At 40.8% G+C, this 119551-nt stretch overlaps 9 protein-coding genes across 11 annotated transcripts in view; 7 read left to right on the top strand and 2 right to left on the bottom strand.

The window, feature by feature from the left end:
- Positions 1-2221: 2221 nt before the first annotated feature.
- On the bottom strand, positions 2222-11639 carry vat1l (vesicle amine transport 1-like; the record flags this gene model as incomplete). The annotated part of the gene is made up of 9 exons (XM_079284217.1): positions 2222-2696; positions 3529-3612; positions 6936-7130; positions 7276-7331; positions 7915-8018; positions 9813-9955; positions 10323-10534; positions 10747-10880; positions 11422-11639. 9 exons carry the CDS (start codon positions 11637-11639, stop codon positions 2598-2600), a joined length of 1245 nt encoding a protein of 414 aa, XP_079140343.1. The 3' UTR covers positions 2222-2597.
- A 452-nt stretch (positions 11640-12091) lies between these two features.
- Positions 12092-13973, bottom strand: bola3 (bolA family member 3). The gene is made up of 4 exons (XM_079294686.1): positions 13818-13973; positions 13588-13711; positions 13357-13445; positions 12092-13124 (listed from the first exon to the last, which is right to left on the bottom strand). The coding sequence occupies exons 1-4, from the start codon at positions 13884-13886 to the stop codon at positions 13059-13061; spliced, it is 348 nt and encodes a 115-aa protein (XP_079150812.1). The 5' UTR covers positions 13887-13973; the 3' UTR covers positions 12092-13058.
- Positions 13974-15295: 1322 nt separating this feature from the next.
- Positions 15296-16373, top strand: LOC306790167 (polycystin-1-like protein 2; the record flags this gene model as incomplete). Its single annotated transcript, XM_079286299.1, has 2 exons — positions 15296-15610; positions 16201-16373. Exons 1-2 carry the CDS (start codon positions 15307-15309, stop codon positions 16371-16373), a joined length of 477 nt encoding a protein of 158 aa, XP_079142425.1. The 5' UTR covers positions 15296-15306.
- Positions 16374-16510: 137 nt separating this feature from the next.
- Positions 16511-36410, top strand: LOC306794485 (polycystin-1-like protein 2). The gene is made up of 39 exons (XM_079292566.1): positions 16511-16635; positions 17160-17270; positions 17726-17873; positions 17968-18197; positions 18282-18692; positions 18788-18915; positions 19014-19152; positions 20064-20262; positions 20369-20480; positions 20568-20709; positions 22184-22393; positions 23214-23356; positions 23670-23849; positions 23963-24100; positions 24404-24550; positions 24631-24755; positions 24850-24970; positions 25585-25713; positions 25797-26022; positions 26188-26378; positions 26505-26735; positions 26882-26983; positions 29585-29763; positions 29853-29999; positions 30118-30317; positions 30482-30708; positions 30799-31018; positions 31721-32193; positions 32460-32556; positions 32632-32772; positions 32856-33041; positions 33637-33970; positions 34352-34485; positions 34580-34707; positions 34791-34951; positions 35291-35501; positions 35612-35713; positions 35800-35931; positions 36040-36410. Exons 1-39 carry the CDS (start codon positions 16548-16550, stop codon positions 36208-36210), a joined length of 6894 nt encoding a protein of 2297 aa, XP_079148692.1. The 5' UTR covers positions 16511-16547; the 3' UTR covers positions 36211-36410.
- A 755-nt stretch (positions 36411-37165) lies between these two features.
- On the top strand, positions 37166-67501 carry nfat5b (nuclear factor of activated T cells 5b). Its single transcript, XM_079292435.1, has 13 exons — positions 37166-37267; positions 50901-51026; positions 53976-54594; positions 55183-55372; positions 56280-56470; positions 56778-56950; positions 58034-58168; positions 58273-58325; positions 60031-60163; positions 60607-60681; positions 60866-60969; positions 61184-62906; positions 63454-67501. Exons 1-13 carry the CDS (start codon positions 37195-37197, stop codon positions 63690-63692), a joined length of 3834 nt encoding a protein of 1277 aa, XP_079148561.1. The 5' UTR covers positions 37166-37194; the 3' UTR covers positions 63693-67501.
- Positions 67502-68314: 813 nt separating this feature from the next.
- Positions 68315-76294, top strand: kars1 (lysyl-tRNA synthetase 1). Of its 2 annotated transcripts, XM_079283497.1 has the most exons (15): positions 68315-68372; positions 69160-69327; positions 69631-69775; positions 69865-70030; positions 70134-70227; positions 70643-70829; positions 72618-72743; positions 72960-73079; positions 73264-73426; positions 73866-74039; positions 74246-74331; positions 74433-74518; positions 74605-74731; positions 74846-74989; positions 75627-76294. In XM_079283497.1, the coding sequence occupies exons 2-15, from the start codon at positions 69188-69190 to the stop codon at positions 75696-75698; spliced, it is 1830 nt and encodes a 609-aa protein (XP_079139623.1). In that variant the 5' UTR covers positions 68315-68372; positions 69160-69187; the 3' UTR covers positions 75699-76294. The 2 variants fall into 2 exon arrangements, with proteins under 2 accessions (XP_079139623.1, XP_079139624.1); XM_079283498.1 differs by lacking the exon at positions 69160-69327 and having other exon boundaries at positions 68318-68372.
- A 1406-nt stretch (positions 76295-77700) lies between these two features.
- Positions 77701-85472, top strand: gcshb (glycine cleavage system protein H (aminomethyl carrier), b; the record flags this gene model as incomplete). Its single annotated transcript, XM_079292782.1, has 5 exons — positions 77701-77851; positions 83069-83148; positions 84634-84697; positions 84799-84930; positions 85076-85472. The coding sequence occupies 5 exons, from the start codon at positions 77701-77703 to the stop codon at positions 85171-85173; spliced, it is 525 nt and encodes a 174-aa protein (XP_079148908.1). The 3' UTR covers positions 85174-85472.
- Positions 85473-90362: 4890 nt separating this feature from the next.
- Positions 90363-94328, top strand: rpl13 (ribosomal protein L13). 2 transcript variants are annotated; one of them, XM_079295608.1, is made up of 6 exons: positions 90363-90406; positions 90880-90997; positions 91562-91703; positions 92651-92824; positions 93720-93776; positions 94129-94328. In XM_079295608.1, the coding sequence occupies exons 2-6, from the start codon at positions 90894-90896 to the stop codon at positions 94285-94287; spliced, it is 636 nt and encodes a 211-aa protein (XP_079151734.1). In that variant the 5' UTR covers positions 90363-90406; positions 90880-90893; the 3' UTR covers positions 94288-94328. The 2 variants fall into 2 exon arrangements, with proteins under 2 accessions (XP_079151734.1, XP_079151735.1); XM_079295609.1 differs by having other exon boundaries at positions 90387-90402.
- A 5737-nt stretch (positions 94329-100065) lies between these two features.
- cpne7 (copine VII) overlaps positions 100066-119551 on the top strand; it is a gene marked incomplete at both ends in the record, with an annotated part of 24134 nt that continues 4648 nt past the window's right edge. The window contains 12 exons of the mRNA XM_079289992.1: positions 100066-100239; positions 104019-104201; positions 104411-104485; positions 105889-105963; positions 109123-109206; positions 109294-109383; positions 109577-109675; positions 109878-109964; positions 110309-110368; positions 111033-111166; positions 115309-115363; positions 119383-119434. Coding sequence (XP_079146118.1) covers positions 100066-100239; positions 104019-104201; positions 104411-104485; positions 105889-105963; positions 109123-109206; positions 109294-109383; positions 109577-109675; positions 109878-109964; positions 110309-110368; positions 111033-111166; positions 115309-115363; positions 119383-119434 — 1168 coding nt within the window. The remainder of the gene's footprint in view (positions 100240-104018; positions 104202-104410; positions 104486-105888; positions 105964-109122; positions 109207-109293; positions 109384-109576; positions 109676-109877; positions 109965-110308; positions 110369-111032; positions 111167-115308; positions 115364-119382; positions 119435-119551) is intronic.

The following is a 119551-nucleotide window of genomic DNA, read 5'->3' as shown; positions in this document are numbered from 1 at the left end:
TGCCAAGATAGTCCTCTAAATGTGTAGGTTTTTTCTAGCAAGAATACTTTAAAATAGCATTATTTTTTGTGTTTGATGTGACATACAGTAGGTGTAAACGGATGTGAAAATGAACTGTATGTAACATGTATTTAGTTTAGACCCATTGCACAGTATCGAGTCCAAGTTCTTGTTTAGTTTGCGTTTAAAAAAAGCTGTACAACATATTATTGTATGCTATTCCAATGCAATCTCCACTAACATTTTTATCTTATTCCACCCCGAGGCGGACACCAAAAACTAACACCGGACCCGTAGTTAGAGAAAAGAAAAATGGCCAATAGTTCTGGTTTAATCAATAATTCATGATTAATATTCCAAAAACATAGATAAATCTTAGTTTGCAGCAGTTCTGGTAACAGCACATGCACTGACTACCTGGTAACATCTTTGCAAAGGTCAACAGTTGTACAATGGAGTACTGCTAGACAATCGTTAATCATTAGACAGCAGCATGTTTCTTTTCTTCTCCTTTGACACACATAGTCCCTTAGCTCAGTGTCACAGAAACATTACTGTCTGCAGAAAATAAAAAAAATTACTGACTTTGTTGCCACCTTGTGCCAAACGGTGGGATTGTTTAGAATGTGCAGTCTATTAGTACCCGAGTCCATGTTTTGAACCGTACTCTAAAGCGAAAAACATTTAAACATTTCACGTTCTCATCAAGTTCACTTGTGATTTGAATCCAGGTGGAAGCCAAAATTCCTCACTGATTCCATAAGCTCAAAAATAAATACATATATTCACATAATATATTAAAGAAGAAGAAAGACAACTTCAAACAGGAAAGGGACGATATGAATCTCATGTGAAATAAATTAAAACCCAATCCCGGCATACTTTGCAGATCAATTTATTCAAGTAAACAGAGCTGTACTCAAAGAAAGTACAAAACAGAAAATTTGACAAAAATATATACGACCACAGGTTAACCAGAGTTTATAAGGGATTTTGGGAACAAACTACAGTACTAAACACTTCAGTTTTTTTTACAAGATAACATACATACACTCAAAAACGTGTTCTCTCTCTCTCTCTTACACACTCACACACATACACAGCAGACCTGACATTAAAAGGCATCAAAATTATAATTGTTTCCAGTGTCTACACATCATTATCCTTATTTCCAAGTCTAGAAATCAACTTCTAAAATGACTTAAATCATCGCTTGTGTACACTCATTCACACTTATTTCTCTCCAGTTTATTATTCAACTTCAAAGCATGCAGCGTTGGTTTTGGTGATACTAAATTGATCCATTTTTTTAATCTGTTGAAATGGCATGATTGCGAGAGACCTATGTCACCGTTTTATAAATGAGAAAAATACTTTTTGATGTGTACTCTGGTTTCAATTTAATAACTCAAGTAAAGTAATAAATAATTCAGATGACTAGCAGATATAAAATACACAGAATAAGCAAGGCCCAAGAAATAGTGAAAACAATCGTTTGTTTTTTCTTGGATTAAATTAAAAATAAAAACAGATCAGTCATTTGAATATGTGAGCGTGAAGGTTCTCTTACATTTCATCAACAACACGCAGGTGTGGAGTAAAGCAGAGGGCATCGGACTTAAATAAAGGAATACACGGCGTTGCTCAGACCTAAATCGCCCTGCTTTGAGACACCAGCTCATTGAAAAAATAATTTATGTTGGAGTCGTATGGCACTTTTGTTGTGAGGCACCAGCAAGTAAACAACAAGTTTTTAATAGTTTACGCATCTGTTTTCGTATTCCAGTTAAAAATACCTATTTTGTTGGTTTGTTCAATGCAAACTTCACACGAGGAAACCATTTCAAGTATCAAACGCTCATTTGTAGCTTGAAGGCACTGGTGATCCCATAACACACAAGGTTGGCCCCTAAGAATTAAGAATCATGCTAATATCTACACACAGACCTCTCTTGCTCATCGTGGCTTACACATTACTGTTGTAACATGAGAAAGTAATTCACTCTCTTGGCCAGAAGCATCAAAACATTGGAGTCGTCATTTTCTCAAACTTATGTCAATCGTTTGCTTATATTTTTACAGCTGTCATCACTGAGGACAGGTGAGAATCAAATAGCACTGTATTGTGAAATAGTAAGACACCTGAAGCTTGTTATAGTATACGACCCGTGTGTGCATGAGTAAATTAAGTTTTTAAGGGTAGTAATCTTAAAGTGATAATAGCAAGTCAGCAGATTTTAATGCCCATTCAGTCAATACACAGTTGGCAGATGCAATTAATTGTGAAATGGAAACAATTACATTATTGGCTCGCATGACATGACTTCTTAATACCGTAAATAATATCATACTATATTGAGAATGGCACTTGCATCTGTTGCCTGGGTGACAAACATGTTGTTTGTCTGGGTTTACCCAAAACCTTTGCTTGACCAATCAGCTGATAAACAAAAGGTAACAGACAAGAGGCACAAACATATACTGTACATACATGCATACGGCACATGCATACATACATACGCACGTACTGCACAACACGCGTGTGTGGTTGGGTTCCTCTGGTGAATCTGTGCAGCCTCTGCAGTCTCTAGACCTGTTCAGTGGATGAAAGGCATTCGCTCCTTGCTGTCGTTGTCTCCCTCTGGCTCCTCTTCTTCCTCTCCTGCCTCACTGGTCTCTGTGCTGTCGCTGGCCATCTAGCGGTGAAATGTTACTCAGCTGACATTAACTGTATACTGAGCTACCGATACAGAGGAACAGCGGCGAACACATATGTGATTTGACATCAAGTGGTACGGCAAATATGTAAATGTGTCCTCTGAGGCTAATGGACAGCTGTATACAGGGTCTATAGTTTCAATACGAACATGTCTCAACATCTAATAGAATAGAATCATTTCTAGGTTTGATGTGAATATCACCATGGAAACGACTGTTATAAAACAAGAGGAAATCCTACTCACTGCCTCTTTATGACCCTGACTGCACCTGAAATGTGCTCTCGGCATCAGAAATGTCAAATCTAACTATTTATCAGCAACAAATATTGCACAGCGTGTCAGCCAGTAAGTTAGCTGTGTCGTTAATTAAGCACATAGATCAGAAAATCCGATGTTACAGGGTTTCTGAGAAGCATTTTTACTCAAGATGTTTTTAAAAAATGAGCTCGACATCGGCAAAATAAATAAGATCAGGGAAACAAGGCACTAATATTTTCTTCTGTAAGTTATTGTAACTCGCCCAAAATGGTTCTGCGTTGTGCATCATTTTATATCTGCCAATTGATTGCCATCTTCTCCTTTTCTCTTCTTCCTGTTAGTCATGTACCCTCAACCATCAATGTCATCTAATAATTACTGTAATCTTACTGAAAAAGATGAAGTGCTGTTGCATAAATCGGTGTGACAATTATAAATCTTTGTAGATTTGCACTTCAGATCAAGAGCTTAACCTGTCTATTAATGTATCTTTATACTTTATTCCTACGATTAATTTGAAAAAAAACTAAAAAAACATTCAAAATATTACCAGAGGGGTGGGAGACTTCTCAACATCCAGAATGAGTTTTCCTATGTTGCCTCTGTCATGGATTCTCTGCATTGCCTCTTTTACCTGAAACACAACAATAACTCACTTTCAACAAGCAGAACTAGTGACAAACAACAACATACATTCATCGACTGTGATATCACAAATGAAATCTCATTAAATAATGACTCTTTTTTTTACATAAAAAAGCATGACTATTTTATACTAACAGAGAAGTTCTTCAAGTTCTTGTTTTCAAACAGTATTAGGCATTTTTAACAGTTTGAGCTGTAACACTTTGTGTAAGAAACAAGGGTGCCAAAAAACATTTCACTTCTGTTGATAAAATTGGTGAATGACAATAACAATAAAAGCTCTCCAACAGGAAGCCCCGTTGTAACACTGTAGCACCTGCTGAAAAACTTCGTTTGTCATCTGAATCTACACAAAGTCACATTTGCAATCATTTCCTGGTCGTTACAGACACAAGCCCACTTCCTCAGAGCAGCGACAATATAAACGTTAATAGCCTTAATAAACTGCATGATGCTGACTCATCCTGCTGGGCTACGCTGACGTCACACTGAACGCTTTACTGCCTGTAGAACAGTCCCGAGAAGGTTTATATGAAGCACACAGCTTCATGCAGGGACAATGTAAGCTCTATCGTGCATTGGAGATTTGATTTACCAGCTTTAGGACGCCGCCTAACGTGGGCTCTAATAAGCAATAAATGACATCCCATACAATGTTGAAGTGAGTCGCATCCTGCAAAAACGAATTACTTTAATACTCCCTATCTTGAAAAAGCTTACACCAAAATAATAAGGTCCTCATCTCTGAAAAGACGTAATATCCGGATAGAGATGTTTATTTTTCTGTAATTTATGTGAGTATGAATGAAGTATGAAATAAACTTTATAGGAATTGTCATGAGGATGATTTATTGAATACTTAAATGTAACATTAGACACAAACCTCTGCCAACTAGACACACTGTTCTAACGCAGTGGTACGTCACACACCCCTTTTTCAAACAGATTCATGTATTGAGCATTTCCATTGTCTATGGAGGCGGAAACATACATTTAGAATAACGTCATTGACACATTGCATAGTAATGCAGAAATGATGTTTCTTTCACAAATACTAAAAACTGTGGACAACATTAAAGATTGATCCATGACTGACTCATTAAGTGTGTTATGCTGATGAATGATAGTATTCCTAACACCTAAATAGTCTGCAAACACTTCAACAGGAGAAAGAGTGCAGGCAGGGCTTTTAATCACACTACACTCAAAATGAAGGCCGCGCTTCTGTCACCAGGGAGTCTGTTGAAACATCTGTCCACAATATGTTTTATAAGCTGACATTTTGTTCAAATTCAAATCTCATCCCAGCTACAACTGCTAGGCGAACACAACTGAGTAAGACCAAATGTCAGAATATTTAAAGGCTGTGCGATCTGACCAGTTAACAATCAGAGCTTCGGTCCATATTGTTAATCATCAGCAGTCTGATTGCCTAAAGCTGCGCGGTGGTGGAATGGGAGTGGTGGAGCAGGTGCAATCATTTTCTCCAACTCAACAACACACCGCAGCTTTAAAGCTCCAATCTGCCATCAGTGTAGAGCACCCCAACACCCCAATGACCACATCATGGTGGAGTCTACATGGTTTGCATGTGCAGGGAAATAATGCAGTTACTCAGTGAATTTACTGTGACGTTTTATCAACTATGTCCAACAACAATCTCTACATCCATCAAATACACCTGCAGGTGAAAACTTGTATACACCAATGCTACTCATCAGAGCTTGTCTGACTCACTTGTTGCAAAGATGAAACATCACAAAAGATTACTCAGGATGCCATATCTTGCTTTCTCATTACAGTCGACACAAACAGACAACTGACTGTGCCTCTTTGTCTGGACACCATTGTGTCACAAGCATTCATTTGCTAAAAGAAATAGCCAAATCAAGCAAAGAGCAAAAATAGGTCAGCAGCTCGTCGAGCCCTTTGGGGGGTAAGATTCACTTGCATTATAGGTGTAATGGGGCCTCCTGATACTTTAAAGCAATATCTGCAAGATACTGCATGTTGGCTTCATTTTATTTTTTAAGTATCTTAAATAGCATTGACCTTGGGACTCCGAGGTGAAAGAGACAGATTCATTTTTTTCCGAACTAAAACTGCTGGTGGTCCAGTTATTCTGCTTTGGTCACACGTTCTCTAACTTTTCATTCCAGTAAAAAGCGTTTGCCGTGGTCAACAACAAACTAACGCCCTCTGAATTCTCCGTCCAGGCATATGAACAAATGAGGCAGGATGTGCCCCTGACACTACATCCCACGCCATCCTCCCCTCTAATGAGATTCTTCATGGGCAATGGTTCCAGTGAATGGCCCGACAAATCTGCCAAAGTTTAATAACAAATGGTCAGTAGCAACTGTGTTCATGATCCGACCAAAGATACTAAAATAGCCCACAAGACATAAGATTTAGATGTTTCTACCATCCTCCTGTGTCCTGTCTACTGAAGGCCCTGCAGGTAGAGAGTTTTTCTTTCGGCAAGGGTAACACCTGGGATGTGAAGAGATAATGGCCCGCTAAAGGTTCTTGTAAACTTAATTTACCAGTAATGGCCCTTTCAGACACAACACGACAACAGCACCACTGCGCTCTGAAAGCCATTATTTCTAATGGCTTGCGATCAACCACGAAGGCGTTACGCCTTCGTGGTTGGTCGCAAGCCATTAGAAATAATGGCTGCACCGGCTGCACCGACCTGGTTGAACTTCAGGCGCAGTGTGCTGTGACGTGCACCTCGAACCGTGTTGTGTCTGAAAGGACCATGAGTTCCGGTCATCGTGCTTCAACTCTGCATCAAACAGCCGACACAAAGACACCGAGGATTGCAACAGATATACTTGTTGTGTCCTGAGCCCAGATAAAGACCTAAGCAAGCAGACGTTGCACTACGTACTTGTTAAGGTCTATGTGAAAGGCAGCTATCGTGATTAGAATATGTTTGTGAAGGATAGGTGTACTGTAGAAAGATCCCCCAGAAATGGAATAACCACAGTTCAAAGAGCTTGTAGAAAGTAAAGTGATTGATATACAGTATGGCCTGTCGGGCTTTGTGTTGGTGTGAAATAATTGTGAAACGGGATGATACAACCTACCCACCATCTGTGGAAGAATGTCCAAGAACAGCTGACAGAAAGCAGCAGCAACAAACCACAGATTATATGCTGTCCAAGATGTTTGCATGAAATCTTCGCTTACATTTTAAACCTGGAAATCTCCGTTTATATGACCGCTGTAATTAGATAATTCTTAATTTGCTCATCATTGACTTCATTCACCGTGTTACACCCTCTGATCACCCCAGGGTCTCACCTCCTCCAGCGCCCATAGGGAGTCCACAACCGGCTTGATCTTCTTTTGGTCATAGAGACACAAGAGTTTGTCCATCACCGACTTCACAAGACTACATTTCCCGTGTTTGAAGAGAAGGTTGAGGAGCGAGAATCCTGCTATGACTTTGTTCTCCTCGTATAGTTTAATAGGGTTCACCTTCTCCACCTGCCACCACTGGAGAAGAAGAAAATAAACACAGAGAGACACGTTCATCCCGAGGGACTCATTTGTGTGTTTCATTTGCCGTGAAATTATGAAATGTGCATTGTGTAGTATTGTTTCCCTCAAATGTTGATAATAGACTGCAACTCTGACTCACAGATTTTGCAAAGCTGAAGAAACTCTTTGTTTCCCCAGTTACCATGTTTGACGCGCCTGAAAAAACAAAAATAAAAGGATTACTGTATGCTGTGCAGAAGTGACTTGTCAATAACAGGCAGCCTTGCATGAAGGGTGAAGGTGGGGGAGGAACAGTTGGCACCTTTAGACCCTTAGATCTGTGAAAGCATGCCTTTGCACATAATCAGTATAACTAAAACGAATGAACTGATGAATGAATGAATGAATCTCCCTCTAATGCTTCTACTTGATTCATGAGGCTTAACACAAACTAAAGTAATTAGCGGAGATCAGATAAGTATGGTAGCTGTGAAGGACAACACATTTAATTTGCAGTTTATGGATGGAGTATTCAAGTGTCTTTATGCTAAGCTATGCTATCTGTCTCTTGGCCCAAGCTTCATACTTATTAGACAGATGTGAGAGTGGTACCGATCACTCCATATAACCCTCGGCAAGAGAGCATATAAGTGTGTTGCCAAAATGTTGAACAATTCCTTTGACTGCTAATGTCAACTTGAAGCAAATCGACTACAGTTTGACAACACACAAATACAACGCAAATGTAGTTATTTTCGCTGTGAAAGTACTAAATAGAAAACACAAGTCTTGTTCCCACCGTAGAGTATGTAGGTTCCCAAAGGCCTCAGCAGAGTCAAGCCTTTCCCTGTGTTGTCCCCACACAGGCAGTCCAAGACAATGTCTACTCCCTCTGGAGAAATCCTAAAACATCAAGAACAAAGCAAAGCTGAAGTTCACTGAAAACATTATTTATATAATTTAATTTACTAGTTATTTCGTTTGAACATTAAAGCTGTAACTAATTCTTCTTTTCCCAGTTATTTGTTTGGTACATCAAATGTCAACATTGTTAAAAGATTTGTCCAATACAGTTTCCCAGAGGCCAAGCTAATGTCTTAGTTAATTGGTCAATTAAATGACTAGTTGACTGACTATTTTGATAATTGATAGTTTGAGTCATTTTTAAGATAAAAAACAAGCATTCCCTCCTGATTCTCACATTTAAGAATTCACAGCTTTTCTTAATATTTTATGACAATAAAGGGAGTATCCTTGGGTTTTGGACTGTTTTTTTTTTTTTACAATTCTTTGACATTCTATGTTCAACTAATATGAAGATTAATCTGTAAAGAAAATGAGTTACAGCCCTTAAATGGTTGCAGATTCCTTTTCTGTCTATCGACTAATCAGTTGATCAAATAACCGTTTCAGCTTTCAGTAGAGATAAAGTACAATCAGAGGTCAGCTTCATACATTCACAGTGCTGTGGTTGTATTCCCTTGTTTACGACTGTGAGCACTTAAAGCAAAAGTGCAAAACTGAATTCTATATTCAGCCTGTGCGTCATGCTGTGGTGCAGCTTCACTTTTTATCCAATCATGGATTTATAAGTTATGAGCATTGATTCTCTGGGGTGTTACTCTGAGAAAAGGTTGCAGTACAACCCACGATTCTTTACTTTTGACTACAGTAAAAAAACTCCTACAGTTTCCTTATAAAGAACTTGTTTTTCAATACCCACATCCCATCTTATCAGCAACATGCATGCAACAACAAAGTGTGACGCTCGCACACAGAATCAATCAGACAAAATTGTTTGCCACAATGAGACTCATTAAAGTCACAGATACGAAAGAATGAACGGCATGTTATAATCAAGGCCACTACCTTCTGCCTTGTGGCCCTGGACGCCTGCTTGGCTAAACTGCTTGGTGGTCTTGTGATTCCCATGGTTTTTGCCTTTTGTAAAAAGACTCATTTAATTGTACTTTGCTCTTGATCCTGAGAAGAATGTGTGGGCCAGAGAGATGAAAGGCATAATAATCCACTACCACTGTTGATATGTAGGCAGAACACATGAAACAATCAGTCCTCGTGAAAAAAAAATCTGATTCCATATATAATAACCTCAAAAATAGAATCACAGTCAATATAACAGCACACAGTAGCTCAAAGGAGGTCGCATGGTGTTGGAGTTCTCTAAATCACAGAAAGCTGAATTTAACATCACAGCATAATAGTAGTAGACCTGCATCATACTACATGAAATCTCAGGCAGTGTTTGCTCCAAGGTGTTTTTTTTGTAGTGCAAACTGACGGCGTGCTGTCTACTGAATGGAATGTGTGTAGGGCATCAGTGCTCAGCCCTAATTGGCTCAGTTGTTCCACATTGCCAGTGCAGACCTCCGCCCTACACAATGCTGCCGCTCTCTCAGATGAGCCGTGAGTTGCCATGGGGACCACGGCCACACAAGACCAAATAAGGCAACAGGTAACATCTGCCTCCTTGCACAGCCCTCTGCACTCGGTAAGGTCCACGTCATCACAATAGTGCACATGTATAAAATGCTACAGCCGCCACGCCTGATGATGCCGTGAAATTACATTTTGTTTTTACATGAAGAAATTATTGTTGTGAAAATAGACAATGAGGAACCAAAAACAGACTCTTCAGCCTCAAATCAATCATAATAAGGACAAACTTTTCATGCTTACTTTTTCACCTCTTGCATATAATCAACGTTTCTGTCAAAGAGGTGAGTCACAGAGTCTCTGATGGCTGCATGTTTGAAACATGAGGCGATCCCAAACACGGTCACGTTAGGCACAGTTGAGCACAGCTGAGCCACTGCTTGACCCTGCAGTAGCAACAATGTATCAATGTCTGAGAACACAGGGCTTTAACTCAAGTGCACCAAGATCACACAAAGACAACAGCTGCGACACCATGAAACAACAATCAAACATTCATAGAAATTTAGATATAGTGCTGTAGAATCTATACATTGTACAAATTTCAGTCATTCCAAACCTTAAATGATTCAAAAGGATGTTTAAGACGTTAAAGTAAGAATTCAGTCAGAAACAGCAGTTATCAAGTTCCCTGTTATCAAGCATTAACAGGGAATAAACAACATGTTCCAATATATGAAGCAGTCAGTTACAACGAGAGTTGGATGGATTTGTTGTGTGGTTGTGCAATAGTCATAAAAGAAATGGACTTACTACACCACCTCCTGCTGAGTGTACCAACACTGACATCCCCTCTCGCAAATTGGCAACCTCAAAGAGCATCATATAGGCAGCCACAAAGTTCAGGGAGAATGCAGCAGCCTCAGCAAAAGACATTTCCTCTGGCATCTTGTAGACAAAATCCACCGGCGTGCAGACAACTTCTGCCCAGGCATTGTAATTGACAAAAGCCATAACTCTGTCGCCTATCTGAAAGAAACATGTTAGAGTAGCCGGATGACAGGCAGACACGAATGTGAAACAATCACGTGGCACTAAGTTGTTTGATTTAAACAGATATGTCATTATTGGGCTTCTAGCACGTTTCTAGATTTGTTGATGCAGATTTGGTTGCTTATAATCTGACAACATTCATTCATACATGCCAGCATGACAGAGTCACAATCCTTAATGACACTAACCTCAAATCCTGTTGTGTTTTCCCCTACCGACTCTACTATTCCAGAGCATTCAAACCCAGGCACAAGGGGGGGTTTCGGAGGGTTGTCAATAGTCCCCTGGCGTACCATCAGATCCAGGAAATTCAAGCCACTGCAACAAAGAATAAATAGGACCTTACAGTGTGTTCACATTAAATCCTTCTGATTCATATTTCTGAACTGTGTCTACCCACTGACAGCTATTAAACAAATAATACAAATACTTAGAACGAGTTGTTACGAGATTTAGGGATAGCCCAGAACTATTGATGTGATTAGTATCAGCAATAAGTCACTGGCTTACATGTTATTGGTACAGCAGTAATCCTTTGCTGGTCAATACTTTGTAAATGCAGCCAATAAACAAAAATAAAGATTTTTTTTAATGACTAAATCTGCCTTAACAATGCTGGCTTGGCTGGCAACAGTCAGATTGCTCTTCGTGTTTGCTTGGTATGAGCGTGATATATCCAGCAAACCTCCTGCGCAAGAAAAAGACCTGTGGCTTCACGAGATATTCCAAAAAAAAGATTCAGCGTTCATACTTGTCAGTAATACTGTAAAGGGGGGGGGGGGGGGCGCAACAGGGAGGCCATGTCACATCACAATCCATAAGTTCCTATGAAATGTATAAAACGGATATCTATATTTACCATGCTTTGACGCGTATCTTCACTTCACCATCCTGAGGCTCGGGCATTGCCTTCTTGGTTACCCTGAGTTTGTTGAGACCTCCAAAACCTGCCAGTACGACCGCTCGCATTTCCTTCGCATCAACCGACGATTCCACGTTTTCCACTGGTTCTTTCCCGACATTTGTGTCGATCATGTACTGCGTCTCCTCCGTCATATCTGCTCCTTCTTTCGCCATGTCGTAGACCCGCTGCCCTGCTTCTCCGCTCCTCCTCTGGGTACAGATGGATGTGGTGTGCAGCCTGTGCACGGACAGGCGCTGTATCGATGGCGATCCACGGCGGAGCCTGAAATCTCACCGTCTACACTTGTATTCAATAATGCGGATAAGTGCTCAACTGTATTTTTTAAATTTTTCAGTCAAGTCACATAGATACTGATTAAGTTTGCCATTTCACGAATCAGAAATATGATTCATCCGGTAACGTATACTGCCTTTGAATACAGCGGGCTAAAGTATGAAGTGCACCACCTGCTGGTGAAGTGTGTACAAAACTTTATCTGCGTTAATGGAACTCATACATCCATGATGCGCAGTGCTTTTTTGATAATCATTTTTTAATGTTTGGATTGTAAAGGATTATGTTGAGCAGTTGTAAAATAAACTTGTCTGTTACTAGTGGCACAGTTATTTTATTAGTTCAAACATATCTTTGCCATTTGTATACTTCAGTTTCTTGTTATTCATCAGCAAACAACATATACGTTGAAATGAAAATATAATTTATCAGCACGGATGATATATCGGTCAAGATTTAATGCTCAGGGCTCTTGCTTGAAGTTTCTTTAAGGCCTCCTATGACGTCTGTGATCAACAACTTTTATATTGCTCAACTGTTTGTTCATTGCTTTCAGAGATCGGGAAAAATAACTAATGTTTAGGCTCTTAGTTGGCAAGTGTTATGAGAATAACCAATAAAAGTGGGACCAAGCATCTCATGGCTCTTACATAACTAAATTAATTTAACTATATGTCCTTTTGAAACTTGATTATTAAGTGTGTTTTTTTTGTCACAAATGCCTCCAAAGTCAAACAAGTAGTGTGTGGAGGAAAGCTCCTGCTTTTTTATTGCATTATCAATGCACAGGTAGCATGAAAACGAGGTCCATGTCCAATCCAATGGTTAGTAATTGATTTAAAATCAATCAACTTTCATTGAGCAGTAACAGATCAATTGTGATCACAGTGAAAAATAATGCTCCACAGACAAGAGTGTGGAAGATTGGAAGATTGTATCGACTACTTCCTCGGCTGCTATTTATTAGACTAGTACTATCAACCCTGAGAAAACCCCAAATTGGTCAAAAACCGACATAACTTGGCTTTTTAAAAGCATTTCACCCCCAAGTCATTTTGTGCGTATTGTAGCCTTCACCCATTTTATGTACTATCTCAGAGTAGATATCTCACTAGTGTAACCATACATTTATTTCACATTTCCCACTGTTAATGTGTAACTGCCTGAAACAATGAGACAATGTCCCTCTGATTTTCTGCCACTGACACATTAACAACTACACTCTTTAAAACTCTACATTCATGATAGACAGGTTGAACGAAGGAGAAAGGTGTGGGTCAGCAGTGGAAATACTTTCTCTAATGTTTTGGAACATCAGTGAATATTCGCAGTCCATGCATTCCTTGAATCTCCTCCTTGAGCGCCTGTGGAGGACAAAACACAACAACTAGTGAATAACATTCAACTAGTACAAATATAAACATCTTCAAGTGTACAATGTCCACCAAAATTAAGGGATAATCTTAAAAACCTCGCAAGCATCATGACAGAGAGATGTGGACCATAGCCAAAGACAATAAAACATGTCACACATAGCTTAGTCAGTTTATACTGCTACGGTAATATGCTGGGCAGATTGTGGTTGTTGTTACCTACCTGATTAACTAATTGGTGTTGTTGGATGGTCCTTTTTCCTTTGAACTCATTGGACTCTATATGGATCTCATACATGGCTCCACAACCACCTAAACACAGCACAGGATCAGTGTACAGCATGTTGTCACCACCTGGTTTCTACACAACAGGTCTACATAATAATTACGATGAGGTCTACATTTGAACATTTGAAGTATGGTGCAACCAGTCACCTGATAGATCTGTGTTTACCTGATATATCCACAACTTTGAGCGACGCGGCTAACGGGAACTTCTCCTTCAGTACGTTTGCGATGCGGGTCTCTCCGTCCGTTTGTGAGGACAGCCACCTCTGCACAGGGCCACACACAACAACCTGAGGAAGGCAGAAACGAGGATACAGTTTAGCAAACTGCTGTTAGCACAACAGATCGACCCTGTGCACTGCAGCGCGAGCCAGGACTGTTACAACGCGTATTTACTTTACTACTGCGATGAACCCGGAGAGCAGAGATCATAGTGCCGGTTAAGATCCGTTTACAAGCCAACATTGTGGAAATGTTCAGTCAGTTCAATGACGGGACATATGTAAAAGCCGCACAGGTTGTGTTGTTCATGTCCACAAGTCATGTCCTCAGAGAGCGTCGTCTCACGTTTATGACGTTACACATCCGGGTACTCGGTGAGTTGCGCTTCCCCCCAAATCGATCAATATAAAAACAGCGTATAAATACATAAATTACACGTGTAATATAACTACTAAGGAGAGAAAATACAAATCAACGGATTGATTGATTTGATTAAAGGATTATTTTAGTTAGACAAAATGTTAATCATAGCATTTCTAATCGCAGAATGATGTGTTTGATTTTTATACTCAATATGTCTTATATATCAAACTTTAAGAGAAACTCTACTTTTCAAGTCTAAAAAGTCTAAAAGCTGTTACTGCGAATTATGTATCCCTAATGTGCACGCTGTCATTTGCTCCTGTTAATATTTCTTCTTTATGTAAAATGTTTGACCACAGACTGTCTGTTAGTCAGCTACAGAAGAGAAGACAAAATACACAAAATATTGCTTCTTCATATGCAAACTATACAAATTGACAAAATACAAATTGACCAGACTATAAGCTAATAGAGCTATCTTTTTCACTGCGGACATTTTAAACTCGTCACAGCAGATAAAACACAGGTGGAACTAATAACATTACTGATGGCTCTGCTCTATTCATGTGTCCCAGTAAGCCACGGCAGTGAGCGAGCATGTACAATACCTGGACCCTGAAACTGAAGCAGCTGAAGTGAATTCAGCCATCATGATTTTATGATTTACACCTGTGCTTTTCCTGCTATTACATGTCAAAATGTCTTCTGTAAAAAAAAGATGGCCTGACCAGAACCCTGCATAACTGACATGCAGTCGTAATTCTGTAATTAGTGAGACGTGGCCTTTTTCTGTCTGCCATTCAAATGTCTGCTGATCTCTCCATACAGTGGAATTCATCATAGTAATAATATTTTAACCGAATATAAGTTAACCCCATATAAAAAGTACATGCTAACACCTTTTAGTTCAACCTTACAAATCAGTCTGAACAACAGCAGAGACAGTTGAAGCCTCCAGCTCCTATTAAAGTTCAGGTTGACATTTACATGGTCGGAACAGGTCTGAATGAGAAGCTTATCTCAATCTGCAGGTTGTGGAGCGTTACATTAATCGAGGCAGAAGAGTAATCAGTGACTGTTGACAGTGGGCCTTGGTCCCTTTTCACTACAGGCCTGAGCTTTGTTTGTACACAAGAATTATGGGCGCAATACAAAGCTGGACAGCCATCAAGGAAGCGATCATGTCAGAAATCATTCTAAAGTCCTGTCTAGTGTCAGAATAACTGACGTCAATGCCCTTTAAAGACACGATGTTACCAGAGAGTCTGAACAGTGTGCAGATGCAGAGATGGAAAGCACCATGTTCCCCACACTGACTTTGATGGTTCTCTTCCTCACTTGTTCTGCTCAGGAGGATCCAGAAGCTCTATCCTGCCCAGAATACCAGGAGAGTTTTGACGGTTCTTGCTACGAGTTTGTGGGTCTACAGCGATCCTTCCTCAGTGCCCAGCGGTGGTGTGAGCGAGGTGGAGGACACCTAGCCTTCATCCTGAATGATGAAACGCAGCAGTTCCTCCAGAAGCACCTGGACCCGGAGAAGGACTGGTGGCTCGGGCTGGCACCTGCAGCTCCAAACCTCACACTCGACTCTGCTGCCACCGAAGGTGAGATGGCATGACTTCTAATGGCTTGATATAGATGTGTAGTGATTTGGAGTCACAAGTGATGAAGATTATTCGTAAAAGCCGGTCAATTTCTCTGAAACCTATTTCAGTAACTGTAATTTTAAAATTGTATGTATCTGTGATCAGTGGTTATAGCGAATAATGTCAGAAATAAAGATGATCACCGCAGCTGCTATCTCGTTGGGCAGCTTGCATGTCCATTGTATAGATCTGTCACGTGTTTGTTTACTGACATTTGTTAGAAGACACATTTGGATATCTCCCTCAAGCAGCAGGTGTTCTGAGAGATATTCCTCATTCACTTGAACTTTTCAATAGGCTTGCTGTCAAGTGGTCTGATTTACAAATGTGTCTTTGTGTCCCTCCACAGAGAACGAGTCTTAATCATTCATTCACCCTGTCACCAGCTCAATCTATTGCTTTGTTGCTTTATTATCGCTATATTGCATCTTAACAGAAAGACAAGATAAGGAAAACGACCATGTCCTAACATCTGTGGCTGAAATAGCAGAATCCAAAATAGAAGTTTGATGTAATTAAATGGTGTATCTGTTTTTGTCCCTTCCCAGGTTCCCTTGCATGGCTGGAAGGCTCTTATGTCAGCTATAGTAACTGGTTGAACATGCCAGATGCACAAGCAGCCTGCGGACATATCCTGAGACATTCAGGCTTCCAGTGGGAAGCAGCAGAGAACTGCAGCCAGGAACTCAACTCTATTTGCCAGTTTGGTATGTACTCGTAAATAAATCGCCAAACAGCATTAAAATGATGTTTTGTTTGCTCCCCTTATGTAATTCTTGATTTTTTTTTGTCAGATTCTGGAAGATCTATCGCATGTGATGGACAAAATGCAACATTGCAATGTGGTTCTGGTCAAGTTATAGTGATAGATGACAGCTTCTATGGTCGAAAGAATATGCACTACTGCAGATCCAAACTTACAGCCTCACCCACATCCTCCCAGGAGGAGTGCAGCTGGACAGATGTGATGGATTCTCTAACAGGTATTATTATACAGGTAGTATATACATGTATAATAGATCAGGTTACTCCTCATTTACATGACAAGATATTTACTCAACTTACTAGCTGGTACTTTGAACAAAGGAAAGGAATATTTGTATTTACAGTAAAAGCTACAGGAACATATCAGGACAGACTAAAGGATTACACTTCCAGAAAAGACATTGGTCAAATCCCCTCCTAAGAGCTGAATAGGTGGGCTTTAGGGTAAATATTCATTCACATTCATTCATATCAGTTTGGGATTAGTTATGCTGGATGAGTTTGTGTAATTACTAAGCATAGTAATAGTTTATGTTCCTCCTTATGGTTAATACACCTCTTACACCCTCTCATTAGAGGGCTAAAGAAACATGAGCAAGATTATTTAAATGCAATGGGATGCAAATTGAACAGTGTAATGCTTTTTAAACCTTCTACAACAATATTGTCAAGGCCTCTTGATCAATTATCTTGAAAATAATCCAATCTGATTGTCATTTACTTGATTTATGTGTTGTTTCAGCCCATTGCCACAGTCTGCAGGCTTGCCAAGCGCCAATGGATTTGAGCTCTTTTGGGGAACCGTGTCCTGTCCTGGGAAGTTACCTGTCTATAGAGTACACCTGCAAACATGGTCAGATTTTACTTCTACTATACATAGACCTTATCCCTCTAAAATAATGTGCTCAGTCATGATGAGTGGAATCAGGTTGGACTATAACGTTTCGCCATACGAACTACAAATATGTTTTTATTTTATTTTACTGCCTTACAGCTTTACACGGTATGTGTAGTTCACAGCTAGTTTGGGTTTAGCCATAATAGTGGCCGATGTCGTCACCCTCCGACTAGGTTCTGTATGTCCTGCGTTCATCTTTCAATGGCTGAACCACATTTCTTGTCCTTGAACTTTACATTGCCCACAGAGCTATAGCCTCTCGCTGGTGTGACTAGCAGAGTGAATTTAGATGAACTGTTATGTATGTAATGTAACACCAGGAATTAACTCCAGGATGCATTATGCTAGCGATGAAATGTTCTTGCTCATTATGTTTGAACAAACCTCTCTGAAGCAACGTTTCCTCTCAGGACTCCACTTGTTGATGAGCAAGCTGGCGGCCGTCTTTGATAATATCACCATCACTGTGAAGTGGCTCCTTAATCCTTTTCAGGGGAACCTCACATGCACACTGAATGCTGGAGATGGCCACACTATTGACCCATACAACCCAGAAGAGTGAGTAAGACTTTGCATTCAACCAGACAGTCAGGTTCTTATTCACTCACTATTCATGTCACTGTATTGAAGCTTTACTTTACCTGTCTCACAGGATTCAGAGCACTGTGATGCACAAATTCACCCGTCCCGGTGTTTTCATGGTTGCAGTGGAGTGCACTACCAGTGACTGGCATGTCACAGCTCAGAAACCCATAACCATTCAGGAGCCTGTTGGAGAGTTTGGTGTCATTAAGTGCTATAGCAGGAATATGTCAACAGGTGGCACTAAATGCAATGTGCTTCATGGCAGACCTGTTCAGATCCAGGTCATGGTAGAGGCAGGTGAGTCAGTCTAACACTGTAGGGATTAAATGCTTCCAATCAATTTCAAAATAAAGATTAATTCCATTTTTTTTTCATAAATAGGTACAAATGTTTCCTACACAATTCAGCATGAAGGCCATTTGGTTGCAAACTTGTCAGTGGAGAATGGGATCACACCCCACAACATTACACTGAGTGAAAGTGTGGCGGAGAAGCTTGGTCACGGCTGCCACAACCTGACTCTAGCCGCCTCTAACAGGGTGACAGCCCACACAGTGTCCACTGATCTGAAGCTGTGTCTGCTGGAGCCCATTGAGGGCCTGCAGGCCTCGGTGACAGCAGAGGAAGGCGTGTGTCCAGACTCAACTGATATCACTATTGGTGTTTCATTGGAGCGGGGAGCCCCTGTGGAGCTGCTCTTCACTCTGACTGGAGCCAGTGACGCACTCTCCGAGAACAGAGACATGCTCAATGGCAGCTTACAAGCTTATACATTCTCCAGCCCACTTGAAGGTACTTACGGCTTAAGCTGTGCTGTAATTAAATGAAAACAATCACCCATAGTGTGTAATACATGCGTTCAATGCTGTTGAACTCTTTTGGTAAAGGGCCGTTGAAGGTGACGCTACGAGCTGTGAATGCCCTCTCTGACTCCGATGTGGACGTGGACTTAGAGAACATACTTCGAGCTTGCCAGAATCACTCAGACTTCTCACCAGATAAACATGAAAACACAGTATGTTGAAGATTAGTATCAAACTATAATGATCTGTGCACATGTTGAGGTGTTTGCTTGTTTCTGTTAAAGCACAATTACTTTGGTTTCACCTACAGACAGGTGATGTGAGTATGGACGACTTGAAAATAACTGCTTCACCGGACACATTGGTTGACCACACTCAGAGTGTCACACTGAGCGTAACTGGAACTGAATCGTTGCCCAGCAAAGGACTCTCATTTGAATGGGAATGTAGTAAGTACCACAATGACTTGACTACTGATCATTAAATTAGTTTCTAACAGTAAAATCATAATTAAAGTGAGGGGGTGAACACAATTAGAAGAACACAGACAATCCAAAACAGTAACACCTTAACAACAGTGACGCTTTAAATGCTCAGTGTTTGTAACAGTGAGAACATTTGCATAGACATTATAAGTCCTGTTTTTATTCTTAGGCCTCAGTCTTATCCTGATTTTGATCATTTTCAGGATGTGAATTTCACATCAAACATGACAGATCTATTCAGCTCTCTGTAGACATGATTAACAGGTTTCATTTCATTTGTATGTGTCTTTGTGTCTTTGCGGATACTCCCTGTTTGTTCTCTGGCTGTGTGGACAGACACTGCTGGATTTGATCACCACCAGTCATGTGGATGATAAGAGGACCAATAAAATGTACCCATTTTCCAACCTTCACTTTCATTTCAGCATTACTGGTGTCAGACTTCCAGTCTCATTTCTGTGTAAATCATCCATTCATTCTTACAATGATCACACTGATCGGAAACCTGCCTAATATCTAATGGCTTCACTATTCTGGCTTCTGTTAGCACACTCCAAATAGCATATTCTGGTTTCTCAAAACCTAGATATGATAAGTGCTTGTCCAGATTTCTGCAGACAGGATATGACATTAACATGTTACCTGCAAACACAGAACATCCAAAAACCCTGATCATAACTGGGACACGCACTCACAGGTGTTGCTTCAATTTTCAATTGCATGGTAGTTTCTGAGATTGTATCTCGTGGTGATGTTCTATTAGGTTGCGTGTTCTTGTTATTTTGTCTATCCCCTGTAAATATAATGACAGATTTGTGATATTTGTCTCTGTAATCTCTTTATTGTTGTAATGCTATGATGTTCTTTCCACACAGAAGGAAACTGCAAATGCAGAAACAAAACAAAGGGTGAAACTCATGTTGTTGAAAAAGATTGCCTTCCAAATCCCTTCGATATTTTCAAATACACTTTAACTGTGAGGAGAACAACCTGGTTTAGGAAATGGGTTGACTTTGCTTCAGCTTCAAAGTGCATAACTGTTGCACCAAAAGAATTCACAGATGTCACCATCAGGTAAATGGAGATCATTTACAATAAATGCTCAAATATGTGCAATATAACTATTCCACAGGTTTTATAAACACTGAAAATTACAATTACCTACTTTTTATTCTTGCAGTTGTGATGACTGTGCTTCGATAAATGTCAACGACCATGTAAAGCTCAGACTGAGCTGTGTGACAACTTGCCCAGATGTAGTTTGGTATATTGAGGACCCCAAACCTTTGGCGGTAAGACTGGAACAGCAACTTGAATTGATTTGTAACAGTGGCGTAAGTGATTAATGTGTCAATTATTAACTGATTTTCTTTTCCCAGGATGACCTTAAACAATGTTACTCCAAAGCAGGAAGGAGGCCACCAATTGAAAGGCAGGATGGCAACACTGAATATGTTGTACATAGCCAACGTCTGAAAGTTTCAAGGGACATGTTGCACAACATCAGTGTGATTGCTTATGGTGCGTTTTCATCCCATAGCCAGAATGTTCTTTTCAGCAATGCAGCTTTTTTTTAGATATAGATTAAATGGGAACATCACCTAAAGAGTCTGGAGTTGCTCCAATGACAAAAATTGGGTGAATGATTTTGTGGACCCACAAAATGTTTCTTTTTATGCACAAATTAGCTTTATTCTAAGATAAAATAAGATTAACTTTATTGTCCCACAGGGAAATTTGTCTTGAGCTCCAAGCCGCTGCAGCACATGATGCACTTGCCAGCATCACAATCCACATGCACGCATAGAACATAGATCATACATGTCGACAAGAGTTACGAATAATAAAACCAGCTGTGGTCAACACAGATAATGAATAATCAAGTCACAATATATTAGACCTCAATAAAATCATATCATATAATACTACTTGTTGCTATTTAATATTTCGATGGAGGATGGAATGAATATATTTTTGTACCAATTGAGCCTGCAGATTGGCATTCTGAACCATCTGCCTAAAGGCAACACCTGGTATTCTGTGTTCAGAATATGTGTTGGGTCGAATTTTCTGTAAGGGCTGAAGATAGTGATGTTCTTTTTCCCTATGATCTTCATGGCCGCAAGCTTAGACTGTACTGTACTGACGGTTTACCGTAATATACTTGTATGCCATATCGAATTACACTCTTTAAAATCATCAGAGTCTAAGCCTTCTCAAAAAATACCTCATCTGTTGTAGCCTTGAACAAAGGTTTTCAATGTGAGCGAGCTGTCAATGTGGACACCAAGATATTTATATGAAGAAACCTGATTTATGGGTACATTGTGAATGCTTACTTGACTAAGGTCAACAATTGACTTTCGTTCGAATATCATTTCCTCCCATTTTGTCGTAGTGTTCACAGTTCTGTAACAGAAAATGTACCTCATAGAAATAAGATAGGGGTAGAACAGACATTCCTCTCTTCCCGGCGAGCTGCGAAAACTATTTCCGCCATCTTCCTTTGTACTCGTCAAATGACCATGGAAAACAGTTCAATGTCCCTTCTACTCCTCTTCTATTACTATGATGTTCCCACATACCCAGAACAGTCCCCTGGGTGCTCTCAGTGTCATCTATAACCTCTAACGCAATTCATTGTCTATGGCGCAGTTCCTAGCTCTATAGTTGATGACATCACAAATTTGAGTTTTAGCACTCTAGTTTGGGGATTTGGGAGGGAGTTGGTCATGTCTACTAATATTTTAATATTCATAGATCATAGGAATAACATATGTGAATTTTGAAAGTGAGCGTAGTGCTCCTTTAAAGACTAGTATGAATAGAGGTGTGGGCCCCTTTGAACCTCTTTTGAAACCTAGTGCTTTGTTCAAAACTACATATTACCTTTTTTTTGCTTAAACTTACATCACATATTAATATACATATTTTTCAAACCTCTGGCTTTGAAAGAAATTGATTGACAAAATGTACATTTTTTCTTTTTTTACAGGCAAGAATAAGCCAGGTTTTGCCAAGTACACTTTGCCAATACCAGGTCCTGAGCCAACTGAACCAGCTGCTGAGGCTCCTGCAGACAACCAGCCTCCCTCATGTAGCATCTCTCCCCCGTCAGGAACAGTTCTCGATGCTTTTGACATCACCTGCAAATCAAGCTCTTTCTGCTCTACCGGCTGTTTTTATTGCTTCAAAACAGACACAGGTGAGAATGTGCACTGTTACCTTTTGATTTAATTCACTTTTTAAAAAAAGAAGCTCAGTCACAAGGCAGACAGAGAAGGAATCAAGAGCAGTATAAATCTGCTGGCAGGAAGTGAGGAAAAGGCAGATTAAGGTCGATTAGTGTCATTTAGTTGTCATATGCATGTGACACGTATCCCAAAGTAAAAAAAGTTTTCAATTGGTTGGTGAGACCGAGATTTAAAGTCCCCCTCCACTCAAAAATGAGTTTTACTTATTGTTACTTCACTTGGTGTTTGCCCTTCGCCATGTAGAGTGATGATCAGTATGTGCTGAGTTTGATACTAGAAGTGTGTTTTCACATTCATCTGCTGAAGGAGGAAGTTGCTCTTTGCTCTTTGCTTTGCTTAACCATGCCTTTGTGTCACCACAACTAGTTTGTGGTGACACATCACAACATCACAACTAGCCAATCGGTCCAGTATGAAACTTACACAAGTGTGGTGTGGAAACTTGAAACTTCTAGTACACATGCACACTTGTGTTGCAATTTGCACAATCATAGATATCGAAAATAAGGAAGAGGGAGGTGATGTAAGTTTGAGATTTTCTAACTCGGTAATTGAGCTCTTCCCCTGTCAAACCATATGAAAAAGGAGAGTCATTTTCACATTATAAAACCTGTCTAGGGGGGATTTGTGAGCGACTTCATCATTTTTGCACTTAAAATGTTTTTTTGTTTGATCACAATGGCTTTTCCTCTGACAAATAGTTCCTGTGATTAATGCCAATGCTTAGGCCATTTAGAACTGTTTTACCTAATTGTCTCTTTTGTCCTGAAGGAAAACATCTGCGCTGCAGTAATGCAAATAAGGTGAAATCTGTCTTCCTGCCTCTCGGAGATAAGAACAACAATTACAGTTTGTCTGTCGTGGTGACTGTGAAAAATGAATACGAGAAAGCCAACACTACTGTCTCCACTCAGGTTTGTCATCTATCAGTAATCATGTATCTTGAGGAAACAAGATTTTAATTTATTGTCTCAGTGGGAGATTTGTTTTCACAGCCAGTACACAGAACCAGATCATAACAGTGCCAACGAGGCAGTTTGTTCAGGCTGTTATTGCAGATGGCAAAAGCCTCTGCTGAAGCAACTCTACATTTTAGAGCCCTGTATTTCCGACCGGATGGAAGTAATGTGAAGTGTGAAGGTGATCAGTGTCAAGACGGAGCATTAAAGAAACAGGTTGTCCATCTGAAAGTCTTTGAATTATTCATGACTGTTTCTGTCCCTCAAGGTACGACAAAGCAGCTCAAGTACATCCGTGGAGGCTCTCCGATCTGCAGTAGAGGACAGTGTGAGTCAGTTAGAGCAGCAGGGTCTTCTCTCTGGTGAGTCACTCGGACAAATATTTACTTCAGTTTCTGATATGCTGAATACAGAAGACGCCCAAGATCAGAAGGATGCAAGGACGAAGGTAACCGAATGTGGTCGATGTTGAAACTGTAGTGATATATTGCTGGTATATTTGTTGTATCGTGAGCGAGTGGAGTGAATCATGGTGGTGATCAGCCCTTCCGCCTCTTTCAGCTTAGGAAGCAAATGCTGACCAAAATGACCACAGTTCTGCTGGACTCACCCAGCAACACAACTCAGGAAGTGCAAATGATGGCCAGAGCTGTGGCCGGACTCACCCAGCGCCCAGATGAGCTCAGTCCCACTGCTCAAGTACAGTACATTCGTTTTCATCAGGAAACTTAAGACAATGCTGTGCAAACAGTATTTTGTTTTAATACATTGTAAGAGGAGACTTCGGTCTGAATTACAGTCACAAAACAACAAATAAATGTACTGTTCAGGATGTAGCATTCCAACACTTTAACTAACTGCCATCCTCAGCCTGAACTGAGAAGAACATTTTATGTTTAGAAAATTATGTCAATAAAATGTAGATACATATTCATTAGCTCTTTGATTGTTGGACACAGATCAACTGAAATCTTTTCTGTTTCTGTGTTATATCCTCTCCAGGAAGAAGCGGGTTCCTTGTTGGTAGACCTCAGCTCCTCCCTCAACACTATCAGTGTTAATCAGGAAGATGGAGATGACGGAGAAGTTGTGCAAGCAGCTACACCAATAGTTGAAGCAGCCAGTAATATTTTGAATGTTTCGTCAAATGTAAGAACAAAACTATCACTGATATTGCTAAATATCAATTTTTTTCAGACAACAAACATCATATCATATGTTTTCCTCAGAAAAAAGTCTCAGATTTTCTTCTTACCGGGATAAGCAATGTTCAAAGTGCTTTGCTGAACAATAAAAAGCTGAATGGAGAGCCTGCCATCATTGATTCTGGTCACATCAGTGTGTATGTCAACAGGTAAGAGATGACTGAGACTGGCTGGAGCTTGTACTTAAGAACAAACGAGTGTTTACTGAAATAACAAAGATAATTCTGATTCTGCTTCCTGCAGAATTTCTCCAGAAAAGATTCAAATGCAGGATATAAACGTCCAGAAGAACAGCTCCTCCAGATTTTCCTTCCCCGCACTGCCTGCTCATATTGTCTCTCCGGAGGAGCCAGTTGATGTCAGAGTAAGTGTGTGTAGTGTGCAGCGAAGATGCCGATACAACCATTGATTGCCATCATGACTTTTTTTGTTTAGTTGTAGTCTGCTTTTATCTGGAGATTATAAGGTTCCTTAATGTTAAACATCCACAATACCTGGACCAGTTAAAAAACGAGTTCCTCATAATATTGACATTCTTAATTAGATCCGTTACAAATCTTGCACTCTCTTAGGTCAATAAATAGAATATAGAAGATAGAAACATCGTAGCTCAAAACATGAAAATCATTAGGGCTGTCTTCAACCTAAGACATTTTTAGTTGGGTAACTTTGTTAACTAATTGATTAAGTTGATTTAATTGACTGATTGATCTGTAAAACTGAGGTTTTTCACAAAGAATCACGCAAAAACACCGATTTAAATCTTGTGTTTACCAGAGATGTGCTCCTAAATTTCTTGGAAATAAGTGATTCAGCAGGAAAAAAGCAACCCAACAGAAAAACACTGAGCAGTAATGTCTCTAAAAAGTCTAGGTTAAGGCCATATCAGATTAGCTCTGCTTCATTTAAAGTAATCTGTGTCACAGTTTTGCACAATTTGATTTTAACATATATCAACGTATGTTCCCCTCCTTCTAGATGATGAGTTTTGAGAAGAACCCATATTCTTGGAAGGAGGAAAACATCACAGGAACTGTAGGATCCGTCTCTCTCACCAGAGTGAACGGCACTGTCATTTCTGTAGAGAATTTACCCGACGAGATAGAGGTAATGTTTGTTTTAGAGATGGTTTATTTACTTTGGATAACATTGGTGGATTGTTCTGCCTAATGTGTTTTCTGGGTTTTCAGATTCTCCTTCCAAGGCTTGATGTTGGGCAAGAGAACAGCACGGTCCTGGACCTGGCCAATTTCAGCACATTAATAATTTACGTTCCCTCGCCGGATGTAACACTGGTTCTGAAAATGGAGCCATCTGAAAACATATCCTTCATGCTATTCCTGGGATGTAAAGATTATCCAAATGATGAGAATTATGTAGCCAAGACTCAGATGCCTCTAGAGAACGCCAAAGGAGGTAAAATTACAACTACCAGACTTACTTTTAGAGTACCTAATATGACAGAAATTCACATTTAAATTATATTCATGGTTATCACAATGAGATAATTATCCAGATCCGTGTGTGTGAAAGCATCCGTTTGTGTGTGTGTTTGTATGAATATATCTGCAATTCTAACAGAGGAAAAATACACCTGGGTGCTGAGTCCTAAAGACAGATCAGGAGAAGTTGGAGAGCACTACCTTGTGATAAAGCCCATTGTTGAGCCGGGCGTCAAATCCATGAATGCCACTGTCACTGTCATTTCCATCGCTGCCCAGTGCAAATACTGGAATGAAACGGAGTCTTCTTGGAGTGAAGATGGCTGCAGGGTAAGTAAAAAAAAAAAAGCACACACATCCACAGTGGTTGCATCATTGTATGTTTTGTGCATTAAACCTTTAAAAATGAGCTGTGAAGTCTGACCGGCTGGTTTTCTTCTTTTTTTTGTTCTTCAGGTCGGGCCACTCACCACGCCGCTGGTCACCCACTGCCTCTGTAACCACTTGACTTTCTTCGGCAGCTCCTTCTTTGTCATGCCGAACTTGGTTGATGTGTCACGCACTGCAGAACTTTTTGCTACGTTCACTAACAATCCCGTGGTGGTGTGTTTTGTGGGGGCCGTCTTTGTTGCGTATCTCTTGGTGGTAGTATGGGCACGCAGAAAAGACATCCAGGACTCAGCCAAGGTGATTTTCAGTACAGACTTTCACAACTTTATATTGTTGATTTGAAATGCCACACCATTTGGAAAGTCTGATACATAGTTGTGGGACATTCACCTGATGTCATTGAATTTACCAACTAAGAAACGTGTCTTCACTTTCACTTGTAGGTCAAGATCACAGTGCTGGAGGATAATGACCCCTTGGCTGAGTATCATTACATGCTGAATATCAGCACAGGTCATCGGCATGGTGCATCCACCTCCTCCCAGGTGAGTAATGTCTGTTAAAGGCAAGGCAAGGCAAGTTTATTTGTATAGCACATTTCAACAACAAGGTAATTCAAAGTGCTTCACATGAAACCATTAAAAGCATAAAGGCAAAAGTAAAGGAGATTTAAAACATACATTGAAACAATAATCGATGTCTCCCTGAGACATTACGCTGCACGCAATCAACCATACACTGCCGCAATTCTGCAATTACTCGCACACAAACCACGTCTGGAAAAGATCTCTGCCGATCTGCGTTTTATAGTGTACGCCTTGCACGAACTCGGTCCCGGAGGAAATGGCGATATATTGTGCAGTCCTTTTAAAACCATTAAAAGCATCAAAACATAAGGCAAAAGAAAAGGAGATTTAACAGCAATTAAGAACAGTGTAAGAAATAAAATACAGTAGTAAAATGCAGAAATGCAGGAAATTGATTAATATATTAATTGAATGTGGTTCAATTAAAGGCAGCAGCAAACAGAAAAGTCTTCAATCTTGATTTAAATGAGCTGAGGGTCTCAGCAGACCTGCAGCTTTCTGGGACTTTGTTCCAGATATGTGGAGCAGAAAAACTGAACACTGCTTCTCCATGTTTAGTTCTGACTCTGGGAACAGAAAGTAGACCGGTCCCAGACGACCTAAGGGGTCGGGATGGTTCATAAGGTAGCAGCAGATCAGAGATGTATTTTGGCCCTAAACCATTCAGTGCTTTGTAAACCAACAGTAGGATTTTAAAGTCAATTCTTTGTTGGACAGGAAGCCAGTGCAAAGACATCAGAACTGGGGTGATATGATCCACCCTCCTGGTCTTAGTGAGGACTCGAGCTGCAGCATTCTGAATCAGCTGCAGCTTTCTGACAGATTTTTTACAGAGACCTGTAAACACACCGTTACAGTAGTCCAGTCTGCTGAAGATGAATGCATGGACAAGTTTTTCCAAATCCTGTTGAGACATAAGTCCTCTCATCCTTGATATATTCTTCAGGTGATAGTAGGCTGATTTTGTAATTGTCTTGATGTGGCTGTTCAGGTTGAGGTCTGAATCCATAACTACACCTAGATTTCTGGCTTGGTTTGTGGGTTTTAACATCAGTGACTGAAGCTGAGCGGTGATTTTCAATTGTTCGTCCTTGGTACCAAAAACAATTACTTCTGTTTTATCTTTGTTTAATTGAAGAAAATTCTGGCACATCCAGTTGTTGATTTGTTCAATGCAGTTACCCAGCCCTCGTATGGGATTATAGTCCCCTGGTGACATAGTTATGTAGATTTGTGTGTCGTCTGCATAATTATGATAACACACTTTGTTGCTTTCCATAATCTGAGCTAGTGGAAGCATGTAGATGTTGAACAGAAGAGGCCCCAGTATTGAACCTTGGGGAACACCACATGTCATTTTAGTCAGCTCTAATGTGTAATCAGCTACAGACACAAAGTATTCTCGGTCCTTCAAGTAGGATTCAAACCAGTTAAGTGCTGTGCCAGAGAGTCCCACCCAGATGTTTAGTCTTTCTAGGAGTATGGCATGGTCGACCGTGTCGAATGCAGCACTGAGATCCAGTAACACTAAGACTGAACTTCTGCCATTGTCTATGTTTAAGTGGATGTCGTTGAAAACCTTAACAGGAGCAGTTTCAGTACTGCAGTTTGAAATATTTTTGAAAAAGTGTGTTGGTAGAATATCCAAGCAGCAGGAGGATGACTTCAGATATAGTATAATGTCTTCTAGGCTTCCACGGTCGATTGAATGAAATTGTGTCATGATATTTGAATGGATGTTATTCAGAGATCTGGACAACACATATCCTGTGGTTGGTATGGAGGCACTGACTGCTTGTCTAATTTTCTGAATTTTGTCAGTAAAAAATGAGGCAAATTGATTGCATGCCCAGGTGGATTGGAGCTCAGCAGCTACCGACACTGGAGGGTTTGTTAGCCTATCGACGGTAGCAAATAAGGCGCGTGTATTGTTCTTGTTTTTGGTTATGATGTCAGAAGATTCATTATCTGCTCTCTCCTCCTGTTTCTTGGTAGGCCTGGTTGTGCTAGTTAGCTGTGTCTTAGCTAGCGTTTGTCCAGTGTTTTGAGTCCATGGTAGAGTGGTATCATTCCCACACAGTCCATTTACCTCCACGTTTACTTCTAGTCGGTGGATTTTTGTTTCCAGGACTGCAATCTTCTGTAGGAGTTTGTAGTAGTCATCCGTGGAGAAGGGAGGCATCTTGCTGCTACTTAGCTTTAACTTAGCTGCTAGTTAGCATTAGCTAACAATCCAAATAGCTCGACGACTTTCTGGATTTGTCTTCACTCAAACGTTGAAGAGTGATATATGTGATATATCTGGCAAGATATATGTGATATATCTGGCAAATTGAAGCAAGAAAATGCAAGCGGAGGTAAGCAGAGGCAAGAGCAAGCAGCAAAGTGACTGCACTCTCTCATCAAGGTCAGACTCCAGGAAGAACTCCTTCCAGGAAGAGGGGGCAATTGTTAAAGCTTAGAGGGGACTCACAGAAACAAAACCTGTTTGCTGCTTCTGTTGCACATGTATGATGCGGACAACTCTGTCCATCCTGATTGACCTTTTTTTGGGTTTAGGTGACGATAACCCTGCTGGGCACAGAAGGAGAAAGTGAGCCCCACCACCTGACGGACACTGGGAAGCCAGTGTTTGAGAGGGGTGGGGTGGACATGTTCCTGCTGACCACACACTTTTCCCTTGGAGATCTGCAGAGCATCAGGCTGTGGCACGAAAACTCGGGAGCACATCCTGCATGGTAAGAGGGCAAAACGTTTTGATACCAAAGAGGACTAAATCATGAAGTTACTATCAGCACACAAGATAATTATTGAATGTTACATGCAGGTACGTCAACAAAGTAATGGTGCACGATCTGGAGAGAGGACAGAAATGGCACTTCCTGTGTAATTCCTGGCTGGCTGTAGATGTAGGCGAGTGTGCTCTTGACAAGGTCTTCCCAGTAGCCACAGAGATGGACTTGAAGAGGTTTAGGTAGGACCAGCCGTGGATCTGGTAACAACACATTACCAAGGAATCTGACTTGAGTCTGTGATTTATTATTTCTCCTGAATCCAAATTTCCTTTCTTTCGGCCCAATACTTATTTCAAGTAACCTGTTCTTCATGAAGACAGCCAAGGATTTCAGGGATGGCCACATCTGGTTCTCTGTCATTAGTCGGCCTCCCTGCAGCACTTTCACACGAGTGCAGCGAGTGTCCTGCTGTTTTTCCCTGCTGCTTTGCACCATGCTGACCAGCATCATGTTTTGGGGCATCCCCACTGACCCCTCGGAGCAGACCATGGATCTGGGTAGGTAACAAAAAATATTTCTTCTGAAAGTTTTTCCTGGCAATGACCTGGGGCAAGGGAAGTATAACTGTGACAGTAGCACTGCTGAATGGATAGATGAGTATCTAAATGACCTTTATTCACATCCATTTCAACTGGATTTAAAGTAATACTTTACTTTGCAGGTCACATCGAGTTCACCTGGCAAGAAGTTTTGATTGGAGTTCAAAGTTCAATCATCATGTTTCCCATCAATCTCCTTATCGTGAGTATCTTCAGAAACTCTCGGCCTCGAGAGAAGGGCGCCAAAACGGACACATCTAAACAAGGAAAGACTGGTAGAGTTTCTCCGTCGCAAACATCTTCTCCTCAGAAAGCGCTGAAGGACATCACACCAGACACTGTGATCAAGGTGAGTTTACAGATATCCATGTCTGTAATTTGGAGGTGATAACTCCTCTGTTCTGCACCTCTAACGGGCTTGATGTGGTTTCTCCGTTAGGACATAAAGAGAATTGCTCAGTCACTCTCAAAGGCCATGAAGAGTCCGCTCCCTCACCTGGAGCTCCGGCTTGGTCAGCATGCGGACATCAACACTCTGCTGTCTCTGGTGGAGGACATCATCAGACAGCAGAACCGTGCGGCTGGAGACTTCTACACTGATGCTTCCAAGAGGGATCCCTCTATGATTCTCAGTTTACATGCAGTTAATCTAGAACAAGGTACAAAGTAATAGTTCATACTGCTCGGATATCATGCGTTTCACATTTGTATTGGGTGGTCCATTTGGAGGACCATACTTATTAAGAAAAAAGGCAAAGCAATGAATTGATATAATGACCATTTATTACAAAGGAAATATTTAAATAACATACATACAAATTGGGAATCTATTAATATCTAAAGATATATAGTGTATTTTATCTTCAGGATTTATTTTTCTTCTGTAATGTTTACCTCAGCAGACTGGCTTGATGCAGTTTATCTGTGATACACAGATATAAAAATGGTCAAGTATAATTATTTTCGTCAATATCAATTGAAAGATTGAATTTAGGGTCAGGGCAAACTGTATCTTTTCTTTTACACACAAATCAAAGAGTTGTCTAGCAAACTCTCCTGAGTCCCTCAGACTTGTGATAGACCGATATGATGATGGTGATGTGATTGGTGACATGGTCAGTGGTCTAAATTAGGCCAAACTGTTTCTTGTTTTTTAGAATGACTATGGCCTACCTGTGGTCTCATTTGCATACCCAAAGACCAAATAAATAATGCAATAACCTGCAAAGTCCTGCTGGAAGAAAAAACAATATGTTGACGGAGTATTAAATTTAGTATGTTTTGTATAATAAATCAGAATTAACCTTGACATTTGCATAATTCATTTGACCAGCCAATCCTGATTTTCTTCTTTTTTTCAGAAAACAGCGTGTTGGGGAGCCCTGAGAAGACATCAGATGAAGTTCAGAAGAAGAGCACCAACAGCCGTTACCTGTACAAGCAGCTGCGTCATGTTGAGAAGGAGCTGGGTTTGTTGGGGCTTTCTCGTTTTGCAAACCCAGACAGCTACAACCGAGCCATGCAGCAAGTTCAGGGAATGAAGGGTCTTCTGGAGTACCACCTCCACTCGTCCAGCCTGGAGGGAGACCAGCTGGACCGCAACCCCAGTCCAGAAGAGAGCGTCAAGGAAGAGTCCACCAAGAAGGCCGGTCAAGGTGGGCTGCCGTGGTGGTTTGTGTTTGTTGGTTGGATACTGGTGATCGCAACCAGCGGTGTGTCAGGGTACTTCACCATGATGTATGGGCTGACGTACGGGAAAGACCGCTCCATAAGTTGGCTCATCTCCATGATGGTCTCCTTCTTTGAGAGTCTCTTTATTACCCAACCGCTGAAGGTGAGTGACGTTACAGCAAATGGTCAGAACAAACATGGATATCATTGCAAATAGTTTTTTTTGTTGTTTTAAAATATTTAATTTTTTAAAATCAATAATTCAGTATTTATTACCAGTTATGATGTCATTCAATGAATTACTTTATACACATTTGCAAGGCATTCTGGGTCGTCTATGTACCTCCCAGTACTTCAGTGCGTACTGACTGTATTTATGATACATTGATCAGTATGAAGTGCCCTGGTATTGAAGTTCTTCTGTCACAGGTTCTTGGCTTTGCTGCTTTCTTCGCACTTGTTCTGAAGAAAGTTGACCAAGAGGAGTACGGAGAGCCTCAGATAGATGAGAGTCTGAGGAACACAGGTACGATTTTTCTATTTTTGTTGCATTGCTTTGTGTGGAAAAACAAAACATATCGGTACAACATCCCTTTCTCAGATGATCCTGATACAGTGCGGGCATCAAGAAGAGATAGCACATGCAGTTTCTATCAGCCACCACCTCCCACTGACATCGAGAAGATAAGGAACACCATGATTAAAGAACAGAAAGTCTTCGGACTAATAAAGGAGATCTTTGGTAGGAGAACCACATTGATACAACATATAAAGCAATGTAACACGTCTTCAGATGCTGATGGGATATGTTTGTTTGTAATGCAGCCTACATGGGATTTATGTGGATGTTGCTCCTGGTGGCGTATGGTCAAAGGGACCCCAACGCTTACTTGCTGACCCAACACATTCGGCAGAGCTTCAGCAGAGGGATCTCTGACAGTATGAGTATTCAGGATATGTTCAACTGGGCAAACACAACTCTGCTGAGCAACCTGTTTGGAGAGCAGCCAGGTCAGTATATCGGGACGTTATTAACTGATGCACACGACTGATTTGCATGACTGCATGAATCACCTTTAATATTTGTAAATTAGTGTTTGTCTACATGGATAACAAAATGGAAAACACATGCTGATTTTCAGCTGTCATCATATATATATGTAGCTAATATCAGCTTTTTGTTTATTTTGGCTTCGGTTGCTGTATGGTAACCTGGTCCTTGCATTGTCAAAGTCATTGTATTTGTATTTTGTTGTGTACCCTGATGTTCTTAAGGTAACTTAGCTAAATCAAAATAAATAAATTGGATCTGACAATAAAATATTAAGAATTGTGATGATTATAATATATATTCAAAGATTGATGATAGCAACACTATATTTATGTAGTAAAGTATAAAAATGCGTTCAAACTTTTCTGTCATTAACCTGTAACGGTGTAAAAAGGCCTCGCATGGTTCAAATTATGGAGATAGTTGTGACTAAGATTTAATTTATTTGTTTATTTGGGCTGAGTGTGACACGTAAAATGATGTTTTATCTGCAAAATGTTTTCCTGCTCTTTTCTTTAAATGTGTTTATTCTTGTTACCTGATAATCTGTCCCAGGATTCATCACAGATGGAAACTCCAAGCTGGTGGGTAATGCTCGCCTTCGCCAGGTGAGGGTGCATCAAAACTCCTGCCACGTGGCTCCCTCCATGCAGCAATCTGAGCAGGATTGTCACGCTCCATACTCGTGGGAGTTGGAAGACATGGGCTCCTCCTATGGGCCAGGCTGGAGCCGCTCTGAGGGTGATAACACCTCGCTGAACCTTCAAAGCCCGTGGACGTACCAGTCCCAGCGTCAACTGAGGGCCTTCCCCATCTGGGGCAGCGTGAAGCTCTACAGAGGAGGAGGGTTTGTGGTGGATTTAGGGCCAGATTTACATAATTCCAGCAGGTAGGCATGATAAAACAGATGATAAGTGAAAAGAAAAGTGTACTTATAGATTAGTTGATTGATAGAATATGATTGTCAAACATGTGTAGGTTCCAGCTCCTTAAAGGTGCAGTGCGTAGGATTTGACATCATTTAACTGTGAGGTTTCAAACTGAAATTGGTTCCTTTTTTACAAGTGATTATACACTAAAGAAAACATTGTTAATTCACATTTGTACAACACATTAATACTGCATCTTTAGATTTAATAAAAGTGTTTTCATTGTCTTTTAACTCGTAATTATCCTCAAATTAGTAAAGCAATGACAAAATGTTGGTCTCTGCATCAGAACTTGCTGTTGAATGACATTTATAAATCGTATCATGTCGTTCTCTTTGTAGATCCCTTCAGTACCTTTATGACAACACCTGGTTTGATGTGTACACCCAAGCAGTCTTTGTAGAATTCACTGTGTACAATGCCAACGTCAACCTCTTCTGTATCATCACTCTCATGCTGGAGACCACAGCCATCGGTAAGTAGTCCTTGTCCAGCTCTTGTGTGGGAGCTGCACAGAAACTTTAACTGTTATGAGAAGCATGTTGTCTGTCGCCTTGTGTTTCCTCCAGGTGCTTTCCAGTTCCGCAGTGAGCTTCAGAATGTGCGTCTTTACCAGTCGACCGGAGGCCTTCACATCTTCGTCATGGCTTCTGAAGCCATTTACTTCCTCTTCATCATCTATTACATGTTTGTCCAGGTATTAATTAATTATACCTCGAATCTACAATCATCACTGGTAATGATGATTACTCCTCACGCAAACTCCTCTCCTCCTGATAGGGAAAGCTGATGAAGCAGCAGAGATGGGCTTATTTCAAGAGCAAGTTGAATCTGCTCGAGCTGGCAATTATCCTCCTCAGCTGGAGCGCGCTGTCTGTCTTCATCAAGAGGACTTTACTTGGGAAGCGGGACATGGAGTACTACCAGAACAACAAAGACCAGTAAGCAATAAGAGAAACACAACCCATAAAAGTATATGTGAGAGAAATATTTGAGTTTTTTGCAAACATTTTTTACAGTATATGCCGTGTAAGTGTAATATTCTGGCGGTATATCGTACTTGTCAGACAATGCTATATAATTAGCATTGTCTGATAAATGCTCAGAGAGAATTGGTCATTTTAACTTTTTAAAATGAATATGTACACAGAGAATCTGTTATTTGAATTTAATTTCAACTCAATAAATAGGAAGGCATTACTAGGTCAACTATTATTTCCTCAACCCATTGAAAACCCTTTCCAATAGATTGTAAAACAAGACTCATGTTCTGACTCCAGATTCGCCAGTTTCCATGAGACAGCCAAGGCCGATGCAGTGCTGGGGTATCTCATTGCCTTCCTGGTGCTATTGGCTACAGTCAAACTGTGGCACCTGCTGAGACTGAACCCGAAGCTGCACATGATCACAGCCACGCTGCAGCGAGCCTGGACTGATATCTCAGGCTTCCTGGTGGTCATGACCATCATGTTCCTGGCCTACTCCATCGCTGTGAGCAGATTCCCACACTTCAACATCAGCATGCTGCTGGAGTCACTGCATTTGTTTCATTCAAAAGGTGGTTAATACAGTAACACAGAGACTAACTTTCTATTTTTCAGTCTAACCTGATGTATGGGTGGAAGCTATACTCCTATCGGACTCTGCTGAATGCTGCACAGACCATGGTCAGCCTGCAGCTTGGCATTTTTAACTATGACGAGGTTAGTATGAGGCTTTTATAAATGTACCACAGCAGATTATGACAGCTGAGCCTTCTTCAGTGCATGTCTTCCTCCTGATCCCTCAGGTTCTGAATTACAATCCAGTCCTTGGAGCTTTCCTCATCGGCTCCTGCATTGTGTTCATGACCTTTGTGGTGTTGAATCTCTTCATCTCTGTCATTCTGGTGGCATTCAGTCAAGAGCAGATCCATCACAAGGTAACTCACCCACGCTTATTGAACACATGTTGTAGAATAAGTGAGATCTTCCCATTACAGATAACTTAATACTCTTTGAGTTATGCACATTTCTCACTGTTCTTACAGCCGTCAGAAGAGGATGAGATTGTGGACCTGATGCTGATGAAACTCTTCAGTTTGTTTGGACTCAAATGTAAGAAACAAGATGGCGACTGCCCAACTGAGAGGCCAGTTGGTTTATCTGCTTCAAATAATGGACCCTCAGTGGTTTCTTCTGGGAATATCTGTGATGGTTGACATGCTCTCACAGAGTCCTTCACTTCAGTTTTTTGCTTTTGTTGCTTTGTGACTAAATTGCAATAAATTGTCCTTTCAAGTCTGTAAATTATTAGCATTTGTCTCTACTGCTGCAGATATGTCACTCTTGTAGGAGAAGCTCAAAGATAGAGGAAGTAGGAACCGAGGATGATCCTCATGTTACGCACTGAAGCACTGTATTTTAGGCTGCTGTATATTTTGTTAAGCAAATAAATAAAAAATATTCATGGTTACTGAAACATTGTATTTGCATAAATCTGACTTGTTTCATAATATTGCTTATTTTGAAACAGGACGATGCTTTTGTTATCATTTCCAATGGGTAGTATATAAAACATATATCACACAACTTAGCACTCACACTACTAATAATTAAGATAATTAATAATGATAATCAGAAAACTATAAAACGGCACAAAAAAAAGACATACGGTGTCCATTTTGACATGTCATCGCAGGGCAAACATAATTAATAAAATTAATTATGATCCCATTCAATGTAGTGTATCAGCATGTACACAACCCAAATGAAAAAGAACAACACTGAATGTTCAAAATGCCTGCTGTGAAAATATCGGTGCAATATATATGAGTATTAATACTGTGTGTGCCGTGCTGCAAAAAACCTGGACTAAGTTTGAATGGATTCAAACCAAACCATGGATATCTCATTACTCTTAAATATTCCTACGTCGCTTTTTACGTATTGCGTCATCTGTGTGGGCGTGGCTCCCGGTGCAGCTCGGGCTGTGTGCTGAAAACATCATGCGTCTGTAGGCGGACCCAGGAGCCAAGTGACAGCGCAGACGGCTAAGCAGCCACAACGACAGGGTCAACTTAGTCACTACAGTTGTCTGGACACTGGATTGAAGGTATTCTGACAGTCAGAGAGAAGATAATCTCGCTCAGTGACGGTATTGACTGACTCGAGAGTGTCCGGTTTCCTCACTCTGAGGGATTGCGATGCCCTCTGACTTTATCTCCCTTTTCAGCGGGGACCTCGACCTGAATTATCCCAGATCCTTCTACTCAAAAGGTAACAGCTCTTATTATTACTCGCTCTCATGTGTGGTGGCTCTTGTTATTTCTACTATATTTGTAGTTTATTTATGCGTGTGTGTGTGCGTGTGTAACTTCCCACCTAACTGTAAATTTGGTGAGGTGGTTCAACCCCCTCAGTGTCGCACATCTTTAAAACTGCCTTCTGCCCCAAGTCTGCTGCTACGTTTTTAATCTTTCTGTACAAAGTTGCCCATGTCGTCTTTCACCTTGTACTCTTGTATCTCTTTTTTTTTCTTGGGGGAAGGTGAAGTAATGTTTTTCTTTCTTTCTTTTGAACGGAAGCCCTCAACAGCAGCTGCATGCGCACCAGTCAGACCAGTTTACTTTCCCACTGCCTGTTGAGAAGCAGGGCTGTCTATTTTCTCTGTTTTCTTTGGAAAAGGCTAACCGTGCCCCCCCCCGCGCGAGCACCCCACGTGCTCTACACCGCCCCTAGTGGGCCCATGCACATAAACCGTGTTTTCACAAGTATGGGAGCCTGAAGCAGTGGTTGAATGTGTATTGTTGGAGCATACTTATTCACAGAAAAGTGTTTTTGTTTTAGATGCAGATATTAGCAACAATGTATAGCTTGGTAGTCAGTACACCCATCACGACAATGTGCAAAGCAGCTGATCATCCTTTTTGTTTTTCTTTAAATACAAACGCAACATAAACAAAGACGTTAAAAGGAGCCCATGCATGCATAATATGCAGGAGTTGTTGCCTACTGTTTGTAAACACAACATTCAAAGTTGGACTCTCCTCCCCCGGCGCTTGGCCACCTGTCCTTTGCCCGGACACAGCCCAGTGTACCACTTGCAGCATTAAACACTGCAAGTGAAAGCCAACCCCGGATTCATTCTCGATTTGGAAGAACTATATATGCGTTTTTTGGTGTTTAGCTTCCTCTTGGATGCGTGGTAGCGCATGTGCAGGGGCCACATAGCCAGTGCACAGAGGCTGACGTCAGAAACGTCTCGAACACGGCAACATAATAAAGAAATACAGGCAGGGGTACTTGTAGACGCCGCCACACACTTTTAGTCGGCCGTGATTGATCACCGAGAGGGATTACTTTTGTATGAGTCTGTGCATCGTTTTTTAAGGACAACCCTGCATAGTATACCTTTCAATGAAGTTACTTAAGATTTGTGATCAAGATACAGTATGCACTGAGCAGGATATTTTACAGTTGAGAAATGAGCTCAACTTTGTTTTTCTACATTACTGCCAACACATCTTTGGCATTTACATTTACTGCAATCTATTGTTATTCATTGACTGATACATCTGTTGATACCGATATATCTTGCAACTCACATCATTATGTATTGATGTGTCCAGATTTACTTGTGACTCATCAGAATGCCTGTTGTACTGTACACTTGAATCATTTCATGTGCACCACAAAGTCAGCGACGTGAACCAATAGTAAGTTGTTCTTTAGCTTACCTACCTTGTTTACTTACTAATCACACTGTTGTGTATTTGTGTCAGCACAGTCAACTCGGCTGTGTGTGAAATTTGAAGTTAGTTTTGCATCTCGCCGACACGGCGAACTCTCCCCCAGTTTGTCTGTGGGATTGTCAAAAAGAAAAAAAAATCCCTTTCATCCTTTAATTCATCAAAGTCAGTATTGACAAGTCATACCCAACACCTGGATACAAAGAATTATTCTCTATTATGGAGATCATATAGAGGGAGTTGCTGCAGCTTTTTGTAGTAATTGATTGGGTTTTAAAAAAAAAGGCTGTTTTCTTTCTTCTTTAAGAAGGCTACAATGAACAGCTAACGATGAGGAATACATATTTTTAGGATGCGAGTAGTTCAGGGAATACCAAGGAAAAGCTGTAACAATGGCACTCAGGATAGGAATGCTAGTCGTACCACCTTTCGTGGTCGGTAAGGGACATTAATAGATGTCATAAAATGTCTTTCCACCAGCTTCACATCAAAGGTGAGGAATGTTATGGCTTTCCCGTAAGTTCTATCGAGCTCGGTTAACAATTGTAAGACCGCAGATCTCAACATAGTTTTTATTTCTTTCATATTGACACCCAACAAAGCCTGGTCAATCATTAACCCTCTGACTGTCCTGTGTGTAAACCTGGGCTTGAATAGCACTCTATTAATATTGACTCTGCTTTGTTAAGCAAACTTAGCGGCATGCGCTTAAAATGACTTGATTGCCTTGCGAGCTTGTTGATATCTAATGATGAAAGAAAATATGCCCTAGAGAGAAAACATCAGAAAAATAAGGAGAAGTGTATTCAGAGTTCATAAATGTGATGTGGCAATATGTTTAGTGAGTGTCTGTTCTGTAATAAACACACCAACAGATGGACTCTGGACTCAAATCTGTCTTTAAAACAGAAAACAAAGATATATTTTCTCTTACTGTTTAAATGCCGACACAATTAACTCACGACTCGGTCGTCTCGTGAAGTAGAGATCATTGAAAGTATCATGAGGTTCAGTGTTTTGTAATCCGAGCATTGTTTCCGGTGTCTACTGTCTTCACGTGTTTAATATCAACCCAGACCTGTTCTGCAACTCAACATTAGTCTGTATTGCCCGGTTACTTGTCAGGTGAGATAAAGGAAGCAACCACATGATCATGCTTGATATTAACATCAATTTGCATTACGCACGCTCAACCAACCCAGGATGAGACACCAATATGAGTACCAAACGAATGGGTCAGATGATTTGAAGTATTTTCAGTTGAATCCTACAACAAGTTGTTTGTGAACGAGTGACAGTATATATATTAAAATAAAAGAGGAATCTTTTTATTCAATTAAATGTTGCTCTTATTAATGAGAACCGTAAGCCTGGTTAATGATATAAATGTATCTCGTATTCAGTGGTAGCGTTAAGTGCTGATATATTCGTTGTGTATGTGTCTTGACAAAAACAAAAGTAGTGACGCAAATGACTCATTCCTCCTTAACTTCTTTTAAATCTATTTGATTAATCATTAACACTAACCAAACCTCAGTAAACGACGAATCAAGGCCAGGTCACAATGTCACCTCCGCTGGTATTTACTGCACACTTGTGACTTTGTTTTGGCTGCGGCAAATCAATAGATGAGTAATTCAACCCGCTGAAGCTGTAGCGCCTAAATCTCATTGTGAAGTGTCAATTTTATGTGATTTTCTTTCTCGTTAGTGAGGCAGTCCAAAACAATTAGTTGCATTCTAAGGCTGGTTTCTGCTACAATTAGTACATTTTGTGTCATACGAGATTGTCAGCCTCCAATTTGTTGTTCTACAACTTTTACACTTTATAAATATTTTACAAAAGCTGATGTTGGTATTTTTTTGCGATGTGTGAAAAATAGTGAAACATCAACAATATATAAGCAAATATCTAAAAACAAATATTGTTGAAAATCCCCAAATTATCAGAAAAAAACAATAGTCAAAAATTTGGAGAATATCGTGGAAAAAAACTCAATGAATCTTAGTATTTTAACACAAACATTTCTATCAGTTGATATACCCTTGATTTACTTTACTCTACTCATACTGCTATTTTGTTGGTAATAGTACTGTGTTATATGTCATCATTTGTGGATGTTTTATGCAAGTTTCTACATATGTACTATATAGCACACTTAGGTTTTATGATCTGCAATGAAGTTATCAGCAAACCAACTCATTCTTTCTATGCAGACACTTTGTCCTCTTGGTATATTTGAGGTTAGCAGGTCAATAGTGCTCATGAAATGGAAGCAGATATTTGCTTTCCCTGAAGCAGCCGAAACACTTCTCGGCTGCTCAGAGGTGTCGCTCAGAAAATCCACAAAGTGGAAGAAGCAGCTGTATATCTTGCAGACAATACGGTTTCTGCTTTATTTCTGTGTGTCAAGCTGGATGGACGTGTTCCAGCGATTAAACTGTAGGTTCACCGGCATGCGGATTCATTTATAGTATAGCATAGGATTTCTGTTTGTAAATCTGGAGATTGTGTCGTCCTCATCGGCCAAAATGGAGCAAGAAAAGAAGCGTTTTCAGATTTAGTTGGTTTAGTGTCGAAAGGTCAAGTGCAGGAGGCCATGATGCCCGATGCTTTTACCTCCAATCATGGCATGGAGGATTTCTCACACGCTTCTGCGAAAAGCCAAAAGCACCTGTGAGATCTAACACCCAGCCCTTGTGTTTCTCTCCAGAGCAAGATGATTCTGAAGTAAGACATGAATTATTAAGTGTGGTGAATCTTGGCTGACGGGACGCTTTCCATTGGCAGATGAGAAGCAGTAGTTTTGGTGGCAGGCACTCATAGACTGTACACACCGTCTTATACCCTGCCAGGGTATTTCCTGGCTCAAAAAAAGGGAAAGGTGGCACCTCATGTGTGACCTATTGAAGTGTCAGTTTTTATAATTGTTCATAGCCAAATAGATGTCTATACTATATGCTATACACATGTATGAGGCCTCATCTGCCAACCTGCCAGTAGGAAGCAGTGTATATGAGTTAAATAATCTTAGATACAAAAAAATATAGTGATTTGATGGAAAACATGTTGATCTGATAGGATAGCTTCTGTTTACAATATTGTAAAATAACAATTGTTCTTTAGCAGTTTTGTGCTTTCAATGAATACTGACCAAGTGGCAACCTCCGGTGCGGCAAAATTGCCAAAAACTGCATTGAATGGCCGCTTAAGGCTGGATCCAAAAGGTTTATTGGGACCGAGATGAGGCTGAATGTTGTGGTTGTGTGTTGTAAAGTTCTGCAATAAGCTTTAGAATCTTTGTACTCTGACTCTCCCCTCTCTCATCACCACCTTCCTTCTGCAGCAGTTGTCTTGTTAGAAATGTGAATTATGCTATTAATGGCTGACTGTAATTAGCTCATATATCAACTTACTATGTTGTCTGTTTTTAGTGGCATCCTGAGTTGATTCTGCAGTTGAAATTACAGTTGGCACGTAACACGGTTGAGTAGGGCCTTGATCTATTGCTACTGGACTCAGGTCAACATGTTTAATGTCCCAGTTGATCTGAGTGGACTCGCTATCAGCTCACAGGAGACTTTCTTTTTTTGACGCAAAATTAAAAATGCCCTCGAGCCATATGGCTGTTTTGAGACACCGCCACAACTGTCTTTGTTGACTTTTATCACACCTGTGCAATCACAAGGTCTCCTCATAGAGGCTCACACAGGGAGGTATTTCATGACCTTCTAGAATGCTGAATAGCTTTGACATAAACATTTTGGACTCTGGCCTTGGTTGCATGCAGCCCAGCTTTCCTTATTGTTATTGGTTGAGCACAATGTTTTTATTTTGTTCTACTTTGTTAATACTGAGCCTCCTATTGTTCCAATCACAGTATCAAAGACATATTTCACCCTCATTTAGTTTTGAAACTTGATAACTGATAAAAGTTGGTTTTCACATTGAACACGAATCGAGATCATGGTCACAAGATCGCTAACTGCTGTTTTAAAAATTTTTTTTATTAAACCTTTAACGCATTGTGCTTAGCTCCTGACTACATTATGGTCCCTTTAACCTCGTGTCAAGTTGTCCTGCAGCAGTGTTATTTAAAATCAAAGGTCACGTTTGCTTCTCGCCCCACACACAGTGGAATCTGTTGCCTCAGGACAAGTCAAGGCGAGTCAAGGTGAACTGGGTCTCTCTTTAATAGCTTTGCATACATTTATTTTGTCCGTTATGTCCCAATGTGGCTGCCAATGTTACTGTTAAGTCCCTGCTCTTATTGAAGTCAGGCACAGTAAAGGCTCAGAAAAGCACAGTTGTTGTTTATTTTAATAATCAATCAAATTCTCATTGTATTAATCGTTGTGTCATTGTATTATAGTAACAGCATTAGATTGTGTTAGTAATATTTTCTCTGTCTCCCTCTTGTCCACTCCCTCGTGCGTCACAGTTTGGCAAAGAGGACGATTTCTTTTGAAGAGTTAAATAAGACGTCATCATAAGTGTTTATTCGTGACTTCTCGGCAAGCCACAACCTGCTTAAACTGAAGACAGTTATCTTACTCACCTGATTCTCACCTGACTCATTCTGATTCACTCAAATATACGACATAATACATGTATTTTCGTAAACAACCTTGATATCAATAGGTAATCTTGGTTCACCTGGAGGAAAAACAACAACATTTATATCCCCATTTAAACTAGAAACCTTATAGGCTAGCTGCTCTTAAAATGACGTTTTGTCTGCAACTGTGGTGTTTTGAGGAATAGAAAGTACTTCCAACAGGAGCGGTGTACATTTTTACTTGATCAGACAAAAGACTGAAACAGGAATCTCACCCAAATCTACCTGTGGTGACCCCAAAAGGAGTTCTGCTACTTTTTCCTGCAAAACTGTCGAACGAAGGCCAGAACAACAACTACATTCAGTTTTGTGGTAGCAGCATTTGCTGTTTCTTGACCACCCTTTTCCCAGTCTGCTCTGGGTTTTGCCTGAGTAATCGGTAGATATTCCAGATCCTTATTTAGACTTTATGCCAACCCCTCTCATGTAATTCATTAGCCATATGCTCAGTCTGACTCGGGAAGGTGAGCTTAAGCGACGCACTGTCAGAAATCTGGAAAATGTCATGTCTCAAAGAAATAAAACGTGCTCAATGAGGACAGAAATACTGTTGGTTTACAAATTGTTGGTGTTTCTAGTCCTTCATTCTGAAACTCTACTATTCAATTGAGAATTTCTGAGTGCAGCAGAATGCAAACAGACCTAGTCTACACTAAATGTTCACCCAGTGCCAGCTATTTAATCTGTTTATTTCCACTATGTTATCAATAGTCAACAGCTTTCATCAGAAATCAGTCCTTAAGGTTTCCAGATCAAAACCTCTGTGATGCCACAGAATATTTTAAAAACATGCTCGCTGTGATTGCAGATGCACCGCAATCGCGATCATCTGCTCAAACTTATTGATTGTATTTCTTGCGTTATAATGTGAACAGTCACTTGGCCACAACAGTTCTTTTTTTGTGAATGCCTGACACTGACACATACCCAGCCATGAACATTTTTTCCCTTCAGTAATCACAAGCACTTTTCACATAAACCCCAGCAGTCGGCCTAGACCTAACATGTTGCGACATCTTCCTCTTTTCTCTCTTGCAGAGAGATTGATTAGAGGACTCGTATCACTTTCATGTCTGCACAGTCAATACAAACCCACCTCGTAGCTTAGCACAAAGACTGGAAACATTGGGAAACAGCGAAGCCTGGCTTTGTGCAAAGATAACAAAATCGGCATACCACCTCGTCTTAAACTCATTCATTAACACGTCACGTATTGCTTGTTCAGTCCGCACAAAAGCCACCGTCAATGACTGTCGTACCTTCAGACAGAGCCAGGTTCGTGGTTTTGCTGTTTACTGGTGTCTTGTTTACCCTTGTGGACTGGGCCAAATGTTTAGCATGAAATGGGAATGAAAACAAAAATGCGGTTAACTTTGCAACTTGGTGATGTCACACTGTCGATGAGTGAGCGCGTGCGTTGTTGCTAAAGGCTCTTCCTGTTGCCTCATCACGGCTTTTCTGAGAAGCAGACAGAAACACCAGTGTTTGCACACTAAACCTTTTGGTGAACACCTGGATTACACTGTAGGTTGTTGCTAGTACCGGTATGTGTGTGTGTGTGTGTGCGTGTGGTTTTCTCTGAGTCATTTGAGGAACTTCCTGTTACCAGTTGGCCATCCGTGAACGTTTTACAGAAGTGTAGCACATTCCAGTGTCTGTGTGTAAGCACGCCTTTTTCTTTGGTGTATTTGTCGGGTGCATGTGTGTGAGTTTGCGTGTGCGTTGTCTTTTGTGAATACTTTGAATTCCTCTGCTTTTTGAAGTCACGCTTTCATGTCAAACTCGGTGTCTGTTCCATCTTTTTTGAAACTCGGAGCCGAAAGCAGATGTGTTGTAGAGAGAGATTATGCTGAGCCAGAATTGGACTATATCTTTCCCAGTTGTATTAACCTCCAATAATAATAATAATCAATCCCGTTGCACAGTTGTGAGGATGTTAAATCGACTTAAACCTGGCCTGTAGCTGCTGGTTTGGCCCTCACATGAGCCTCCGTGGGCTGTTTTGTAAAGACCGGTGAGTGGTGTTTGTTGAAAGCAAGTTATGTAAACTGATGCCTGGTCGTCACGTCAGGATTAGCTGACTGAGAGAGCTACATGCCACGAAGTCTGCGTCTGGTGCGACACACAAATTACTTTCACATTTTCAAATGACTCTGTAGAAAGAATAAAACACAGACGTTTAACAAAAATGACCAGAACTCAAAGATTATTGAAAATATTTACATTTGTCTTTTTATTTGGAGTCGACCTAATTAAAAGCTGCAGACACATATCCTTCACTGCTACTGCTACTGTATGACCACATGTGTTTAAGGGTTGCTGATATAAAATATATATCTCCTAAATTCTTTTTGGCCCAAAACATATATATTTTTCAAATACAATCCTTCACTTTGTTGTTTCTTTACACTGAATTGTAGGCTGGCATGTAGCTTGGACCAGGTCCAATGTCAATTTTCAGTTTGAACATGAATTGGTATTGTGAGCGTTGTTTGATCTGTATGTATACTTTTCCTTTCTTTTGTTCACAGGGATCCGGTCTAAGTAAATCGTTTTTTAAGATAATATCATAATATCTCAGTTCCTGACTAAAAACACTGGCTGTTAAAAAAAATCCAAAATGCTTATTCAACAGGTACAACTGCACACATCCCTTCTACTCAGGTGTTGTAATTCTCGTCTGTTTCTTCATCAGGTGAACATTTTATCATATATAATCATGGTCTCATGATCCTTCCTGAATGCAATGTGTGGTTAAATGCAATGATGACACTTCCAGTTATGAAGGCTGCTATTGCGCATTAGGCTGCAGAGGCTGTAACAAACGTAGGACTTTTATTTCAACATCTTTGAGTCATCATGTCTGATGTAATCATGTGGTATTCATTAGTGACAGGCTCTACAGTCAGTGACCTGGATTGCTCTTGTAGCTGATATTATGCTGAGAGTTTATGTGGCATAAAGGATGTAGATAAAACACTTAAAGCGCGATCAAACGTGTGAAATAAAGCTGCAGGATAACTGCGGTATGTGGTATATAGCTATGTAGAGCTCTATTTATAACTCAAATCATGGTCATCTGATAAAACCATCAATAATCACCTCAGATAATCTGATTAAAATATAACTTTTACAACGCAGTTAACACTGTTTGATAAGGGTTCACAGCTAAATAATGGAACAGCGAATGAATGATCTCGGTATGTGCAGGTCAATATATTACTAATTTATGAGAGCTGGGAGGTAATTGGGGCGTTTTGATGTTTTGTTTCTTAACAAAATCAGGCAGCGTTGGAAGCATTGCAGGCAGGTCATGCAGTAATGTACATCTCATTACATTACCTGCAGTTGGCCCGTGTCAGTCTGTTTATCACTGCTGTTACAAGTTTTGGCTTTTCTTGCATGCAACCTTTCCCATCTGCCGCCTGTTATTGAGATAGAAGACTAAACGGATGTTTTCACTTGATTGCTCTGCAACCGTTCATGTTCGTCATGCTGTCACTCCACTTTTACAGAATGCATATTTCTCCATTATTTTTCCAGCTTGTAAAGTCACTCTCAGTTGCCAGTTTATTGAGTACAGTACAAGTAACTGTGTTATTGTGAGGTGTACTTAATGTTCAGCTTTTGATGAGGTATCGATAGGGCTGCAGTTTGTGCTGCTGTTGGATTGTTTTGGGTTACACTGAGAGATAACTATTAATTCTACCTTCGTTGATACTTTAAGTTTCACCAAACTAACCTCAATATTCAAGTATGGCGATCTGAACGGCGGGCATTTTTGGGGATGACTATTTGTGGTGTTAGGAAGTAATGAGATTTACTAATGTAAATATTCAGATCAGCTCAAAGATGAGCTCACATTTGTGTCACCTCCTCATGCAGCATCTACGACCAGGACAACTTAAATGTAAGTTAGTATTTAAATTTCTAGGCGATATCTACCACATCATATTTGAGAGTTTAAAAGAAATGCATTATGATTTATCAGCCAACATTAACTTTATACGCAATGTAAACAAACATTTATAATAAGGATCCGTTAAATTTGATCATTTGAACAAGTGAGCAGAGAAGGACATTTTTCAGTTGAATAATAGTTTTTATTAAAATTAGAAAATGTATCAGCCAGGCTCTAATAACGACATTACATAATGATCTATAATACACGAAATAGTTTAGCTTTGCATTAATTAAGCATGAATGTATGCTCACATTCTAAAGAGTATTTCTTGGGGTATCGGTGTTATCTCTTTGTAATTTATGGTGTCAAATAAGATAATATGTGCTGGTGACATTTTACAGGGATGATTCCGATTTTTGGGGGGTTTTAATGTTGTTCTATCTGTAATATCCTGCCTTGTTATTGCCCAGGTCCTAAGTCTCAGTTTTGACAATGCTGTTTTATTTTCAAATTTTCTCCTCACGATCTCACGAGAGACGCAAACGCTCCAAAGACTTGTCCCCTGATTGGTGTTGCTATGGATTTGCTGGCAGCCTTCATGTAGGCTGTAAACATTTCAGGGTTGTTGCACATGGGTTGCTGCAGGTGCCAGCCCCGTCACAGTTTCTTTCTTTCCTTTGCTGCTTGGAATAATCTCCAAATGTACTGAGCTTAACCTTATCACTCTTTGTTCAGTTCCACCGAGCTCAATGAATCAACCTTGGGAATCTCTGTAGCCTGAAGTTTTCAACGCATTCGCAGATTGTTCTATTGCTTCATTTCTGCTTGACAGCATTCTACATGACAATACCACTAACCTGTTGAGCAAGTACAGAAAGGGGTCTGGGAGCACAGTAAACAAGACGGGGAGAGTGAGAGAGGTAGGTGGAGTGGAGGAGGGGGACAGAAGGGGAGTTAAATCAGTCACTCAGCCAAAAAAAACCTTGCCACGCCCCAGGTGCCAGGGCTAGTAAGAGCAAGCAGCAGGAATGTGAGGGAAATGAATGGGAGTGTAAGTCCTGCCATTCACATGGTGAGTGCTTTCTTTTTTCACCTACAGACTGCACTACTTACCATATAAACATATCGCAAGGTATGGTGAGGAAGAGCAAAAATGTTTGACTGTTGGCTGGCTGCAAAAACATCTAACTTCATGCAGGATTTCTGGTGTGAAATATGTGGTTTGTTGATCCTTGTGTACAAGTGGAAACTACATTTGTGAAATGGTTAATGAGCACAGCCACTTTTCAACTCAGTTGTTATTCATCAAAATGTATTGATAGCACGAGTAGGCCTAATTAAAACTGACCACATGAGCACGGTGTCTGTCAGTGTGAATATTTTTGGTCAGGCTTTAGTCTGTTATGATGGTCACAGACGGACAGAAAATGAAAGGTTTTCCTCAGTGGTCTGCACAACATGACTGCAGTCTTAAGTTGAAATCATAACACCACGTGGTGTGTGTGAGTTTATTTGCCAGCGAGCGAGGCTGACCTTTTAGGTTTTAAATCGTCTCCTGTGTGAAAGGGACAGTGTTCTGTCACCTGTAAATAAAGAACAGCACTCTGTCTGCTTATGAAGAAACATGTATACCGCAAAATTGGAAAAAAAAATCTGTTTTTGAAAAAGTCAAGAGACTGTGGAAACACTTTAAACAGGCCAGCCAGTGATTCGAGACCACTGCTCGGAGAGAAGCGTACATGTTTTCTGTCTGTGCGGTTGGCAATCTGTTTACTGGAAGTGCTGCTCACTCAGAGCACATGTTGCTGCATGTGCAGTTTAGTCAGTGAGCCCCAAGAAGACTGTTGAGTTAAAGTGTAAATGCAGGGGCAGAGAAAGTGTTTTTGTGGAGGTGGTGGGGGGGCGTTTGTGTGCATGTGCACGCATGTGTGTCTGTTATTTTGTTTGGAGAACTTCGCAAATAACCAGCGAAACCACACTGGAGTCCTGTGTGTATGTGTGGTTCAGTGAGACTTATACGAGTCCAGATTTAAGCTCCCTTTCTGGGAACCAGCATTCCCTGCTCTTCTAAAGCGAGCTGTAGGAGACTGGAGGGCTTTTGGAATGAAGAGGCATGGGCTGGTTTCAGTGTGTCCCAGGTTTGTCTATTGTACACAGCGAGTGGTAACAATGGGAGGGTTAAGTATCTGATATACACACCGAACCCTGGGACTCAGCTGCAAGTAATTAAAGCTGGCAGTTGGCAGAGAAGAGAGTCAGGCGACTGTAATGGCCGCTCTAAGTTCATACCATAATATTTGGATGATGAATCAGGCTGCTAGTAAAAGTGTTGTCATGCTGTTGACCCAAGGCTTTCTCCACTCCCCATGTCCTGTTGGGAGGAACAGAGAGGAGAGAAAAAGGCTTTGTGCAACCCTGCAGCCTGTCAGTAATGAGATGTGCGGTTTATTCAGTACGCTACATCTTTTGCTTTTACCTCAGTGGTCTCGTCGTTTTGTGCTTTTTTGTGTACTCGGGGACCAGAGTTACCATTTTAGCTTCAAAGAAATGGACAATCTTGTGCGAGGATATCCATAATCTATAAAGATCTAATGCCGCCTGTCTGTCACTCGCCTCCTTCGCTCGCATCTCAGGTGGGAAAGAACTAAGCAGCGAGATTAGGAGGTGAGGAAAGGAATCAAGGATGTACAAACTTATAAATAAGAAGCCAAATATCTCTGTTTCTGATGCACCGATTTTTCTCCTTTTTTTTTTTTTTTACTGGCCATTGTGTGTCTGACAATGTTACAGAGGTGCAATGCTAAATCGGCAGGGCTCTCTTTTAGGAGGTCATTGTCCTTTTTTTTAAAGGACTAGTTTGTAGGATTCAGTGGCATCTAGTGGTGAGGTTGCAGATTGCAATCAATTGAATACCCCTCCACTCACTCCTCCCTTTCCAAGCGGGAAGAGAACCTGCGGTGGCCTTTTAGTGGGGTAAGAACGCAGAAGGCCCCATAGAGCCAGTGTTTGGTTTGTCCTTTCTGGGATATTGTAGCAACATGTTGGACTCTGTGAATAGGACCTGTTCCGTGTGTGTGTGTGTGTGTGTGTGTGTGTGTGTGTGTGTGTGTGTGTGTGTGTGTGTGTGTGTGTGTGTGTGTGTGTGTGTGTGTGTGTGTGTGTGTGTGTGTGTGGACTCATTCTCAGCTAACGAAAACACTTAGTATCTGGTGATTATACACGAATGAAAGCATAGTTAGGATAGTTTTCCATTTCTTCCAAAAAAATCACCCAAAATGCGACACACTGTTCATTGAACTAGAAAGACATTTATACATACTCTCTTGTCGGAGTCTATTGACAAACAAGAATCGCACACTGGGTTTTTGTTTTGAGAGGACAGGCAACAGTGTGGCATGATTCTTTCATGTGTAGCCTCTGGCAGAGTTTTGTAGTAACAAAGAGATGCAAACTCACTGATTGTTGCCATCCAGGTACACAGGTAGGCCTTTGTTCTTGAAATTGCGTAGGAGTTGTACTGTACTATAGTGTGCAACACTGTGATTACGACATCAACATGATTTAAACAAGTTTAAATAATGATTCTCATTTGACATACAAAAGTTGACCTGAATATTTTTTTGTTCTCTCTCTGAACAGAATCAGCGTATGACCTTCTTCCCATCGAGCTACAGCTGCCTTCCTCCACTCAGCAGAGCCCAAAAGTCATGAGTCAAAAGAGCGGCGGAGAGGCAGGGCCTCCCCCTTCAGCGGCTCTAGCATCAGGTAGGATCATGCTCCTTTTATCTTTATTTCTCCTCTGTGAGCAGGACTGATAATACTCCACCTCAAAAAGCACATGTTAACAGTCTGTACCCGGTGGGCAAACAAACACTTGCATACGACAGGAAAGCATGTCGGACAACCATGCTGCTGCTCTGTGGTCCTCAGGATTGTGCTCTATTATATGTTGTGGTGTCTTGCAGCAACAAAGTGTTGAAATATGGGTCATGTATCGCAGGTTGAGATAGTATTTAGACCTTTTCTGCCTTTTTCCTTTGGGAAACGGACTATAAAATAGTTAAATGGTTCAAACCATACAAAGAACCCAGCAATGATGACAGAGCCCAATGGAGCTTATTATTAATTAATAGAGTTTTGTTCTCGCTTTTTGAGAGAATTAGGAAGCGTTGAGTGGCTGTAATCACCTCGTTGACCATTTTGCACTTCCATGGTGGAGCTACATGAGAAAATCTCATTGGCAGAGAAATTCACAAGTCCAGAAATGAGATATTACAATATATACAATTTCAACTGAATATCAGTATGCGTGCAGTGTGGTCCGATGGCAACGGGTCATTCACAATGTTTAAAGCACTTTGGTTTGGTGCATTTCAGAAGAAACACAGATGTTTTGTTGGATGTTTCACAATAACACAGTATATCATTCAAACAGATCTTTTTGAAAAAGTTGAACGTTTCACTAAAATGAGCAGTTTAAATTTGTCAGGTTTTATTCTGACATTAAACATGGCAAAAGTACAAAACATGACGAGTGTACACTGCATACAGAACAGAGGACATACAGGTTTGGAGCATATTTAAAGAATTTTCTCTCGTTCTTAGAAATCAGAGCTTATGCTTGTGTGAGACTTTTACTTCACATTTTCATTGTGCATTCTCTTGATACGTAGTGTTGTCCAAAAACAAAACATTGATGACAATTAACAAATAATTGGCAAATAATTAAAGAAAAACATGAAATGTTATGGGCCGTGGATTAGATCCACCATAAAACATTTTAAAAAACACTTAAAGAAGTATAGAGAAAAAAGAGCTCCACACCCTTGTCACTGGTTTTACATACATACATGTATGGTGTCCTTTCTCCTGCCGGGGTCTGATGATGTCTGAAAGTCCTTTTTGGAAAATTCCCAAAAAGCCATCAAAAGAGTTTCAGTAAATTCGTGGACTGGCTCCATCGTAGCCACTTGCAGCGCTCTGACCTGGTGCAAAAATGTGCCTGTAAGAGGAGGAAGGTGAAACTGTAGGTTTTATTGAAAACATGCCAATACCATGACCTGGCTTTTATTTTTTGTTTCAAAAAGAAGTTTCTTTAAAGCTGGAGTGCGGGGCTTTTACATAATCATGAACGTCCGTTACATTCAAGCCGTTGCTAAAGGAGTTCACACCAAGCTGATTAAGCCCATTGTCGCCAGAGAGGGCTCTCTGTATTCCGCAGTATACCGGAGATGTGGTGCCTGTGGTGACTTTCCCTCGCTGGTGCACACATGCCTGCAGGTGAGCATGCATCTCCCCCCGACCACAGGAGTGCTCTTCTCAAGTCTCCCCATGCATTTTTATTTTTATTTGAATCCTTCCTCTGAATGCAGAGTTTCATTTTTTGTCTGCAGCATCCACTCCAGAAACGTTTCTCGGATGCTTCTTAGGATTCTTCTCCATAGTGTCCGCCATACTCCTATAGCTGCTGCTCCTGGTCCCGCCAACGTCATATTTACTCTCACTGCCAGAGGGGGGAGACAAACGTTCTGCATTCCAGCTTTAAACTGACTTCATTCTTAATTCCAGTGTTCAGCAGAACAGCAATATCATTTTTAAATTTGCAGCACTGTTTAAAATCCTTCTTCTCGTGCATAGAGTATAATAGAGGGAACACACTCATAACCCACCTCTCAATATCTGTAATAGCATTAAACATCTGACAGCATTTGGTCATACATTTGGGTGGCTATTGTATGTTTTTAGCTTGTGATCATAATATACTGTGTGTGTTTTGATACTTGCTCAAAATGCCACGCGCTCCATACGGTGTATGTGCCTCTTTTTCTTTCTGACTGTGTGTCTTGCAAACTAATGAGTCACCACACAATCCAGAATGTCAACAGCAGTTTTTACCATCTGCAACTTAACCAGACGTTTCCACACTCTTCATAGTTCATTGTAACTATTTGAATGCTTTTGAAATTGCAGTGTATGTCAGCATGCTGGAGCAACATTTTTTTGACAAACAAAATAATCTGTGTTATTATTCTTTCTAAAAAAATCTGAATACATTTTTACTGCTCAGCTCTTATTGCTCATTCGCTGTCTCATTTTTACATTCCAGGAAGTTCCCTCTGAAGCAGGGAGTGTCTGCATATAAAATGGTCTGCAGTTCTCTGCTTCATAGGTCAGAAGCTTGTTTATTTTGTCTCTGTGGCTACGTTCAGTCCCAACGCAATGAACATTTGTAGCAAAAAATAAAGGAATTTGAAAGTAAAAGCTCCAATAATTGGCATGCATCATATTGTACATATTAGTGTTTTGAACTTCCCTTTCCATTTCATTATTTTGGCCAATTTTGCAGTTGAACATGAACAAAATGCTAATAATAATGATAAATTAATTCTTTCTTTTTTTCAGTTTATTCACAGGCATTTTGAAGTCTTATTTTTTTTCAATAAGGGGGACTGCTCACCTCATCTCTTCTTTGGCCCCTTTTTAGGCACACCTATTCTGTACATTTACAAATCCTCAGATATCATCAGCACCACACACGCACACACTTAAGATCCAATGAAAAGGGAGACATTTTAATTGGATGAATACAAAATAAAAAAAGCTCGCCAAAAGCAAAAAATTAACTATCATAAATAAATGTTGCTGCTTAAATGGGACTGCTAGCCAACACTGGTTGAGAGGCCTTTATTCACTGTCTAATTATTTGCACTGTAGATGCCATGTCCTCCTCTATGACCACGGAAGGCCCCCGCAGTGCTTTTTCCACCTCTTCCAGCCCCACCATGCATTCCAGTGACCAGAACCCAGTCCACGGCGGCATTGTTGACCCCGAGGACGCCAGGAGCAGCCGAGTGGTTCCAGAGGTGGTCGGAGCAGAAGGTGGCAATGGCAGCGGTGGCGGCGGCGGCAACTGCAGGAGTAGCGGTGAGCTAGGAGGAACAAGAGGCGTAACATCCCAGGAGGGCCAGCCACATCATCAGATGACCCCATCTAAGCGCCGCACTGTACTGAACATCTCTCCACCTCCACAAGACCTGTTGGATGAGAGCCAGATGTCTTGCCAGAATGAAACATCCCAGGACTCTGAGCAGAGTAACAGCATCTGGATGGAAGACTCTCTCTCCAACTTCAGCATCATCAGCACAGTCTCTTACAATGACAACACAGAGGTGCCACGAAAGTCCCGCAAACGTACCCCTCGGCAGAGGCCTGGCCCTAAGTCTGCAGGACGCGGGGAAGCCAGCATGGACGTGTTTGATGCGGACAGTGCCAAAGGTCCACACTTTGTCCTGTCACAGCTAGGCCCTGACAACAAGACTGGATCCAAAGGAAGGTGTGTGTCTCCTGTAAATGTATTTATTTTGAAATACAACTGAGTTTGACCTGTTGGATCCTAATGTCCATCTCATGATACTCTACATCTCAGGAAGTTGTTAAAAGACGTTAACATTAGGTGTCTTAAGATGAAGTGTTCAGCCACCACAAGCTTCCAGGTCAAAGTCTCCAAAAGCTCTACTGGAGATGAAAAGATTTTCTAGAGCTGCAACCATGAGTTGATTAATCGATTAGTCGGTTGAGAGAAAATGTATCACGGAACTAGTTTCTTAATACATTTCAGTCGTTTTTTTAAAACAAAAATGCTTTAACTTTTTGTGGTTCCAGCTTTTCAAATGTGAGGATTTGCTCAGAGCTTTGCTCAGAGCATCATGGGGGATGGATGTAAGGGGGGGGGGGGGGGGGGGGTCTCTGAACAAATACGGACAGGGTCATAGTCCGTTAAAGCAAGTTCCAGACATCCTGTGCTTTTGCCACCACAGTACCATAAGATGCCAGCTAGGTTGTACCAACTAAAATACAAGTGCTATAAAATGTTAGAATTAGAAGTAATCTGCTGGTGTCTCTGTCAAACCGGTCTTTGTAGCAGCTCTAATGATCCTCAGACAACGAGCCAGAAAGGAGGAACTCTTTCGACCCAATACCCGCAGAAGAGTGAGGGGAAGGAGGTGAAGATCCTCGTCCAGCCAGAGACTCAGCACCGAGCCCGCTATCTGACCGAAGGCAGCAGAGGGTCAGTGAAGGACCGCACTCAGCAGGGCTTTCCCACTGTAAAGGTAACTGTTAAAACCCTGACGCAGCCTCTTTAATGCACGCTGGAGTCCATGTTTTGACTTGTCTGCCATAGTGTGCCCTTGTTTAAGGTTAAATGAATAATTGGGTTTTTGTTAGAAGCTAGAGTGTTTTAGAGTTGCTATTCCTAGAGCCGTAGGCGCAGTGGGGCAAAACAAAGTCAAATATGATTGAGGTGGAAGGGTTAAGGTCACAGTGTGTCCAAATGTAGAAAGAGTCTTTTTCTGCAGAGACATAATATGCTCAATGCAGATGCCGAAATCAAGTTTTATTTTCCTCCAAATGGACAGTTAATACCGATTTGCTTTTCAAAGCCAGGTCTGATCCCGTACTTGGTTTGCATCTTCTCTTTTATAGTAGTTTGTATTGTATATGTGGAGAGGGATGTTGAGTCAGAAAGGTTGAACTGGATTTGAACAGGTTCTCTTCATCCCCAGCATGAATGAAATACTTCATGTCTGCAGATGACAACCACCTGCATTACTTTTGAGGTATGTGTGATGAATCTGCAAAAAAGATTTGTGACAATCTGCCCAATATATTTAGATATTTCCTGAGACTTGTGAGTTAGGAGCAAGACTAGATACGCTGAGTAGCGTTTAATCATTAGTGTGGTCAGTTTGTTGTAGGCCAAGAGGTGATCATAAGTCAGGGCACGGAGAGGTGAGATTTCTACCTGGTGAGGTACTCTTTGTACTGTCAGGGCTTGTGAAGAGCATGTGCAACCAGATGCAAATAACGGGCATAGGAGTTAGAAGTTTAACAGCAGAACATAACAAACAGGTTGGCTTTTAAAAGGCTGAGAATCAGCTGGACGGGTAGGGAAGCATCTATATCAAACACGTTCTCTAATGCATACATTTCGCTTTTCTTTTGTTTTTACTTACACAGCTGGAGGGAGTGAATGAGCCAGTGGTCTTGCAGGTGTTTGTGGGCAACGACGCTGGGCGTGTCAAGCCTCACGGTTTTTATCAAGCTTGCAGGGTGACCGGCCGCAACACCACAGCCTGCAAAGAGGTGGACATTGATGGCACAACTGTCATCGAGGTGTCCCTTGATCCGAGCACCAACATGACACTAGCGTATGTACTTTTCTTCTTTTTTTTTTTGAAATTGGGTTATTTTTGTGTTAAATATTAATCAATTTTAATTTTATATATTCAACCCCAAACAACGAGAGGGTAGCTTTTGTGTGCCCAGTTGTACTTCACAGATAATTCAAACCAATTGCTTAATAAAGAGATTGCATTATGGATACATATTTCATTGATTCCCAGTTATTGTTATGACACATCGTAGTATTTAGTGTTGTAAAGAGCTGCTAGTGTACCAAACACTGTACAGTTGTTTAAACTGCTAGTTTTCCTGGCTAACATGGTCTGTCTACAGGGTGGACTGTGTTGGGATCTTGAAGCTCCGTAATGCTGATGTCGAGGCTCGTATTGGTGTGGCAGGGTCTAAGAAGAAGAGCACACGCGCTCGGCTGGTGTTTCGGGTCAACATCCCCCGTCCAGATGGATCAGTGCTCATGCTACAGATTCCCTCATCTCCAATCCTGTGTAGTAAGTCAGTCTCCTTGCGTTTGACTCTGTGGGAACGTCATTATATATGCAGAAATCCTGGTATTTTATTTTACTATAATAAACCAGTTTCACTAGAATTGCAAGAAGCAAAACAGACGGCTGATCTGTAATTTACAAATTAATAATTACCATTTTAAACTGAGCTATTTTCTCCTCTTTGAAATGAGAGATCCTGCTTCTGAAGTTTAATCAAGTCTGCGGTCGGGAGACTGTCACCAAGTGTGGACATAAAAAGACAACAGTGTGTAAGGGTGCCCTCAGGTTCAAGTGTTATTTGATAATGTGTAAAGCATGATGGGTGTGGTTGGTTTGGTAAACAGGAAAGACGCTTTAGGCTATAAGAACATTTCTGTGTAAGTTGATTTGGGAGAGACAGGGGAGAAAGGAAAGGACAAAAACAATAGAGGTGTGTGTGGACTTCTATTGTTTACACAGTTAGCATGCAATCCAGGGAAATATCTTTCCACAAAACCACCAACAATAGTAATCCCCCCTGGCATCTGTACGTGTGTGCATGTGGCGTAGAGAAGTGAAAAATAAAATCTGTGTGAGCTTCAGGTTGTTCAACGTTCTTATGGCCATTTTGTAGGCTGATGAGAAATATCCAGTATTTCTATGATGTGAAATAAAGATCGCGTCTGTGGTCAGCGTACATGCAGGTCGTGAAACATCTTTAAATGTATTGAATTTGATTGCCGACAAAAAGGCCTTAGAAGGAATTAAAAATGTCTTAAATCGCATTCAAAAGTCTTAAAATGTTTTCTTGTTAGATTGCAGGCTGTCGGGACACAGATCACAAATATAAACTTCAAGTGGGATTGCTGCGACAGTGGATTGTGCTGCAGGAGGCTGTTTAATCTTTTGTTGTGGAGTTTTAGTCTGAACACAAACCGTACACAGTTTAACCATTTAGCATTTAAATCAATTACTTTGAGGCATTGTAGACGTTGTAGAATTTGAGTGAAAATGAGTTTAAACCAATGTTTCTTTTATGAAACCTGGGTATTTTTTGGTGAAAATCAGTGAAAGTGACACTTCTCAAAACTGTGTGTCTGTTTTCAGCTCAGCCTGTAGGAGTGCCTGAAATCCTGAGGAAGTCTCTGCACAGTTGTTCAGTGAGAGGTGGAGAAGAGGTCTTTATCATTGGCAAAAACTTTCTTAAAGACACCAAAGTCATATTTCAGGAGAATGTCTCCGGTAAGAAATTATTATTTTTAAGAATACGTTTGTCTGTGGATATTTTGGCTTCATGCATTATAATTGTTCTCCCTTAAACATGCTGCATCTTCTGTCTGTTCCAGATGACAACTCGTGGAAGGCGGAGGCTGAAATTGACATGGAGCTGTTTCACCAGGTACAATTGTGGTATTTTTGTACTGAATGATGAAAGAGATTGTTTGATTTTCTTTTGAATTGGTGTTGTACTTATCCATAGTCGGTGTATTACCTACTGTAGATGGCTGTCAGCACGCCCCTAGTTTGGAGAAACAGACAGGAATACCTGCACAGGAGTAAAGCGAGGGCAGCTGCAACATGCTGCCTAAAAATAAGGCCCACCCAAAAAGATCAATATCAATTTAAGTGTACGCTACATTTAAGATATTTTCAGCGCTTCATCTTGCTCTATCTTTCCAGCGAGGAACTGACCCCACTATCCCGATCTCTTCAAAGCCACAAGACTCCTTCGACAAGAAGGCCTTCATTTGACCTCTCAGAACTGAAGTTACTGAACTACCGCTTTCTCGGTCGGTTTGTTTGTTTTATCGTGTGATTTTGGTGTTTTAATTTTCGTTAGTTCAGACTCATCCGAGTCACACAGTAACAAAAACAAACGAACCGATTAAGGCAGCTGTAGACCAAATACTCACGTGTTCTGCGAGGCAAAATTACTTTTGTCAGGAGTCTCGTGGCTCTGAAGAGAGCGTAGATAACAGCTTGTCTGTGAACAAGATAAAGCGGTAAAGACATTCTAAATACAGCGTACACTTAAACTGACATAGATTTCAATACATTTTGCTGCTGCCCCCGTCCACAGCAGTTCATTTTTTAGTTTCCGTGCCAGTGCTCTGTCTGTTTCTCCAAACTGGGAGCGTGTCGCCCGTCATCTACTGGAGGTAATACACTGACTGACTCAGGATAAGTACTTGAAAATTCTGAACTGTCGCTTTAATGCCTATTACTAATCAGCTGAGTAGAAAGAAGCAGCCTTTTCAGATTTGTACGGAGCTTTAGATGTAATCACCTTAAATGACTGCTGGTTCAAATGTTTGAGTAGTCTCATTGTGTTCTGACCTCGGTCTCAAAAGCTGGACTGAGTGTGTCTCAACAGTCCAGTCTGAACCTTTGCCCTTGTAAACAAAATGTTCAGAGGCAGATCATTTTGTGTTTTGTTTCAGGTACACTGTGGAGTTTTGTTTACAGTCACTGTTTCTGGCTGATACACATGTTGTGTATCTGCAAAGCCTAACAAATATATTGAATGCATTTCCTAACATTACAGTTTAGACTGCTTTTTTTTAAAACCAGTACTGTGAAAGTCGGCATGTAGTCTTCTTTTCTGCCCTTTTATGAGGCAATGCTACATTTGTCAAAGCTTTACTGCCACCAGCTGTTTATAGGTGGAATTAAAACGTAATTAAACTTAGTGATTCAGCAATTGCCCGTCATTTGGTAGATATTGCCGTACGTGGTTGCACTGAGTTATGAACAACACTATGAGCATTACTGATGAATATTTTAAGAACCAAACATGTAAAAAAGAGTGAGCATGTTAGGTAAATCTATAAGACAAATCATAACTGAATGCAGTCATCTCTGTGTAGCTCAAAACTACCTCCAGTTCAGTTCACATATTTACATTACAACCTCCAGCAGTCACAGTAATATCACGTCACCCCCGTGCTCACGATGTGTCCATAGGGCAAAAGATACAGACAAAGTGATGAATATGTTTTCACTTTGTTCTAATCAACTCACCTTTTGACTGGATAAGTGCAGTTATACCTACTGTAGTAATCGTTCTTTTTTTGCTGACTTTCTTTGAATGATCACCGCTTTAGAATCACGTGATAGTGAAGGTTCCTCCGTACCAGAACCAAGCCATCACCTCGTCAGTGTGTGTAGGAATCTATGTGGTGACAAATGCCGGGAGATCCCATGATGTTCAGCCCTTTACCTACACTCCAGATTCAGGTTTGTTCCCGTTTCAGTTTATTCACTAAATCACACAGTTTCTCTACATCCGTCTCTTTTTACAATCAACTAATGACGAGTCAAGCTGGTTAAAAAACATCTACATTTTTGATGACGAGGTCATTATTTACAAAGTACTCTTTTTAGATTTACTGGCTGGCACCACAGCTGGCGCACCACCTACAGTTAAGGAGGATCAGAGAAAGTATTAGCAATCAGTTGGGATATCTGTCAAGAGCACAATAAACAGCCAATGTCTAAACCTAGAGATCCAGGGCTCTCCACATTCAGGACTCTCTTTCATTAGCACTTTTCATAATTGTAAGGTCCTATCGCACCTCCATACAAAGTAAACCAAGCTATTATCTTGCTGTAAGTTTACATCGATTTTCAAATTTTGTAATCTCATATATCTAAAAAGCTGTTGATGTTTGCCCTTGCAGCAAAAAATGATGTTCCTGTGAAGAGAGAGCCGCCTTCTCCAGTGAAGACGTGTTCATTTGATGAACAAATTAAAGGTTATTTTCCCTTTGTTAACTACTCTTTGTAACAATGATTGTAACATCCTGCTTGAAGGCTATTCATGACTAATACACTGTACTTGCCAGCTCACAGTTGACTGCCACTTCTCTGAATAGTTGAACACAAAGCAAAATATAACATTTTAACAATAAGATGTATTCCTTGGTGTTGCTCCTACAGTTCTAGATGGTGCCTTGATGCCTTCAATGTTGCCTTTAGTGAAGAGAGAAGATGTCACTCCGATGGAGGTCACCAGCAACCTCCAATCTTCTGGTGTATTTAAGGTGATACATTGATCTGTAACCTATTTAAAGTTTGTCAAAGTCAAATCACAGAAATGTTCAATAAAATTAAGTTGAGTTCATACTGAATTATCTAGTCTGGAAGAGAAGTGTTATTTGTGGACAGTTTTAACATTAAAGACAACACAATAAATCTGACCACAAAATCTAAAAGCAAAATAAAGCATATCTTTTATCTTTTATCTTGTGTTTTCAGCAGACTGGTGACCTGTGTCCAGCCCAGCAGAACCCTGCGGGCGAACCTGACCAAGCCCAGGCTCCTGTTTTTCCCAACACGGAGCCCTTAGGCATTATTCAGAAGCAGGACATTGCAGCCACCAGCTCCTTCTCTGTGCCCGCCGACTCTTTGCTCCAGCAGGGATCACAGCAGTTCCTCCTGGAGCCCAGAGAGGGCCTCGGACAGGAGAGGCCCGGCAGCGGCTCTGCAGCTGTGGGGAGGTTGTGTGGAGAACCTGCACCTCAACAGCAGCAACTGCCTCTTTTCCCCCCAGACGAAGTCGCCCAGCTGGAGGAGGCAGTGAGGCAGCTTAAAGCCAAAGGGTTCTGTAACTTACCACTTCAGTCTGACAACTCAATGGCCAAACAGCAGCAGCAGCACATCCAGCACCAACAACAGATCCAAAAACAGCAAATTCAGCAGCAACAAATCCAGCAACAACAGCTTCAACAGCAGCAAGTTTTGGAGAATTTACAGCAGCAGCTGTTTCAGTCACAGATTCAGATGCAGTGTGGCATGTTTCAGGACGCCCCACAGGCCAAGAACGCAGAGCAGCAGGGCCCATCTCAGGGGGTGGTGCCAAACCAGGGGACTCTTTTCCAACAACAACAACAACAACAACAGCAGCAGCAACAACAGGCAGCTCTCTTTCAGCAGGCGAGTAATCTGCTCTCAATTCAGACCAACTTCCTCCAGCAGACACCATCACACCCTTCACCACCCATGTTCCACAATCCCGGTTCTTTGGCTGAAACACAAGATTCACAGGGAACGTTGTTCCAGAAAGCCTCTCAGGAGCAGGTCCAGGCCGCTCTCTTCCAAAACACCATGACAGTACTACAGTCTCCGGACCAACAGCCCTCAACCCCTGGGCTTTTCCTCCCTCAGACATCCCTGTCCTCTCAGCTCACAACCAGTAGTGCTCAACAGCAGCAGCAGCAGCAGCAGCTGGCCTTCCTCAGTGCTCTACAAACGCCTGCCCCTAAACCACAATCAGTATTTCAGGCTCAAACTCAGCTCCCCCCGATCCAACAGAGAAGCCCCATGGAGCAGCAGCCGCCCTCCCAGCCTCCGCCCCACACGCAGCCAGCCCAGCAGTCTTCCCTGTTTCAGAACATCTCCCCACATCCATCTGCAAACACACTTTCCCCAGGCCAGCAGCAGCAGCAACAGCAGACTGGCCTACTGTTCTGCAACAACCCCCTGTCCTCTCCGGATCAGGCCTCCAGCCTCCTGTTCAGCAGCCAGGGCCAGATGCCACCGCTGACCAGCAGCAGTCTAGTTTCCCAAGAGCCTCCAAACCCCTCTCTGCTCTTTTCCCAAGCCAGCATGGTGACAGTAAACCAGCAGGATCGCTCTGAGCCCATGGCCTTAGGGAACCCCACCGATCCACGACAGCAAGTCATATTTCAGGAGCAACAGCCGATGCAGCTGGGCAGCAGCTCAACCAGCCGGCAGGAGCAGCCTGTGGGCCTCTTTATGCCTCAGTCTAACATGGCCTCCCTGCAGGGTGGACTGGCTGCTCAGGAGCTCGCACAGTCAGCCATGTTTGCCTCACAGAACGGCGTGGCGAACCTCCAAACGACCACCTCCTCCCCTGTTCAACAGCCAGGGACTCTGTTTCAGACTGCTGTCAGTGGGAGCATCAATCAGCCCAGCCAGCCTCAACAACCGGGCCTCTTCCTTTTTGGGATTCAGAACGGTAAGGAATTGATTACACAGGTGCACTTTAATGATCTTGCAGTATGAATGACCGATGGCAAATATTATATGAACCACCTTCTAAATTGTCTGATAGCCAATGAGAGCTTTTGTTAACTCCCTTAGCAAATTGACATAGTTTTTTTCATGACGAGGTCTTTGCAGTCGTATAAAGGATAGTAGTTGATGTATAAAAGATAGTAGAATTGTCAAATGGTGAAAAAAGTAAACAGGGAACCAAATGGGAAATCTATGTGCAACCCTGAAAAAATAAATCCTCTTTTAATTCCCCAAAAACATTGGTTTACAATTTCTATAATTTATTTAGATTTGTATTTATTGACAAGAGCATTCTCATCACAAGGTCCATTGACTTGAGCCTTCAGCCACATCTTGTGGCCTTCCTTAGTGGATAACTAAACTACAGTTGAACACCAAAGTATGTGTGCGTTTCAAAAGCAGAAAGAAACGTGGAACATTAAACCTGCTGTACAAACCTACACTGTAACGTGTGGGGTTTGTAAACTCATTCTGTTCCCTCCCTGCAGATTGTGACCAGCTGATGAATACTCCTGGAAACACGCTGTCGGATCAGATTATAGCCATCAGCCAGTCTGGTCAGAACCAAAGAGAGAGTGACGCGCACATCCAGTCTCTGCTCAGCCAGTCCCTGTCTCAGTCTGGGCCCGTGCAGAACAGCATGACTGCCTCTCAGAACATGGAGAAGATGGATGACCTGATGGTCAGCCTGCACGAGTCCGGCAGCAACTTAACTCGCTCATACTAGCCTCGTCATTTCATTTTTATATGTAGAATGATTGTAAAATGCAGAAAAGTAGACACAACACTACTACATGCAGTCAAATAATTGTGAATTAGCCCTGCATCATGAAGTTTGAGACAAACCGAATATTATGTTCTTAAATCTGAACTCTTGTTATTTTTCTGCCCGAACACAATATCTGGTTTCAGTTATCTGATTGTTGAGGACAAACTGGAGAAATCAATGTCCAGACAGTGAACTATGAATTTCTTGGCTGAGTGGGCTGACCAAGAAAAGTGAAAATCTCTTATTGACTTCACGACTGACTGACCCCCCCCCCCCCCCCCATTGTAACAAATGTGCAGAATTAGATAGACTAAATTGTCATTACTTAGAGGACAAACACCATTTGGTGCTTTGTTCTTCAACGTTTCCTCCAGAAGTACAGTAACCTAGTGGTCTCGTTATTCATTTAACTTGTGAAGTTTCGTGTGTATCTGTAGATAGACTGTCAGTGATGTCATTTCTTGGCTCTTGTGCCGTTTGTCTGAAGTCTCCAAAGTGTCTTGCGGTTTCCATGTCTCGTGGTTTCCCTTTAATACTTGTTTTATATTTTTGTTGCATGGAAGGTGGAGAGTGCGGTAGAGCAGCAAGGTTTCGACAGACTGTGGTATGTATGGTTGAAGACATCGATGATGTGGAAGGTAGTTGACGTGGTTTGAAATTATTTTCACCCAACGGTGCAGAAAGTGTATTGAAAGAAGGTTAGAGATGAGGCAGATAAATGAGAGGTAGAAGAAAGTGGAAAAGTGTTCTACACTAACCTGATGTGTAATCCCAAACAAGTGTCTATAGGGTGCCGATTGTTTAAATGTTGTAGCAGCTAGCTTGCACCTGATAATATGAATATATTCACTCAAGCTGTCGCTGATGGGCGGTTTTCGTTAATGATATAGAAAGAATCTGTGCTCAGTAGGTGTATGACTAGTATTGTGGCATTTTGTTGCGATCTACAAGAGACCTGGATAAATTAGATCTATTCTTGTCTAGACCGGTTCGTTGCAGTAATACCTGTAAAAAATATTTGAAGTTCAGCCAACAGCTGTCTGTGTGGCTCTGCAGTGACGCTCATCTCCAGCTGTGAAACATATCTTTCAGTATGAGATCCTTTACCATCTCCACCACAGTGTGCAGAAGACATGTTGTGATGTAGATAAGCAAACCTTTTCAGGCTAACATTTAGTCCGTATTCATCCAAACCAAACTGTCAGTTTGCTACCCTTTTAGAGCAGATTCTCCTTTTAATACATGACAAAGAGATGGATCTTTTAAGAAAGTGTGGCGGTAGAAATATGATAGAAAAATAGAAACGAATCAAACAAATATTGGCTGAGACTTTTCTTTTTACATGTATGTTCAGCACGTTACGATGCTGTTCTTTGTGACCACTTTACTCATCGAGGGTACGGTACAGTCCCACAGGAGGTGGTGGGGTTTTTTGTCAGCCGCCTCTTCCTCATTGTTTACAGTGAAGAGGATACATTTTGAGACATGCTGTTACAACTTTCAACTATTCATTCCCAAAACCAGTGAAAAATGTAGATCGAGACATTTTTATTCAAATAAGATTATTTCACTTGGCATAGCACTCTAAATCAAACGCATCTATAGTAGAGAGAGTGGAATTTAATATAGCATATTATTAATATTATGTGTTTTCGTGTCATTTTGATTGCATCATTCTGCGTCAGGCACGCATGAACTGGAATAGTATTCTTAAATCAGCTAGAAAAGAGCCTTTTCTGTCAACCAGTTTTATTAATGTGACTGATTTAGTGAATGTAGAAGAGAAGCAAACTGTACATTATACACCTCATCCAGGTTAAGGTATTAACATGCAGTAACGGAGCCCATTTTATATGTTTTCTTGTAAATGCAGTCGTCAGGAGTCGTCCAGTGGCCTCAGGACCAAAGTTTGACTCAAATCTCGCTTTGCTTAAATCCTGATGACAGGCCAGTTTTATGGCTCGTGAGCTTTTATTTTCCATTTATTTCTGAAGAAAAACATAGACATAGATGGTTTCATTGTTGGTCACGATTGTCCTGCTGCCACACTGTTCTTTCCGTTGGTTTGTTGTGTTGGTTTGGGAAAGAAACGCACGTTTGTGTCATGTTTAGTTTCACTGTAAGTGTGTGCATGAACGAAAGTCACAAACCGCTGTTTTATGATGGAGATTATGGAAACTTGACGAATGTGATTTGAGGAAGTACGAGTCTGAACGGTTGTGCGTGGTTTTTAAAGGGACCCTACTCCTGAAGGAAACCTGACGTTGGAGGAAAGAGCTGTCTGTGATCGGCTTTCTTCAACTTGTGAAATAGAAGAACTAAGATTTTCCAGTGTTGAGTATTTATGATTTTATTTCTATTTGTTTGTTTTACAAAGTTTAGATCTTTTTTATTTTGTATTTTAATCTGTGTAGTACCAGTCTCTCTCTTCGGAGAAGCATATCTAATTTATTTGTGTGGTGTTTATTATCTAAATTGTTTTCCTTTATCAGTTGCGTGAAGATATTTTCTGTATTCATAACAAGTAATGTCATTTGCCCCCCCCCCCCCCCCCCCACACAAAGGCTGATACTGTAACTGGCACCTTGGGAAGATGGTGGTGATGCATTTAAATGAGATTGTAGACCATGAATAACATGTACATTCCTGTGCACAGTTATATTTTTGGGATATTGTAATAATACACAACTTAATGTACTTAGCAGGTGCTTGCTCAAGGCTTATTATTGGACCGCTGGCCTTGTCGTCCCTCCTGACCAAATGGTTAAACAGGTTTTAATCCCTCAAAACAGGACCAACAAATTTCAGTATTTTCACTGTGAATATAGAACTGATGTGATTGTAGGCTGCCTGTAAATGTCTCACTAAGAATGTTCTGTTATGCACATACTGTGGAGGTAATTACTTTTTTGAAATTACAGTTTCCTCACTTGTGTATTTACAATGTAACTGGAGATCAGAAATATATAAAAGAGTGACTCATTATACAGTCTCTACTAACTATGGAAAAGAGGGTAATTGTTGATAAAAGTTCCCATATTGCCGTCAGATGCTGCAGACTCTAACTTTCCCTGTTTCTTGCAATAGAACACGTGGTTTTCTTTTAACATTATCCATTAATTTAATATCAACAAATTGAATCTGCCATCACAGGTGTTTCCCCCTAAAATGTCACTTGAGAGTAGATATCGTACATGTACATAAAAAATGTTTTAAGCCATAAGACTTTAAATGCTCGACAACAGTGACCAGATAAATGTGTAGAGCAATTTCTGTCATCCATCTAACTTGTTTGTACTGAAGTATCCATTGCATTTATGTTGTACAACGTAGATGCAGACAAATTTTCCCTGAAACTGCTATGCAGCTAATATACTGTAAATGTAGATCTGTTAGTTTTTGAATATATATTTTTCTAAATAGCATCTCCAGTTTTCAGCAAAAAGGAGAAACCAAAGTAGATGCTCTTTCTATTATTTATGTATCGTGTTGAAATATTTTCTTTGCTTTCATTGTCGCCTGTAACCGATTTTAAATATTTTAATCAGTTAAAATGCAAATTTCTCTTCTCAACAACCATCTCAGTCATGTTTTTGTGTGTGTGTGTGAAACAAGGCTCACTAATTGTTTTTCAGTCATCTATATTGCCTTCTTGCTTAGTTTGTGGATCCAGGCTTAGTGTTTACTGGTGCAGTGGTTCCTAATGTGCAGATTGCTCACAGCTGTTTTTAATTATATTGCAATTACATTTCTGTAAACTTGCTGCTATCTACATTAAACATATATTCTTTAAATGTTAGGCCCCTGAGCTTTTATTTCATGTTTTTGGTGTAAGCTGGGGGGGATGAGGATACACATTGATTCAGAAATATGTGATTTTAGTTTTAATTGATACCGTGCCAAAGCACCTGCTCTGACACAGCTAAAGATCATTTTCAAGTGATTTAAAAAACCCATGTGAGGTTTGATCCAGACTTTTTACACTCAAGATAAATTTCTTAAAAATGTGCTGTAATAATTTGATATGAGCTTTGTATGAGCCTGAGTAAAATTGGACAGAAGAGGAAGTAAAGTGGTCTGTCTTTACATCATTAGAGTTCTGAAACCCTACAGTTCATGTTGGATTTGATTCATTTGAAGTTGTGATATGCACATTTAAACTGGTCGACACCTTAATAACCACATTGAATGCCCACCTGATAAATGAGCTTACATAAGAAGTGTCATCACAGTTTAATTGCAGATCTTTACAAAAGTAAAAGTCGCAATCAAAGAACACATGTAAGTTGTCTGTTTAAAATAAAGACAAAAGTTGATGCTGAATTTGAAGCTGTTACTAACCCTAATATTAGCACTTCTTCAGGTCAAAATTACCTGTTGACCAGCCAGATTATATACACACAAAAACATACAACCTCCAACGGTCCACAATCGATTTTTTTGTGGTACTGTGGATATATTTGTATTTTCCTGAAGTATACTTCACTCTTTTCCGTTTACGGATTTCCGACACTCACGCAAACGCACCATCAAGATCTCGCGTTTTTGCGGCGCGTGCGCGTCATTTGATCTTTCTGAGCGCAGCATCTACAACATGGCTGACGTGACAGCGGTGGACGGAGAGAAACTCAGCAAAAAGTGAGCTTATTATTTTCTTCCGTCGCATGTTAACCACTCTCAACTCCTCACACGGTGTCGGTGTCTTCGGTTAAGTTGTTGTTTTAGCAGTTATGAGCGTTTCAGTTGGGCTATGAAATGTGAAGTGTTGCATCAGGTGATAGCGAAGTGAGGGTTACGTCCATGCTCCATATGGTGACACGCCACAAAGCCTACACATCCCAGGATGCAGTTCGTTTGTGTCTCTGGTAGTTGTAGTCCTGAATCCCACAGCGACAGTGCCTTTTACTTCTCGGAAGAACTACAAGATCCACAGTACAATCATAGAAATGTTCTCCACACATTGGTCGTGAAATCGTTTTGGTTTCTTTTCCCTGTGTTCGATATTAATCTTAACGTATGGTGTATTTAATCATTTTACTCTCGCAGAGCACTTTATTTTGCATTTTAGCGGGTATAAAACGGTTTAGACAGTTCTTAAATGATGCTAACTGTGTTGTCCTTCGTTGTTCTTGACTTTCTGTGGCGTTATGGGCTAGCAGTAACGTTATGTTATCTCTGACACACCCCTGGCTAAAAGGAAAAGGAAACCCAATCTCAATTAAAATGTAGTTTTCTTCCGTTTTTCTTTGTACGTGAGTGTTTTTACCTCGTTGGCTGGATGTGTACTCTGGCGAGGGTCTTTGTTTGGGGTTGTAGAGTTATTCCCACTACAGTTTTATTGATATAAATATATATATTACCTGGTGGGCCAAAGACAGCCTCTGTTGTATATGCTGTAAGCGACATTGTCTGTCTATTTTCTCAGGTCTGTCCGCTGACTGTGGTAGCTCAGCATGCTGTGTCTGGTCAGGGCAGCCAGGCAGCAGCTGTGCCAAGCCTTTGGGGTCAGGGGACAGTGGTTAAAATGCACTGCCCCGTGTACAGATGCAGTCTCGGCTCAAATTTACGGGATCCGTTGGAGAGGTGACAAAAGGTTGGTGGATTTCCATTCCAATGAGAAAAACAACCAACCTTTTGTCATCCTTCCGTTTTCTGCATGAGTGCTTGTCTCTGTTATTAGTTGATTGTGGCGTGGCCTTGTTTGCTGTTTTTTATTTCAAACACCAGAACAGAATAACATGTGCAGTGTGGTTATGTGGGAAATCATGTATTTGTGTGCCGTTGTGTTTTGTGAAACAGTTTGAACATCCATGCAATTTAATTTTGTAGTTGCATCATCGACAGCAAATTACAATATCAAACCTATGACTGATCTTTCATTCCTCTGTCTTATCAGTGAGCTGAAGAGACGAATGAAAGCGGACAAGAAGGTGTCCGATAAAGAAGCCAAGATCAAAGAGCAGTTGGAACAAAGGAAAGAATCCAACGACCAAGGAGTGGAAAATGCCTGTGGGTTGGATGAGGAGACCCTTGACCCAAATGTGAGATCATATACTTTACTCTTACATTTATTATACCCTTAATGTTTAGATATTTTTGTATTAATGTAATCTGTGTCCCTCTGATGTAGCAATACTACAAGATCCGCACCCAGGCCATCCAGGAACTGAAAGGCACAGCAGAGGACCCGTACCCTCACAAGTATCATGTCGACTTGTCCCTCACAGACTTCATCGATAAATACACTCCTCTACAGCCTGGAGATCAGCTGACGGATGTTGTTCTCAGTGTGTCAGGTACCAGCAATGGTTTAAGATCTTACATTTGTGTTTTCCATTTTGTATGTGCACTGTACCCCCAGCAGTAGATGCTCTGTTAATCATTTTGTATGATTTACAGGCCGTGTCCATGCCAAGAGGGCTTCTGGTGCCAAGCTGATTTTCTACGACCTGCGGGGTGAAGGCGTCAAGTTGCAAGTCATGGCAAACTCAAGGTACACAATGATAGCCGTGGTTAACACACATAGTTTTAGAGGCATCATGACTGCAGACAGATGAAGAGTCGGACAGCGCTGCATGGATTTGTGAGTTCAAGTTAAAACAGAAAGACGGAAACATTGTTAAACTTCTTGGAGTTCTTGGGAAGTTTGATGATGTCACACACTGATGTAGTGCTTGCTATTGAAACAAATGTCCGTCCTGTTACCAGCCCAAAAACTGCAAAACCACTCAACTCTTTAAAAAGATTAGTTGTTTATGTGATTATCTCAGACAGATTATTCATATCATTACACGTTTGTGTTGTGAAATGTTGTACAGCATATCATTTCACCTCGCACTATGTGTTCTTCTCCCTGTGGATGATTAAGCAGTGATTTAATTTCTGCATATTTTGTCTTACTCTGTCAGGACTTACAAGTCTGAGGACGCCTTTGTGGCCATCAACAACAAACTGCGCCGCGGAGATATCATTGGTGTCCACGGTAACCCAGGGAAGACAAAAAAGGGGGAGTTGAGCATCATTCCCATCGAGATGACCCTACTGTCGCCATGTTTGCACATGTTGCCCCACCTTCACTTTGGCCTCAAAGACAAGGTAATGCCCGTTGTGATTAAGACACTCAGATAGTGAGAGACTCACTGCACCATGTCCTCGTTCCCAGAAAGACACTAAATCACACGCTTCTGCAAATACCCCGTTTAAAAAGTGAGAATGGACGACACAAAGCAGAAACATTAGTTCTTATGGATCACTATTTTCAGTGCATTTAGGGCGGGGCTAGTCGGACTAAATCACGTTTAGTTGTTAAATTTTACTCATTTAGGGGTTAGTTAGCGATCTCAGGATACTCGGCCTTGATTTTAATCCAAAACAACCGGGAGAGTTGTTGTCTCAAACATACTTTTTTGACATGTCAAGAGCCACAGGCGGATGAAATTGGCACAGATTCCGGTCATTTTTCAAAATAAAACTTCTTTCAGACTGATAATCAAAAAAACGCGGCCCGGTACTAGGGTCGCACGGTGTATCGATACTAAAAAGGTACCGCGGTACCTGTACGCTAAAAATGATACGATTTTGCATATTTTTAGTATCGATACTTTATTGAAATAGCGCGCGATCAGAGCGCACTCGCTGTTCCGCTCCCTGTCATGCTGCCTGCAGGCATTGACTGCAAGGGGGCGGGGCTGCCCAGCGCTCACACAGCAGGCAGCGCGCACTCACAGAGAGTGATCACAGGGGAGACATGCAGGAGCTTTTACCGACCGTCCTCGGCTTGTTGGAGAAAAAGATGCCAGAAGTATCATCTGGAAGTACTTTGGCTATATTGCAGACAGTGAAGGAAAGCCCACTGACCTACAGAGACCCGTCTGCGAAACGTGTTTCAAAGCCACAGACCAAGTGAGGCAACACGTCTAACACGGCAAAGCACCTTTCAGACAGACACCCCGACCTTTTTAAAGAGTTCAAAGAACGACGGGTAAGCAAATGTGATTATAAACATGAACACCCCCAAGCTCACCCATAGACAGCTAACACGAGTAGCCTTAGCCTAGTTTGACAACAAGCCTGTATGATCATGAGGTCACAATGCACACAAACGTGTACTAAATGAAACACAATTAATGCAAAATGGCTCCGTGCTGGTGGAGCCTGAGGGTGGATCTTGAGCTAATTATTTTTAGTTAAGGAAAAATAATTATTCCATGAATTAAGATAAAATATGAAGTGAAAATATCAAACTCACTTTGCAAGTAAATGAAGCATTGTTTACCCACCCACTCCCACAGACAGTCAGACAGATGTCAGCAGCAATCACGGCACCTTGTAGTTTTCATTAATATCTTGCTGTAGGCTAATACTAATATTAATGCCATTTGTTAAGTATTCAAAAAGCAGGGCAGGGACAAGCTGGTAAAAAAGGGAACCGTACAGATGTTTTATGTATTACTAGTATAGATAAATATACCAGTATCGTATTTATGGTATTGTATCGAATTCTGGCATCGTATCGTAAGTATCGGGTATCGTGATACTTATGGCAGGTATCGTATCGAAGTCATAATTTTGGTATCGTGACAACCCTACCCGGTACCAAATGACCCACGGACCGGTACCGGTCCGCGGCCCGGTGGTTGGGGACCGCTGCTCTGATTTTGACATAATTTGAAAATCACCTCTGCTGTCATTTAATTAGTTTTCATTTTCAGCCAGCCTCAGTTGCAGTGTCACAAAAGAGAAAAACCTCAAAGCTTTTCATTGTTAAATGTTCTGTTAGTTTTACTGAGTTTGTTTGAGGACAAGGTGACCAGTCGATACAACAGCAATGAGCAACGTTGAAGCATTTATTTTTCTCACCAAAGTGTCATCTTTTTGTCAAAGGAAACACGTTTCCGCCAGCGCTACTTGGATCTGATTCTCAACGACTACGTGAGGCAAAAGTTCATAACTCGTGCCAAAATCATCACATACCTGCGCAGTTTCCTGGACCAGATGGGCTTTTTGGAGGTAAGAGTTGGTGTCTGTAGTGTATTGAGACATCCAAGTTGACATCGTCACACAACTAATCAATTGAACAGTATATTTCATGTATTTACAAGCTGAGGACTCAAAACAAACACTTAGGTGTTTTATAATTCTCCGATAGTTTGTAGGTTTGTTCCACACTGAAGGAACAGAGTTGGTCAGTGTAGCTTTGCTGAATCGTGTTTTCTGTTACTTTAGATTGAGACACCGATGATGAACATCATTCCTGGTGGAGCAGTGGCCCGTCCATTTGTTACTTACCACAATGAGCTGGATATGAACCTGTACATGAGGATCGCACCTGAGCTGTACCACAAGGTAATCCATCACTTTCAAGAACCATCCTTCTCAGTCATCATTTACTTCCATATTTCTGTTCATTTGTAGTGAAATTTGTGTACAGAAATACATTAATTCTTTGAATACATCAACTTAACTTGACCCCCCTCAACTGTAATTAAATGTCTCAATATTAGCGCTGCATATCAAACTTTCCCCACAGATGCTTGTGGTTGGAGGAATGGACCGAGTGTATGAGATTGGTCGTCAGTTCAGGAATGAAGGCATCGATCTTACTCACAATCCGGAGTTCACCACCTGTGAATTCTACATGGCTTATGCCGATTACCATGACTTGATGGAAATCACAGAGAAACTGCTCTCAGGTAAGGAACACATGGATAGTTAGCATAGTGAGAAATAGTTCAACTGGCTAACATACCAATGAAGGAAAGAAAAGGCAGTTCTTAGCAAAAAACTTTTGTCAGTCTTGCTAAGATCTGACTTGACTTGTTTAGATTGTCGTTACAGGTGTCCTTTAAAATCCTGTTTGGCAAGTGACACTCAAAACATGAAGCTGTCACATCAGATGCAACAAGAGCCGACCTGTTTGCACCTGTTTAAGAGGCCACGGCAGTCTCCTAACTAATGTGTCCATTTAGGATAAGGAGACTTCCACATCAAGAAATTCTTTAAAGTATGAAGTCGGTAATGAGCTATTTTAATATGTGAATCGGCCAGAGCGCCATTTCTTCTGAGTTTTGTCACAGGAAAGGTCTCCACTGAGCTGCTCTGGTTAACTCAGCGGTGCCCTCTTTGCTTCAGGAATGGTGAAACACATCACTGGAGGATACAAGGTGACTTATCACCCCGATGGTCCGGAGGGACAGGCCCAAGAGATTGACTTCACGCCGCCATTCAGGAGATTGAGCATGACACACGACCTGGAGAAGATCACGGGAGTGAAGTTCCCTCCTACTGACAGCTACGACAGTGATGGTGAGAGCCTGTAGAGATGTACAGATGGACTTTATGTGAGAAGACGACTGCCTCTGAAATGTTAGAGACGCTTTTGTTTCTGTGACATTCTCCATCTCTCTCACACGTTCTCTCACAAATACAGGATGTAGTCTTCATGTCATTTCTATATTTCAAATGTTTTTATTCTAACAGCAGATTTCTCTCTTTCACTCTTTTGTCTTCAGAGACGCGTAAATTCTTTGACGACCTGTGTGCACAGAAAGGAGTTGAATGTCCTCCACCCAGAACCACGGCCCGCCTCCTTGACAAGGTGCTCCATTGATGAACATCAGCGTCTGTCTTTTGTTGCTTTATTCCTTTTATTTATTTATTTTACTGTGAGGTCTTTACTAATACAGTTTTTCTCCACAGTTGGTTGGAGATTTCCTTGAGGTCACCTGTATCAACCCCACATTCATCTGTGAACACCCTCAAATCATGAGTCCTTTAGCAAAATGGTGAGAAACGCCTCATTTCATCCTCGTATCTACCCTTTAAAGATGTGATGCTCAGGTTCATGCTGACACTGCTTCAATTATTACAGGCACAGATCACAGAAGGGCCTGACGGAGCGTTTTGAGCTCTTTGTGATGAAGAAGGAAATCTGCAATGCTTACACTGAGTTGAATGATCCGATTAGACAGAGGGAGCTTTTCGAGCAGCAATCCATGGTGTGTATAGAATGATGGTACATGGTCCCATCATAAAGGTTTAAGACTCTGTATTGTTAGTGTGAGTGTGTATATTGGTGCATGTTAATCATTTTCATGGTGGATCTTTTTCAGGCCAAAGCAGAGGGCGACGATGAGGCCATGTTCATTGATGAGACCTTCTGCACCGCTCTGGAATATGGACTGCCACCAACTGCCGGCTGGGGGATGGGCATCGATCGTCTCACCATGTTCCTCACCGACTCCAACAACATCAAGGTAAAGCTGTCGTATGAATCATGATGCTAGCACATGCATGTCATGTTTCAGTCCTTGTACCACAACGACAAACTACATGAGAGGAAACGGTGGTGTTTTGACCACAAGTAGTGCTCTGGAACTGTTTTTCTATGAGGGGGTCCTCCTTTTGTTTGTGAAAATGTTTCGATACATCATTCATTTTTTTCTCACTGTGGCTATCTGCTTTTTTTTAAACACAGCATAATTTGTATTGATGCATAGCGTGTTTCTACCATCCTCCCCACTTTCCTCAGTGCTTCCATGACTTTATCTTTGGTTTGGTTGTAGAGTCTCGCTGTGTCCCCTTTCAGGTACATGGCAGAAACAAAACCGTAATTCTAAAAGGACCTATTTAAAGTCACAAATTATTAAAATAAAGAGTTAAAATCGGAACAGACTTGTTGCTGATCATGCAGGTAATCTGTGTGACCACATGACGCCTTCCCTCAGTGCGTTGACCTCATTAGGATTTTAGGCTTTGTTCAGACTGAAAAACAGAAGAACACATTTAACGGGACACGGGGGGTTAAAGAGATAAGATCATCAAGATAGTCCTGTTTGATGTACATGCTGTAAGAATTAGAAACCCTCAGCTGACAGTTTTGTTGTCTCACAGGAGGTGTTGCTCTTCCCAGCGATGAAGCCTGACGACAACAAGCCGGCGCCCACAGAGGGCACCTCCGTCTAATGACAGGACCACTCCTGCTGTTACATCTGTGCAGGAGTCCGTCTGGAGTCGGAGCCTTTACCTCACTGTGGTCATCGGTGGAGCCTGCAGCCTTTTTGTTTTATCAATGTTAAGTCTGTCAAAGGTTTTGATTGTTGCTTTCGTTAAGGGAAATCTTCTTGTCTCAGTTATATTGTAACGACTGGTAAACGATGACATTTGCTTCTTTTTGTATTTCTCACACGTTTGTGATCATATTTGCTGCGTCCGCCTCGAGTGATTGTAAGGAGACCTTTTAATCCTCGCTGTCACCCGGACGATAAATGGATTGTATTTGATCAGGAAATTGTGTGTGATCTGCTGTTGTATGCAAACTTCTGCGAAATATTTTTGAATATAGTTTGAGATATTTCACAGGGTGCTTGATTCTGGCTACCAGATACACGTAGATACACCACATAATAACACTGAGTCACCTGTGCTCTGTGTATCCATCTGTTTTACCAGCTCTGCTTGTATTCCATGGCTGAGACTTTTTGAGCAAGACTCCACAAATTCAATATTCTTCTGCCAAGAAGTTTAAACAAGACTGTCAGAATAAAGTGAATATGAATCAACTTTGTTTGCTCTCATGATGTTTCTGGTCTGTTTACAGAACATTTCATGCATTTTAAGAGATTACATAATATGATTATAGGCTTTTGGTGGCTTTGAGGCTCATGGATTGTCGTAATAGTAACTTTTCTTCACATGAGAAAAGTTATTTGAATGATCTACATGAATTCTAGACTGATACTTTCTTTAGTGCTGGGGAGGAGATTCTCTTTGACTCTTCCACTGGGACAGAGCATAGTCTGGCATAATTACACTGACCTTACAGCTGAATAAATAGCTTAATCAACATTTACAGCAGGACAATAATTAAGCATACAATTATAATGAAATGCCAGTAAGAAATGATCTTTTATTAGGCTGTCTTTAGATACCTTCATTTTTAATGAAATTAGAAAAGCTACTTTTAAAAAGACAATCTTTATGATTTTTGTCAAATTTCATGTCACAATTATTTTCTTTCCCACAGTTTCTGTTCTGTGTAAAAAAAAAAGAAAAGTAACTGAACACATTGTTTTGCAACATTTCCCACCCTGGTCCCCAAAACCATTCTGGGCTGCACAAGCCTTACTGGTGTAAACATTACCAAGTCTCTAAGGGAACGTCACATATTACTCAAGTACTTACATAAATCCATTGGCTACCGAATCAACTTCAAAATTCCTCTTTTCGTATTTAATTAAAGCAAGTTTTAAAATCCACACTTATTTATGAGATGTACAAGGGTAGCATCAGGTGCATATAACTCACCATCTCGTTTTCAAAGCAATCTTTTTGCAAGAGAGGAATTAACTGAGTACATTTACTCAATGACTGTACTCTGTAAACTGTTAGGCCTTACTTTAATTGATTATTTTGATTTTCTTCTAATTTCTTCTTCTACTTTACTGCATTTCAGCAGAACATATTGTAGCCTACTTGTGACACTGTTCCCTTTATTTGACAGCTAGTTATTACCAGTTACTTTATACATTTAGATTCTACATGCAGAACATACATCCTCTTTTAAAAATGAATCAGTGTGTATAAAATGAGGTATTAGCTCTACCTCGACCACCCACTACATTAGCATGCTCCTTAGATGTGAATGCATTTATGAAAATAATTCAATATAACAATTTAAAAGGGGCATTTCTTTTATTTTTGCTACTTTAAGTAGCCATTTTGTGATAGTTACTCAAGTCCAATTTTTAATGCAAAACCTTTACATGTCATATTTTTACAGTATTAGTGTTAATTTCCAATGAATAATGAGTGAAAACAGGTGCAATTATTGCACAGTTATTGCACCCTCCTCCCTCCACCGTGCTCCCTTCTTCCCGGCGGGAGTCCGCCCACAGTGGGATGGTGCGCGCTCCCGCTGTCAAATGTAAGTGCACCCGAGTCGGACAGACACACACACTGACAGAAGATGGCGATGAGAGTGGCTGTACGCTGCCTCTCTGCAAACTTTTCTCCCAGACTGCCTGCGCTCTCGTCGGCAGCGCAGGTTGCAGCGACTCGGTTGTTGTGGAGGAGCGACTCTCCGCGGACACTGAGCACCACCTCGGTCCTGTCCACAGGTAAACAATACATGAAATACATAAACAAACCACATTTATATGGCTGTCCGAACGAGCTGCAATGTTACATACTAACATGCGGGGCTGCTGCTCTCACATTCCTGTCTGTGTGCAATGGGCGAAACAACTCACGCAGTTTGTGGAGAAACTTTCCCACAGCGGACGAGAGGAAGTGCAGGGTGGATAGAAGTTTGTTTTTTTTTTACACGGAAGTGGCTGTCAAGCATAAAAAAACTTTAGCAGCCGCATTTTATGTTTTCTGAATTATACAACAAGGACTTATTTTTGTCTCTATTTGATTTAATTGGAAAGCAGCCATATCACGAGCTCTAAATTAGTTAATTAATTAACGTAAACAACAAATGACCCAGGCTAGGCCTTAAAGCTTATTAAACAGAAGTCACCCATGATCCCAGATAGCTGTGGGGTGATGAATTGCATGTGTGGGGCCTACATGTGGTCTAAAATGTCAACCATTTCATTATTTTTCACCCAGTTGTTGCTGTCAATCATTATTCTTCAAACCTGTGAAATGTAAAAAGCTTCTTTTTTTGTTAAGGCTCTCGTTATATTTAAAAGGCATTACCTCAGTCACCAGACCGGTTCTGAAGCAGGCATGGGTGTGGCCAGATGGGGCCTCCTCTGCTCTCCAAGACATGCTTTGACACAACAGACTGGGGAATGTTTAAGCAGGCAGCCACATACAACAATCACACAGACATTGAGGAGTACACAGACACTGTTACTTCTTACATGAGTAAGTGCATTGATGATGTGACTCATATAAAAACCATCATCACTCGGGCTAACCAGAAGCCATGGCTGACAGGGGAAGTGCATCGGCTGCTGAGGGCCAGAAACAACGCCTTCAGAGCCGGGGATGAAACTGGCCTGAGAAGAGCGAGAGCCGACCTGTCCGACGGCATCAGGAAAGCAAAACAGGAATACTCGAATAAGATAACCAGTCACTTTAAAGACTGCAGAGATACACGGAGCCTGTGGCAGGGCATTCAGACCCTTACGGACTACAAACCCGTGCCACAGATCTGCAGCAGCAACATCGCTCTGCTAAACAACCTCAACAGCTTCTTTGCACGGTTTGAAACACAAAACAGCACACGTCCACACAAGACTCCGCCCCCTCCCCACGACCAGGCTCTGTGCCTGTCTGCTGCCAGCGTGAAGAGGACACTCTCCACTATCAACACCCGCAAGGCAACAGGTCCAGACAACATCCCTGGTCGCGTGTTGAAGGACAGGGCAGAGGAGCTTAAGGATGTCTTCACGGATGTCTTTAATACTTCTCTGAGACAAGCTGTTGGTCCATCATGCTTCAAGGCCACCATCATCATACCTGTGCCAAAGAAACCCACTCCGTCCTGCTATAATGACTACCGTCCGGTGGCACTGACCCCCATAATCATGAATTGCTTTGTCATGTCACATGTCAAATCCATTCTTCCATTCTTAGTTCAGCATTCAACACATAATCCCACAAAAACTCATCTTCAAACTTGACCAGCTGGGGCTCAACACCTCGCTGTGTAACTGGCTGCTGGACTTCCTCAGTGAGAGGCCACAAGCAGTACGTGTCGGCAACAACACCTCGAGCAGCATCACACTGAGCACAGGGGCCCCTCAAGGCAAGGCAAGGCAAGTTTATTTGTATAGCACATTTCAACAACAAGGTAATTCAAAGTGCTTCACATAAAACCATTAAAAGCATCAAAACATAAGGCAAAAGAAAAGGAGATTTAAAAACAATTAAGAACAGTCATTAAAACATTAAAAAACAGTGCAAGAAATAAAATGCAGTAGTAAAATTCAGAAATGCAGGAAATTGATTAATATATTAATTGAATGTGGTTCAATTAAAGACAGCAGCAAACAGAAAAGTCTTCAATCTTGATTTAAATGAGCTGAGGGTCTCAGCAGACCTGCAGCTTTCTGGGACTTTGTTCCAGATATGTGGAGCAGAACAACTGAACGCTGCTTCTCCATGTTTAGTTCTGACTCTGGGAACAGAAAGTAGACCGGTCCCAGACGACCTGAGGGGTCGGGATGGTTCATAAGGTAGCAGCAGATCAGAGATGTATTTTGGCCCTAAACCATTCAGTGCTTTGTAAACCAACAGCAGGATTTTAAAGTCAATTCTTTGTTGGACAGGAAGCCAGTGCAAAGACATCAGAACTGGAGTGATGTGATCCACCCTCCTGGTCTTAGTGAGGACTCGAGCTGCAGCGTTCTGAATCAGCTGCAGCTTTCTGACGGGTTTTTTACAGAGACCTGTAAACACTCAAGGCTGTGTGCTCAGTACACTGCTCTTCACCTTGCTGACACACGACTGTACTACAACCTACAGCACCAATCACATGGTCAAGTTTGCAGACGACACAACTCTGGTTGGTCTCATCACCAACGACGATGAGACCCACTATAGCAGCGGTTCCCAAACTTTTTTGGCCGCGCACCCCCTTCTACATCCCGACCGGGTTAGCGCACCCCCCCCCCTTAATAAAAAAAAAAAAAAAAAAGAAGCAACAGAGCCTTTTAAGCCTTCATAGCCGCATAAGAATCGGACCAATGAGAGAACAGTTTGCTCGCGCGTGGCATTTGTTTACAAGATTTAGTCCGCTGTTAAATGTTGCAGTGTGAACACAAACCGAACAAAGGAGCAACTGCAACAAAGCAAACGAACTGAAGGTGTGAAAACGCCCTGAAACACTGCAACAAAGTTTCAATAACTTTCAGTTACACAAGGCGTCACTTTTAAAGAGCAATACGGATGCGAGGACACACGCACAGGCTCCGAGGCAGATTATCACATTTAATTTACAATCAATGAGCGACTAATGTAGCCAGGATGTCTTCGGACAAAGCATCGATGCGGCGCGACAGTGTTGTTGGACACCGGGATCATGTCCAACTTTTTTGCTTCTTTCTCTCCAATCATACATTCCACCATCTCTCTGGCAGCTGGCAAGCTCACGTCTTCGGCGATTGTGTGCGGTAGCCCCTTTCTCGCTATTCTGTAACCAGATAGGTAGTGCGTCATTTATAGACCACATGTCGCCACATGAATGAGACTGCAGTTGTTTTTGGCTGTTTTGTAACTCCTCCAATTTCGATATAAAGAATGTAAGGGGCTTTTGACTTGCACTGGCATGCTTGGTGTTCAGGTGGCGACGTAAATAAGAGCTTCAGACTGTTAGCCAGAACCTCGCTGCACACCACGCACTGTGGCTTTGGGGAATCTGCGTTGCCAATCCAAGTGAAGCCCAGACACACATACTTTTCATCATATTTCCTCTTTTTTTCCCAGTCTGATGCTCACCCTCGTTTCCTCTTTTTTCACCTTGACTCCGCGATGGGCCGATGTGCTCCCGATTTGTCTGTGCTATCCCTTCCTCCTTTTCGGTCTCCTCCGTCTCATCTTCCTCTGACTCTGGCTCGATTTCTTCTCCCTGTCTCTCCCCAAAGCACCTCTCCGTTCCCCTCGCCTCCGATTCCTCTCTCTCTCTCTGTCCCTCTCCTCTTTTACGACCGATAGCTTCAGATGTCCCACCTGACAGTTTGTAAATTAAAATTACATTTTTTTTAAATATTTAATATTATTGCACCATCAGACCGCCATTACACTTTTCCTCTCGTGCACCCCCTAGAGGCAGCTCGCGCACCCCCAGGGGTGCGCGCACCCCACTTTGGGAATCCCTGCACTATAGGAAGGAGGTCAGCCTTCTGACCACGTGGTGCAGAGACAACAACCTCCTTCTGAATAACAGCAAGACCAAGGAGATTATTGTTGACTTCCAGAGAGGCCACACTCAACACCCACCACTGACCATCAATGGTGCTGATAGAGAGAGTGAGCAGCACCAAATTCCTGGGGGTGGACATCAGTGAGGACCTCTCGTGGACAGCCAACACAACATCACTGGCAAAGAAAGCCCAGAGGCGCCTCTACTTTCTCTGCAAACTGAAGAAGGCAAGAACACCACCACCCATCATGTGCACCTTTTACCGAGGCCCCATTGAGAGCATCCTGACAAACTGCATCACTGTGTGGGGCGGAAGCTGCACTGACTACAACAGGAAAGCCCTGCAGCGCATAGTAAACACAGCTGGAAGGATCATTGGTGCCTCACTCCCCTCCCTGCAGGACATATACGACACTCGCCTCACCTGCAAAGTCACCATGATTGTGCGTGACTCCAGCCACCCCTCACACAGTCTCTTCAGCATCCTGCCCTCCGGGAGAAGATACCGGAGCCTCCGTGCTCGCACCAGACTCTCAAACAGCTTCGCCCACCAGGCTGTTAGGAAGCTGAACTCTCTGAAATCTCTCCCTCCTCTCTTTTAAGACTCCCCACGTCCAACTGCTGCTAAATACAGATTGATCGTTTTTTTTCTCTTATTATTTATATATATATATATATATATTGTCTAAATGTTTTTTTTAATCGATTGCACTGTATTCACTTTATATGTTGGACTAGAGAGAAACGTCTTTTCAACTCTCCTGTATGTTCAGTACATTGTGGAATTGGCAATAAAGCAAACTTTGAACTTTGAACTCAGCCCTTTACAGCAGAAATATTCTGCTCTCAGGGCCGACTCTGCTCTCCCCTGTCATGCATCAGTGTCTTCTTCACAATCTGGCTCAAACCTTTATTTTTATGCATGGTCCGACGCAAACGGTTGAAGTTGTTGAGGCATTGTAATTCTTCCCTCAGGGTATTGTAAAGATGACGGCATGAGCGTGGAGTCAAAAACTGCCTTAACTCCAGTTATTTTATTTTTATTTTTTTAATTGCACATCAACCAGATACCGAAACACTGATGGACAGGATCCACAAAACTGCACCTGCAGAGCACTCACGATTTGGGCATTGTTCATTTTTTAGGTTGTCTTGTAAACTGTAAACTACAGACTTGTTGTTTTTAATTGAAAGCACATGGTGTTGCATCAGAAATGGCCTTCTCTTCCGCTTTGGTCCATAGTTTAGTGAGATGTTCTTTGGAACATCCAAATGATGTGCTCTCAGCCTCCATGTACTCCACCTGTTCTTATCGTTGTCAGAGCCATGTCACATTCACTATTCATGGTTTCATGTTGTATTTGAAAGGTGCTGTATACATGAATCTATTATCCTGTCGTTGACTCTCACTAATAAATGAATCTGTTCCAGCTGAACTATTCCCTTGTTCTCTCCGCAGCCCTAAAGTTCACAGACAAGCACGAGTGGGTGCGAGTGGAAGGTGGAATCGGCACGGTTGGTATCAGCAATTATGCTCAGGTACGTCGATGGCTCTTGGTATTAATCTTTTGATTTATGACACAATTGTTTCAGAGGTTTATTGGTGGAATGCTAATGTCTGCAGTTCAGAACTGCACTTTGTCCTCACCTGCAGCACCTGTCCTAACTAATCTACTGTTTTATGATTATTGTTTGAGGCAATTGATGACCGCCAAAATGCAGCGCTGTGTAGAAAATCTCAAGGACGTTTTAAAACTTGTGGTCAAATATTAAAGTCTATCTTGGATCAAGACCGGCTCGCTGCCACATCTTCAATGTTCTGACACTCCGATAGATTACCTCAATATGAAGGCGAACGTTTTCAGTCATGTCCACCTCCAGGTGTTTTACTGCCGTTTTGTTTATATTCATTGAGCCTCATCTCACCACTGCGTTCAAGAAGAACTGCTCATCAACTGGACGTGATTGTCTCTGAGCAAAGTGTGGACTTGTGTTGTACTCTGGAACGTGAACTTTGAGCAGATTGTGTGTTAAACTCACAGCATCTTGGAAAGGTGAACTGTAAATGAAAAACCACCGGCCTAATGGAGAAAACGAGTACTACTAGTAGTTTTCTCGGGGTATTGTAAAAGTATAAGAACCAAGGCGGTGTTCCTGCACTTCTCTAAAACTTTAAAGTTTGTCGAGGCTTCAACAATTCCAGAGTCTCAAAATAGTTTCCTTATGTTAAAATGCTCCCAGAAATGTAATGTTTCCCAAAAATATATTATTATAGAAACTTCAATTCGTAATAGAAAGCTCATTTCAGATGGCCAGGGACAATGTATTCAGTCACTGTTGGCATCTTAAACACACTTATTTTAAGATGAAATGGTGTCTTTATCCCTAGGTATAGCAATTCCAGTTCATTGTGCATGAACGAGTGGGAGAAACGTTTACACCTTTTGTGACGTCAACAGTTTGGGTCCAGTATCTCTGCTTCAGAAGTATTGATCAGGCTGACTGTAATAAAGTTACGCCAGTAATCTCAGTAGATTGTGTCCGTGCTAAAACAGTCTGCAGGTCGAGATGAACTGATTTCTTATTGCTGATTGTGTCTTCACTGATGGCCCTGAAAATCTGACTGTGCTGTCTTTTAAAAAAAACAACAAACAAGTATTGTCTGTGTGTATAGTTTATATGTTGCTTATTCCTCTGGGCCAATGGGCTCCATCGTTGTTCAAAAATTATTAAACAAATCACTGTCCTGCTGCTGTATGTGGTTTAAAAAATAATCCCCAGCAAATGGATTATTTACTCCTGTTTGAGTGATATTTGCTCAACAACTACAGTGACCATGTTTTAAATATTATTGCTTTTTTTTTTTTTTTAATAAAGTATAAATTTCTTTTGAAGATGTAAGTCTTCAGTAGAAACCGCCTGATCCTATTTCTAAAGTGCAGAATTGCAAGACATTCTTGGATAACTGTTTTTACTCACTTTATATAATACTCTGTATATTAAAATTGTGTTTTATTATCTTAGGAAGCATTAGGTGACGTGGTATACTGTGGACTCCCTGAGGTTGGCCAAAGACTTGAACTGTTGGGTAAGAGCCTTGACTACACGGCACATTTCTGAAAGTAATTCCAGCAGTGTAATAAGAAGTATCCCTTATGTTTTGTGTGTGTGTGTGTGTGTGTGTTGTAGAGGAGTTTGGTGCCTTGGAAAGCGTGAAGGCTGCCAGTGAGCTATACTCGCCACTGACAGGAGAAGTGACTGAAATCAACACAGAGCTGGCAGAGAATCCTGGACTCGTGAATAAAGCCTGCTATGAGGAGGGTAATCATCTCGCAGTCGCTGTTCTTCAGTACATTTCTCCCACTACATTTGTTGCCAAGATAGATGAAAAGTTGCCAGACCAGAACAAGGTAACTGCTTGTTCATGAGAACATTTTTTTTTTAAATGTAGTTAATTATTTTTCAGGGTGGCTTATCAAGATGACGATTGAAAAGCCTGAAGAAGTTGAAGGCCTCATGGATCAAGCTGCATATGATTCTTTTATCATGTCACTTGAAGAATAAATGGATAAACTCCACTGTGCTGTTTTTATAATGTAACTGCAATCGGCAGGGTTACTAACATCTTGTGTGACACTATTTATTTTGAGACTGAAATTGTGCTATCAAAATAATAAAAAATCATCCTCGCTAGAATCTAAGGTTAGGATTTGCTTCGCCACTAGCCAACCAAAAGGGCTCATAATCTCCAGATCTGTCGGTACATTGTTTCTAATGCTTTGCTCCATGTGGGAAATGCCTGGGAAGTGATTGTAAGAGTCGTGTCACATTCATTTAATAAAATTGTCCTTTCACCCCTGTGATTTTCTTTTTGCCCCCTTGTCTGTGAACTCACTTTCAACTTTAAAGTTGAAGCAGTGTGTTGTGATGCCTTTAGTGTCAAGATGAGACAAATTCACAAAAGGACACCGCAAGTTCAACTTTAAGAGAAGCTCATGCAGAGTTTGTGATGAACTGTAGGCATGTTCATGTCATGTTGCGCTACATGTGCGGCTTCTTTTTGCTTGATATGGTTCCACACACCTTGACCTTTGCCCTGTGTGAAAGGCAGAGATTGCAGTTGATCAATGATTAATGAAGCGGTGAACAAAAAACTGTACTCAAGCTGAAAATGTGAAAGTTAGAGCAGTAATTGGTTTTCTTGGTTACAACTGAATAATTTAAATATTGTCACTGGGGACATCTAGTTCATTGTTGGAATGCTGTTAAGCATTCCAACTATTGTTCTTCGAATCTTTATTCCACTATTTCTCCCCCCCCCCCCCCCCCGTCCCCCTTTTCTTTGAAACTCTTCTTCATATTTTAAGCTACAGAAACTGTTCAACTGTCAAAATGTTCAGCTCTGTCAGCAGAGGGGTGCTATATCTCTTCATATTTCTAACCTTTAAACTTTTTGAATTATTAAGCTTTTAGCAACTTTTTTTTAAATGGGTTTCTATGGAGAAGATTTTCAAATCCTCTTAAACTTCTTCAACTTTCAAATCCTTCAACTTCCTCATACTTTCAGCTACAGACACCATTTCAACTTTCAAATGTTGAGAAAACCCTGAACTATTGCCGCATAATTCATAATTTCTGATATCTTAAACTTTTTGAACTGCAGCCATTTAACTTATGATTTTTCAGCCCTTTTCTGACTTTATAATGGGTGTGTATTGCGCAGCTTAGAGTGCACCAATTAGTGATGTTGATAAACACACAGACACACATGCACTCCTCTCACTCACTGACACACACGCACACACACTCTCATGCACGCGCACACTCTCTCTCACGCACACTCTCACGCACGCACACTCTCTCACGCACGCACACTCTCTCTCACGCACGCACACTCTCTCTCACGCAGGCACGCACACTCTCACGCACGCACACTCTCTCTCTCACACTCACTAATTCTTCTCTCTCACTCATGAATTCTTTCCTCTCTCTCTCTCACTCATGAATTCTTCTCTCTCTCACTCATTCTTCTCTCTCTCTCACAAATTCTTTCTTGTCTCTATCTCTCTCTCACAAATTCTTTCTTCTCTCTCTCACTAATTCTTTCTTCTCTCTCTCTCACTAATTCAACAAAGGAACAACAAAGGAACATCAAAGACACAACAAAGACAACAAAGGAACAACAATGACACAACAAAGACAACAAAGGAACAACAAAGACACAAAGACACAACGGAACAACAAAGACACAACAAAGGAACAACAAAGGAGCAACAAAGGAACAACAAAGACACAACAAAGACACAACAAAGGAACATCAAAGACACAACAAAGGAACAACAAAGACACAACAAAGACACAACAAAGGAACAACAGACACAACAAAGACAACAAAGGAACAACAACGACACAACAAAGACACAACAAAGGAACAACAAAGGAACATCAAAGACAACAAAGGAGCAACAAAGACACAACAAAGGAACAACAAAGACACAACAAAGGAACAACAAAGACACAACAAAGACACAACAAAGGAACAACAAAGACACAACAAAGACACAACAAAGGAACAACAAAGGAACAACAGACACAACAAAGACAACAAAGGAACAACAACGACACAACAAAGACACAACAAAGGAACATCAAAGACACAAAGACACAACAAAGGAACAACAAAGACACAACAAAGGAACAACAAAGGAATAACAAAGACACAACAAAGGAATAACAAAGGAATAACAACAACACAACAAAGACACAACAAAGGAACAACAAAGGAACAACAAAGACACAAAGGAACATCAAAGACACAAAGACACAACAAAGTAGCATCAAAGACACAAAGGAACAACAAAGACACAACAAAGCCACAGAAACTGTTCAAATATCAAAATGTTCAGCTCTTTCAGGAGAGGTGTGATATGACTTTTCATATTTGTAATCTTTAAACTTTTTGAATTATTCAGCTTTTTGCAATTTGTTTTTGAATTGGATATCTATTTTCAACAATGTTTTTGTGATTAATTTCTGTTTTCAGCATTCCAACGCATTTTCAGCAGGAAATGCTTTTTCTAGTTCTTTCTTCTCTCTCTGTCTGTCTCTCTCTCTCATACAGTCATTCAGGTCTTAGAGACTTTTAGAGGACGCCCCCCCCCCCCCACACACACACCCCCATTTCAAAATAAAAGCCCCAGAGAGTGAATTCTAACTGAACTGCTTGTGATGAAGCCTGGCATTTAATAACCTCTGTTTATGTGTGTCAGACATTATGATTATGTCTCCTCTCCCCCTCCCTCCCCCACCCAGCCCCACCCTTTCAAAATAAAAGCCCCATGGATTAACTGTATTTAAACAAGCTCAAAATGAGGCTTTTTTGTTTAAAAAATGAATGCTCTTACTAATACTGCGACAACTACTACTGCTGCTGCTAATATATTACTACTACTGCTACTACTACTTCTACTATAACTTTTGCTGTTGCTACTATTACTACTACTGCTATTACTGCTACATCAATATTATTACTACCACTACTGCTGTTACTACCACTACTACTATTACTTATACGACAACTGCTACTACTACTACTGCTATTCATGCTACTAAAAGTAGTAATACTACGACAGCTATTAGTACGACTGCTACTAGTACTACTACTAGTACTACTACTACTGATAGTAGTACTACTGATAGTTGTAGTAGTACGCGTGTGTCTGTGAGTCTGTGTGTTTATCAACATCACTAATTGGCTCAATCGCGAACACCTGTGTGCCTGAAGCCATTTGAAAATATTCTCCATAGAGATCCCATTGAAAATAAAAAGCTTAATAATTCAAAAAGTTTAAAGGTTAGAAATATAAAAAGTCATAGCAGACCTCTAAAGAGCGGAACATTTTAATAGTTGAACGGTTTCTGTAGCTTAAAAAATGAAGGAGAAGAAGAGGTGCGACGGAAGAAATAGAAGTTGAATAAAGAAACAGGATAACAATATAACAATAATTTACTTATTGTTGAAATGCTTAACAGCATTCCAACAATAAGTAAATATTCTCATTAGATGGCTTTCATTAAATCTTTCTAGATATGGTGCTGTGAGCTTTATCATTGAATGTCAATTACTTGTACTTAATAGTAGTGTGCTGCACAGCACCACTCTGCTGAAGGTTGCACATAAAGCACAAAATCAAAAAATCATTTCCCAACTCAGTGCTGTTCTGATTTATGCTCATAATTAACGTTTCACAGCGGAGTGTTTTTTTGCATGTGATCATAAATCTAAACGGAATATAAACTAGTATGTCTTCATTGTATCAATTTGCAGAGCAGTTATGCTGACGCTGTTGTCTGTCTCTTCAGCACGTGGAGCTGAAACGCGGAGTCTTCATATTCTGAGGGTTTTTGTTGTTGCTGCTTCATGGATGGATGATGAGACAATGGGTCATATGTAAATCCTCCCCACTACCTTCCAGAAAACAACCATAATAACAGTTAACATGAATAAATATTAAATCACAGATATACTATTCTTTCTCAATATGAAAGGACTCTGACCAGGAGCAAGAGCAAAACAAACAAAAAAAGAATCAGGTCTTTATCTTTTCTAGTCTTTTAATCTTTCACAACTAATATTCAAAACATAGAAATTACCAGTTTGAAAGATTTATCTTTGGTCATTACTTAAAGCTGCTACCATAACGTGATTGTCTTTGTATACTGTCCAGCACAGAAAATAATTTGTAGTATCACTGGAAGCCTTTATAATGTCAGTGAAGACTGCTGCTGGCTGCTAATGGAGGGTGCCAGGCCTATATCTAGTGGCCAGGGCAAACACTTCCCCTCTAATTGTAAGTCAAACTTGTGAACACAATTACACTACATTATTGTACTATAATGAACACAAAATGGCATCATGAAATAATTTCATTAAACATTAGATTGCAAAATAAATTGTCAGTGTACCAATGTGAGCGCATAATTGAAAAGTTTTACAAATGCAAATTTCATATTTATAAAACATTCACAGCATGGTTAAAAATAATACACACTTGTAAATGAAGAGGCTTTAAAGGTGTTAAAGTGTAATTGTACGGCTACTATCCTAGTCCGATTTTTGGTGACAAAATTGAAGTGCATAAATCATAGGATTAACTCCAGTTCTTTGGAACTCCACTTCTATTTCAAAACACAGCACTTATCTGGTTCCAAACCTAAATGCAGCCTCATTAACTGCTGTGGTATTGGAAATATTTTAAGAGCCACAGAAAAAATATTGATAAATAATAAATTGATATTGTTATGATAGCATACAACAGGTTTAATTTCCCTGCAATAACAAAGATGATTAAAGTGGGGTTTATACATTCTTACTTCCAGTTTTCCTTCATCGAAATTATTCCTTCTGTGTGCGGTTTAAACGTGATTTCACGTTTTATCCATAGACTGTATATGAAAGACTTCGTGCATCTCTATGTTAAGATACCGACAAAATATTTGTTTGGGGTGCATGTATTGCACAGGGAACATCGAAAGACGTCAAATAGCAGGATTATCTGGATTTTCATAATATATATTTTCATCACAATGGCTGAATTTTATATTCCCTATTCTTACACGAAATAATCGGAAATATTTGTGTTACATTTTACGTTTTGTCGGATGTTCCTTGTGAGGATAACACTCATGTATATACTCTTTGATCGAGTCTGTTCGGCCATTGGCTGTTTTACGCATATCCCACAATCCACCGCGTTTCAACTTCCTTTTTCCTTTCGGCCATTTTCCTCCCTAGTAGGTGAGATATTTTTTCTCTACATTTTCAGGAAACAATCTACTCTAATCCTTGCCATTTTATCGGTACATGTTCAATTAAAATACAACCTGAGATAGAACGTTTCGTCACCTTTGTAATAAGGTGATTATTATCTTAAGATTTCCTTTGTAAATAGCTGAACAACATCTGTTTTAGTAGTGATCCCCGGGCGAGTCGTGTTTATGTGTGACTGTTAGCGCACACCGTGAGAGGCTGACCTATAGCTCCATATTGTAATAATGTCCCATGAAATAAAGTTCAGCATACGTAACGAATGCCAAAATGGCAAGGACGAGTTATCGTGAGTTGTAGCAGCCGCATACAGGAGTTACCTATCAAATCGGCCAGTAACCTCGCTAACCTGCTAGCTTAGCATCGCCGTTGTAGCCTCGGATAATCGTGGTATACCGGCATTGACAGTCTGCTCATGTCCGCGTGTCCTTCTGTTTTCGCAGGGAAGTAGGCAGCCATGGCCCCCAGCCGGAATGGAATGCTCTTGAACCCTCACTTCCACAAAGACTGGCAGAAAAGAGTGCGCACCTGGTTCAACCAGCCAGCCAGGAAGCTCCGCAGGTGAGAACCGTCTCGTGCTTGTGATACGAAGCTGCACGCCGCCCAGTCGCATCATGGTGGAGTAGAAAAGACTAACTTTGTTGGCAGGAATAAATTAAATATGATAACTTATTTGGTAAAAGTAAACTTATACGTGAACCGTTTTTTGTTTGCACGGACATAAAGTAATACATAATAACCTGAAGCCGGTGGGCTCTACACACATTAAATAGTGGATAATAGTAAGTATCTGTATGTCTGCTAACACCTCAGGTTATTGTCGGGGAACACCTCAGATGTTTTATAGCAATTTTACTCATCGGGTGTATTTGACATTACACAACATATGCAATGTATGCAAAGTGTTAAATTGGTGATCCTGCTTTGATGTGACTACATGTTCAGTTCAAATTGAGATGTTTTTATTTAGATGTTCTTGGTTCTTGTGATTTTGAGGGTGAGATGTCTGTAAACCTATTGATAACTTGCAGTGCGACTACTGCACATGATTTGCCTCTTGCCTCCATGGACCGAAAGCGGCCCCTTCTGTTGCTGTGGGTTTAATTACAATACCTCTTTCTTTAGGCGAAAGGCTCGTCAGGTTAAGGCCCGTCTCATTGCGCCCCGTCCTGCCGCTGGACCCTTGAGGCCACAGGTCAGGTGTCCCACAATCAGGTACCACACCAAGGTCCGTGCCGGACGTGGCTTCACACTGGAGGAACTCAAGGTAATACCTTCTATTTGTTGGTTGATGGTAGTTTTACATGCAGGAATAATTAATCAGCAATGTCACTCTTTAACAATTTCATCCCACAATATTGGCCACTGTTTGATTACTGAATTGAATCTGTCAACACCCAAGGGAAATGTAAAGCAGAAAAGCAACTGTCTGTTATCGGGTAGAAATTTAGCATGAACTAAACTGTAAAACCTAGCAGAAATGCTGTTGATCACTACTGTGGATGCAAACAACAAACTCAACCGTTCTGTGATGAAACCCACCCAACCAATAAAACACTCTGTAGCTGTAGAAAAACATGAAGGCTGCTCAAAGACTCGATGTTCTTGCCAAACTGTACCTTCCATTCCTCCGCTGTACTTGCCTGCTGTGGGAGATAGGCTAAATAAATGTTAAGGTGCATCACCCCAGAACATGTCGACTTCCTTCACAAGTACGCTCAGAAATGAGTACTAGTGAGATGTTTTTTACTGGTCAGCCTACTTTGTACACTTTACGGTATAACAGTACTCTGCTTTTCTGTCAGACCTCATTTTCAGTAATACGATTTAGTTCAAGCACCAGTTTTATTCATGTTGTAGAGGACAACAAATGCTTATGGTGAAGTGAAAGCACAAGTCGATGTGTATTCAATGCTGAGCTGCAAGCTTGCAGCATTGTTGAGCATCGTCCCATGTACATAGAATATAGCATAAAGCACCTGGGCTAGCATGTCATTATTGACAGACATGTAGAGAAATGTAAGAACCATCTTGTGTGTTTTTTGCGTCACAGCGGTCAGATGATGACAAATCTCCGGAATCTCTGTATTTTCTTGATGAATACTTTGAACCTTTTATCTGATGACTGCTCTTTATTACTCAAATGGAAAATATAATCGGCATCTTATCGAGTTCTTATGTTTAACTCTTATTGTGCTGTGAACCTCCCTACAGGCAGCTGGCATCCACAAAAAGACAGCTCGCACCATCGGCATCGCAGTCGACTCTCGCCGCCGCAACAGATCCTCAGAATCTCTTCAGGCCAACGTGCAGCGCCTGAAGGAGTACCGCTCCAAGCTCATCCTCTTCCCCAGGAAGGCTTCTGCTCCCAAGAAGGGAGACAGCACGGTAAGTTTCTCCTTCATGGAACATAAAGATTAAAAATAAACTTCCCATCCAGTCTCAAAAGCATGTGGCAGACTGTAGTGGTTGTGAATGAATTGTTTTATGTTTTGATTGTGTGGTCATTTTCCTGAGAAAAACAAGTGCTGAAACATTCATCCAAGGCATGTGGTTCGTAAGAGTGAGTCATCCTTAAAATTTGAATAGTCAAGTGTTTGTTTACTATTGCTCCATCTTGTGAAAATGAATAACAGCTTTTACACAAGCTTTTAAGAGTAATGTGTGAAAACAAAAGAACCCTGTGTAAAATTAGACTTTATTCTGCATGCATTTTGAAATAATGAACTTTATCAGTTTAGCACCAATAATGAACATGTAAAGATTTGTATGAGGGAGCTCAAACCCTAACCTGTGTGTCCATGTATTTTAACTTTTCAAAATGCAGTACAGAGATCACAGTCCTCCATAAACAATGCAGGACATGTTTTATTGAGCTAAACTCTAATTGTGATTGCTGCACACCTTCAGTAAACAATTATAATTTTAATTCTTGATGTAGTTTTATTAGTTTGTTAGATCGGTTGTGTCAAGTTATTTGATAACATGGGACTTGAGGTTACCTCGTGAAACTGAGGAAACACTCGTTACCTTTTTATAGTCATTCAAATGTGACAACTAATTTGCCCATGTGGTGATTCATTTTTAGGTTGTTAATTACCCAGCTGATAAAACGTCAGTTACTGCTGTACAGTCAGAACAACAATGGAGACTGAAGGCCAAACACGGCCTCATTTGACTGCACCCTTATTGACATCAGTTCCCATGTACCCCCCCAATTCAGTGTTCATTATTGCTGTTTTTTCATTGCCATGAAGAATGAACTGTTTGTTTCTCTTTTTAGGAGGAGGAACTCAAGATGGCCACTCAGCTTGGTGGTCCAGTCATGCCCATCAAATCAGTAAGTCTTTATTCCTTAAAGATTCCACCAGCACCCAACACATCCAAAAGTAATGCATTTTAGGTGGAAAATGAGCCAGAATTTTTATCCTTGAAATCGCTCCCCGCCGCCAGTAAACCGGCTGTGGGCTGTGTTCATGTCGTCACTGATGACATCAGAAATAAAACCTAAAATCTCTTTGTTTTGCATCGCAGCAGTCAGATGATGACAAATCTCCGGAATCTCTGTATTTCTTTGATGAAACATTTGAACCTTTTTTCTGATGACTGCTGTTTCACATTGGCTAGATTTTGTGGGATATTTAAGAAACATGTGAAAAATCACTCACGCGATTGTCTCTTTGTTCTCCCAGGTGCAGAAGACGGAGAAGGCTCGCATCATCTCTGAGGATGAGAAGAACTTCAAGGCGTTCGCCAGCCTGCGTATGGCCCGAGCCAATGCTCGTCTCTTCGGCATCCGTGCCAAGAGAGCCAAAGAGGCTGCTGAGCAGGACGTGGAGAAGAAGAAGTGAAAATAGCCGCTATGGAACTTTGCAGAATAAAGTGTTAAAAAAAGATCAATGTGAGAATGTCGTGATTATGATCTCTTTTTATAGTTTTCATGGTGCAGTCATAGATTAGAGGTGTTGATGGAATAGAGCCGAAGGTGTGATGTATTGATGTCAAATGTGTTAAAATAACAGTTGGGTTCAGATTGCACCTCTTGACGGTCAGAAGTTAAACTAATGAAACTGTACAGAATATACATTTATTTCAGCTGGAACATTTTTTTTAATTTGGGACCCGGGGATAGAAAAACGAGATAAAAACTGAGGACAGATGTTTAGGAGTAAAGTAAATTTTAGCTGATGGCTAAAATGTCCTAATATGAAAATATCCACAGCGGGCCTTTGGGCTTGTCTCAGTAAGAGAAGCACAGGCGTTAATGACTAATGATGGCTCCGTTGTATTTAAGTGTCCAGTATGACGGGCAGCATGCACAATTCCAGGACTAGAACACAGAAGGCTTATAAACTGCATGAGCAAATCTTATTTAGCAGATGTTTCAGTAACTTAAAAGATTTGATCCCTGGACAGCTGTGGGGAGTAGCGTCAGAGTTTGGTTCGAAAGATCAAAATGTAGTTTTTCCCACTCACTGTACTTCCGAATTCACCGATAATACATTGACATCTGTCTGAAGTGCACAAGATATGAACTAAAATGAAATTTTGGGTCTAAAAGTTGGTTCATATTTGCAGCAGTAGGTGGCACTAGAGGCACAAACTAGCTCACGGAGACGTAAAAAGATTTAGGAGCAGGGTTTGTTGACTGTAATTGAGGATTTTAAATGTATTTTTTGATCGCATGTTTTAACCTGATGTGTCAGTGTAATTGCCACACAATGAAACGATGTATTACTAGATTAATTTGGTCAGTGTCTTTGCAGTTATAGAAGGTAGCATGTGACAGAAACTGATGCTAGTTCATTGACACTTAACTTGTACGTAAACCAATTAAGAGGCTTTTTTTGGGGTTTTTTTACATTCAGGACAACAAAAATACAGAGATGTTCTTGAGCATTTGTCTAAACCAAGAAGAGCCTCTTAAACATGACAGACTTATCATATAAGATTTGTACACCTGCTGCATTAATTAGTACAGGTGATAGAAGTCCAGTTCAACGACAGCCGTCGAGACAGGAAGCTCATGAGGTGGAAAGTGAGAAAAAAAATCTCATTCCACTGGGACAATATTACACCAGGCTTCTGCACGGGGGGGTCAAAGTTCAATTCTAATGTTGATACTGGAGGTTATGTGCTGGCAGACATGAACCACAACAGGCTTACTATAAAACATTACCATGACAACAGTGAATCTGGACATTTCTAAACTGTGCTCATGTTATTCTGATCAATGAATAAATAAAAAGTTAAACAGAAGTGCAGGGAAACTCCCATTCAAATGCGTCCATTATTAAATGATCAAAAATGATCCCCATCAACATGCACAGACCGAAAAAACCCAGATGGTGTGAGACTGAATGTCCTTGTCTCTTTTACTGTCTCCCTGTGTTCTGAACACAAATAAATAATTCAGTTAATGAAGGTGAGTGGACAGTGGAGACATTTTGGACCAGGAGTGATTGATACGGCTGAAATGGAAACTCAAATGGGTAGTTCCATTTACCCTGGGGATAGCAAAATAATCTGTGTACTAAAACACAACACAACAGAGCACTATGGGTTTTGAGAACCATTTCCTCTCACCACCTTTCCTAAATGTGTCATTTAAACCAAAACGACTCCCACATTTCATTAATCGCCAGCGATTAGAATTGCGTTTGTCCTCTGATAAATAAAAGCAACAGCAATATCAATCAAATATTACTTGCAAGATTTGCTGTAAATGTTTGACGATTGACAGAAAATAAATGGGCAACAAATTTGATAGTTGATCATTTGAAGTCTTTCCTCATACATTGAACATTCTCTTGTTATTGCCTCTCAAATATTCCACGATCCAACTGAAATAAATGAGGTTGTATGTATGCAGTATCAGCTTCACTCCTGATGAATTGTGTGTATCACCTTTACTATGTAAAAAGGGAAAGGAGATCTTTGCATTTGTAGGTCAGTACGGCAAATATAATAAGCTGTTACTGGAAGTAGAGTCTGCTGAAACACAAGCTCAGTGATTGATTACCATTAACAGGGAGGCGGATGCTGGCCTCACCAATAAGATAGACTTTAGAATAGATAGTGTCTTTGAAAATATCCCCCAAAAAACTACATATGTTATGTACAAAAATACCCCGACTCAGAGGGGGCTGCTGGCAGAAAACTGGATGATGTTACACCAACACAACCGAGCTATAGTTTGACTGAAAATGTGAGTGTGTCGGATCATTTTAAGAGATCTGTCTATTTGGGTTATAGTGCATGCAATGTGGTCAGTGGCTGGCGAGAAGCAGCGGGGGTGGATCTGAACAGATAATCCATGTGTAAATGCAGGAAACGTCCTGTGAGGTGCTGAACCGACACAGCAGCAGCAGCAGCAGCAGCAGATGGCTGTTGTTTGGAGCTGTGGCGTAACAAGGCTCAGGTGTGAGCCCTAAAGCAGACGCTTCTTACTCTGAATACCCACGGAAGAAGAGGCAGTGGGGTTGAAAAAATGGCAGAAGAGAACATGACTTTAGGTGATGGACATGTCAGAAAGCAGACGGTTTTCCATGTTTAACACAGTGTGTGCCGATCCAGGCACGGATTTGTTACCTTTGTTGAAAGGGTTACACTAACCTGTGGGGGGGATTTGGTGTGGTTTTTGTGTTGTTTGGTGTGCAAGTTGCATGGTTTCTTAACAGAGCAGATAATTAAAAAGCAGGGAGCCAAATGCCAGCTGAAAGCTCCTGAGTGGCTCAACTCTAAGAGAATCAGTCCTCTTGAAATTAAAAAACATTCGTAAAACAAAGCTCTAATGAAAAAATAAATTCTTTCAGTCTGAAGGACATGAAGGAATCATGAATTGTCAAACCCTTCAGGCATAAAATGCAACAACAGCTGAAGCCTACATATTTATATATCATAAAGTGCACTATAATCACTCACGGAACTTTTAAACAGTCAAATAAAAGCTTTTACTTTCTGTCTTGCACTGTATTCTGATGAGGCCAAATTTGATAATTTAGTCTATTTCTTCAGCTGCTTTGGCTTTTGTGGCCTTGGCTTTTGTTTTGCAGAAACTGGAGGGCTGATGTTTTGTCAGTGCAATCTGAAAATCTATAAACGTCATGTAATGTCCGGAAATACATTCAAGAAAAGAACACATTTGTGGGTGGACCGTGAAAAGATTCAAGCATAAAAGTTGTGTTACTTACATAACATACAATTTCTGTCAACAAAATCGACACTGTCAATCAGCTCATGACCATTTTAATGTGAGTGACACCAGACCTGTGCATGTAGCGGCTACACGTGGGTGTATGCGTGTGCATGTGTCCATGTGATGAAGATAAGAGAGCAGAGAGTCACAGGTCCAAAGCTGTCTGGATCTCCCACATGGACACGTGGTTGTGATGTGCTGCTGCAGGACAATCCATTTAAGTTCCTGTTGTTTTGCTGTGAAATGTCTCACATTTGTCCCCGCTATTTATTCATTTTTTTTATCATCGAGGTGTGACAAAACCTGCCAGGACCAGTTAATTTAGACAATCAACTGCCTTCTTTTCTGATTGCAAATTGACAAACTATAGATCTTAGTGAGAGGATTTAGATTGTGAGCTATGTTGTCGGCACATCTGTCTATTTGGTGTCACATGCTTACCGCCTGTATGCAGAACTATGCCGTGTATGCAAATATGTAAACATGACCAAAGTGGGAATGATGGAACCACATGTAGGCATGTTCAGTGTGACACATTATTACATGGCTGAAGCTGGAGAAAAATCAGATTGACATTAAAAACCCCTCCAGAGGATTGCTGGGGCAAAGAGTTTAACTTCAACTAAGTGTGAGAGATATTGCATGTCTTACCCTTAGATTTAAATCAATTTCATTGATTTGTCCATAATTCACAAGTTCACAGCCGGAATGTCAGCAAATCACACATCAACTATGCATATATTTTACCGGATTTAATTAACTATGCTGTCAAGCTTTGTGAAAGCTGCCAGATACTCATACCCATTAAATTCCCCTCTGAAGCATTTCCATAGCATAGTGTCCTGTTTTTAATGATGGATTTTGAATTGAACTCCCAATAATCGAGTCCCAGCGAAAGCCCCATCCTTACATCAGCAGCTGGACTCCCTCCACCCCCCATCGCTCAAAGCCGACTCCCTCCTCTCCGGCGAACCAATGAGTTTCTGCGGAGAAGGGAAAAAAAAAAATCAAGCAGTGTGTTATGAGAGAGGATTAAAACAAGTGTGCTGAAGAGTAAAGAACAACGACAGGTAGGAAGTGAGTTTTTGCGCGTTTAACTTGGTCTTCAGCGGTGTATCGGTGTTGACGAGGGGGGTTAAGTGCGGTTGTTTTGATCAGCTGTATGTTTTCTTATCGGAAGTGAGGACAATGACAACCGATGTTGTCAAAGTAGACGGGTCATTTTCAGTACGACGCTTCGCTGATTGTGATTAGGACAACTAAAGCCAGGTCGTCATTGTGCGACCCGGATGGTTCACTGAATTGTCAAGGATTACAGATTTGTAGCGGAGTTGATTTGTGATACATTATTAAGAAACCATTTAGGAGCGTTTCCTGTATCGCCTTCATTATTAAGTTGTTGTCATGATACGGTAGAGGACGTGTTGCTTTACCAAAAGGCGTTTTTTCTTTTTTTTTTACATTATAACTTTTGCTTAGGTCAGGATTCATAGCTCCTGAATCCGATTGTATTTCGAGCTTTATTGTGTTAAGTTTGAGATTGATGCTTTTGGGGAACATCGGGTTTCCAGACTCACAGCTGGCAAACAAAAAAAACAAAAACAAAATACGGGCGCTGTCCCCGGTGCTGAAAGCCAACCGTTTACTTGCTCGTCTATCTCCTAAGAAGAAGAATGTGGCACTTACAGCGAGGGATGCTGGCAGATAAATGAAACCCCTTATACTTTCTTCCTCTTAAAAACAGTGGAGCAGGGTCAGACAGCCTTTGCTAAAGCTCAAGGACACAGGATGGATGCTTGACACACACAAAAAAATCGGTGTCCTTTTCTTAGTTTATCCTCCGGGCAATAAAGCCACACAGCAACGTGTCTGCTAGAATCCAGATTGTATCTGCCACTTTAGCTTTTTTCATCATTTTTTCCACTAAAATCTTTTGTTTTCTCATGTTTTGAACAGGAAACAAATAGTCGCATTCAGAAAATAATATGAAGTCTATTTCTTTGTATATATATGTTTGTGCCTAGCGCTGTAATTCAGACTTTTTAAATGGAATTAGGAGCATTTAAAAAGAGGACGCACCAGATTTGACCGTCTTAAATACCTTTTTTCCAGGCATCTGATCCAGACTCCTGAAAGACACAAGCCTTCATGTCCTGTCTTTCGTCATTACTGAGGTGAGATGATACTCCTCATGAGGGGATAGCTCTGACAGGCAGTGATAACAGATTGGGTTTGCTTTGGTCCCCTGTGACTCAACAGGAACCTCTGTTCTTTTTCATGACATCTGTACCAAGTCAAAAGAGCCTGTCTCCTGTGAGCGTGCCACGTCTTTACTGAAATCCCTTGACCCGCCACTACATTTTGCCATCCCTCGGAGCTCCCACATCGCACTGCTTCGCTGGTTGGCAGCTCCTCTCGCCCGTGAGCCAGGATGAATGATGTTCTGGAGGCCGTCTCCCCAGCGACCAGCCTCAGCGGTCCAGCTACCTGCGTCTGCAAAGTAGAGCTGCGTGTGGCTTGCAAAGCCCTGCTGGACCGAGACACGCTGAATAAGTCAGACCCATGTGTTATTATCATGGTGCAGACCAACGGACAGTGGACAGAGGTGAGCACCCCCACCTTTTTATATTTACATCTGACATACATACATAGGTGGAGCAGTTGGGAAAAAGTGTGAACCTACTCAAAACGCATATAGTCAGCAGTATGTAGCTTTTAAAAATGAATCCACCATGTTTTATTAATCTCCCTATCTGAGTCATTAACCACATGATTGAATGTGTAAAGAATCGTGCCTTGAATCTCATAGAGTTGTTCAAATTACAGCTCCTTGGGGGTGATCTGAGCAACATGTTTTCTTGATGGTTACACAGACTTGTACAGAAAGAAACTGAGAGGGCACAGTTGGCCAGCCTTCCCTCTGTTGCCTCACAAATCTGGAAAAGCTCAGATTTTAAGATGAAGCAGTGTGGTGATGTGTGGAATGCTATACATTGGGAGGAATTTTCAGTCCCACTCCAGTTATACCTAAAATGTGTGTTGTCGCACAAGCTCGACCAGGGAGATACATCTGTTAATGGTTTGCTGAACTTGCAGCTGTTTGTCACTCTTTCGAAAAAGTTCATGGCTTACACAACAGCTGTCTGATTCAGTCTGTCTCCACATTTCACTAAGTTACAGCAGATTGTTCAGTCTGCTCTCCGTGTATTTCACTGGTCCATGTGTGGACAAACAGTGGGTTGTTAATAAGCAGTGTGATGAGGTGTGTTCCAGCTGAAAATGTTTACTTCCTTGGATTGGTCCCAAGCTGATTTGGAGCGTAGGCAGCAGGTCTCTCATTTCCCTGTTAATTAAGTCATTTAGCTCATTAGGGAAAGCCAAAGCACAGGTCTCCAATAAGTAGAGGATGTGTTAAAACACGGCAGAGGATATCTAATTACACAGATTTTCTTTCCCCCATTACCCTTTGTCCAACAAAAGGCTATCTCAGATTCCTGCCACGCACGAGAGCCATTCGTTGTTTGGTCTGTATGAATGGGGAGATATTATTATGATAAAAACACTCGGCTGGCAGTGTTGAGCACACAGTTATGGATTTTTCTTGGTTGTAACTTGATAGGAGGCTGTTACATGAAAATGACTGACCTGTGTTCAATGTAGCATGTATGAGTGACTATTTTTAGCTCCACTAACTGAAGCAAATTCATATGACATTAAATGACGATGACGCAAACTCACACATTACAATTTTTTTATTACAATTACACTGTCAGAAGAGCTGTCTATCTGTGTCTATCTATGTTTCTATGTAACTATCTATGTATGTATGTATGTAAGTATCTGTCTGTCTGTCTGTCTGTTTTTCTGAGACTTGACAGTCATGACAGTGTACAGAAGTTGTCCAATCCTCCGCTGTCAAATCCCTCAGTACTGGGAGGCACCATAAATCGTTACTTACGTCAACAACTGAGTAAGAAGCTGAGCCCACTCATACCACCGCCACCCTCTTCCTCTTTTCTGAGCTCATATAGTGTTCGTGACTTCAACCTGCTATTTGTCAAACACTCATTTCACCACCTGTTCACTTCCAAGGACAAACTCAGAGGCAGGCTGGAGATGACTTGAGGTTTCTTCCCACAGCAGATTTGTCTTCTTTTTTTGTGTAACCTGGACCCGACGTGCTCCGGTGATGGTGACGCCAATCAAAACCAGATACTTCTGCTGATATCTGACCGAAGCTACAAGGGCTTGTTTTGATTGAGCTACAGAGATAACGCTCAACCTACCTGGAAGAACTGACAGATAACGCCTTCGTTTCTATGTCAGGGATCGCTCTGTAATTCTGGCCCCACTCCAACAACAAACAGGCATCACAGACTTTGGCACCATCTATCCTTCGTTGCTCTGAGAAGCTTTCATCAACAGACAGACTCATTCCAAATCTGTCGATCCAGATGGCACAAAGAGAGGAGGAGAAGGCCGGAGAAGACAATAAAGAGAAATGAAGATGAATGAGGCCGAGGAAGCCAAGTCCTAGCTTGACGTTCTTCTCTTTGTGATGTTTGCCAGAGTGAGAAGGAAACAGTAGAGAAATCCCCGCTACCAGCCATCCATCACTTTTGTAATTGTCTGATTATTATTATTGTTTGCATAATACAAAGCTCTAGTGAGGTGGGTGTTAACTAGAGAACTAGTCAGGTTATAGAACTGTGACAGGGACAAAGGTCTGGTTGTTTCCAACCCAGTGCTGTTTATTCTTCTGATCAAGCAAATGAAGATGTGACAAAACAAACCCGAGAGTTTAAGCAACAAATGTAAAAAAGTGTAGTTGCAAATTGATGATTCGTTGTGTTTAGAAGATGCTCAAAAGCAAAAAGTCAACAGCAGGACAGCACTCCAATTAAATAGTTTATTCATGCATTGATGTTCAGGCAGACGCCCTTCCTTGGCGTGTAAACTGGCAACAATGTGAAACAAAGGTACAAAAAAATATAGTTATACAATAAACAAGGAATGTGACATTATAGGTTTTACAATGCAATGACATACACATTACAAATATGGCAAAAACCTAAATAAATGCAGGTGGAAGGAGTTTTGGTCCACTTGTTCCATTAGACGGAGGGGTCACTGCAAATCAATACAAGAGTCATCACTTTTATTCTGTAATGAAATATTTCCATCCTGATGGGAGGGGTTTCTTTCAGGATGATAATGGTCAAAGGAAGCCAGTTGTTAAACGGTTTGAGTATGAAAATAATTGAAAACATCTCAACGTCACCAGATCTCTAGTTGACAGCTATGTGAGATTTAGATTCGATTAAGGTGTTAGACAGTGCGCTCCACCACATTCATCAAAACACCAAATGTCTTTCGGAAGAATGCTGTTGATCCCAGATAGAGTCTATGACGAGAAGTACTGACGCTGTACTGGCTCGTGGTAAAACAACCCCTTAAGGCGCTTGTGTGTTCGAAATTAACTTTTATATGGCAACCATTTTGGAATACACTCAAAGACGGTGTGAAAGCCTGCCGTCATAGAGGTGGGGAGATCACGTAATCATCCGAAAATGGAAATAATGGCACACATTTTCTCTCCTGGAAATTATTCTTCGTGTTGCACTTGTTTTTGCTTGTGAAAAGTGACAGACAAAGTGAGTAAAGAAGGAAAGAAGACACAGCTTTAGAGAGAGGTTTAAACAAAGGACACCAGTCTGGACTTGTATCCAAATGTATGACTATGTTTAGGACGACTACGAAGAGCGTTTTACAGACTTGAAACCCTCTATAGGTCTAAAACCAGTCAACATATCAGCTCCAGATTATACCTTTTGATGGGTCGGTTCTCTCCTGTGGTTTGAGTCAAAAAACAGGCACTGAACATAAACATAACTACAGTATACCATGAAAATGAGTGTGTGGATTTCTGCTGCACGTTTGTCATTATTTAATTAATGACTTAAATATCATGTTCCATGATGATTTGTCCTTGTGACAAATTGGGCGGCATAGACATGTGTGTCGAGCTGCGTAAGAGCTGAATCCTCCATCATGAGCAGATGGGGCTTCAGATAGCTCAGCTTTTCCTTGTCAGGCATTGAAAGACAAGCATGGACGTTTTCTGTATGCTCCAAACTTCTCTCTCATCATCCTCTTGACGAACCGTAATAACATCGGCCCTTCTGTAGTCGCTGGTATTCCTCAAAATAAGCAGGAAGACAGAAGAAGTTATGTTTTCCAGTAATATTTTCTTGTGAGATCTGTAATCCGGTGTGCTATCCCTCCATAAGGTCCACTTTTGCTTTAATCACACATGTAGTGAATTAAAATAAGAAACATTACAATGGTTAAATATATTAAATGAAAGTGTGTCTTCCCTCTCAGCTGGACAGGACAGAAGTCATCAAGAGCAACTTGCATCCGGTCTTTGCCAAGGTTCTCTCATTGGACTACTACTTTGAGGAGGTTCAGAAGCTGCGATTTGAAGTCTATGACATCCATGGCACTCACAGCATCGGGACCCGGGATGATGACTTTCTGGGTGGGGTGGAGGTTACTCTTGGCCAGGTAGGTCGATTATTTTCTAAATCTATTTATTTCAGTTGTATCAGTTACATTTGTGCCCTAAAAACTGTAATTTGTCTGCCGTAAAAAATCTGAAACAAGTTGGTGGTAAATGTTGGTCGTAATTATACCTGATGCTGGTGTTGATGACTCAGCTCTTTACTGCTAAGGAAGGCTTTAGGTGAAAAATGTGTTGATCTTGCTCCTTGCAGATTGTGGCCCAAAAGAAGATGGTGAAGCCTTTGTTGCTGAAGTATGGGAAATACGCCGGCAAATCCACCATCACCGTAGGTTTCTTACTTTGTGTTCGTGACCTTGCTGCTCTGGGGAATGGCATTTGTTAGATTGCTGAATATGAAGAAAATGAAAGTTAACAGTTAATGGAAAGTGAGAGCTGAAAGAAACAATAAATGTCAAATGAATGGGTAAAATTGATTTTTGTATTATTTTACATTTGTTTCCAGTCTCACATCTCTTCTCTCTCAGGCACCATAATGGATTGTACCTCTATATGCTCTCAGACTATTACAAATAATATATTCGTATAAAGTTGAAGACACCACTCACAGAATGGCTTCATGTTGCTGCTGCACATCGTTGTTTTTTTGTTGTAGCGGTAGCTTTTTAAAAGTATACATCCTCTCTGAGTACTTTCTATATGCTGGTGTCCATCATTGGTGCCATGGCGCTCCATTCATGTTAAACGTGCCAATGCACACAGAGATGCAAGAGGAAATGATGCATGTATAAGAAATCCCATGTGTCATTAACCACAATCTTACAGTTAACAAGCCAGTGGTGGTAGCATATAAAAAAAAAGATTGTGCAGTCTTTCACTCTATATTATCCGGCAAAAAAGCTGAAAATATTTTGCCCACATCTTTTATAAAGATGTTTCCCTGAACTTGGTACCTGTCAGGACAAGCTGTCTGATAAAAAGTCCAAGTTTCCTAGTTTGCCAATCATCACTGTCAAGCCGTGTCAAGCCATGGCTGAGCCCACTCTGCAGCTACAGTTCAGGCAGTTTGATGTAAGGTTTATGGCATTTTCAAAAAGAACAACGGCGAGAGAGCGAGAGCAAGCTTCTGTTCTCTGTGAGTGGGCCAGAGGGAGCAGCATAGGGTGCTCGGTGATTCTTTGTAACTAACACAGTCATAACTAAGGTCTTATACACAAAGCAACCACTTAAAAATGTTAGAGCGATGTTACAAGCCTCTACCGTTGCACTGTACCGTATGTGATAACTTTTGTGTTCAAGCTGTAACCATTAGCTTGCATCTAATGGTGCTCGCTACTCTAATGTCCAGCATCCCGAGTTAAGTAAAAGCCACTTCACTTTGTTAACACGCTTACCACAGTGCAACCGCTACTAAAGTAAAACTTACTTTTTGCAATGTAAATGAAAATGGCATACATAATAAAAACTCACAAAAAAACAAGTAAAGCAGTTGTTGAAAATACTGGCACATAACTACATTAATATTCTACATAATAATACTCTCACTCTGCAACCAAATGCAATTTGTCCAAAATATATATTTCTAGAGTGGAGTTTCAGTTCCGGTCACAACAGTATAGCTTTTATGATTTTTTTTCTTTCCTGAAACATAAATCATGTGGTGGTGATTTTTTTGCTACGAATAAATCCCATAAACACAAAATATTACTGACAAATCGTATTTCCTCTCAGGTGCACGCTGAGGAAATTTCTGGCAACAACGGGTATGTGGAGCTCTCCTTCTGTGCCAAGAAGCTTGATGACAAGGTGAGCGGAGCACATGGTTTTGATGGTAATACCAACACAGTTCATATTTTAATATGGATTAACAGAGATAGTAGTAGCAGTAACGGAATAATCGTGATGCTGTAGTGCAACTTCAGAAAGTACCCACAATCACTGGCCTTGAAGGTATGAACATATATGGTATTATTTTCTAAATCATTATATAATTTAATGTTAAAGTGAGACAAAAAAACTGATAATAACACTTAACATCACATCTTTGTAGAGACACAAAGCTTCAACATGTGATATATCCACGTGAAATATTATTTATTTTTTAATTCATATGGCTTTACTTTGAGTCAGGATATCACTGACCTTAACTGCTCCTGTTCTCATGCTGTCAACCTTTACTGAAGGCATATTTCAATCATAAAGACAGCGGGAGCTTACATCCAATTACAACTCTGATGATCGGAAGTTACTCCATGTTCTTGGGAGCGAGCCCTCGGATGCCACACTCACAGTTTGCCCTTAATTCCCAGAGGTATTGGGAGAAAACTTCAAATTATCTGCAGCGTGTACCTTTATTTTTTAGATTGCAGTTTGCAGTTTCCTGCTACTCTGACAGTGAAATTGAACCTGACTCTTACACGAGGGAAATTATACAAAAAGTGAATCTTCCCCTGCATGTGATATTTGCTTCATATGTCCAGTGTGCTACTGGAAGTATTGAATTTCTGCCTGGAGAGTCCACCCGCTTGCTTTGTTGAAACTGATTACAGCAGTGGGCACATCACTGTGGAACAGTGCTGTGTAATCATGTACCACAGAGACACAAAAGTGTTCATGTTTTCACTCTGAACAAACATTTCAGCAGTTTATTTAGAACGGAGTTTGGTTCTTGATGCCAAATATCAATCAACACTGATGCACAAAATGATAGACTCTGTCTTTGTTGATGCACACAGACAATTCATTTGTGGTTAATTAAACATCCCCAAAGGATTGCAAACAACATTTGGTCAGAATAAACCATGAAAGGCTGGTTCTGGGACATCTTGTTTGGCTTTCTCACTAAAGTGGGGCTCATTTATGCATCATCTCTCAAACATTTAGATGTGATCAACAAACACGGGTGTGAGCTGTGTTTGCTGTCACTCATGCAGAGTTAGAATAAAGGTATAAATATATTTTGGCTACACTAATGTGATTGCTTTTTTCAGTAGATACCTCGAAACTGTTGGCGTGTTAAAGCTTCGTGTCTCGTTTTCCACTCCATGTGTTAAGGTGTTAACACACCGGGGACGGGACGAATAAACACTCCAATGGGTTTTTGGTTAGATTTAGCTTTTTCGCCGCTTAATGCTACACTCACATGGAATCCGGCAGACGGCAAACCAGATATCATGTTAGAGGACGAGAGCAGGACAGTGAAATTAAGCGATAATACCAGCAATGGTAACGGCATGGCCGCCGAAAGTCAATGATGATGTTTTGTAGTTTAATTCAGTCACTTGTAAGCAACCGCCTTTTTTTAAAAGCTTAAAAATACACGAGATGGGAAGCCTTTTCTCCTGATGTGTTTTATTTCGTAGAACAAAACCTTAAAATCTCTCAAGCTTGTGTTCACCACATACCTCATTTCAGGCGTCCAACCAAAACCCCATTCAACCCATTGAATTTCAGACGAAGGAGTAAATCATGCTCATTTTCTTAAAAAAGCAAATTAGAAGCCACTAATCTGGCAGGTTAATGTCGGACGTTGCAATTTATCAAACAGAGGATGACTGAGGCAGCGAACTGTTTCTAATTAACTGCTTGTTGTCTGTATCACCTCAAACTGCTGTAGATATTAAAGCATCACATTACAGATGTTGATGAGCAGGAGGATTAATGATGAGATATCATAACTGGCCCAGGATTAGATTTTGACATCTGCGTCGGTGCCGCTGATGACTCCTGGCTAGCAGTTGCCATGACAACAGAGAGAGGATGCTACATCCCTTTTTGTTTGACTCCCTCAGGAGATGTAGCTGGCTAATGTGGCGGGAAATGCAGCATTAACTGTCTCATTTGGTGTGCACAAAGCCCCCTCACCCGCAACACCCCCCCCCCCTTCCAGCCACCACAGTCACACAGACACAGACACACACAGCAATCATTTGTTTTCCTCCCTGAAGAATCAATTGACCGAAATAATCAGTGTTGCTCTGCTCTCAGACGTTTGTTGAGACTCAAAAGATGATTTAAGGCTACCCCAAATAACCGTAAAGGATGCAAAATCTCATGCATGTTTTCAACTTATCACGGTATTTACTATCACTGATTATAATATGGACACAGCCACCGTTGACTGAAGTCAAATGCAAGATGTTAATAACAACTTGAAGCTGGGCGATTTCAGATGCCTTTTGCATGAAGTAATGGAGTGCAAAAGAAAGATTCAATTCTCTGCTAGGGAGCTTCAAATATTGGTTGAAGAAACCAATAATGGTATTTCAGAACGGCAATGAAGGCTGTAAGGAAGGAACTAGTGGGTCATTAAAAGGTATTGGCTCAAGAAAAAGGCCAGTGATTGAGGAGTAACCAGGGAATGGCATGAGCTGGAATCTTGTAGATATTCTCAAACTTCCTTCTTACCAAAATGTTATAAAACGCACTCTTTTTTTCTCGATCTTGATGGTGTCTCCTCCAAAAGATCCACCCTACTGTGCTGTAAATTCTATGCTTGCTTCTACTTGACCTTTAATCACGGAGACAATTACCAATCAGCAGTGATAGAAATCAGTGTCAACAGCATCTGTATAAATGGTAAAAACAATCCGAAAAACCCACGAAAGATATTGAAATAACCCAAACATAGATTTTTTTAGGTAATGGTTTTCTCACATATTGCCTGTGTAAAAGTTCAACCCAGCCCCATGGTATGTAACAGCCGACACATTAGCTTCAATACTGTAAATCAAATAAAGTCAAATCTCAGTGTTAAATGTGAGGTTTTATGTGTGATTTGTTCTCATTGAATAGATCTTGATCTCAATGAGTCCTGCTGTCTTTTCCTTATTTGATTAAAAGCGATGTCAGGAAGACATTTGACCTGATGATACCAGAAGCAATACTTATTAATTCAACTTTCTAAGGGGTCCTGTATTAACATTAAGAGTCAGTAGTTTTGAGTATATTCTGTTTTCTCTGCAGGATCTCTTCAGCAAGTCTGACCCATTTTTGGAAATATACCGAATCAATGACGATGAAACTGAACAGCTTGTGCACAGAACTGAGGTTGATTCATCGTATACACTATTCAGTTTAAGCAACAGCTTCTTTCTGCAACTTTGCTTCATATGTAATGTGTTGCTACTCTGACAGGTGATTAAAAACAACCTGAATCCTGTGTGGGAGCCCTTCAAAGTGTCTCTCATATCTCTGTGCAGCTGTGATGAGGACCGAAAGCTCAAGGTAAAGCAACTAAGTCCACATCAGTAAAAACCACAGGGGTCAGAAACTTTGCAACCAGGATTTAACAGTAGTAGAATGAAAGACTTTCATTGAATATTTCATGGATAATTGAATACATATTGTAAGAATACTGTATGTGGGGCCAGACCGACAGAGAGAAAGTAGTATACAGTATTGTCCCTGTGTGCCACAGTGCCTAGTGTGGGATTATGACTCCAGGGGAAAACACGACTTCATCGGCGAGTTCTACGTCACATTCAAGGAAATGCAGAAAATTTCCAGTGGAAATAAGGTCAGTGAATGGAGAGGCGGAGCAGAGCAGAGTGGAGACGGCCGTGTAGCCGTTTCATCCATTTTCCATGTGCCTCTCATTTTACTCTGCTGAAATCCAGCCCAGATGACAGAAATGTCATGTTGATTAAGACATATCGCCGATATTCACAATGCTGCTGTTTTTGGCTCCTGTTCTTAGTCTTCAACTTGCTTTGTTTAAGGTCACGTGGGATTGTGTCAATCCCAAGTACAAACAGAAGAAGAGAAACTATAAAAATTCAGGCGTTGTCATCCTCACTGAGATGAAGGTAGGAATCAGTTGAACCGATCAGTGGTTTATCCTTTTATTTTACAGAATGAAATAGGAACAAAAAACTTGTCCCAGAAGCTTTTTTGTTGGAGGAAACAGTTGCTTAGAATTTGAAGAACAGTATGAATAAATAATAACAATAAATACTTTTATGCATGTATGCTCTGTACATAGAAACAATTGATTTCTCGTACTGTACAGCTAAATGAGAAATTTCACAGCTACCTCAACAGAAGGAGTTTTTATATTCATATCACTTTTTTTTATCCTTTACTGTCAACAGATTTGTTGAGTTAATTCCGTTTTAATGACAAGATGCCTCTGGGGTGTTTCTTTTTGCAGCTCCACAGAGTGTATTCCTTCTTAGATTACATCATGGGAGGATGCCAGATTCACTTTACGGTAAATTGAGCAGTCCGTGTTTAGCGACGCTGTCATTGAACTTTTAACTGCACTGGCTGGTTGTATGAATTACCTAATACTGATTGCTTATTTTTTTAAGACCATATTGCCTGTAGATACACAGACTTCGGTATGGCTTTGTTTTTGGTTGTCTGTTAGCATTCAGTATGCAGCAACGGTTACATTTTCTGATTGTGAAAGATTACACAGTAATTTAAATGTATTTATCCTTGAAACATGGTGTTTTTGTCCATCAAAAACTGTCCACCAGTTCGGTTTCTTGTAGGCAGCTTTGTGGACCTTCAACCCTTGCTCTTTGGTCTGCTGTCTGTTGTGCCGCCTCTCACTCTCGCTGGATTACTGAAGCAACGCATATTAATTATGAGGAATTTGCTGTGGTAGATGCAGTTCCTCCTTGTGGAAATAGTTGTCTACTTAGATCTGCAGTGTACTGGAGCTGGAGCTGTTTCCATCTATGTGGGTGTAAAAAGCGAAAGTTCTTACCTCTGATCAGATAATTTATACTGCCATTATGCATATTTCAGGCTCGCTCATACAGAATTATTTATAATATCACAAGCAGCCAAATAAAAACGTTAAGCAGCAAAATGAAAACATAATTTATTCTGTCATATTGTTCTTGCTTCACATTTCTTTCTACCAGGTTGCCATTGACTTCACAGCCTCCAATGGAGACCCCAGGAACAGCTGCTCTTTGCACTACATCAACCCTTACCAGCCCAACGAGTACCTGAAGGCTCTGATAGCAGTGGGGGAGATCTGTCAAGACTACGATAGGTTTGTCAGTCTTTTGTTTCTCAGTAAACGCTCTTTGGTGCCTACAGTGATTGTCAGTGTCTCCTTTTGTAAAATGGAGATGCCGAGTGTCCCTTGCACGCCATTGCGATGGGATCGCTCACTCTAAAACGAGCCACTCTATCTGAATCACAGCAAAATGATTGGAATGGAAATCATGGAGTACTGAAACAGAATGGCAGTAAATCTCGCAAGTTATTACATTTCTGCTCACCAGTTTGGTCCAGAGCTGATGGACCTGAACTGTTGGCCTCTAGCTCCTCCATCTGCGATTCTTTCTTTTACAGAAATTGATTGTGTTCACATTGGCACATGTATTTTAATCTGTTTAACCATGGCAAAGTAATGCACGAGAAAGTGTTTGTACCTGGGAAAATTAGAGCAAACTAATTTGGCCCTCACTGGCATTACTTATGCATGAGGCTAATATGGGGCTGAAGCTGGTGCTTGGTAGCAGCAGTCAAGGACACCAACACAATATTCTGGAAATACTTGACAAACCATTTTGTCAAAGTATCCATCACGTTACAGCTTTTAACAAGCCATCAAAAAGATAACATTTTGACCTTGATAGCCACATGCATTTAAATGCTGTGCAACATCAGTTTTCTCACTGACTGATGTTCGGCAGAGATTTCTCAACATTTTTTGAATATTTTTGTAATCTGTTCTTGCGTAACAGTTTGATAAAGAGATAACGATAACAAACACCACATCTCTCACGAATTGATTTTAGCAAATAAGACAACAAACCAAAGTAAAAAAAAAATGGATAGATGTCTCTGTCCTTTCCTCTTCTTCTTTCTTTTCTATATGCCCTGTGTCTTCGCTGTTTGTAAGGACAGTGCTGTTTTGCATGTAGTTCACAGTGTCTATGATCACAGTGGTGGCTGCATGTGCTTTCTTCTGTGGATAACTCAATGATACCGTTTTCTCTCAGCATCTGTTGCAGCTACTGGTCCCCGTTCTTAGCCTGCATGGGCTCATTAGCCTGAACTACAGACAGACACGTGCAGAGGCGGGGGCTAACACCAGGATAGCAATCACTTCAACATGAAGTGGGAGGCATTATGGGTGGTGAAATAACAGCGTGGTGTAGAATCAGATGTGGGTGCAGCAGGAGGCCTGTTTAAGGAATCATTAAAGACACTGAAGCTAATAAAATGAACTTATATATCCATGTTAGAACACCTGTTACTCTAAATATGAAAACTGGCTGATATAGTTATCAGATTTTGTTTTGAAAATTACTGATTGTCTGTTGTTGTTGAAAACTAATGTTAAATACAAAAAAGAATAGTTATTATCATTTATAATATGATATGTGTCAGAGAAAGACCATTCCATCTGTCAAAAGCTAGATAAGGATTAACACTCTGACTCCTGATTTATGCAGATCCTCCTATTGAATATCAGGGGAGCACTGTCTGGCTAATTATAGCATCCAAGAGCTAGCACTGGAGACACTGAAAACCTGCCGGAAAATGAGCAGCTCGTTCTTGTAGCTTTATCATTTTCCTGTTTACTAAATAAGAGCATCATGCATGGAAACATGCCTCTGGATGAAAAGTGACAGCAAGTGTAGGCAGCCATTCCCTCTTAATTTGCAATTGTTATTGAGGTGTAAAACTACATGGACAAGCCTTTTAGCCTTTAGTGAATTTAGGTGATGTGGGATGTGGGAGTCCTTGCAGAGGAGTGCATTATGGAGCTGGAGTGACGAGCTTTTGTCTGTGTGGGCAGAGGCTCGTTTACCTCGCTGAGAGGGCTGTTTTACCGGGCACATCTCCTCGTGGCTTTTCACGTGTGCTGACAAAGACAGAAAACAAGGACCACGATGAACTTAACAGCAGAATTCATATAATGAAAATGACTTGTCAGCCTTCTCTGCCCTCTTGTTTGGGCTGAAGATACTGTATAATAACTCTACATCTGGAGAGACGATAGGCAATCTCTCAAGAAACTTAGACTTGCACTTACAAATCAATTCATTGAGGCTCCAAGAGCAAATTTATAAAAGTATGGAAAGAGTGAGAGGTCGAGATAATGAGTGCTGCACAATACATCACAGGATAAAATTGGCTCAGCATGACTCACTCCTTCCCCATAAGAATATTTTCATTAAAATTCTTGCTCTACATTGGTAAAACCAATATAATACCAAACATATCATTATTTGTTTCCTATTATTTTGCATCCATACCCCTGTGTGTTTGAAAGTTCACTATAGTGGGAGTAAGGCCTGTATTCAGTGGATGGAGAATGGAGATGGGAAAATGGATAAAAAAGTGAATCGAAAACATGTAAATGTTGAAGGTGAGTGTAGAGAAAATACCTTTTTTATGCTGTTGTATCAGTTGCAGAGCTCGTTGGACACTGAAATCTATTCATTTGTTTGGAGCATTATTACTGGAGGGTGTTTATATCTGGCTACAGTACAGCACATTAGCCAGGGCATGTGGAGAGGTTGCATTTCAGAGAATAAAAGTTGGACTCATTCAAATGGGCTTTTTTGGAACAGAGGATAATGATGGTAACCAAATATGTGCTCAATATGGCCGATGTAAGATATTCAGCGAAGTCTTCCTCACTAAGCCTACAGGCTGTTGCTGTTACCATTCGCAGCCACTGTAAAATAAACAATTCTGCAAGGTTATGGAAAAAACACAAATTATCTTTGTTTTTATCCAACGTCCTCGAGGAGGAGCAATAGTAATACAATTGCTATACCAATAAAACATCTCCTAGTATTCATACAAATTATCAATACTACTGCTTCTACTACTACTTACATTACTACTACAACTACTCATAATAATGATAATAATAATAATAATAAATGCCTCTTTTTTGGTGTAAGTGTATGACTAATGCTGTTACTATTACAGTAACTAAAACTTGCCAAAGTAAAGTTGCTTCCGTCAAGAGTTCACAATGAAGCTTTTGTTCACTCTGCCAGTGTTTATATAAGTCCACACCCATCAGAGTTAATTAAACTTCAGCTGCCATAAAGCCATATTAGCTCTATGAGTGGATAAACAAGTCCCCAATCAACACTTGTCAAGAAACCAAACAGATCAACATTTATTAACAGTGTGTACCCTTCCACACTATCTCCAGAGTAAATTAATCAAAAACATAATTTCATGATTCTGTCGAGCTTGAGATGCTACTTGTGATTCCCCTGGGCTGGAGATTTGGGGTTGTTTTACCAGTCATATATATATATATCATATCATATCAACATATATATATATATATATATATATATATATATACTACACTTCCCACAATGCAACTCTTTTTGAAGCTCCTCCTTGCCTGGTGAAAGCTTGTGTCTTTCAGAAAGAAGTAGATCAACTAAGTGAAATGAGCACAGCAACAATTGCTAAGAGGAATACCGAAATTAGATTTTTCTAACACATGTGAATTAAAATGTGACACATTGCATTGTGGTACTTTCAGCAGAAAGTAGTGTGTATGATATGCAGAGTCCGTTTTTTATTACATTGTAGTGATTTCTAAGGGCACTAGACAATGACGTATTTTTGTAGACACACTGTATGTCATATTGTAGAACAAAAACTTTGAAATATCATAATCTTGTGTTACCCACAGACCTTATTTCAGGCATCAAAAAACATATTCAAAAAACCCATTGTCTTCACGACGAGGGAACCAGAAGTTCAAAAATAGTAACAAATTTCCGGGTTTAAGGAGTCATTCCTGCAGCACTCTAGAGTGGATATATTTCATCTCTGTTAAACAGTGAGGGTGAAGCTTTTGGGTTGTTATTTACACACGTCTGTGCAGCCAGGGTGTTAAAAGGGTGACCTGGACTTTGACAATCCAGCATAGCAGAGCCTCTTCAACTAATATCTACCCATCTATATGGTACAATGAAAAATTGAGAGAGTAAAGACTGTGAGAAGGTTATTGAACAGGTGCAAGCACTGTCTGCAGGGACTGTGGGACAGATTTCAAACTTTAATTAAAGCTCTGAGCATTTCTGAAATACAAACGAGCACAGGGATTGCCATTGTTTTTTAGATCACTGTCAAAAGCTATTCCATGATTAAACTGCAGTAACTGTTAACACCTGGTTAATTTGCTTATCTTTACAGTGACAAACGGTTTTCAGCTTTGGGGTTTGGTGCCAGAATCCCTCCAAATTATGAGGTGAGTATCTCTCTGCATATCTCTGCACTCCTTGTTTTCCATTCATACTCAACCACCCCTTTTTCTATTCTGTTCCATAACACCGTTCTTCCCTTCACATGAACAATATTATGCACGTATTGTGTGCTCTTTCCACTACCCTGGGACTTTACGTTAAGCATCTCATTTCCATGACCTGTTTTATGACTCAATTTGTCATTCTGTCAAAATGTCACATTTAGAACTACTATACTTTATTTTTATTCATCAACCCCATGCCTTAAAATATCAACTTCTCTTGAGAAAATGACATGCTCCAAAGAAACAAAAACCCCACACAGTGTTAATGCTCAATTTACATAAGAATTCATGAGTGCGAGAGAATTTGTTTAAGCAAATTGGACTTTGAGAACCAAAAGCCATCAGTGATTCCGACTAAAGCCCTGGAGTGAGTGTGTGCACACACGCACACACACACACACATGCACACACACACACACACACACACACACACACACACACACACACACACACACACACACACACACACACACACATGCATGGATGAATCACAATGCTGTTTGATATTTAATATCTAGAACGGCACATTATTATGTGGGATTGTTCTGTTCTATGTGCTGATGTGAAACACTGATAATTATCATTTCAATCATGCAAAGATTTGTAGCTCAGGAAATACAAACTATTATTTTCTGAATTTACCATGACAGTGACATGTCCTGCAGGAGTCAAATTAATTAGACTCCATGCTGTTGCCACATTGTGGTTGGTGGTGCAGGTGAATGCTAATTAAGTAATTCGACGAATCATGAACTGCATCTAACTCATGTAGGCTACACCAGTGTGCAGGTTTGATGGACTCTTTCTCAGTATATGATGCCTGTTATGCACACTAAGTGTGATTTGAAAACAAATAATAAATAAAGATCCAAGATGTTAATTTGCCAGCCAAGGATGCATCAGATAGTGAGTCTTGAGGATAAATGTTGAGGCTCACATTTCATTGCAACAACTATGGCCTATTGTGTTTTGTTAATTGAATGCCTCTGAAAAATTGCTCTTGTCAAAGCTAAAGTTTAGAAGAGGACATCACTTCCCATGAACTATTATTTATTAAGAGTGTAAGGGTGCTTTCACACCTTACCTGTTTGGTTTTGTTAAGATGGACTCTAGTGTGTTTGCCCGTTTAGTGCGGTTTGTTGGTTGCTGGTGTAAAAGCTGTCCATTGAACTCTGATGCAGACTTAACAACCACATCAAGAAGCCCTCTTTCAGGCGGTCTCGGCTCAGGTTTGCTTCCAATCGGTCTCTGGTTCGGTTCGTCTGTGGTTTGAAACTAAACGAGGAAGCAAACCACAGGATTGTATGATAATATGTGATTTTTTGCATGAATTTAAAGCTAAACTACATTCATATTCAGCTGCTGGTTCCAAACTGTCCAGGAAGGGATGCGTATATTTATGCAAATCATTTGGTAACCATGGTGACATGTATGCATGTGAGTGCAGGGCTTTTCCCTGAACAGTCTGACAGTCGGAAGCAGTGCAGCGTGTTGGGCTTGTATCCTACTGCTTGTAAGGCAAATAACACTTATATTGCTCTTAATCAGTTATTTATTTGGAAGCTCTTTGTGACACCAGAAAACATAAATAAAAAAATAAGAAGCATTGAAATTCATAAAAAAAGACACTCTGTACTTAAACCAGCTCCGAACTGAAATTGCTCTTCAGTGAAAACCTGCTTGGCAGTAAATTACATTCTGATTTTAAAAAGCAACAATGTATCAAATTAAAAAACTTTGTCGGGACCAAATGACCACAAAAAAACTCTGCTTCGTTGGGACTGTGTGATTGTGGTTTGATTATATTTGATTGCCAGTGGCCTGCCAACATAAGCAAATTTGTGAGAAAAACACAAATCTCAATTGAAAGAACCAAAACTGAGACAATGTTGTGTCCGTCCCTTTGCTCATAGTAAGAAGACGACGAAGACAACAGGTTTTCAGGGTCTTTAAAAGGAGTGTTGTTGTTTCACTGGTGCTTGCTTACCTGCCAAAAGTATATTTTTCATGTACTTGGGGAAAAAAGGCAAAGCTAGAAAATAAGATTGTAATATTGAATGGCAGGAAAACATGTGTATAATAACAGTACAATTCCATTTAAGTGTCGCTGTAAGCTATGCCATTGAACCAGCCTGCACAATACCAGAGCTTCACAAGTGGAAAACCAAAATGAAAGACAGCCGTTATTAATGTTATCAGTTACACCTGTGGTTTTCATGTCAAAAAGGTCTGCTATGAAACAGGCCTGTCAAATGAGATACAAAACAAGACCCCGTCTCTTGCAGTGGCCTAATACAAAAACCAAATGGTGGTCTGTATGATTCATTTCTCTAGGACAACTCATTTATTTCTATACACTGTCTGAATGCAGGCTGTTAATCACATTAAGGACAAAAATGACTTGGAAGAAAGTAGCCAGCTGGAGCGGAGTCAGCTGTCACTGATCTGGCTGACAGTTGGTGCTTGCGGGAAAAAAATGGTTTCTTGTGAGGGAGGTATCAAGAAGGGGATTTTATTTTTGCCAATTTAACAGCTTTGAGAGAAACAAAGTAAATGTGATGTTTGGAATGGACCAGATAAAAGAAGAGGGGTGGCAATCTCTTTTCAGAAACCAGAACGTAAGCATATAGAGCACGCTTAATGCTCATTACTGTATTACTGTGTGATGAAGTGACGATTCAGGATATTAATACAAGTACACATTTCAGAATGTAGTGTACACAGATCAGTACTTAACTTAACCAGGCCTCACTGTAAAATACCTCTGAAAAGGTGAGGTATTTTTAATCAGTGGTTGAAATAGACATTATTTTATTCATAATTCAATTGTGACTATTTTAGCTTAAATTATGTGCAAACTCGAAATACAGTTAACACACCTTTGCTATTAGTTCATAATTAAATTTTTTTTGTTCTCTTAACATAGTATTAGCACCTGTACTTAAGTCGGGAGGCGATCATTTGTTCGGTCATGTGTGTGTGTGTGCATCTGTCTGTCTTTCTGTCTGTTTGTCCACAGCTAATCTTGCATGCTACTGGACTCATAAGCCTAACATTTGTTGTGGTAATTTACTACTGTATGCTCAAGGACCTCTTGTGGTGGTATTTTATTGACTGTTTTACAATGTCATTTACGACTTACTCTTAACCATAGTTATCAAAACCTATCAACAACTGCTTCAGTCGCAAAATACATTCCCGGCCATCTGCTAGGGAAACAAGCCTACCTAGCTCGTTTACATTTTGGGCTTTTTGTCATGGCTCAAAAAATGACATCCATAGAACATTTTGGTCCCATTGTGAGACTTGTGAGATTCAACTCCTATTAGTTTGGGAGGGGAGCTGGAGACGCACATGGATCTGCACTTTACTGAGTGGACTTTTCTTGTTAATTTACCTGCAAAACTACTATCTGCTGAACCAATGTATCAGTCACTACTACAATAAATATATCTTCTCTCACTTATAGCCTTATGAATGTGTTGTAACTGTATACATGCATACACCTAAGGCAAACATGATGTCAGTGCTCTAGATATTCATTGATCTAGTTTTCTAATAAAAAAAATGACTGCGTAACTAATTAAACTGCCTGGTTACGATCTGACTCTCAGTATCATTGGATGGTAGTAGCACTGTTGTAGATGTCATCAGAAATTATTCCTCACTGTCAAATTCACACTCAAAAGCTGTCAAATTTAGTCGTATATAGGATCCCTAACATTCCACAGTTTCAGTTCTGATCACTTTTCATTCCCTTGGTTTTGTTGAGCTCTTAGTTGTTTCAATCAAGCAGTTTGACAAAAATTACATCTTCTTAACAAAATTACAGTCGGCAATATCAGAAGAAGAAAAAAGTCCAGGCCTTCACAGATTCCAAACATGGCAGCCATTTTTGAAACAACATGGAAACGTTCAGCAAGAAAGTGTCCTACAATGTTCTCTTTTGCAATCCACAGGTGTCCCATGACTTTGCCATTAATTTCAACCCAGAGGATGATGAATGTGAAGGTAAGGAAGGGCTTTGTACACCAGTTTCCCTTAAAAGTGCATCTCCTAGCGATACTAGAGTTAACATCTGTAATTTGACAACACAGCTGCTAAAGTATCAATATCACTTAGCTGGTC

The sequence above is a fragment of the Melanostigma gelatinosum genome, assembly GCF_949748355.1.
Source record: "Melanostigma gelatinosum genome assembly, chromosome: 2".
NCBI lineage: Eukaryota > Metazoa > Chordata > Actinopteri > Perciformes > Zoarcidae > Melanostigma > Melanostigma gelatinosum.
Note: the sequence above shows the minus strand (reverse complement) of the source record. Positions and strands in the feature narration are given on the sequence as shown.

Bases quoted from the DNA above. Each gene is read 5' to 3' on its own strand.
- bola3 (XM_079294686.1), bottom strand. From the start codon at position 13,886: ATGTTGGCTTGTAAACGGATCTTAACCGGCACTATGATCTCTGCTCTC. The intron at 13,712-13,817 runs GTAAATACGCGT...TGCCTTCCTCAG, and splicing joins GGGTTCATCGCAGTAGTAAA to GTTGTTGTGTGTGGCCCTGT. The intron at 13,125-13,356 runs GTAGGTAACAAC...TGTCCTCCACAG, and splicing joins AACACCAATTAGTTAATCAG to GCGCTCAAGGAGGAGATTCA.
- LOC306794485 (XM_079292566.1), top strand. From the start codon at position 16,548: ATGCACTACTGCAGATCCAAACTTACAGCCTCACCCACATCCTCCCAG. The intron at 24,756-24,849 runs GTAAGAGATGAC...TGCTTCCTGCAG, and splicing joins ATCAGTGTGTATGTCAACAG to AATTTCTCCAGAAAAGATTC. The intron at 32,773-32,855 runs GTAGGAGAACCA...TTTGTAATGCAG, and splicing joins ACTAATAAAGGAGATCTTTG to CCTACATGGGATTTATGTGG.
- nfat5b (XM_079292435.1), top strand. From the start codon at position 37,195: ATGCCCTCTGACTTTATCTCCCTTTTCAGCGGGGACCTCGACCTGAAT. The intron at 55,373-56,279 runs GTAACTGTTAAA...TTACTTACACAG, and splicing joins AGGGCTTTCCCACTGTAAAG to CTGGAGGGAGTGAATGAGCC. The intron at 60,164-60,606 runs GTTTGTTCCCGT...TTGCCCTTGCAG, and splicing joins TACCTACACTCCAGATTCAG to CAAAAAATGATGTTCCTGTG.
- kars1 (XM_079283497.1), top strand. From the start codon at position 69,188: ATGCTGTGTCTGGTCAGGGCAGCCAGGCAGCAGCTGTGCCAAGCCTTT. The intron at 70,031-70,133 runs GTACCAGCAATG...TATGATTTACAG, and splicing joins TGTTGTTCTCAGTGTGTCAG to GCCGTGTCCATGCCAAGAGG. The intron at 74,332-74,432 runs GTGCTCCATTGA...TTTTCTCCACAG, and splicing joins CGGCCCGCCTCCTTGACAAG to TTGGTTGGAGATTTCCTTGA.
- rpl13 (XM_079295608.1), top strand. From the start codon at position 90,894: ATGGCCCCCAGCCGGAATGGAATGCTCTTGAACCCTCACTTCCACAAA. The intron at 90,998-91,561 runs GTGAGAACCGTC...CTCTTTCTTTAG, and splicing joins CCAGCCAGGAAGCTCCGCAG to GCGAAAGGCTCGTCAGGTTA. The intron at 93,777-94,128 runs GTAAGTCTTTAT...TTGTTCTCCCAG, and splicing joins CAGTCATGCCCATCAAATCA to GTGCAGAAGACGGAGAAGGC.